Source organism: Pinus tabuliformis, chromosome J, assembly GCF_031772625.1.
Source record: "Pinus tabuliformis cultivar Carrire ecotype Pingquan chromosome J, CPIR1, whole genome shotgun sequence".
Taxonomy (NCBI): domain Eukaryota; kingdom Viridiplantae; phylum Streptophyta; class Pinopsida; order Pinales; family Pinaceae; genus Pinus; species Pinus tabuliformis.
This window is the reverse complement of record NC_142295.1, coordinates 579894150-580038328: the sequence shown is the minus strand read 5'-3', so window position 1 is coordinate 580038328 and position 144179 is coordinate 579894150. Positions and strand designations below refer to the sequence as shown.

At 39.1% G+C, this 144179-nt stretch overlaps 1 protein-coding gene across 1 annotated transcript; it reads right to left on the bottom strand.

Moving 5' to 3' along the window:
* Positions 1-34494: 34494 nt before the first annotated feature.
* Positions 34495-103314, bottom strand: LOC149228309 (uncharacterized). Its single transcript, XM_089378149.1, has 9 exons — positions 102932-103314; positions 102609-102832; positions 102389-102503; positions 78098-78187; positions 77675-77860; positions 60137-60256; positions 35316-35426; positions 35004-35085; positions 34495-34899 (listed from the first exon to the last, which is right to left on the bottom strand). The coding sequence occupies exons 1-9, from the start codon at positions 103067-103069 to the stop codon at positions 34841-34843; spliced, it is 1125 nt and encodes a 374-aa protein (XP_089234275.1). The 5' UTR covers positions 103070-103314; the 3' UTR covers positions 34495-34840.
* Between the last annotated feature and the right edge of the window lie 40865 nt (positions 103315-144179).

Here is a 144179-nt window from a genome sequence, read left to right as displayed (position 1 = left end):
TTTTAACAGAAGGTCTCCAAGCCATCCGAAGAACAAGCATTGTCTAAATACATGGAAAGGGTTCTCAAGGCTCAAAATATTCTCAAGGAGTCCATCAAATATTCACTCATTTTCTATGTAGCCAAGCTAGAGACATCTAAAGAAATATATGATAAGCTGCGAAAACTTTTCTCTAGAAGTATGATAGAAAAGATCATATCACTTAGATCTGGTCTTCATAAATTGAAAGTATCAAAGGATGAAGGGATATCGCCATTGTTATAGAAATTTTTGGGCACTGCAACCCAAATCATACATGTCCATAAACCAAGGGCTCCTAAGTCCCTAAAAGTGTTGCTTCACGCCCTAAAGGAACAAGGTCAGTTGATTACATCATCTCCCAGAAGTTCTCCACAGAAAACTGCTCAGAACTGGTCAAAGCTGGACCATACAGACTACCCAGTGCAGAAGGTGCGATGCATCTCACCTGCTCAGTGAAAAGGGTGCGATGCATATTGGAAAGCCCTTCTGTAGGGTGCGATGGGCGAAAGTAGACAAATGGCAGAGATAGTTTGCAAGGTGGATCGTCACGAAATCTTCCAGAAACTTCTCCTGTGACACTTGCCTCTCTGAATTCGCCCAGGGATGAGTAAGAGATCATCAATCTCCAAGTGGAATCAAGAACTATCAGAGAGAGGACACTAATCAAAATCCCAGAAGCTGACTCACCCTCCTACAATCATCTATATATGGATCCCTCATCCCAGAGATCTAGAGGCTGGAATTTTGTATCTTGTAAGGAAGTGTTGTTGGTTTCTTGGTGGAATATCATAGTGTTGGGTGATCTAAGCTTTTCATGAGGTGAAGAAGAGATTTCATGCTGGGAAGATGACGCTGGGTCAGAATGGTTGGTTGTAATCCTCTTTGCTATTCTTGATATTAATAAATCTATTCAAGTTTTACTCCACATTCTTATATGTTTGACAATATATGCATTTGTGTGGTCAATATATATCTGGTCCTATATTGTTTATGATTGTAGATCTCTTTTCTTCGATAGTATTATGCTTCTTTGATTCCACAGGTGCTCTTTGAAGCTGGGTAGACGAAGGCAAAGTGGAGAGGATCTGTCAGAAGGGAGAGGAACAAAGCAAGGAACTAAGCACAAGACTGAGGTTGGTTCCTTTGTTCTCCTCTTATCTACTTCTCATAAAGGAAAGAGAAAGTAGTTTTAGTTTGTTTGTTTCTAAGATAGCTACCAGCCTTAGTGGGACTAGCAGCTCCGCGTGGACACTAGATTTCCCGATAACAAAATGGCGACTCCATTGGGGAGTGAATAGATTGTTTGCTTGTCTATATTTGTTTGTTTTATAAACTTACAGACGGAGCCTGAAGTTAAGCCAGCTAGCCTTCGAACTGAATTTGCTATGCAAGTGCAAAGTAGATTAATGTTGCTTCAATCTATCTCCAGGTTTTGTTTATAAACTGAACAATCGATTTGCAAACCTTCTAATTTCCCTAGTGGTGGCTCTAGTAACCTCATTAGATCAACCCCTGTGATTTATATTTACTGAACATCACTTGCTCAGCCTAAATCCCTGAACTGAGCTGCAAACTGTGACCAAGAGCCAAGTAAAGTCTCGTCCTGGTACCATCGCACCCTCTCTTCAAGGAAGTCTATATGCATCGCACCTCCCATGTGCAGTAGGTGGGATGCATACTGGATTCCCTGTGTTACAGGTGCGATGATCAGAAAAGGCTAATTTTGCCTCCAGGTTTTGGTTTTTCTTCACTCTTTTCAGCTCTATTCAGGAGTTTTTCTATCTATGATCAGTATACCACTGTGGAAACCCCCTCCCTTTCCATCATTCCGCCTCCATTGTGCAAAGAACTGTGAATGTTTTTATGTATTGTGCGCCATTTTCAGTTCTCTTTTACAAAGTAGTAGCGTAATCGAACTGTCGTTTCTTGATTTGGAAGTGTTGCAAGTGTCGTTTTCAGTCAAAGAAAATAATTCTATTGTTCTTGGTGGTCGATTATATAGTTACTCTTGTATTTGATTTGAATTAGTATTTTTTCAAGTGTCGAAAGCAGTTTTCAATTCAAAATCACAAAGTGTCATTTTTGAAGAGAAATTTGTTAGTACTGTCGCTTTGAAAAGATAATTCAGATTTGTACTTAGCATTCTTCTTGTCATTCACACATTAAGAAAGCTAAAAACAAATACATGCATGTGAATTTGCATTTAGACTGCTTGTTGGTTTGATTTAAGACAGTGCATCTAGTGTGTTCTCTCTGCTCTATGTTGAAAGAATATCGTCTCTCTTTCTTTAGTAGCTAGGATTTTCATTGCAAAAAGAAGATTAAACGATTGTTTATCATCTTAGATTGCATTTTAGGAACTGTATATCTACATCACGCGGTGAACCTGAAAGGCAAATTTCTTAAGAAATATCAACTGTAAAATAAATTCAATGAACCTAAAAACGCTTTGGAACCTAACGCACAACATCTAGAAGTCTAGGCTAGAGACGTATTCCAGCGTCGTAAAGCCTGGTAACTGTCGCTTTCACTGTTGGTTGGGTGATTCCTCCTCTTTGAGACGACAAGTGCCATTACGGACTTGTGCTCCCACGTACCATCGAGAATATATTGGGAGACCACAATAAGCTATATCCTTTATCCATAGGAAGCCGTGTCTGCCTCCCTATCGATCACAATGCACTGAACACAGCATTCGGGAAGATTGACTGCCATACCGTAAAAAGTATTCTACAGTTTTGTGATTGGTTTGGTAATCCCTCTGTCTAGATTTCCAGAGTAGTCTCTTTCGTTCCTTTTCAGACTCCTTAAAGGAAAAGGTCCATCTGAGCACTTGTCACTTTAGGCTCATTAAAAATCGAAGGCGACTAGAGTCATCTTTTGTTTTTTTCTCGACTCTTAAAAATTGAAAAAACAAGTTGTGTCAAAGCGTCTAAAATTTATTTTAATCGGAATAATATCACCATTCCCGCGTTGGTCTTAGGTTGAGAAAAATGGAGTCCACCAACCAAGGATTTCCTTTGGAGGAAGTCCTAGTCCTTTCTACTCTTGGGGGGATGTTGGTGCACCTCATATGGCCACATTATCACTTCCAGGATTGAGGATTGGCTTGCCAATATGGCTCTTCTCGACCTTCGTCATTCAGAACACCGTGATTCCTGAACAATCGAGTCAGCAACTGGATGATACTAAAGTTACCCCCTAACCTTCTACTTCGTCCGATTCTCCCTCTCCTCCTTCCTCTTCACTTGATAAAGCTCGTAAAGCCAAAAATCAAGTAACTAAGAAGGAGAAGAAGGGGAAGGAGAAGAAAGAGAAGAAGAAGAAGGAGCCAAAGGCAAAAAGGGGTAATCGGGCATTGTCTAGTGAAAATCCACACACTGCACCATCCAAGCCTAAATCTCCATGTGTCATTTGCAAATGAGACCACTATCATTGAGATTGTCCTTGCATCCCTCGGATCTTAAGGGACTGCTCTCCTCGTTTGCACAATCCGGTGTCATCAACCTTTGAAGATCATGCTGAAAGTACACCATCAACTAGTGAAAGCGAAGCATTTGGGCAGAAAAGGAAATGTAAATTTCCTTGTAAACTATGTGAAGGCGATCACGTTGTCCACCGTTGTCCCTTCCTAGACGAAGCTAAAATATTATTGGATAACCGTCCTGCTTCACCGCTATGGCTTCCTCCTGGATACAAGAAACTCTTGCCGAGTCCATCACTAGTTGAAAATCCGACTGACACGTCATTGTGGTCGGTCGAAGCATCTATCATTGAAGATAAACCCGCTGAGTCCATACCAGACGAAAGTCAAAAGGTTGAGGCAGAAGTCGACCCGGTCTTGTCTTCGGAAGGTCCATCTTCAGATGATACAATCACCGAAGAGAATGAGAACGACACCGTTCAAATTCTTTTCGTAAACACAGACTCCGATGAACATGGGGGCAATCTACCCATTCCTTTACCGCAGGAAGGAAGTTCGTTAGAGTCATATTCGGTCCCACCTCCAAGCAACCTAGTCGTTTCCTTCGATTGGAATCTACTAGGCAGACCCGTTTACCGGCTAATGTACCATTCTGAATCATTGTACAAGCTTACAAAATGATCATGGTCGGTACCATCATAGATGAACGGGCTTCTGTGAGTATCCTTTCCTCAACTGCTTGGGAAGCGCTTGGTTCGCCATCGCTTCTACCTGAAATGAGAAATCTGACAGGCTTCAACAAAGGAACCAGTCGACCATTAGGGATCCTTCCCAATGTGCCCATAACATTGAGAAGGAAAACCGTTTATATGAACATAATGGTAGTCCAAGGACCTATAGATTATAATCTCCTCCTTGGGCGCGACTATATTTATAGCATGGGAGCCATTGTCTCCTCACTCTTTAGAGTAATGTGTTTTCCGCATGAAGGTCGAGTGGTCCAGCTCGTAGACCAGCTTTCATTCCCCGGTTCACACATAGCTAATAGTCAAATTCCATCCCTAAATGGTCTTTTCACGCAAGGAATGTCTCATCAATCTCCAGTCTTTCCACCTGAAGAGCGCGAGTGATTCGGGGGGACATGACTGAAACCCAAGGGGCATGCACCCTGGTCTGTTTCAGCAGGAAAACCTTGGGCATAGGGTAGGTTTCCGCGGAGGATATATGACTAGTCTGACACACCCGTCCGTTTAGGAAAATGGGATTAGACTGGAAAAATATTCCTTCATCAAATTTATGTGAGTGGAGGTGACCGCGCCACTCACCTTTGTTTATTTCGGTAGACATCGCCAAGGAAGTGTTTTGTCTGCAACGCGGATGGAACAATCTTATGGTAACCTGGAAACTCTACTTCACTATGCCTGGGGGCATGCAAACCTTTTTGCCTGAAAGTAAAGAGTGACCATTTATTTTCTTAGTTTGTAGTTTCTCAACCCTTTAAACTCGTAGGATTGTTCGTTCCTAGCTTGTATAATGAAAGGATTCGGAGCAAAGTTTCGAATGGTGCAAGCTCCCTAAAAATTGAACCTATCGATGAGACACCCTTATTATACGACTGGCACGAGTATTTTTTATGCAAATTTCAAGCTCGTTAAAAATTAAACCTTAGCAATGAGCAAATGTTTCCCCCAGAGTTTAATCTCATTAAAAAATGAACCAATCCCCGGTAAATAACCATTGTGAATGCATTATCATCAGCTTTTGAGCCCTGGTCGTGTTCTTACCATCACCTCCACTCTATTTTAGCTGATCATTCACCTCCATTTGATTTTTTACCCCTTTTGAGGAACAGCTGCGAAGAGTGATCCTGTTAGCCATCCTTGTGACACTGCCGTGATTGGAAAATTCCAAACCTTACCTGGAATCAGCTGCTACCTGAAATTATCACTTGTTCCTCAAAAAACGAGTCTCCTTTAAGCTCTTTTCACCTGACTCATAAAATATGAAAATATTTCCGAGCAATTGGCCTCTCCAGCTCGTTAAAGCTACCGGAAGTGCTATCCCTCCTCTAGATTTTAATCTTTTTGGACCTGAGGGATTATTACACAAAAAGATCGAGCGCTTGTTTTGTTCAGCTCGTTAAAATTACCGAAAATTCATCCCTTTCGTATTATTTTATACTTTTTCGGACTTAAGGGATTATATGACGAAAAAGTATTATTGGAGTCTCCTTTACATCCCTTTCAGACTCTCTAAAATTGAAAAGGACCGAGTTATCTTTGTCGTTAAACTCGTTAAAACCGAATAGTGACAAACTTGTCCATATAGACAAGAACGAGTTTCATTGTCGCTAGGCTCGTTAAAACATAGCGATGGGTTTGCCCGAAGGGAAAATTATAGAACAAGCATATGTTATCCTCCTCAAGCTTGACAAAAATAAAGAGGTATTGGTCAGCAATGAATGGGGAAAAATTGGGAAGAAAACTTGAAGAAACTTTATTGGTAGCAAGTCGCTCTTGAACATGACACTTTCACTCCACGTCCGAGTCGGGTTGGGTTATTCCATTCACCGGTCATATCACCATTGGTCCATCGCACCATCCATATTTGGGGTTAACGCTACCAATCCATGTCAGTGTCGCCGATATGTTCAAGAGAAGTCGCTCAGAGAATTCACCCATGTCTCATCCGCTGCAATACATTCACGCTCCATTCTTTCATGACCGCCACCCTGAACCCTGTATCATCAGATCGTTTTCACCTCCAAAAATCATTTACTCCATTCCATGTCGTAGATGTGGGATTCATTAAGGCCTTCCTACGACGGGTCGCTTCTTGTTGACATCAGCTCATTATCCAAGAAGTCGACTTAGGGACAACCATTTCAATACTTTGAAGCTTGCATGCCTCAATGGAAAGTTTCTCACTTCCGGTGACAGGTTTACATCAATGGCCTTCGACCGAAAGATTTTTCGTGGTGTTCGACGCCAAGCCCCTTTTCACACCACACAAATTGTACTGTAGTAGCTTGAGGGTCATCATCATTATCGGGGATTCCTCTAGTGCCTGTTAACAGCTTACATCATTGGCTGGTAATCAGACGATGTCTTTCTATGTTCGACTCCAGAACATCTTTCACATCGATCGAATTGTACTCCGAGTGAAGATTGGACGAGTTTGAAGACCCCACATCTAGTTTCATCCATCCAGGCTGCGATATATTCAGGAAAATAAAGACATCAAATGTACATTGTTGTTGCACAGATGATCATCTGGATCAAAGGATGATGACTCTATCAGAATCATCAGTCTACCACACTGACAGTTGTCTGTCTAATGTGAAAATGAATTTATAAAGCTGAGCATGGGAATGCCCGTCTCAGCTAGATCATGAAAAATATTATGAAGATAATGTATTGTATTGTATCTTATTACAGGTTGCCTTCCAACTCAAAAAAACTTCGGATCCTCATGATAAAGCATTTCACCAGACATCAAAAGATTAACGACCTCATGCTTTAGGGGGAAACTGTTATAGACATTTTTGGGCACTGCAACCCCAATCATACATGTCCATAAAACAAGGGCTCCTAAGTCCCTAAAAGTTTTTCTTCACGCCCTAAAGGAACAAGGTCAGCTGATTACATCATCTCCCAGAAGTTCTCCACAGAAAACTGCTCATAACTGGTCAAAGCTGGACCATACACACTGCCCAGTGCAGAAGGTGCGATGCATCTCACCTGCTCAGTGAAAAGGGTGTGATGCATACTAGAAAGCCCTTCTGTAGGGTGCGATGGGCGAAAGTAGAGAAATGGCAGAGACAGTTTGCAAGGTGGATCATCACGGAATCGTCTAGAAACTTCTCCTGTGACACTTGCCTCTCTGAATTCGCCCAGGGATGAGTAAGAGATCATCAATCTGCAAGTGGAATCAAGAACTATCAGAGAGAGGACACTAATCAAAATCCCAGAAGCTGACTCACCCCCCTGCAATCATCTATATATGGATCCCTCATCCCAGAGATCCAGAGGCTAGAATTTTGTATCTTGTAAGGAAGTGTTGTTGGTTTCTTGGTGGAATATCATAGTGTTGGGTGATCTAAGCTTTTCATGAGGTGAAGAAGGGCTTTCATGCTAGGAGGATGACACTGGGTCAGAACGATTGGTTGTAATCCTCTTTGCTATTCTTGATATTAATAAAGCTATTCAAGTTTTCCTCCACATTCTTGTATGTTTGACGATATATGCATTTGTGTGGTCAATATATATCTGGTCCTATATTGTTTATGATTGTAGATCTCTGTTCTTTGATAGTATTATGCTGCTTTGATTCCACAGGTGCTCTTTGAAGCTGGGTAGACGAAGGCAAAGTGGCAAGGATCTATCAGAAGGGAGAGGAACCAAGCAAGGAACTAAGCGCAAGACTGAGGTTGGTATCCTTTGTTCCCCTCTTATCTACTTCTCATAAAGGAAAGCAAAAGTAGTTTTAGATTGTTTGTTTCTAAGATAGCTACCAGTCTTAGTGGGACTAGCAGCTCCGAGTGGACACTAGATTTCCCGATAACAGTCATGTCTCTTTAAAGCATCCCAAATAAAAGGTTAATTGAAGGATCTAGGAGAGATGGTATCTGATAAAGAAATAATCTTCGTTATTCTAAATTCATTAACTAATGAACAAGGTAACCTCATTGCTACTAGGGAAGAGGAATCTATCATCTTCATCATATTAGGGTCTCTCTGCAAAGCAGAGGAAGACATGATGAATAATTAAAGCGACAAAAGATCAGATAGAAGGGAACAAATAGTGACAAGACGAAAGGGAACATTTGGAAATTTTAGTAATCCAAAGAAGAAAACGAAGAACATGGCTAAAGAAAGATGTTATGGTTGTCATAATTTTGTGCACTACAAAGAAGATTGTCCTAATCGCAATAGGGACAGGAAAGAAGACGATTCTACTAAGGAGGTAAAAGAACTTGAGACTAAGAAGTGTAAGAAGGAAGAAGCAAAAAGATGACTAAGATGATCTTCATCATTAGAAGGTTCCTTTCACTTGTAAGTTATAGATAGGAAGCAATGTAAATGAGATAGGATGCATCATATTAGAGATTTGCATCCTGATAGAAGCATTAGAAGTGAGAGATCGTGACATAGGAAGAAGAAAGTATGTCGGGTATAGATCCTACTGATTACAAAGAATAGGAAGATCTTAGGAAACCTCATTAATATGCATAGAAGCAAATATCATCATTGACTGGGATAATCATAGAAGAAAACATCTGTCAGGTGAGGATGTGAAACATCCTTGAGTTTCTCTAATAGAATTCTCATCAAAGGATTCACTGATGTAGAAAGGAAGCAAAGGTTTTCTTCAGGAATTCCAACTCATGGGATTCAAGGGATGATGGTATAATGACATAACAAGAAAGTAGGATAAATTCATTTCGAATGATGATGCTACATGAAGTTTGGATGACCGAAAGAAAGATGATGAATGTATGCTTGCATATATTATTATGAAATTCATGTCATATGGTTGCAGATAATATGGATAACTATTTCCATCTTGGGAAATATGATCAAGAAAAGAGAGGATCTCCTCCTCCGAAAGATTGCAGCAAAAGAACAAGTCACACTAGATGAAATCAACATAATATATATTCTTATATCAATCATGAGGAAGCTGACTATAATCAAGGAACTATGATTGGAAGCTTCTAGGAATAAAATGTGTGACAAAAGAAAGGAAGAGATTGGAATAATATTCAATGAAGGAAGAAGGCTTTCAACATCCAAAGTCCAAGAAGATTTGACTAGAAGATCTCCCGGAAAGATGTGAAGACTCTGATGGAAGTTGGAAAAAGATAGAAACCCTTGAAAATGGATATATGTGGGAGATGTGTCAATCTGCATGCAGGATGTTGATACCTATAGGAAGATGTCATGGTAAAATATCATCAAAAAGGTAATTTTGAGTTGAAGTGTTCATTAATTATTTTTGAAGTAACATATGGTTGGGCTTATGTAGGACTATTGAAGGGAATATCTATAAATGACTTCCAAGAAGATCATACAGAAGGATGTAATTTCCTTCCGAAATATGGCATGAAAGCGGAATGACATGAAGCAAATCTAGATGGAAAATCTGATGGATCACTTTCTGATGAGTTGAGGACATGACTAACTCATGGATAAAAAGAGATGGGTGATATGTGCCCTATATAGAAGTTCCCAAAGATGAAGACTCATTAACAAAGAATAAATTCATGACATCGAAGGAAGGAGATCTTTGAGAAACTGGTTGTTGTTGGAAATACTAAGGGGGGGGTAAATTAGTATTCCTTAGAAATTAGCACTTTCAAATCTTTTCAAAGTATTATTTAATCTTCAATTATTATTAATGTTTATGAAATAATAATAGTAAATAAAAGAACACAGTAGGCACAATAATTTTAGGTGGAAATCCCCCTCTGGGTCAAAAACCGTCGAATGCTTTTCTAATAAATTCTTTAATCTTCAACCCCAACTAAAATGAAAGTAACAACTTCCTAGAATTATAGAAAAGAATTATTCTCCAGCTCCCACTCGAAGGACGCTCCAACGCCCTAGTTTCTTCTGTAATCAATTGAATGGATGCCCCAACACCCTAGCGAGCCACAACTCCCCCTAGCACCACCCTACCACCATGAAGTGCTCACAAGCCCCAACCTATAGGTGACTTCATACACCTACCTAGCACCTCCCAACCACCCTATAATGACTGAAATAAGACAAGGTTATGGATTCCCAAACCAGGGACAACAATCCACGATACAATAAGATGTACAATGATTTTCGTGTACTTGACCAAATACCCAATCACTCTATGACTTGCAACCTAACCATGACATCATCCCAATAGTGACTCTTATACCTCCCAAAACTGCCTCTTTGACTCTAGGCAAAATGACTCTTTCACAAATGACTCTTTTACAATCTTTACAACGATGACTCTTTTACAATTTTACAATGATGACTCTTTTACAAATGACTCTTTTACAACTTTACAATGATGACTCTTGGCCTTGAAACTTCTTTGCAATATATGGATGGTTGTCATGTCTTCAAAGGATACCCCGCTACAATGCTTCCTTTGATTTGATACTTCTACTTTTGAATTCTTGCTTGAAGTTGTACTTGAATCTTCTTCTACCTTCATGCAAAATTTGCCCGGCGAAACCAATCCCAAAACAAAACAAAATACCCTTCAACTTAGCTTTGCCTACAAAACACATGTAAGTGCATAATAATGAATAAATACAAATTAAAATTATAATGCATACCTAAAGTGTGCTTGTCACTTTTGTTGTTGACTTGTTACAGCAGTAGACAAAGACTCCCACTCTTGATATAGGCCTAGACTCTATGCAAGACTGTTGGAAATACTGAGAGGGGGGTAAATCAATATTTCTTTTCAATTTTTACTTTTACCAGTTAGATCATTTATATTTAGAACACAAAAAGAACAATAACAATAAATTCTTTTATTAATTTCTTTTTCACAATAAATCAAGTACAATATATATAGGGCTCCAACCTGTTGCCAAGCCCCAACTTGGACTTTTGTGAGGCTCCGAACTCTAGGGCACCAACCCTATCTTTTTAAGGCACCGACCTTGTGTTTAGAGGCTCCAACCCCTAGGGCACCAACCCTTCTCGGGTATAGGCTTCGACCTAGATTCTGAAGGACACCAATCATCTAGGACTCCAACCCTATCCTCCAAGGCACCATCCTTGTCTTTTCGAGGCTCCAAACCACTGCAATACTTCGTCAAGATATGTTTGGTAGTAATTCACAACTCCCAATGTCTTCTTCAATGAGCCTTATCTATCTTCGTCTTCATTGTAGTCTCCACATTATGTCATCAATGACAACCTTGATCTCTGCACATGAAGGTGTCTCCGATGTCCTTCATGGTACCCAATCAAATTCTCCAAGTCACCTCATGATGGCATCACAATCTCCAATGATCTCCACAAATATTCAATATGTCTTCAAGGTACTCCAAGATGTTTTGCAAGATTCTTCACTATGTTGTACTAGGTCTGCTCTAAGAATTCTTCAAGGGGTCTTCATCAAAATTCTTCGCTGTTCACTTTCTCAATAGTGGTTCTACAAGACTTCAAATATGCTCTCCCACAAGACTGCTTCAACAATATTCAAATATTCAAATAGCTTCAAAAAGTTTTTTTCTTAAGTGTCCAATATTCTTCAACCTATAATTCCTCACCACTAACTGTATATGCATTGATGCCACCACAGTTTCTTTAACAGTAAAGCTCTAAAACTTCAAAGTGTTGGACTATCTGTAGCCATTCTTTTACTGAAAGTTTGAGAGTATTAATGTTGCAATCACAACCTAGCTCACCACTTAACCCAATATTATGATAGTCCTTTATACCTAATCCATAGCACAAAATTTGAGCACTCCATAAGCCGAAATTTATCTGAGGGACATTACTGCTCCACAGTCCCTAGATTGTTGCACTAATTTGAGCTTACAGCAGATCCAAAGCACAAGTTTGATGATGAGCTAAAACGGTCCGAAATATTGCACCTATTCTGAGTTATAGTAGATCTGAAGCACAGGTCTGAGGATGAGCTAAAGATTGTGATGTAATAAGAAGTCTAAGCCACAACAAAACAAATCTGATCTTCAGGTGATAAACAAATCATTGTTCTATTTTGCGCCTATCCGAGCTGAAGAAACACTGTCCTATTGCACCGAGCTCAAGGATCATAGTCTGACCTAGCAAGAATTCACCATTGTCTGCATTAGAAAGTCACTATTGTTCTTGCATCTGAGCTTCAATATATTACTCCACAGGTAGCTAACAAAAGAGGACCCAAACTGAAATATTCCTTGTCCTCCACAACCTCCTTGTTGTCCTATAATTTTATCTCTGAAATGACCACCAAATTCTGTGTTTTTCACCAAAATTTTATGGTTAAAATCAGGTGTAAAATCCTTATATATAGTGTTTTTCGCACAGAAAAACGAAAAGACATGTCCCTATTTGGAGACTAAATTGTGTTGGCTGCTTAGGTTAGCTCCATGTCCAAATTTAATAAATTAACTTCAAAAATTCATAGCTTTCAAACCGCTTGGAGTTTCAGGTTGTGTAATAGCTCATTGGAAAGGCAAAATTATGCTCTAGGAATCACGTTGAGAGGCTGCCTCTAAGGTAGTGAAAATTGATTTTCTTTGTGGCTGTCCTTAAATTTCTGTGCATAGAATATTTGGAATAGTTTTAGGACAGTGTGGCTTCTCCATTGTTTTGCACCAATAATATTATCATGATAGTATCCAACATCATGATGAAGGTATAGCATCATGTATTCAATGATAGTGCAGTAATACGTCATAGTGAAGCCTTCATTAATTTGTCAAACACACCAAAGTAATCTTCCAATTATGTCAAATTGTGGTCATTCTTTAAAGAGTATGACATCATCGAGTGTATGACTCCATACGTAATCAAGGGTTAAGATCTAGATCATCAAGGCATATGCAACATTATAGTTAGTTCAAGGGCTCCTTAGGACTTCTTCATTAATGTTTTGACATATTTGTGGCTTGACATCTTCATTGATGGTATCCTTGTCAAACAAGAGTCCTAACATCATCATCTAGGACCCGGCATCTCAAGAATATTGACATCTCTATCAATGCCATATTGACATCAATGACAACCTTGATTAACAAAGACTATATCCAAAACTGACCTAAAGATATATACAATAAAAACTGATGACAGACCCTAGACTTGTGATGGACCAAGTTCTAAGTACAACAACAGAGACCATTCTATCAACTATGACAAGACAAGTAACATGAACTTACAGCATCATATAGATTTGGCAGACTTAGTGGAGCATCAAGAATATGTAGCATCAAATGTGTAGTATCAAGAATAGGACATCCAAAAAACTAACTGTGACCTATGTAACCGGATTCGTTGGAAACCCCTGTCGAATCCGAATCCTATGAATCAGATATGATTCGACAGGAATTTGAATCCCAGAAAAGGATTCGACGTGTCCGTACAGGATTCGTACGAATCCCATACGAATCCCTTATGGGCACAATGAATCCCGATTCTAAGATTCGAATCCCAAGAAAATGACTTAGGATGCAATGCTTAATTTTCCAAAAAAATCACTCAGAAATGCAGAGTTTTATTATTCTTTCAGTTTAAAGTTTATCTGTTAATTATGGAGGAGAATCTCTTGAATATGGAGGTCAAAGATGCTGTTGATTTCAAACATTACCTGAAGATTTGTGTTGGAGGTAACATCAGTCTTGCACACTGCAGAGGAAGTGCCAAAGGGATGCATATGTAAAAGAAGACCGGTGGTTTAAAATACCTTTGACAAAGTTTTCTTCATATAAATACTCTAGTATTGACATATCCCTCTTTTGGATGATGGTGAAACACAGAGGTGGAGGGAATTGCACCTTCAAAATTTTGAGATGGTTACATTGCATTAAAATAAATTATGAATCATGATTTATGTGACCACTGACATGTATTTGAATATATAAATTATGAATTATGAATCATGATTTATGTGACCACTGACATGTATTTGAATTTTGTATGTACTATGCATGTTATAGCCTATAAATGAAGATCTATGTTTGAAATCAATGAATTTATATCATTAATTAGAATTTGTGTAAGAAATATCTAATTTTTAATATATATATATATATATAACGAATCCTACGTGTCCTATTCCGGGGGGTCAACGTGTCTAAATCCGACACTCGAATCCCCGAATCCAGAATCCCCGTGTCAGGTGACTTAGACTGTGACATATAGAGATATAACCAAGACCTTGTATATAATTACATTGTCCTGCAAAAACATATGTCAGAGATGATACTCATATTTCAAATGTAAACACTAATCATACATACCTTTCTGTAGGAGACTTACCCTTGATTGTTGATGTGTGGTCCTTACTACAGTGATCCTTGAATGCATGCTTTTTCTTGCCTTCTAGGAGCTCGATATTGAATCTATTGTACCTATGTAATATCGGATCTTTGAAGTCCGAAATTTTCTCTTGTGGTAGCCCTCTGAATCCTATTTCCAACCTCATAGGTCTGATCAAGATTGGATTCTTCAAGAAAGAGTTATGCCCATTCTCCCACGATGGCCTGATTATAGGCTGGCTCAGTAGAGTGAACTTGTACAAAGTTCCACATGTCACTGTTGCAACCTTCGTCCCTAAAACGCTACTCAACAAACTACATTCCGTTCTATTTCTATGACTACTTACGAAATTTGAATCCAATGCTCATAGAGAAAGTTATGACGATTTTCCCACCATCACATGTTTGACATGGAATTCGAGAGCTTGCAAAAACCCTAACTTCCTTAGATCATATCTCCAAAAATATAGAGAACCAAGATCCGAAATTTGATGACGAGGTTCATCAAGATTTCGACTAAAATGGGTTTTAATTTCAGCTTCTGAAGTTTCACAAAAAAAACAAATTATAGCAAAAATTCCACAGTGACCTATTTGAAGCCACAAAATTCCAACTAGAGGAGGATATGAGGGTCAATATTTATATGAATGTCTTGAGTTGAGAGGGTCCTCAACAAGTGAATGTTGGAGGGATTTTAGGAGATTTTTTTTTTATTAATTATTGACTATTCAAAGACCACAACCAATTATGAGTTCCATGCCACAACCCCATAGGGTTTTAGCCCACTTATTGGGGTTACTAACTTCAAACATGAATATCTCTCAAACCGTGAATAATTACTTGTCGTGCCATATATCAACGGAAACATCTTGACAAGTAGAATACATATAGAAGATCCTTGACTCAGGATAGAGTAATTTTTCAAGTCAAAATTCCCATGCAAGATCTGGGTAGCCCCTGGTACTGCTTGGGTTGACATCAATGACCACTAATCAACAATCTCCCCCTTTGGCATTGATGGCAACACAAGTACTCCCCCTGCGATCATGACACCTCTTCCTACTGACTTCTCTCCCCCTTTTTCATCAATGGAAAAGGGTAACTCCCCCTGATAAACAGCCATCCTGCGGACCTATACACACCTCCTCTCCCCCATTCTACTCAAGTAGATAAGAGAAAGAGTCTAATGAAAACTTGAGAGAATCCCAAGCTTTTATTGAAGATACACAAATGCTTCACGAGGTAATGGTTTGGTAAAGATGTCAGCAATTTGTTCCTTTGTGTCAACATATTCAAGCTTGATATTCTTTTCGTTGACCTGCTCTGTAACGAAATGATATTTAATCGGAATGTGCTTCATTTTGGAATTCATTGCAAGATTCTTGGAGATACTTATGGCGTTGGTGTTAATGCAAAAGATGAGAATGGGCTCATCAAACTTGAATTTAAGATCTTGCAAAGTTTGCTTCATCCAGAGAAATTGAGAACAACAAGTTGTTGTTGTGACATATTCTCATTTTGTTGTGGATAACGAGATTGAAGACTGCTTTTTACTTAACCATGAAACAAGACAACCACCTAGATAGAATGCTGCTACATTGGTACTCTTATGATCATCAACACTTCCTTCCCAATCTACATCTGTATAAGCTTGGACAACCAGATCATTTCCTTTGGGATACCATAGACCATATTCCGTTGTGCACTTAAGATACCGAAGAATTCTTTTGACGACAATAATATGAGATTCTTTTGATGTTGCTTGGAATCTTGCTACTTGTCCAACTACCTGCATCACATCAGGCCAGGAGGTTGTCACATATAGGAGACTACCAATCATGGATCTATACAACCTTTGGTCCACATCCTTTGACGAATCTTCTAAGCTTAACTTGCAACCTGTTATCATGGGGGTAAGGACTAGCTTGCAATCTTCCATCTAGAATTTTTTGAGCATTTCCTTGATGTACTTGGTTTGACATATGAATATTCCTTTATCATGTTGAGAAATCTGAAGCCCCAAAAAGTATGTCAGCTCACCAAGCATAGACATTTCAAACTCACTTTGCATTTTTGTGGCAAAGTCTTTACTTAATATGTCATCATTGCTTCCAAAGATTATATCATCCACATATACCTCGATAATCATTAGGTTATCTTGATCCACTTTCACATAGAGATTGTTGTTATCGCTTCCTTTCTTGAATGCTTGTTGATGTAGATACCTATCAAGACAAGCATACCAAGCCCTAGGAGCTTGCTTGAGACCATATAGTTCCTTCTTTAATCTGCAAACATAGTTTTCTTTATCAGTGAGCAGAAAACCTTCGGGTTGTTCAATGTAAACTTCTTCTTCCAATTCACCATTTAGAAAGGTTGACTTAACATCCATTTGGTAGACCTTGATTTTTCTCGAGCATGCATAAGCGAGAAACATCTTGATAGCTTCCATTCTAGCAACGAGAGAAAATGTTTCTTCAAAATCGATTCCTTCAACTTGTGCATATCCTTTGTAGACTAATCTTGCTTTGTTCCTGGTAACCTATCCGTCCTCATTCAATTTGTTTCTGAAGACCCATTTAGTTCCAATAACATTTTTATCCTTTGGTCATGGAACTAATTCCCAAGTGTCGTTCTTCTCAATTTGATCCAGTTCTTCATTCATAACTGCTACCCAGTGTTCATTTTGACTAGCTTCCTCAAAATTGTTAGGCTCAAAAGTCGCTAAAAGAGAAAGATGGGCTTGTTGTGATGAACAAAGTTGTTGACTTCTTCTGGTTCTAATTCCTTCATTTATGTTGTCGATGATTTGATTTGATGGATGATTCTTTTGACACCATTCTTTTAAAACTTTTGGAGAAGTTTCTTGTACATCATGCTGATCATTTCTTATTTCTTCTTGGTTGATTGGTGTTTCCTTATTTGATTGATCTTGTTCTAGAGCTTCTTCTTCATCCTTCACGGATTCTACCTCAATCCCCTCATATTTTCTTGAAGAGACGATCTCATTGTTATCCTTTAGAACACAGTCTTCATCAAAAGTAACATTTATACTTTCAACTATTTGTTTTTGCCTCAAATTGTAGCATCTATAAGCCTTTATTTTGTGTGAATAACCAACAAAAATACCTTTGTCAACATGGGAATCAGACTTGCCCAATTTTGGTCTTCTCTTTTGATGTAGCATTTACTTCCAAATATTTTGAAGTATTTGATGTTAGCCGGTTTTCCTTTTCATAGTTCGTACGGAGTCATGTTACAATTGTTCTTGAGAAAGCCTCTATTTATAATGAATACAACAGTATCAATTGCTTGAACCCATAATTTATCGTCTAAGTTTGAGTCTTTTAACATGGTTCTAGCCATTTCTTGTACGGTTATGTTTTTTCTTTTAGCTACTCCATTTTGTTGTGGTGTTCTGGCTGTTGAGAATTGCCTTTTTATTCCATGTTTGTCACAGTATTGCTGAAATTCTTTGGACGTGAATTCTCTGCCATTATCTGATCTTAGACATTTGATCTTCAAATCAATTTCATTTTCGACCAATTCCTTGTATATTTTGAAACATTTGAATGCCTCAGACTTTTTCTTCAGGAAACTGACGGTTGTCATTCTGGTGTAATCATCTATCATTAACATAAAGTATAATTCACCATCTAAACCTTTTGTTCTCATAGGACCACATAGATTAGTATGTATTAATTCCAATGGACATGACGCAAAATGTTCCTTTGTCTTGAACTCGACTTTTGTCTGTTTTCCGTGCCAACAAGATTCACATATCGTATTGGTAGTTTTTTAGATTTTCGGCATTTCTCTAACTGCTTGCTTTTTGTTGATATTGACCAAATTGTCGAAATTTATATGTCCCATTTGTTTGTGCCATAACCAACTCTCATATTCTTTTTCCAAGAAACACCCTTTAGGTGTCTCATCCAAAATATATATGTCATTTGGAGCTCTACTTGTTGTAGCCACAATTTTACCAAACTTTCCTTTCCTGATTTCACATTTCTTCGAGTTGAATAACATTGTCTGTCCTTGATCGCACATTTGTCCAAAACTGAGCAGATTTTGGTTCATATTTTCAACCAAAAACACATCCTTTTCTAATGCATCCTTACTTCCAAGAGTGACCGTACCTGCTCCTATGACGTTTGAAGACCCATCATTTCCAAAAGACATTGTTCCATCCTTCTTTTCTTTCAAGGATATGAACTTATTTCTATCTCCAGTCATATGCATTAAGAAACCATTGTCAACATACCATATGTTTTTGTTTCTTTGAGCCTTGAGAGCGAGAGCAAACCTTTCAGTCTTCCTTTTCCATAATTCTTCATTCTGATTTTGCGATAATTCCTTTGAAGAAATTCCAAGTCTGCAATCTTTGGCCAAGTGTCCAAAATTGTTACATTTGTAACATTTGAAATCATCTCTCAAATGATCAAATCTGTTAATATTCTGTTGAGTTCAAGAATATCCATTTCGGAGAGATCTCCTGGAATTATATTCATTCCAAACATACATGTGAAATTTTGCAACTCTATGTCCAAACCTTCCACATGAATAACAATGACCATAAAAGATAGGTTGATACTTGGGAGGAAATCTTCTTCGAGGAATTGTCTTCTAAGGTTCTTCCTACGAGTCTTGATCTCTTGATCTAGCTGGGAGATCTACCTGCTTGGTAGATTTTTCATATCCATCTTCTTTAGTTTTCATAGAAGGACTTGACTCCTTTTCGAATTTTTCTTTGTAAACAAGACCAGTCTTGTCGCTACATAATCACTATTTGCTGATGAATTTGTCCAAAGTCTTTGAGCTGTTAGCGTAGTTTTGAAGAGTTTTTCCATTTTTTACTTCCTTTCGTAAAGAAATGATTTCATCTTCCAATGCTTCTCTTTCCTTACTGCTTTCCTTTAATTCTTTCTGAGCGATTCTTCAATTCGTTTGTATTCTTCAACCTTGATTTTAAGATTTAGGACCTATTCCCTTTCAACCTTTAATTCCTATTCAAGAGTGTTGACATGCTTCTTCTCGACCTTGAGCTCTTTGATAACCCTGATCACTTCATTTTGAAATTCAACCTCAGTCATTTCTCCTTCTTCGACAGTTGCCTCTTTCTTATTGCTTCGCCATAAACAATACTCTTCTGTTGAATTCTTCTTCATTATCACTCTCTTCTTTGGATGAGGATCTATCTTCTTTGGAGAAGAAACTTTTCTTAAACCATTTCTTCTTTCCTTGCTTGTTGAACTTCCTAGGAATTTTATTTCCTTTCGTAACAACCTGATTTTTGTCAGGACATTTGGTTGCAAAATGCCCAACCTCACCACAATTAAAACATATTAATGGAAGTTTACCTTTGAATTTTCCCATACCTATTCTCATTTTCTGCGTGAAGTAGGTAAACTCTTTATCTGAGAATTCTTCTTCATCTTCTTCCTTTTCCTCATCCTTACAATTGAAATTTTTTTCTTTCGGTGTCTTCTTGTCCTTACTATTCTTATTGCATGTGGCAAATGTTGTTTCTAAGTGAAATGTATCATCCTCTTCTTCAATCCTCATTTCATATGCTGAAAGAATTCCATACAATTCATCTATGTTGAGACTGGTCAGATTCGATCTATCTTCCAAGACATATACCTTAGGGTTAAATCTTGTAGGCAAGGTTCTAAGGGTCTTTCGGACAACAATTTTCGTTTCAACATGTTCTCCCAAACCTTCCAATTTATTTTTTGTTTCATCAATACGTTGAAAGTATGCAGCGATATCTTCATCTTCCCCCATTTTGAGTTGCTCAAATTTTGCCTTGAAAAATTGAAGCTTTGTTTCTTTCACCTTTGAGTCACCCGCATATATATTTTCAAGCTTGCCCCATACCTCTTTAGCAGTTTTGCAACTCAATACCACTGATAATAAGAACTTTATCATTTGTATCATATACCATATTTTTCTTACCTTGTTCATCCTAGGTCGATGTGAAGCCTTTGTCAATGATTTCCCATACTTTGTATCCTTGCGCCAGCAAATGAACCTGCATTCTTCCACTCCAAAGTGCATATTTATTTCCATTGAACAAAGGAACTATATTCTTAGTATTTTCCATGGTCTCCTTCCAGTTTTTAGACTGCTATTGAAGGAACCAAGCTCTGATACCAGTTGTTGGAATCACAGTTACTATTACACCAAAACCCACAAGTGTTAGTAAACGGGTGCATCGCCAGAGTTAACGGATCCATGAGAGGCATTTAAGCACATGTCACGAAACACATGGGGAGCGCTAGTTTATCCAATGTCCAACAATCTCCCCCCTAGCACGAGCCGAGTTTGATTCGAACTCGAGACCTTTAGCTCTGATACCAATTGTTGGAAATACTAAGAGGGGTGGTGAATCAGTATTCCTTAGCAATTAGCACTTGTAAATCTTTTCAGAGCATTAGTTAATCTTCAATTATTATTAGTGTTTATGCAGTAATAACAGTAAATAAAAGAACACAATAGGCACAAGAATTTTAGGTGGAAAACCCTCTCCAGGTCAAAACCCACCAAATTCTTTTCTAATAAATTTTTTGATCTTCAACCCCAACTAAAATGAAAACAACAAATTCCTAAAATTCTAGAAAAGTATTCTTCTCCAGCTCCCACTAGAAGGACGCCCCAACGCCCTAGTTTATTCAGTAATCAACTGAATGGATGCCCCAACACCCTATCGAGACACAACTCGCCCTAGCACCACCCTACCACCTTGAAGTGTTCACAGGTCCCAACCTGTAGGCGGCTTCATACACCTACCTAGCACCTCCCTACCACCCTATAATGACTAAAATACGACAAAACTGTGGATTCCCAAACCAGGGACAACAATCCACAATATAATAAGATTACAATGATTTTCGTGTACTTGACCAAATACCCAATCACTCTATGACATGCAACCAACCATGACATCATCCCAACAGTGACTCCTATACCTCCTAACATTGCCTCTTCGACTCTAGGTAGAATGACTCTTTCTCAGATGACTCTTTTACAATATTTACAATGATGACTCTTTTACAAATGATTCTTTTACAATGATGACTCTTTTACAAATGACTCTTTTACAACTTTACAATGATGACTCTTGGCCTTGACACTTCTTCACAATATATCGATCGTTTTCATGTCTCCAAAGGATGTCCAGTTGCAATGCTTCCTTTGATTTGATACTTCTGCCCTTGAATTCTTACTTGAAGTTGTACTTGAATCTTCTTCTACTTGCATGCAAAATTTTCCCGGCGAAACCAATCCCAAAACAAAACAAAATACCCTTCAACTTAGCTCTGCCTACAAAACACATGTAAGTGCATAATAATGAATAAATACAAATTAAAATTACAATGCGTACCTGAAGTTTGCTTGTCACTTTTGTTGTTGACTTGTTGCAGCGGTAGACAAAGACTCCCACTCTTGATATAAGCCTGGACTCTATGCAAGACTATATCCAAAACTGGCCTAAAGATATACACAATAAAAACTGATGACAGACCCTAGACTTGTGATGGACCAAGTTCTAAGTACAACAATAGAGACCATTCTATCAACTATGACAAGACAAGTAACATGAACGTACAACATCATATATATTTAGCATACTTGGTGTAGCATCAAGAATATGTAGCATCAAATGTGTAGTATCAAGAATAGGACATCCAAAAAACTAATTGTGACATATAGAGACATAGAGATATAACCGAGACCCTGTATATACTTACGTTGTCTTGGAAAAACATATATCAGAGATGATACTCATATTTCAAATGTAAACATTAATCATACATACCTTGTTGTAGGAGACTTACCCTTGATTGTTGATGTGTGGTCCTTATTGTAGTGATCCTTGAATGCATGTTTTTTCTTGCCTTCTAGGAGCTCGATATTGAATCTATTGTATCTATGTAATTTCAGATCTCCAGAGTCTGAAATTTTGTCCTGTGGTAGCCCGCTGAGTCTTATTTCCAACCCCACAGGTCTGATCAAGATTGGATTCTTCAAGAAAGAGTTATGCCCATTCTCCCACAATGACTTGATTATAGATTGTTTCAGTAGAACAAACTTGTACAAAGTGCCACGTGAAGTGCCACATGTCACTGTTGCGACCTTCAACCTTGAAAACGCTACTCTACAAACTAAATTCTATCCTCTTTCTATGACTATTTACGAAATTTGAATCCAATGCTCATAGAGAAAGTTATGATGATTTTCCCAACATCACCTGTTTGACAAGGAATTCGGGAGCCTGCAAAAACCCTAACTTCCTCAAAGCATATCTCCAAAAATATAGAGAACCCAGATCTGAAATTTAGTGACGAGGTTCATCGAGATTTCGGCTCAAATGGGTTTTAATGTCAGCTTCTGAAGCTTCACATAAAAAAAATTATAGCGAAAATTACACGACGACCTGTATGAAGCCACAAAATCCCTACTAGAGGAGGATATGAGGGTCAATATTTATATGAATGTCTTGAGTTGAGAGGGTCCTCAACAATTGAACGTTGGAGGGATTTTAGGAGAAATGCTTTTATTATTTATTGACTATTCAATGACCACAATCAATTAGAGTTCCATGCCACAACCCCATAGGGTTTTAGCCCACTAACTGGGGTTACTATCTTCAAACACGAATATCTCTCAAACCATGAAGAATTACTTGGCATGCCATATATCAATGGAAACATATCGACGAGTAGAATCCATTTAGAAGATCCTTGACTCAAAATAGAGTAAGTTTTCAAGTCAAAATGCCCATGCAAGATCGGGGTAGCCCCTGGAGCTACTTGGGTTGACATCAATGATAACCACTGATCAACAGTTGTTTCAAGATCTCCACATGAGGAGTTGTGGTAGGTCCCTAGCTGAGAGGGAGACTGAAAAGAAGTTTCTTACTTGGAAGAAACTTGGAAATTCCTAAGCAGGGAGGTTAGGTACATTCCTTTGTGATAAGGAATGAGTACATTCCTTTATTGGAATATGTCCTCCTGGTTTGAAAAGGATAGATAGACATGTTGTTCTAATCTTCACCTGGGAAGACATATTTGAGGATTGTGTAATTATTTGGCATCCGATAATATTTGGGAATGAGATAGGGCATCCCAGGGAAGAGCAGTTGTGGAGAACCGATATTCTTTGAGGACTGGGGAATCCAAGATAAGAATAGTTCTCATGGAGCATATCTTGAGTGAACTTGGGTGGGATATGTTCCTAGAGAGACAATGATGAGTGTGTCTATAAATCATTGGTCTCACCAGCATTGAGCTCAATATCTTGTGGAGAGATGGAGCTGTTAGTCAAGGCCTTGCTATATAACAATGTTGGTTGATATGATTGCTATACAAATGAGTTACAAATATGAATTCTTCTTATGAGAGATTCTTTAGATTGAGAAAGTCCAAGATACCATTATGAATACCTCCCTAGTTAAGAGGGAGTGTTGAAAAGTGTAACTCAGTTTGGTCTTCATAATGACATGTAATTATGATTTTATGTAATAAGATGTAAATAATAAAAATGAAATTATTATATTGACTTGCTTCATGGATTTCATGAGCAAGGGATTTTGTTTTTGAGTCAAGACTCCCATTGAGAGTCTTTAGGATTTATTTGTCATCTAGTCATAAAATGTAAGAGTCATTGTCATGTAAATGAAGTCATGTTACACTTTGTAAAAGGTCAATATTGTCTATGTAAAGTATCCTCCAAGAACTTGTCACATAACCTCTTCAAGTCGGCCTACAAACGATGAAGAAGCTGCTAGATAAAATCAGCCTAACTCTAGTTGTCAAGTCGGCCTAAAGGTCAAGTGAAGAAGTGTATAAATAGCCCAACTCAGCCTCATTTGGTAAAAAAATACAATTCGGACAAGAAGTTCGATCTGAATTCGGTCTAGAAAGAAGTACGAAGAGAGGGTGAAAAGAAGTGTGAAGTAGGAGCAACAAAGAGAAGTGTGAAGTTTCTTCTGGGTATCTATCTTTTGGGTAGTGCGAAGATTCTTCTAGGTAGTTCTAAGTTGGTACAGAGAAAATTCTTTTGGGCAATGCAAATTTGGTGCAACAAAGATTCTTCTGGGCAGTGCGAAGTTAGGGCAACAAAGTTTCTTCTGGGGTAACAAGAGGAGGATTCTACTGGGAAGGTCGAAGTAAAAGACCTAGAGACCAAGTTTCTCTAGAAGAAGTCGAGAAGGAGAGAAGTTTAGGAACAAGGAAGGAAAGAAGCAAAGCATCAAGGTTTGTGACAAGATTCTTGGGAGGATACTAGAGTCAAGGGTCTGTGTTATGGTCTTGGTACTTATAAATTGAAGATTTGAAAGAAGAATTTTATCTGAAGAGGTGAGAGGTTTTGGCCCTGGCTGAAGAAGCCTACCTTCTGTGTCACTTGTCTTTATTTATTTTGGTAATTGTCTTGATGAAGAGAACACACTAATAAGCTAACAAAGAAAAGTTCATAAGCTAAGAAGTAAAAGCATATCACAAGCAATTATCAAGCAGAGAAATTGTTAACTTTGAATGCCTTAGATTTCTCAACATGAACTTCTTCAATATTCTTCCTCTTTTGAGGTCTACCTCCTTTAGCTTTTAAATTAAAGAAGAAATGATAAGGATATAAATTTATAATTCTTCCCACAAAAGAAACTTGAGTATATTTTACAATAGCAGAAAGACAAGGTTTGGTAGAATAAACTAAATCAACTACATATTCAATCTCAAAATTGGAATGGCAATCCACATTTAAACTTCTAGATAACTAGTAAATAAAAACGCAATCCAACTATTAGACTTTTCGATCCTTTTCAGGATATTTTCCGATCAATTTTTCCCAAAATCTCATGGGATTTGTTGGAATTGCAAATGTGAGCTATAAATCTACACTGTTTGAGTTCCCTATAGGTTTTTTCAAGGCACTGAATCCATTTATGCATTCAAAAACATATTTAAACTATGAAAAATCACAATCTCATGGAAAATTGTATCATTAAATTCCAATAATAATAAAAAAGCCAAAACAACTAATAATTAGATTGCGTTGTAAATAAAGCCAACGAGTGAGAGGGTTGAACCCGCTTATAAGTAAGATATCCTAGGTAAGATGAGGCCATCTACATTTATCGAATGCAACTCTACACAAAGCACACTTAATAGAGTGAACCTATTAAGTTATCATATCATATTCATACTAAGCATGATGCCATATCAATAGCTTACTACATAGGATATCGTCTCACATAGAAGCGATGCCACAAGACAGGTAAGAGGAAGAGTGATGTTGCACTTACAACTGGAGCGAGATATAGAGTAACAATGCCATACTTATAACTGTATTGTTATGCCAATTATTGAATTGTGATACCAATGAAGCCATATGCGATTGAACTGTGATGCTAATGAAAACATATATGTGCCTAAATTGAACTATGATGTCAATATATATAACTGATGCAATATATATAATATCTATGCCATACATGATGGCATACATACCATTGTGATGTCATAAATTCAACTGTAGTGCCATTCATGCCAATGTGATGCCATGAATTGTTATCCCAATGAAGAAGCCATATACATATGTAGAGAATATCGATGCCACATTTATATATGAGAATCAAGCTTCTCAAGGTGGAGGGAAACTCAAAGAAGTGGAACCCAATCCTTAACCACACCTTCCACAATGCTCTCGGCAACCTCATTTTTTATATATCATTTTTGGGATTCAACTGCGTTAAGTAAGTCATTCACGTATGACCATTTCCATGAGAGGTAGTCGTAAGTGACTAATTTCTCATGATTTGAATAGTTCACTTAGCACTCATTGCATTGGGTGATGCTCACAGGGGTGAAGAAGTGGGATTGAAACTGGTGAAATAAATCACATAGCATCAATCATCACTTCCGGGGCTTGTACCCGGTAACCAGGACTTCCCGGGAGGTCACCCATCCCAGATCTCCTCTGGCTCAAGCGCGCTTAACTGTGGAGTTTTCCCCACAATCAAGCCCACTTAGCTTGCTACCCCATTTGCAAAACCTTAGCAAGTATTGTGCCTCATGAACCATTCAAGTAGAGATCCCTTCACTCTTTTTGAATTTAAGTATAGGGGGTTTACGCAGTGCATTATATTAGATATCATTTTTGGGATTCAACTGCGTTAAGTAAGTCATTCACGTATGACCATTTCCATGAGAGGTAGTCGTAAGTGACTAATTTCTCATGATTTGAATAGTTCACTTAGCACTCATTGCATCGGGTGATGCTCACAGGGGTGAAGAAGTGGGATTGAAACTGGTGAAATAAATCACATAGCATCAATCATCACTTCCGGGGCTTGCACCCGGTAACCAGGACTTCCCGGGAGGTCACCCATCCCAGATCTCCTCTGGCTCAAGCGTGCTTAACTGTGGAGTTTTCCCCACAATCAAGCCCACTTAGCTTGCTACCCCATTTGCAAAACCTTAGCAAGTATTGTGCCTCATGAACCATTCAAGTAGAGATCCCTTCACTCTTTTTGAATTTAAGTATAGGGGGTTTACGCAGTGCATTATATTATATATCATTTTTGGGATTCAACTGCGTTAAGTAAGTCATTCACGTATGACCATTTCCATGAGAGGTAGTCGTAAGTGACTAATTTCTCATGATTTGAATAGTTCACTTAGCACTCATTGCATCGGGTGATGCTCACAGGGGTGAAGAAGTGGGATTGAAACTGGTGAAATAAATCACATAGCATCAATCATCACTTCCGGGGCTTGCACCCGGTAACCAGGACTTCCCGGGAGGTCACCCATCCCAGATCTCCTCTGGCTCAAGCGCGCTTAACTGTGGAGTTTTCCCCACAATCAAGCCCACTTAGCTTGCTACCCCATTTGCAAAACCTTAGCAAGTATTGTGCCTCATGAACCATTCAAGTAGAGATCCCTTCACTCTTTTTGAATTTAAGTATAGGGGGTTTACGCAGTGCATTATATTAGATATCATTTTTGGGATTCAACTGCGTTAAGTAAGTCATTCACGTATGACCATTTCCATGAGAGGTAGTCGTAAGTGACTAATTTCTCATGATTTGAATAGTTCACTTAGCACTCATTGCATCGGGTGATGCTCACAGGGGTGAAGAAGTGGGATTGAAACTGGTGAAATAAATCACATAGTATTTAGGTCATTGGTTAAAACAAGGTTGTACATTAGGTCATTGGTTAAAACAAGAGTAGGAAGCCAACAGGATTGTGGCCAAATGTTTTCTTTGGAGTGGCATTCCTTCAACCATTGCCAAGAATGTATTAACCTCTAGGAGCGTTCTTAGATGCATAATTGTATCAATCATAAAGGAATCATTACATAATAGATGAAAAACATAGCATATATATAACCTCTGTCCTTGACCAACAACTCAAGGATGATCACTATGACAAGGATGTGACAAGGCCATTCTATCGCTTAGGGAATACATTGCTTCTAGAATAATTGTTATTCTAGGAAAATTACCTATATAGAATAATTTTATTATTCTAGGAAAAATAGTATCTAAATGAACTTTAAGATTCTTAGGCTAATGAAATGCAGTCTACCATTGAATGTTTGAAGTCATTGATATTGTTGGCCCAAAGCACAAGGGCCCTTCATTTAGTTTAAAGGGCCTCTCCTTCAAGTGGGAGATCGATTGTACACACAATTGGATGAGCTTAAGGAATCATGAGAGATAATCAATGCACTCTGATGTTGAACCACTGGATAGATGGGTTAGGCATGACCATTCTTAATTTCTTGGTAAATTGTTCCAAGGGGACAACGTTTATCAAATCTAGCAATGCATCTACATACATTGAAAATACATTATTATTATGTGGGTTGTGGGATGGATTCATCCAAGAGATAGGTATGCAATGTGTTTTCCAAGTCATTATGAATAATGTCGCTATGTGGCTGCATGCAAGTTGTTTATAAAGAGGTATCAAACCTTGTATTGGACTCCTTGTGCCACCCATTTCATTGATTTGATGTTAGAAGACATGGGAAAATACTTTTGAATCAAAGATATCATTTTTTGTGGGTTAAATGTGTCACCAAATATGTGTTTGTGTGTGCCACTAGACTCATTTCTCTTCAACGTATTTTCAATTCTATGTTGGAGGTGTACAGAATGTACCTTTTAGATGAGTGAAATGCTTGTGTATACAACACTATATCAAATAGAGAAACCATAGCTCGACCTATGTTACAGAAAGAGAGTTTCTAGATGGGAGTGCAAGGGGTGTCTGCCATTAGTAAACCATCAGTAAAGGTTCATTGGTTAGTTGATGGTGACAAGCCCAAAATAGGCCACTTGCATGAAGCCATCAATAAAGCCAAGGAAACTATTCATAGGTACTAAGGAACAAGGGGGAGGAAGGATTTTTCAAATGAACCAAAATATGGGAGTCAATTGTTGAGCAATGGAACCACACGCTCCATTGTCCCATTCATGCAACAAGGCAATGTCTCAACCTCATGTTCTCTTATTTCTATAGTTTTAGCATTGATGTTATGGATGGACTCCTCCAATGTGTTCAAATGTAAGATACCTAGAATATAATAAAATTAGGATTATAATATAGTGATTATTATATAAGTAATAATCATATAATAATAGTCACAAATCCATATTATATCTTTAAAGTTAATAATAATAAGTTATGTCTTTTGCCAAAGACATGACATATCACCCACCACGTGCATTTATACACTTTATTGTACTCAATGAACCATGACTTGGATATGTGTGTGCGCACACGAATTACTTTTGTATTCATGATGTTCTCGCGAAGTGATCTAGAAGTACAATTTCATCAAAATATGGTGTTGACCTATGTTGCGGGGGATCCCCCCCCCCCCCCCCGAACCCGCTCCCAAATCGCGCTCCGTGCGGGAGCGCGCTCCCAAAATCGCTCCCGATCGCGCTCCGGGCGGGAGCGGCCCGGGAGCGCGCTCCCTCAAAAAAATTTGCGCTCCCTGGTCTGTTCTGAATCAACTTAGCGAGCGATCACTCTGGCGCTCCCGGAGCAATTTTTAACGCCCGGGAGCGATCGGGGAGCGATCGCTCCCCAATCGCTCCTGGGCATTAAAAATCGCTCCGGGAGCGATTCGCGCGGGGCCAGGAGCGGGTCGGCGGAAAAAAAAATTCCGCGGACCCAAAAAAAATTAAATTTAAAAAAAAAAAAAAAAAAAAAAAAAAAAAAAATTGGTTTTAAAAGGCCAATGGGCCAAAAAAATATTCATTGTTACTTCATTGAGCTTGAGTTTGGAGTTGGAGCAAGAGCAAAGGAGCGAGGAGCAAGTGCCAAGGAGCGAGGAGCAAGCCTGCAGAGGTAAGTAACTTAGTAATTTAGTTAGTTTAGCTGGTTAGGTAGTAATTTAGTTAATTTAATTTAGCTTATTGAGTTTAAAAATCATGTATTTAAATTAAATTAATTAATCCCAATAAATTAAATTAATTTGCAGATTCAAGAATCAAAACCCTACAAACATCAAACACCATGGACCTGGCTATATTTCTTGGCATTTTCCTCTTCCTCGTCCCTTTTATGGTTATTATGGTGCTGGAGAGTAGGAAACAGAGGGGCCAGCCTCAAACTGAAGAGGGGGATGAAGAAGCCGGAGAAAGTCAAATGGGTGAAAACCCCGATGAGGAGGAGCTGGAGGAGGGTGAACATGACCCTCAAAAAACTAAACAAGACCAAACTCCATTGTGGAAATATGTTAACAGGGCTGAAACAGGGAGAGGGGGTGGAACCACTAAATTTCATTGCCCCCATTGCAACATTGATTACCTAGGTTCATACACCCGTGCTAGAAGACACCTCTGCGGGAAAAGGCCATGGGATGGAGAGAAACAAATAGGAATCAAAACTTGTACAGTGGTGTCAGCAGCGGAGAGAGAAGGGAAGAGGAGGAAGCCCAATGCAAAACAAAAAAATCGAGGGGTTTCTTTGAACCAAGCTCACAATCACAAAGAAGTCCTTCAGCATCCTCCCAAGGCAGTGGATATGGACATGGAGGCACAGGGTCATCATCTTTAAGGCATAGAACCATATCAAATTTCCTTGATGAGGGGTGTAGGAATGATGTGGATTCAAAAGTTTACGGGTTTCTCTATGCATGTGGGATACCATTCAATGTTCTTCGCTCACCTTATTGGCACGAAATGGTTTCTGCCATAAATGATGCCCCTTAAGGATACAAGAGCCCTGGGTATGACAAGGCAAGAACTGTTGGCCTTGATCATGAAAAAGCAAAAATATCACATTCTTTGAATAAAATGACAAGTTCTTGGACTGACCATGGGGTGTCCATTGTATCTGATGGATGGACAAATGTAAAAGGCAAGCCATTGATAAGTGTTCTTGCTTTGTCTGTTAGTGGTCCCATCTTTCTAGCTGCACATGATTACTCAGACAAGTTCAAGACCGCCATCAACATTGCAGAAGCATTACTTGAAACAATTGAGCGTATTGGCCCATACAATGTCATCCAAGTCATCACTGATAATGCTCCTAATTGTAAGGCAGCGGGAGCAATTATTGAGGATAAATACCTCAACATATTTTGGTCTGGATGTTTGGTTCACACATTGAACCTTCTGTTGCATGATATTGTCAAAAACAAAATGAACAATACCAATGGATTGGTAATTTGTACAAGAAAGGCAAACAAATGATAAAATTTATTACAAATCATAGCAATACCCATGGCCTTTTCCGCAGTCACTCGAGATTGGAGTTGCTGAAGATTGCGAAGACTAGATTTGGTAGCTATTACCTCACCTTCAGGCGCCTTTTGAAGGTAAGAGAGGCATTAGCTAGCATGGTATCAAGTCCACATTGGCAGGTGTTAAAAGGAAAGGGCTACAAATGTAGCTGACATGGCAGGTTTTGAAATGGTGGAGGAGGCCGCTCTTGATGGGCAGTTTTGGAAAAGTGTGAGGCAGGTATTGGATTTCACCAAGCCAATTTATCACATGATTCGGTTTGCAGATACAGACAAACCAGTGATTGGCGAGGTGTATGAGCAAATGGATACCATGTTGGGGGAAATAAAAGACATTTGTTCATAATAGAGATCCCAACTTGTACAAACTGATTCATGATTGTGTGTGTGAACGGTGGAATAGGCTTAACCTTCCACTACATTGCTTGGCGTATATCCTTACGCCAAAATACTACTCTACATCTTGGTTGGGCCAACCTGCAGCAGGGGGTGGGGTTAGGACCAAACCCCATTTAGATCCAGAGGTAACTAAAGGATATTTGGAAGCATTAGAAAAGTTGGTACCTGACAGGGAGGAATGTGCAGCTGTGCGCCTTGAAATAGGCAGATACTTCAGTGGCACTGATTTGTATGGTAACTTCCATGCAATGGACGACAAAGATAAATTTGAATCTCTCACATGGTGGGAAACATATGGCGGCCACGGACTTTTGCCAAAATTGGCAAAAAAGGTTCTTTCACAGGTTGTAAATTCTTCTTCTGCAGAGAGGTGTTGGAGCACCTATAGCTATATACATAATGTGAAAAGAAACAGACTCAATGAAAACTGAGCAGAAAGCTTGGTTTATGTGCACTACAACTTGAGGTTGTTGAGTCATTACTGTGATCGGGCTAATGAGGATCCCACATATAAAATTTGGGACAATCACCCAGAGGATGACAATTTGGAGGATGGCATTGTACATATTGAAGAACTAGAAGAGGAACTGGTAAGGGATGAAAATGAAGCAGCAGCCATGCCACCTCCACCTCCACCTCCACCATCCAGTAGCAGTGCTCGAGGTCCGAGTCTTGTTCCTTTGCTGTCGCCACCTCCATCTACACCCTCGCGTGGAGGTTCTAGTTCTGGTCGTCGGTCTGTGCGGGAGACTCCTAGAAGACCACCACGACCTGCTTATACTCCTGGAGACTCTCGTGGCAAGGGCCACATGTAAATTTACAGTTTACTTGTCTTTTTTAGTTTCTATTAGACTTTAGTTTTCATAACTGTTGAGTTTTGAGTCCTTGACTCTTGACTCTTGACTCTTTCATATCATAATGATATTTTTTGTAAACATTATATCACTGTGACAATGAAAATTTGAAGTTTGAAGTTGGGCCTTGGCAATTATAACTCATTGGTAATGATTGTGAATTATGAATATGATGCTTTGTGAAAGAGTCAAAGACTAAAGTTGTTTCATTTCATCTCATTATTCATGTTTCATTTTATAAATTTTTAACATTTCATATCATGTTAACAGTTAGAAGTTAGGGCTTAGAAATATCTTCGATATTGCTTCTTGTAATGGTTAAACTTAGCTTACAAGTACAACTTTGGTGATCAATGATGATAAATGTTATTGAATTTTCAATTCTGAAAGCTTGAAGTTGAAACTTTAAGATTGAATTTGATGAATCATGATTTATAAGACTCAATATGTTGCAGTTGTAATATGTATTTTACTAACTTGTGGACATGGTTGATGACGATTATAATTTCTAGATGATTGATGTGATATGGTTCAATGATCAATCTATGTTTTTTTATGTTTTTTATGTCTAATTCATCATTCTACATGTTTTTGTTGACATATATGTATCAAAAATTAAAAAATATAAAAAATATATATATTTTAAAAAAATCGCTCCCAGATTCGCTCCCAAACCGGGAGCTTCTGAAAATGGTCGCTCCTGCTCCCGTGCTCCCCGCTCCCGCTCCCAAGTAACATTGGTGTTGACTCTCAATGCTTGTAAATGTCCAAATAAATGGTGATATATAGGTTGGTCATTGAGACATTTGGTTATGACATCATTGTCCATGAAAAGACCATTATGGTGCTAAATACGCTTCAAATTCAATTTATTTCAAACTTTCAAATTCCAATGTCTTTCCTTTCTATCTATTTGTTATTCGATGGAAATATAGTTCCTTTAATTTATACATTGTAGATATTTGGTGGACAGCCTATGTAAAAGAGTCCTAGATTTATATAAACTTGCATTGTTTGGTGGACAGCTTATGTAAAAGAGTCCTAGATTTATATAAACTTGCATTCAAATACATAGTGAAACTTGCAACTCTTCAAGGTGCAATCACAACGAGAATGTCTTTAAAAAATTACTCCAACAAGCACAAGAAGTTAGAAATGTTCAAACTAAATTTTCATTTATTATAATTCATTAATTTTAATTTATGATCTTCACCCTCTAATTATAATATGATCCTCATACATAGTAGATACCAGCTGTCTTATTATGTGGTCTATGTCTACAACAATCTCAAGTTGTGGGTGCGACAGAGCCCCTCACATGAAAGCCATTTACGGGATGTGATCGACACCATGACTCTATGGAGGGTGCAGGCCAAGAACCCCATGATGGAGTAGGATGTCAGTGTACTGAAGGAGAAAGAGAATGAAGATGCATCACTCATAGTGCAAGCACATTTTCAGTAGCAGATTGACAGTGTGCCACAGCAACTACATCTGCATAGATGGGCAGCGGAAGAAGACATCTCACTTTTGCTTCCATCTCAGCCCCAACATGAGCACCCAGTAATTCCAAAGAGAGGTGACCTTTGCTTATTAAAGGGGTACAAGAATCAATGATTTCCTAGTGTATTTATCGTAGTAGTATCTATGACTCATACTGAGGAATCATGAGATACATTTATTATCTTTTTGATGTGATTTCGTATCAGTGTCTCGGGACATCAAACTAAGGATAGATATCAGAATTCAGTACCGTGTATCATTTTGACATCTTATACATTTTATATATTAATGTTATTTTCATATTTATGTGGCAATGTGTTTGTTTTATATTGTTGTTGCTTTAAAAAAATAGTATTTTTGTATTTTTTAAGTTTCCCAATATTGTCGGATATTTTTCCTGATATTGCCAATAAGTGGCATTACATACCTCGACCATATATTCACCAACACATTGTTTGCAAAATTGTTTAGAGTCTCATAGCTATAGAAAATATAAAATCCTTCATTTTCAGCAGCCAAAACATAGAATTCTTAGAAACTATTGAAGGATTGATTATTCCCAATCCACCCCTTAATTTTTGTTAACTTAATCTGATATTACATAGCAATTATCATGCAATAAAAACCCAAGAGTGAACTAAACATTCCATGTTCCTCTTCTTTTATGTTCCATGCACTAAACATTACATGTCGCTGTTCTTAAGTTTCACAATGTAATAGCTAAAAAAATAGTGCCTATTTGCTGACATTTTCAACAAGCCACCATTACATTTCAGGAGTTTCAAAATGGAGCCTTCATTACATGTAAGTCATCTGTTTCATAGTTATCTGTTGCATATAAGCTTCAACAGTTTCAAAAGGGTGCAATCTTTGATAAAACTTTCACCTTGCAAGGCAAGAGTTTAACGATGTAGAAATGATGTTTACATCCAATTTTCTACCTGCACATTGCAATAGCTGAAATTCAGAGTCCAGAACCTCAATAACCAAGAAATAAAACATGACAAGCAAATAACAGAAAATAGTTGCCTATGACAAATCTTGCCTATAAATACAATCTTATTGATCCGATCCTCCCCTGCTTTCCACTTTCGACCTGGAATGATCTCATATAACTCTCTAACTGCCTGCCAGAATTTTGTTAACGCAAATCAGCTTCAATAGTTTTCTTAAGACAGTTGACATGTACAATTTTCTGTCATGGGAAGAGAACTTGTGTTTTACTAATTTATAACCAAGTTTAAAATTGTAGTCATGGTCTTCACACAACCTGAGAATCAAATTCCTGTGAAAACTAAAGGAAGAATCCATCCCCTACTCGTAAGAATGTAGATGCAATAAGCCAACCATCAACAACCTGTATGATGTGAACTTCATCGGAGCCGAGGATGTTTAGAACACCTTTGCAGCGGTACACCTCCATGTTGCCCTTTCTTTCCCAAAGAAGCTCTTCAAGCCATGCGTTCACCTGAAAGAGAACAGCCTCTTACAATAACATTTGTGCACTACGAGATGCTTAACAAGAACAATAGTATGTTCAATCCACATCCCTTTTCACTGTATCATATACACAAACTCAAGCAAGAGCTTTGTTTTTAGTATTGGTCTCGAAACTAAAGAATGCACAACACATACAAGTAATGTCAAACAATTTTGCATCTTTACAGAACAGATAGGGTTCACCTAAAGGAGTAAAGAGTACATTCATAATGATGAGAGCTTAATATTTTAAATTTTAAGAGAGACAGAATCCAGATTGAGAATCATTGACTGAAGAGATCCACAGTTGAAGATAACTAATACATATGCTGGGTAGATTGTCTGTCATGGACCACGTTAGCTTCACTCAAGGGTGTAGAATATGTTGAACAAATGATAGATGATGGAGAACTTATGTATTAGTGGTCCTAAGGTGTCTGCCAAATTCACTACTAGTGGATATAAGAATCACCATTAAAAATGGGAAATGCATACCAAACTCAGGTTTCCATTTTTAGGACAATAGTACGTGGATATAAAGTTGGGATTATACAATTTCTATATCCACAGGCGTCTCCTATCATTACACTCTTTTGTAATCATTTCTTTTGTCATTTCCTTAAGTGCAAGTAAAATATTGTCTACTTCAATGTATAATTAAGCTGTATACCAGATTCTTCTAGGTCCCTTATGGATTTTGCTTCGCTCATTCATAGAGTTTTCCTATGGTTATGTCTTCTCCCATCAAGTAACTGTTCCTCCCACTTTTCAAACTTCCTTTCAGTTGTCTTTTCCTTTATCATTTTAACCACCTTTTCTTCACCCTGCAGTACCTGTTTTGCATGGTTATCTTCATTGGTTTTACTGATGAATTCTAAATTCAATTGACTTTCTTCAAAAGCCAAATATGATTTAAAACGTTTATTGCTCCTTGACCATAGAAAAACATGCATTTAATGACACTAAGGAACTTCAAATTCAAATCTTAATTATTCCTTAGGCGATAACTAAAGAAGTAAAACAAATCAACGAGTTAAAAATCGAAATTTTTTATGGGCCATAGGCCGCATTAAAAATTTTAATGTTTGAGCGAAAACCCCTTAATTTATTTCATTTTAAATCCTTAGTCGCAAATTTAAAATTTTTAGAATTTTTTAATGTTTAGGATTTTTAGGTTTTTCAAAAATGTTATGAATTTTTAATTAATTTTTTATGATTTTAATGAATTTTTTAAATTAGAAAAAAAAAATGTCAAAAGGCTAGATTTTTAAAAGTTTTTTAATTTTTTTAATTTTTAGATCTTTAAATATATTAAATTTTTTTATTTTTTTTATTTTTTATAAGAAATCAAATTCAAAATGAAACAATGTAAAATAAAATCAAAAATGAAATTTTAATGAAGTAAACTTTAAATGAAATCGAAAATCAAAAAAGAAGAAAATAATTAAAAAAAATGTACAAACCCAATGGTAAAAGTAAAGAAATATAGACAAATGAAACAAATAGAAAAATCGAAATGTGTTACAATTAACCCTAACTCAAATCATAAACCTATACATTATGCAAATAAAAAAAAAATCGAAATGTTGTTTTGTTGAATGCAGGTCCGGATGGTGGAAGGAGAGCTCGAAGGGAAAGCGAGAGACTGCGATGGGAGGATGGACTGGAGATGAGCTCGACGGGTTTTTTGCAGGTCGACGGATGGAGGAGGGTTCGAGCTGCGGTGATGGCTGCGTGAGGAGCAAATAAAGGGTTAAGATACAGCATGAAAGGCTGGACAGCAATGGTGAGAAGGGCAGGTTAGGAAGAGCAGACAACATATGGAGCAGCGTGAGAGATTTAACTGCAGTTTGAGGAGGAAAGGCTGCGTGAGGGTATGAAGAAAAAACAGTGGAACGAGGGATGGCGTAGGCTTGAGGAAATGCGTGAAAGGGTTGGAGGATAGCTAGACAGAGGGAGAGTTAGCAGCGAGGGTAGAGGAGGTGAAGGGGCAGAGATCTAGCAACAAGAAAGGTTGCGGATAGGAGCAGAAACGAGGGTTTGAAGGCCAAGGGAGAAACACGAATCTGCAGGGTTTGATGGCAGCGAATGGAGGAGCCGCGGATCTAGACAGAAAACGCATGAATAAACCCAAGTTTTTCCAAATTTAATAATAAAAAATTAAAAAATTAAAACCCAAACTCAGAAAATAATTTTGAAATTTTCCAGAAAACAACAGTGAAGGCGAATTCAAGATTTTCTGCTTAGGGAACCCCAGGCAATAGAGAAATTGCAGCCTAAGAACCGAAGAGAAATTTCCAGATTAAGATCTTATACCTCTGCTTAATATTTACCAGTGAAACCCCAGTGAAATTATCCAGATCAAAACAAAATTATGGAATCCACTTGCTTCAGATTTGTTAATGAAACCCTCACGAAATTTCCAGATCTGAAAATAAATAAATTTAAACCCTTGGATTGCAAAATCTAGATATGATCCCTGCAAAAACTAATGTTGATGAACCCCGGAGATCCAGATCTTAACCTTTAGGGCCTAGATCTGGACTCTACACAATTTTCTCCTTCAGATCTATTGCTGCAAGACAACAAGAAACACCCAAACGATATATACAATGACCTAAAAAACTAAAACCCAGAAAACCCAAGTCAGAAAACTAAAAATAATTTTACAAATCTATGTACATAGATGACAAATCTATCAGATCAAGGGAGTGTGAGTCCAACTCCGCTCCAAGATCTGATGATCTAAAGCTCTCAACAGCCAGATCTACCGATTTAGCACAAAAACAAAGAAACAAAAAAATTTGAATTTTAAAGGAGGTATTGAACTCAAAACCCTACATGCATCACCCATAAAAAATATCTTATGATAAGCCCGAGATCAAATCAAGCTAGGCTCTTCAAAAAACACGGATCGGGAGTTGATTGGTTCCATCGAAAACTTCCCCAAACGTTTGATGATCTAATAATCAAGGATTTCCTGCAAAACTCAATTTAACCATCAACATAGAGTGAGAAAACGATAATAAAATTCAAATAAATAGAGATACCTGTTATTATATTCAAAACTTAAATTATCTTTCAAACCCCAATGACTGAGCAAGATACCTGTGATCAAATCGCTCTTCAGAAAGCTATCATCAATGGCTAAAAAGAAATCTATGCATGAAAATTACACATCTTACAGTGTTTCCAGGAGGAGTAACACCAACAGAAATTTAACCCCAAAGTCTTTCTTTATTGCTCATAAAAAAAATTACAAGAGAGCTTTTCGCTTAGTACACGATCCAAAGATCAGAGCTTTTGACTGACAAATGACCTCCTATTTAAATATAAATCCTCCAATGGCTAGTTCGAGTAATCCTCGTCAAAGAAATCTCGACCATTGTTGAGGATCAAAATTTCTTTCAATCTCATCCATCGAAATTTTAAATTATTAAGGAAACTTGAATTTTTTAATTTAATATATTTTAATTAATTCAAAAATTAAATTTTTGAATTAATTTCCTCAAAATTTTGAGTTTGACTTAACCCCAAGGACCAAAGGCTTAAAATTTAACAAAATAATCAATTTACCTTAGTCCTTGGACCTCTTAAAATTTAATTTTTAAGGACCAACGAATTTTGCCTTCGGAGAATTTAAATTTACCTAGGACCTAGAATTAATTAAATTTTTAGCTTAGGATTTTAATTAATTTTGGCCAGAAAATTTAATTAATTAACCTATGAAGGGATAAATTATTTTTCTAACCCTCAAGACACTTTACATCATGATTTTTACATTTTTTATATCTCAAGGGGGAAAACCCATTTGCAAAAGACCCTCACAGACTACCCAGTTCTGCGACATAAATATAATCTAGCAGATCAAGCAATTTGTAATAAAATAACCTAACCAAATAGTTAGGATTATTCCCAAATCACTTTTACATAGACTCGATCTAAAACACTAGGACTCCCCTAAGATCCCAGTGACAAAATCCATTCCGGCTTTGGGGTAAGGCTGAAAGAAAACTCTGTCGACCATCCGAGAATAGATCAGTGAGACAAAAAACCTCCCGGAATGTAGATCGTCACCAGAAAAATAGGTTTACCTAGGTAATTACATACACAACACGGATCTACTGAGATTATTTACATTATACACATGCAGAATGGGTTTACATTATAACATGATCCTCATGATGATGATGATAGTTGGATGGCAGGAACACATCGATCAAGCACTAACCCTTTTGTGAAAAAATGGGGTGTAATGCTATGGGTCGTTGACACGTAGTGGTCAACAAACCCAATAGCTCAATCACGTTAACTTTAAAATTTGCGAACCCAATATCACAAGTCTCAACAACGATGGCAACGTAGATTGAAATCCATAGAGAATATCAATGAATGGAAACGAAGATGGAGAACCACTACATCAAAGAAGTATATGTGGTGCATAGAAGAATGGCAAACTGGCAACTTGACAATGGCATAGATAAATTCTCTCCTTCTGATATTGTATTTCTTCATGGTTATTGGATCAGGAATTCACTATAAACACAAGGCCTACCTGCATTTCAATTTAATTCTGGTTATGCCTAAAGAGAGTTAATGTTGAAATGGCTGCAACTTGGTTCTAATGCTAGCAGAGTTTTCTTGAGGCCAACATAAAGGAGAGCCAAAAAGAAAAAGGATTATGAAACAGCTTCATAATAACGATTAATGGAATAAATGAAAACTAAATACTACAGAAATAATTTTATAGAAATTAGATCAATTATCATAGTAACCAACATTGTTTCCACAGCAAGGCCTTGACTGACAGCTCTCTCTCTTATTAGACCAAAGCACAATGTTGGCGAGACCAATGACTATAGACACCTTCATCAATGTCTCTCAAGGTACATACAGTTGATTTTTGGGTAGCATCGAATGTGCTCTAGCTCTGAAACTTTATGGAGGGGCTAGAACACATGAGATCTCCAAGACCCAGAAATCGTTAGGAGAAATTCCACCCGAAGTGCATGTTATTCAAATAATTAATTATTTTTAAATTTTAATGGTGCCTAAGTTAAAACTTAGGAAATTAAAATAATTAAAGTGAATTAATGTAAATATGGGTGAGAAGCGTCTAAGTGATGAGGATCAAGTCTAATTTAATCTTAGCCATTGATTAGAGATTAGATCACGGCTGTTGATTTCTCAACAAGAAAAGTATAAAGGAAGGCTTGGGGTCAATTGGAGAACACACACAGAGAGAGCAACACTTGAGCTAGATCAAAATTTTGGGGTGTGGTTTGCTGAGAATTTCGGAGTAAGCTTCTAGTGCAGAAAGGGGCAGTTCGGCAGCGGACTTTTTTCCAAGGCCGAGAATCATAACAGAGAGGCAGTGCAGCAACAAAGAGAGACAACACAGCTCCAGGAGGGCTGATGCGGTCACTTAGAGGCAGCGTTGGGGTTTCTGTGAGGCAGATCGGGCATCAGTTCAGCAGATCGATTTCTGAGTTGGGAAGGCTCACTGGGAGGGTGACGCAGCTCCTAGAGGAGGTGATGCAGTTCCAGCGCAGAGCTGGGAGCAGCCATCGCTGCACAACACTAGGGACAGCGCAGTCACCTGTGGGGTTTGTTCATCCAGTTGTTGGATCCACCAAAATATCTGTCTCCGGATAGAGGTACTTTTGTCGAGTTTATTCTCTGTTGGGTGAGCCGGATTTGGCACCCTAGACGTATTTAGAAATCTGCTTAATAATAAAACCCTCATATCTGCTACACCAGTTTTCCCACACTAGGTTTTTCCAGGGACGTTTAGTCCAAAATTAAGCGTGTCCCTTGTGTGGTTGTCTCATTTATTTTTTCAGCACTTGATCTGCATATTGGTGTAGGCTACAATTTATTTGCATTAATATTTTCTGAATATTTCAGAAAATAACTTGTTAAAATGAAGAACACAAGTAGGTATTGCAAATCGGTTTAATACAGTAGGATTTCTGATTTGTTAGATTCAGAAATTTTCACACATACCCACTCGGGTGTTCACTGAGTATGACCTTCTAGGACTATTCTTATCTTGGGTTCCCAACCCTTAAAGAATATTGGTCCTCTTGCCTACTCTTCTCTTGAATGCCCTACACATCCTCAAAGAGCATCAGATGCCAGATGATTACCGAATCCTCCATTCTTTCTTCCCAAATGAAGACAAGAATGTTGTGTCTATCTCTCCCTCTCAGCTAGGGAAGATATGCCCATTCCTGTAAAGGAATGTACCCAAGTTCCTTCTGACCAGGAACTTGCCCAAGCTCCCTCTTAGTTAGGGACTTGTCAGAGCTCCCTCTTCAACTAGGGACTCTCCTTATCCATCATCAACTTCTTGTTGTGGGTCCTTCAACTGCTTGATCAATTTGTTTCCTTGATGTCATGAAATTCAATTGAGCTTCTTCCTTGTAGGGCATCAGCGATCGATCACTTTCCTTCTTAGTTCATCATGTCATTCCTTTCTTCATGGAAAGTAGCCTTCTTAATACATATCTGGAACCTTCGTCATATGGCTACTTCTTTCTCATCATGCTTCTTTCAGGAATTTCCATCCACCACATGAATGCTAGTTGTACTTGCACTTACAACTCTTGTTCTAGTAGCCCCGCATGGTCCCATCCAAATATTACTCGAGAAAAATCACAATATAGCATTAAATCAAATAGTACCTTACGATAAGACTTTCCATCATGACATCTTGTTGGCTTGAATCATTAGCATCCTGCATGTTCATATCTCCAAGGCCTCTCTAGGTGTCAAGGGTCCTTTGATCTTCTTCTTCCTTTGTCAGAATTCTCGTGCCTTCTTCCAGGAGATGTCTCAACATGTCTATTGGATGTTGATTCCTAGTGTCCACGTTGTCCTTTTATTCCTAATCTCTTCATCTCAAACGCTTCTTTATAGATTTTCTTAGTCAACCACCTCATACTCCATATGAGGACATTTCTCATGTTGACCTTTATCAGTGAGTGAACCATGCCTTCGTGCATTTTCTTCAATGAAAGAGATCTACCCTATTCTTGACCATGCTACCAAAGCAATTCCCCATGCTCATTGATACAAATGATGACATGACTTTAACTGAAAACATAGATGCATACATACCTCATCTTAGTTCTTTCCTTGATCATCTCAGCTTCCTTTGACAACTTCCTAGATTGAGATTACCTCAATCTCCTTTGCTTTGCTACATCTTTCCTTGCCTACATATCATCCTTTCTTGAATCCCCATAAGTGGAATTCCTATCAAGACATCTGCTTTTCCTGAAAGTCATGAACCCTCTATTGAAGATTCCACCGGAGGATCCTTGTAGTCCTCATCCTGCAAATGCTCCTTTCTGCTGATGATAGTGGCCTTCTAAGATGATTCTTCTTGATCATGATCATTCCTTTATGCATTGATGAGGTTATCCAATGGTTACATCCTTCCTACATGAATATCTTTATCTGAGCTATCTCTACATAATGCTCCTATATTCCTGAAGATGCCATTCTCATAAACCATGCATTCTATCCTACTGCTACATGTTCCTATGATACCCAAAACTTTAAAGAAGACTTATGTGAAGAAGTTGATCTCAGTCATAGTAGAGATCTGGAGTCCTCCTCCTTCTGCTTCTTCTCTTCTTCTTTCACTTCTTGGGTAATGTGGGCTTCTTCTCGTTTCCTCTTATTGTTGTCCTTCTTGAACTTAGGACAATCCCTCTTATAGTGTCCATACTCTTGACAGCCAAAGCATTGGACTTTGGACATATCTCTTTTACCCTTTCTCTGTGGACCAAACTTGCCAAATTTCCCTTTTCTCTTGGCCATAGCAACAAATGCTTGCTCCTTTGATCCCACATCATCTTTGGCTTTGAGTCTAGTCTCCTCAATTTTGCATAGAGACCAAAGTTCATTCAATGGGGTAGCTTCTTTCTTGACATATATACTTGATGTGAAGTTGCCCCATTCCTCAGTTAATGCATTAAGCACTACAGTTGTCATTTCTCTGTCTAACGTAACTTCTCCCAGTTCTTCCAGTTGGTCTCTCATCTCATAGACCTTCATGAAGTAGGGAGCTATTCCTTCTTCCTTGGATATATTCATTTTATACAATTCATTACGCAACAATATCACTTCTCCAGTTGTACTAACTGAGAATAACTCCTTCAGTGTATCATAGATTTCTTTAGATGTTTCAAGTTTGGAAACATAAGGAATGAGATAGTCCTTGATGGAGCCCTTGTTTCATCCTTATTATACTTTGCTAGGGCTTGAGTTTGTTCCTTAGTAGGAACAGTGACACTCCCTTTGATATAGTCCATAAGTTCATTTTATTTGAGAAGTAGATCAAGCCTCTTTTTCCATGCAAGGAAATTAGCAGTCCCAACCAATTTGTTGCTTTCCTTGAAAAAAGACATTTTAATATGTTCAGAAGAGGACATAAAAGAACTTACTTGAGAGAGTTGTTGTGAAGAGATCATGTTGCTTCCTTGAAGATTTGATGATTTGACTTCTTAGATCTTGGAGTTCTTTCAGATGCTTCCTTCAAGGTGCCTTATGAGAGATTTGCTTGTTGATGAAAACTTTTCATAGTGTAGATCTGGAAATCTTTAATGATGGGCCTGGACTTGAGTACCTTCCTTTGAAAATGATGAGTCTTTGATGTAAACTCTTCTTGGATGAACCTTCTTGTAGATGCCTTTATATGGAGGGCTTTCTTTTTTCTTTGTTCCCAATATGGTAATCCTTCTTGATGGATCTAGGAGAGGTGATAGTAATCGTCCTTGTCTTTGATGGATCTGATGTTTCAACCTTTGTGTGCCCTTGCTTCTTGATCTTGATGCTTTGATCTTCTATGTGTTCTTGAGATGCCCTTCCTTGATGTGTCACCTTAGCTCTGATACCATGTTGAAGAATCTAGGGCATCTAGGTTAGGATGAGATTCTTCTGACGATGATAACTATTTGTGAAGTACTTTTACTTTTCTTATTAGCACAATCTTCTCTTATTATTATTAGTGTGTGTTCTCTTACTTCATCAAACAGTTACCAAAACAAAAGGAGACAAGAACACAAGATGTTGGTTCTCAGCCAAGGCAAAACCTCTCTCTCCTAGAGAGGAAAACCCTTCTGCAAATTTCTCTTATTGAAGCTTCAATTGACAAATGCCAAACCCTAGACCCTTGACTAGTAGATCCTCCAAGCACAAGACACAATCTCTCTTTTTTAACTTCATTTTTGTCCTTCAATCAATGCCTCCTTCTATATTGCACCTTGATCTCTTTCTTCGCACTTCTTCCGGCAACTAATGGCACTTTCCTTCGCTCCTTTTCCAGCAACTGTAGAAACCCTAGGTCTCCTTAGAGACCTCTTCTTTGATGCCTTCCTTTCCTTCGCTTGGAAATCTTCCTTTTCCTTGACACTTGGACTAGATAATGAGCCTCTTCTTCTAGTATATCTCTGAGTTAGAGGCTGATCCTCTTAACCCTACTGCAGATCTGATTTCTTCGCACGTGTGGCTGATCTAGGGCTTGAAATAGACCTTTTTACTTGCCTCTTTACTTCGCTTTAGGTGTCCCCTTCTTCGCTTGATGAGGAGACTTGGATTGTTGATCTCTTCTAGCCCAACCGAGCTACTTCTTATGACTGCAATTGCAGATCTGATATGGCAGCAGAATGAGCCCTTTCTCCTTCGCACATGTGACAGAAAAGAGCCCTAAAACAGTCCCAAAAATTTGGATTTCTTTCTTCTCTTCTTCGTTGGCCTAGAAGCAACCTTTTGCTCTTCTTTGCACCTCCTTCTTGACCCTCTTCTTCGCTGACTTCAAAGATAGCTTGATGGTCTATTGGTGAGGTCGAACTGCCCTATATATAGGAGTTTGTCCCTCCTATTTGGGCCAACTTGAGCTAGTGAGGCTGACATGTCCTTAAGTGCACCAAAAATTTCATTTCTTTGAGCCGACTTGAAGAGGAGACTTGTCTTTGCTTTGGAGGATCTCTTTTGACATATTTCTTTGACTCTAATACATAGATTTACATAGTGTAACATGCCCACATGGGTCTTCAACAATTACATTGACTCTTTGACTTTCCTAGAAGCACTTAAACATGTGCTTGACCTATCAAATGGGCAAGAAACCCATTCTTGATAATGACAAAAAATAATAATTCTTTTATTTTACAAGTACAAAGATCAAAATTACATTTATGAAGACCGAACCTAGTTACAATTTCTTCAACACCTTCACTATTTGAACTAATAATGTTGTCCTAAAGCTACTTGACTTCTTTAGATTTATCTTCTCAAGATAACACCTTGAATATTATTTGTTGTGTTCAATGGGTTAACACAATTTGTACCATTTAACACCATTTGTATATCCAATAAATATGCATTTAATAGTCCTATTATCTAGCTTTTACAACTCCTTATTGAGCACATGCAGATATGCCTAGCAACCAAACACATGAATATGTGCCACTAATGATTTATTCCATTCCATAGCTCCTTTGACATCATATCATTGGGCACTGAAATTGGAGATCTATTTGCCAGATAATGAGGAAACATCATGTGAATTGCCCAAGATCAAATCCCAACCAATGTAGATCCCTTGTTTGTGTGACAAAGAGGTGTTCAACCTCTTCTAATTGGTTTCTCTCCATCATCAAAGGGGCTTCGCACATGTCTGACAGCCCAAACCTATCTAAGTGAATGTTAATTTTTATCTTTTTTACATGTGGTTGTCACTGCCTCTACCCAAAAACACCTATATAAGCCACCATCTATTTGCATACTTCTAGCTTTATCTAGGAGCATCCTATTCATTCTCTCAACAACTCCAATTTGTTGCATAATGTACTGCTTGGTTTTGTACCAAGCTATCTTACTATCTTGATAGAATCCCTCAAATTCTTTGGATCAATAGTCATTTTGGTTATCGCTTGTAATGCTTCCATGTACTTCCCAGTCTATCTCTTCTTCATGACATATGTCATATACCCACATTTTCCTTGAGAAATATCAATAGCAGTGACAAAGTTATAGATCCTCCAACAAAGGAAACCCGAAATGATCTACTGCTATGACTATGAATCGATTTGAAAACTTCTTTTGTCTCATATTTGCTTGAAGCAAATTTTACATCATGTTGTTTTCATAAATGCAACTCCCATAGAACTTAAGAACACACGAACTTCCTATTTCTTCTAGCCCCTACACCATTTGTATTAAACTCAAATCACACAAAGCTTGGTTGCCAATTTGCCCATTCATTAATGCCAAAGTGTCAAATTATTAATTGGATGTTGAGTTAGTGCACTTACTCTAGTACCAGTGATGCCTTGACATGTCAATGAACATTAGATTGTTGTTATCGATACTCAAACGTAATTGCATCCAATTTGTGTAGAGTTCCCATGTGCTCTCCTCTAGCTAAGACTAAATCACTTCTTATTAAATTGCAATGGTCGTTTGTGAAGATCACCCTTACCCCTATGTCAACCATATTGCTAACAAAAAGGAGACTTTAAGCCAATCCTAGAATATGCAATGTTACCCACCACCTATGGGTGATCCCTATAGGAGAAATTTTCTCCTAGATTTGTCTTCAACAGGCAGCCAGCAGCCCGTTGCGGCAATCAGATAGCTCGATGTGCCAGTAGTCTTCGCCACCTGAGCCAGCCATTGTGTGCTCTCGCCCATTTGTTATGATCGTATGTTTGAAGGTGGGCCTTCCAACCCTGAAGGTATGAATTTTCATTATGTAATTGGGTGTTTATGCTTTCTTTTCATAGGCACATTTGGACATGGATTAGTGGGGGGATTCGACGGAAAGAATGTTCTTGGATTGTACTCTTATTCCTTTGTCCCAACTTGGTGGTTAATCTTGTATCCTAGTCCCGTGGGATGCCCTCTATTGGCTACTAGCTTTAGGAGTGGCACTGCATGGGGAAAATCGTCATAACTATTAGTGTAATTGCACAATTATGTTCGCTAGATGTTTCCACATTGGAATCATCTATTTCTCCAGATCTCCAAAAAGTCTTGGACAATCATTCCAAGGTATTTGAGACTCCCAAAGGTCTCCCACCTATTCGTGATCATGATCATGCTATTCATCTGATTCCAGGAAGTGTTCCTCCAAACATCAGGCCGTACAGATATCCATATGCCCAAAAGAGTGAAATTGAACGTATGGTTGCAGAAATGCTAGAGGCGGGTATAATTCAACCTACTCAAAGTTCTTTCTCTGCTCCAGTAGTATTGGTGCACAAGAAGGATGGATCATGGCGCATGTGTCCGGATTATAGGGAGCTCAACAAGCTCACTATTAAAGATAAGTTTCCCATTCCTATCATTGATGAATTACTGGATGAATTGCATGGATCAATTTACTTCACCAAGTTGGATCTTCGTTCAGGATATCAGCAAATCAGAATGAAGACTGAAGACATTCCGAAAACAGCATTTAGAACTCATGAGGGTCATTATGAATTTTTGGTCATGCCTTTTGGCCTTACCAATGCACCTTCTACATTTCAAGGTTTAATGAATTCCATTTTTAAACCCTTCCTTAGAAAATTTGTGTTAGTATTTTTTGATGATATACTAATCTACAGCAAGTCTTGGAAGGATCATGTTGAACATGTTGACAGGGTGCTACAACTATTGGAGGAGAAACAATTATATGCAAAAAGATCCAAATGCTTCTTTGGAGTACAAGAGGTGGAATATCTGGGTCATATTGTATCTCATGAAGGAGTTAAGGTAGACCGTAGCAAAATTAAAGCCATTAAGGAATGGAAAATCCCCACATCCATAAAGCATCTGCGAGGATTTCTCAGGTTGACAGGGTATTATCGGAAGTTTGTTAAGAATTATGGGAGAATAGCAGCACCTCTAACAACATTATTGAAGAAAGATGCATTTTCATGGACTCCAAAAGCAACAAAGGCCTTCGAACATCTTAAAGAGCCAATGTGCCAAGCACCAATCTTAGCTACGCCGGACTTCACAAAAACCTTTATTGTGGAATGTGATGCTTCAGGAAATGGAATTGGTGTTGTTTTAATGCAAGATGAAAGACCCATTGCTTTTGAAAGTCGTCCAATCAAGGGAAAGTTTTTACACAAAGCTATTTATGAGAAAGAAATGTTGGCAATACTCCATGCACTTAAGAAATGGTGACCCTACCTAATGGGAAGACACTTCAAGGTAAAAACGGATCATGATAGCCTTAAACACTTTTTAGAACAAAGATTATCCTCTGAAGAGCAACAAAAGTGGGTCACAAAGATGTTGGGTTATGACTTTGAAATCATCTACAAAAAAGGGAAGCAAAATGTGGTGGCAGATGCACTCTCAAGAAAGGATGAGGATGTGGAAGCATTGTTGTGCTATTTCTATTATCCAACCAGATTGGATAAACGAAGCAAGGGAGGAATGGAAAAATGATGAAGAAGTGTGGGCACTTATTCGAAAGTTACAACAAGATTCCAGTACATCTGATACATTTAGCTGGCAAAATGATTCGTTATGGTACAAAGATCACTTATACCTCTGTAAGAATTCCCAACTAAAACAAAAGATTCTTATGGAATTGCACACTTCTCCCTTAGGAGGGCACTCAGGATTTTTAAAAACTTACCACAGGGTTAAGAAGGAATTTTTTTGGGATTGCCTTAAATCGGATATTCAAAAGTTTGTGGCGAAATGTTTGGTTTGCCAACAAAATAAAGTTGAAACAATTGAGACACCGAGTCTATTACAACCTTTATCCATTCCAAGCCAACGTTGGGAGGAGGTTTCAATGGATTTAATCACAGGTTTACCCAAGTCTGAGGGAAAGAGTGTCATCATGGTGGTAGTTGACAGACTTACCAAGTATGCACACTTTTGTGCATTATCACATCCATTTAAATCCAGTACAGTTTCTACTACATTTATGGAAACAATTCAAAAGCTACATGGAAAACCAAAGATTATTGTAAGTGACAGAGATCCCATTTTAACTGGAAATTTTTGGACAGAATTATTTTCTTGCCTTGGTACTCAGTTAGCTCATAGCTCATCTTATCATCCTCAATCTGATGGGCAAACTGAGATAGTAAACAAATGTTTGGAAGGATATCTTCGTTGCTTTGTATCTGATAAACAGACACAATGGGTCAAATGGTTGCCTCTGGCTGAATGGTGGTATAACACTTCCTTCCATACAACAACAAAAATGACCCCATTTATGGCACTTTAAGGATATCAGCCACCATCCATCACATCATATTTAAGAGAAAATTTTAAGGTTCAAGTAGTGCAACATCACATCGAACATCAACAACAAGTCCTCCAACTCTTAAAGGATAACCTCGTGTTGGCACAGAATAGAATGAAACAACAGGCAGATCAACATCGCAGCGAAAGAAGTTTTGATGAGGTGATTGGGTATTCCTACGACTACAACCATATAAGCAAATGTCCCTCAAGCAAGCTAAGAAGGATAATAAATTATCACCAAAGTATTATGGTCCATACAAGGTGTTGCAAAAGATTGGTACTATGGCTTACAAATTGGAGCTTCCTACAACTTCTCGATTGCACCCAGTTTTCCATGTTTCATGTTTAAGAAGGTTATAGGTGACAAGCTCCCAGTTCAAACAATATTGCCAGAACTTGACGAGGAAGGAAAAATTATATTGGACTAGAAGCAGTCAGAGAAACAAGAACTCAACAGCGACGAAATCAATCAATTTCGGAGTATCTTATCAAGTGGAAGAACTTATCCGCTGAAGATTCCACATGGGAGGATGAAAATTTTATACAAAAGCATCCAGAACTACTCAAGCGTTGAGGACAACACTTTTTTGAAGGAAAGGGGCATGTTAGGTCCCTATAATACTAGTGATTACCCCATTACTATTGTAGTTGTATCCCTTATTAATATTGTTGTGCCCCTATTGTCCCCATATTGTTATTACTGTGCCCCATAGAATCTCTCTATTGTTATTTTTGTGGCTTTATATTATTATTGTTAGGTCGGTTGGGTTATATTTTGACTCCTTAGACTCCTATATATAGAAAGGAGGTTTTGTCATTTGAATCATCCAAGAATTGTTCATTTATGTAATGTAAATGAGGTTGCCCCCTCGAAGAGGCTGAATTCTAAGGCGTTGATCTATCCATTCTATCTTTTTTTGAGCTGGTTTCATAACAGAAACCCTAATTTTGGTTGCATGGTCTCGTTTCCCAACACCATATCTTTCACTCCCCTCCACTCATTATAACACTTTTTCACATTTTTCCCATCTGGATCCACATTTTCCCATTGGGTCCACAAGGTGTTAGCCTACCCCTCCCCTTCTCCACACTTTGGGTCGGACCTGGAACGATGCCTCGAAGGTTGATGCAGCTAAAAAGAAAGATAAAAGCATAATTTGGACACTTACAACAAGAAATGTACCTCAAAATGAAAAAGATGGTCGGGACATTAAAAAATTAGCGCATGGGAAAAAATTGAACATGAGCTCTACCCACTGTCACTATGGCCACCCCCTAGTTCCTAGGGCCCCTATGAATGCCCCTTGCATCATTAAGGAACCCATGATTGTCCCAACCCCTGGTGGGCGATGAACTACCCATCCTTAATGTAGAAAATCCTTGAAACCTTGCAACTGCTAATGAGAGCAAACTGATCACAAAAGACACAAGATTTCTCTACCAAAAATTTGCGAAAAGAAAACAATGAATAGAAACACAATCACACATAGAACACAAAATTTATCTGGGGAACCCAACTGGGAAAAACCTATGCTTGCTTGTATTGAATCAACTGAGCAATTTGATCTATTACATAGAAATTGCTTCAAGCTTGAAGCTCTGTTGCAATACTGATAAACTCTCTACAAGACTTGCCCAACACTTAGGCAAATAAGGCCTTCTAGGAGCCTCCTATTTCCTAGTGCAAATTCTCCCTAAAAAATAGGAGAATTCCCTATTTCCTTGTGCAATTCCCAAGAGAATTACTCTGCTTGCTTCTCAAGATCTGCTCACAAAAACATGTGTACCATAATAAATACAATTTGTGCCTTCATTCAATCTCAATAGGCAATTCGAATTGCATGACCTACTAGGGCTAAATTTAGCAGCTGCTACAATTAACTAAGAGTAAGTTGAGTTAACACAAAGTCAACTACTCAACTAAACTCATGTCTATCTCTATTCTAGAACTAGAGATCAGTTAACTGATAGACACTAGAGTTAACTCCACTAGATAGCTAATTTTAGCCATCAACTAGTCCACAACTCACTGCATGCCATCTAACTCGAATTAACTAACAATAACTCAGTGATAGGCCACATCACACGTGTTAACTGAAAGCTAACTCAAGCAACTGTGAGACTGAATATCAGTCTTGATGTATTCCAAAACCCCATTATCATCTAACACGGCCTCCATTTTGTCCTTTCATGCACAAATGTTTGAGGTCTCTTCTAGGGCATGCATCCTCAAACCATAGGATGGCATGATTCCTGCACTTGTAGAATTCCTGCACCAACTAATCTTCTCTCCAACGCACTTTGAATCTTATCAAGGAACTCGGTCTTTATCTTGTTTTCAGCTCTAATACCATGTAGAAAATCCTTGAAACCTTACAACTGTAGATGAGAGCAAACTGATCACAAAACACACAAGATTTCTCTACCAAAAATTTGCAGAAAGAAAAAAATGAATAGAAACACAATCACACATAGAACACAAAATTTATCTGGGGAACCCAACTGGGAAAAACCCTTGCTTGCTTGTATTGAATCAACTAAGCAATCTCATCTATTACATAGAAATTGCTTCAAGCCTGAAGCTCTGCTGCAATACTGATCAACTCTCTACAACACTTACCCAACACTTAGGCAAATAAGGCCTTCTAGGAGGCTTCTATTTCCTAGTGCAAATCCTCCATAAAATATAGGAGAATTCCCTATTTCCTTGTGCAATTCCCAAGAGAATTGCTCTACTTGCTTCTCAAGCTTTGCTCACAAAAACCTGTGTACCATAATAAATACGATTTGTGCCTTCATTCAATCTCAATGGGCAATTCGAATTCCATGACCTACTAGGACTAAATTTAGCAGCTACTACAGTTAACTAAGAGTAAGTTGAGTTAACACAAAGTCAATTACTCAACTAAACTCATGTCTATCTCTATTCTAGGACGAGAGATCAGTTAACTGACAGACACTAGAGTTAACTCCACTAGATAGCTAATTTTAGCCATCAACTAGTCCAGCACTTAAGGGGGTAATCACTGCTACATCATATGCATCATGCTCTCATCCCCTAGAGCCCCGAGTAGTGAAAGGAAGAAAAATCAATGAAAGGCAAAGGATATATGAAGAAGGGTGGAAAAACAAAGGTCAGGATAACTCATGTACCATGATTGCTCCCTCCCACATTCATACACCCAAGGTGTGGCCTTCTCTCATTATAGCTACCCTTGTATCGTGGCATGTGACTTGGAGCCCTCCCTTTTGCCCCCACTCTGTCCCATCATTATTTCACATGACACCTTCCATTTGATGGATGTATCATCGACTTGTCTCTCCCTTAGAGGTTGAAACTACCTAATAGGGTCCTTTATTAACCTCTCTTGTCGAGAAAGGAAACACGTGTACATCCTAAAGTCCATTTGGAAGGGCATGCAACTATGAAGTATCCACTTTTACCCATGATTAGCAAACTTATTTACTCAATTGCACTAATGATTAGTTGTACTGGAAGGTGAGTAAACACATTGGATCTTCTACAGTATTGTAGGTGGGTCTTCATCTTGGACTTGGCCTCCCTATACAGGATCCAAGCCCTCCATAGGGTCATAATGGCACTTGTAGGGTGAGCGTTGAGAGCCATGGGCCTCCACCACAGCAGAGCATTGATTGCCACGTCATGGGCTTCTTCAACACCACACATTGCTTGCTCGTGCCCCAGCCATACAGAGATGATGATGCACTTGGACCACACTGCCAAACTGGCCACACACATGCACCCAGCACTTGGCAGTTGATTTAGGTCCCAAATCATCTCATGGCCCTCACTGATGGAGCATCAACTTGTTATTGAGCCATTGGAGACCCATGAGTCTATCGATTGTGCCCCACAGCCACTTGGGAGCACCACAGGATGTTTTGCTTGGGAATCAAGGGGTCACCCCATTGATCATCATTTTGGAGCCCTCCTCTTCATCATGGCACATTGAGGACTCATCTTGGCCTTCTAATGACCCTTTGCACCACTATTTTATCATTTCAGCTTCATTAGGAAAGCTTATTTTACACATTTGATCTATTTGGTGGGCTTGCCACCAAAGTTATTGCTATTTTCACATTAAAATAATTATTAGGGGCTTAATTAGGCTAATTAGACCATTCAAACTTGTGAGAGGCTCATATAAATTAAAGAGAGCCTCATTTTGTAACTCATCATCACTTGGATTTGGGATATCTCTCTCTAAAGAATTTGGACCTGCAATTGTGGAATGATTTGGATGAATAAATGCATTTTGATGTGTGGAAAATTTTCGCTCTCTTGGAGCTTCTTGTTGGCAAGATTTTGGATGGATATACTCTTCTTTGTCTTGTAAGTGCAATATAATGCTATATTTTTGTTTTAATGGATGTCTAATGCATGGAATTATTTTCTTATGGTGAAATAATGTGCCCTAATTAATGTGAATTAGTGGAATCATTGAAACTATTGGAGATTTTTGCATGTGTTACTCATTGGACAAAGAATGAATGAATGTTCCTAGAGGATTATTTGCATATGCATCCTCGAAACTCCATAACAATTGCCATCGAAGTATAAAAGTCTAAAGTTGTCGTGTAGTTACATCCATAGGGTTAGTGAAGTTGCTTCTTTAGGCCTCCTTGAAGAGTGAAGTTCCCGAATCTTGATCATTTTGACTCCAATCTTCCCAATAGCTAGGCATTGGTCCTAGATCCTTGGTGATCAACCCTAAACCATTTTTCCTTCCTCCTTTAATTTCCAGACTCTCACTTGTACGGCCTTGCTAGGGCATCATGCAAAATCTCTTAGAAGGGTGATCTTTCAATTCCGCTTGGACCAATCTCTGCATTGGTGTTCCTTCTAGAGATCCCCAAGGTTACACTACATTTAAACGGTTCATTTATGATAAAAGTCAAACCCTAGCTCGGACTTTGAAGACCTATCTTTGATGTCATAGTGAGAGGCTTTCTTGAGGGTTGTCTTTTATTAAAGCTTGATCATTTCCAACCCTTTCTTAGTCCTACCTTGACCTAGTGTCCTCCTAGGAGGTCTCCCTTTCATGATCAATCCTAAAAACCTAGGTCTCGTGTGGACCCATCCAAGGTCTCTCAAGTTAAGCAACACTTATCATAGAAGCAATTGTCTACTTCAAAGAGCTTGTTGAGAGGTCTTATTTTATTTTGGAGATATTGACTCTAGATGCATCTAAATTCTCATATCATTGCAAATCACTAGGTCTTGATTTTCTCTCTTTAGGTCTTTCTTGGAGAGCCATTAAGCTTCCTTTTGAAGCATTAAACCATTATTTGAGTCTCTCCTTTGAATGGGCCTTGGAAATCACATCACACCTTGCCATTGATAATATCATTCAAGTGATTTCCCCTATACCAGACTCCTCCCATCAGTGAAAGTTCGTACAGAGCAAGGGACACTGACTGAGGTGACAATGGGTCTTTGTCCCATTGTTGTCATTTGGTCTAGTAGTTGTCCCTTAGGTACCCCTCCTAGGACCCCTACTAGATTGAGTGGTAACATGCACCACACAAAGTATTCTCTTGTTTATTCCATCAGAGAGTTGAACCATCACACCTCCACAAACAACAATCAAATAACTAAAGTTTGTCACCCAAGAATACCTCTATGCCATTATATTCCTTGTAATTAAATAACCATTGCCTATAGCAATATCACAGAAAATGAGACTCTAAATTCTAATAACCAAGACTTTTAGTGTACCTATGTCCCTACAAGTACATGTCACCTTCCTCTTGACCTTTTCAGAGCTCTAAAACATTGTTGTGGGTTTCTCATCTTCTTTAGTTGAATTTTATTTACACTAGCTCCAAAATGTTCCTTTCCCAAATTTCCAATAGACCACCCTGTATGACTTCTTTTTTGTTGATTTTCTACACAGTAACTTGATCAAACCTCATTCAAAAAGACAATATAGTCACCAGTTGAGATCTTCTAAACCTCAGCAACAGACCCTTCCTTCCAAACAACCACATAGTATTCACTCAAGCTCCCTCACCCCACTATTCTTTTGAATAGACATCTATGTTGAGTTTTCTTTGTTCGGCCTAAGATGTTAGGAGAGAGAGTTCTAGTGTTCAAAGATCACCTCCTACGACTGGTACCGTAGGCTAATGAGCCACTCATCTTGTACATCCTGCTCTTGGACTGCCTCTTTAGCCTTTGGAGTTGGCCTTCTAGGGTTTTAAATTAGAATGCCCTTTCACTTCCTGATTTTTTCTTACATAGTAGCCACTTTAGTGCTCCCACTTTGCACGAACATCTTTGTAGCTAATGCAATCCCATTGACCTACTTCTATGGTCACCCGTTGGACATTGATATATTTATCTTATATTATCTTATTTCTCTAGGCTTAGGTTGAGATTGACATCTCAAACAACCTCTTGTGAGAAGAGTTTCATTTTCATCGCACCCTTCTATGGACCTTGTTTCATTATACAACTTCCCAATGAACTCATCCAACTTCATCTAAACATTTGCTTTACTAAAATTTGCACTTACCATATTATCCCATCATTCCCATGCATCTAGCAAGCTACATTATAGAGTCTAGTAAGCTATACTATAAACTCAATCTAATGAAGGCGCATGCTTTGTAATCTAGCTTTAGCCAATCGCCATCAGTGAGTCCTTGAGGTTACATCCTATCAAATGCAACCCTCTATCCTTTTTCAACTAGAACATTAGCCAAACTGAATTTTTGACCCGTCAAATTTTTCAATCTTTGTTCTTCTAGATTATGCGAAAGCAATTCCTACTAGAAACACAATGCTTGAAATTGTTGGCTCGAATACCAAATGTAAGAAAAATAAATGAGATACAAATAAAAAGAGAGATTTCAAGCACACGAGAAGAAGTACAACATAACACAAGAATTACAAGGCACCAAATCCAAGCTCTGCACATTGCTAAGCAACTACACATATTTATAGTATTTTACACTTACACATCATATAGTGAATGTTTTGCATGTAAAACAAACTAAAGAGAGAATAAACATGATGTTCAGTCAATGAGATGCATGCATCTAACTAGAGAATCCCATGCATGCATCTAACTAGCGCTGAAGTTTTCTCCACACCCAATAAGAAATTTCAACACATGATAAGACAACACCATCAAATCAGAAAAGAGGGGAATTGCTCAACCATTTCTCCTATAGAGCCAAAAGACATTATTCCTTCTCAGTGTGACGTCACTAAGGAATCTAACATCGCTCATTTGCTCAAGTTCACACAACATTCAATATCATCATCAATGACTAGTCAATCACACACCGAGAAGTTAGAATGTAGAATTATAAAACGCAATTTTAAGGCAACAACCATCATAATACTTCTCATGTATTGGCAACTATATTTTCAACACCAACATTTTACCCTACAGCATAGAATAGCGTCCCAAATATGAAATTGACTCCTTTCAACTAATATTCTAAAGAAGGAAGGACATATGATAGTATTTCACTAATGGAATGACTAATTCAAAGTGGGCGACATCCTCTTCTTGGCAACAAAACCATCTAGCCTGTTCTTTACCTACAATATCATGATTTTCAATGTAACATTTTAAAATATCACTAGTTATAGAAGCTTCACTAAATACCTATTTTATACTTTCAACTATCATAATTCCTCTTTTCAAGAAGAAAATGGAGTTTTAAAACTATGCAACATCTCCATCGTTATGCAACCTAGCCCTTCCAAAAGACGAAATATATTTGAGTTGCAAGGCATGTATGCTTATCACGGCCTATAGAAATGGCATATACATCTCCAACAACACTACACAATTCCATTGACAATATATCATAATTCTCCTTCAAGCACTACTCAAGACATCATGGTGGAAGATATCCATCATAAAATCAAGAAAACTTCTCTTAAGTAGGAAGGAAACAATAAGCACTAAGTAGAAAATAATTATATTTGCTTATCATACAATCTAAATGTTAATTATTAGTTGCACATGATCCTGCAGCACAACAAGAAACCAAGAGGTTTTTTCTCCTGCTCATCCAGCCCATCCGAGAACACATGCAAGGTGCACATAAAGGGTATACCCCCACGAATTATATTTGTAGGACCCAAGCTTGACTTTTAACATCTCCCAATACAGTTGACCAAACATGACCTTATTTCAAGCATTTCAAGCTGAAGGCGTTCACTCAACCACTAGCATCGACGTTGTTGGACACTCTGCTAGTTCTGTGCCAATGAATGCCTAGTTTGAATCCCCTCAAGTGAGGAACACTAGTATACACTGATGGCTTTACTCCACGAAAGTAGTGAAGCATGACTTCGGTTTCACTGTGAGGTTTTCCTTGGAAAAAAATTTTATTAAATCAGCATTATAATTTCTTCTTGTAGCCATAGGTTTGTTTGTCTTTGATTGTATTTTATATCTATGCATTGATTTTTCTAAGTTAATGAAATTATGTCATGTCCCTTCTCAAACACATTAGTAACAGGGTGTTGCTACACAATTTTGCACATTTTGACTAAGGAAGAGGGCCCCACACTTTTGACTTAGAGACTTGGGGGCCAAATCGACTTTATTTAGCTGCTAGTGGAATGTGGGGGCCACCCACATAGGAGTTCGAATTAGCCATTCGATATGCTTGGAGGGAAAATCGAATGGGTGGATGGAGGGGCCCACATGAGGCTAAGGGGGCCCAAGGAGTTATAAAGAGAGATCAGCTCTCATTTTGTTTTCATCTTGAACATTTGCAAACAAACACTCTTTTGTACGCTCTGCTGCTTAGCGAGTCTACCGACTGTTTAGCCACGAATCTCTCACGCGGGAGATTCAACCTCTTCTTCGGGGGACCATCCGTGCCCACCCTAGGGAGGCCATTCCATAGGAGTTTCAGGGAGTTCAGCACAGTCACACATACAGCCAACAACGCAGAGAGGGAACTGTGTATTTCCTGGGCAGCTAGAAACAAGCAGGAGGAGCTGGAAGCCAGCTAGGAAGTTCATTTCTCGTTGGGAGTTTCGGGACCTGAGGACGCTGCTTTTTTTAGGAAATTTTCACTGGATTTCGCAGCCAGCTAGACTAGTGCATCAACTATTTGAATTTCTAGGCAGAGGGATTGCGCAGAAGCCTGTAGCAGCAATTCGTGGGGACTTGGGAGAGCAGTTAATCTTGGCCAAGATCCATCCGGGGAGTAAGGAGTTGGATAGCATAGGTAAAACCAACACTTCAGAGGTGTTTGCAGAGGGATTTGCAGGTTGTTTCCTACAGGTCGAAATTGGCAGTCGAAATTGGGGAGAGGCTCCAAGAAGGCCAAAAATCCAAAGTCAAAACCAGCAAAATTCCCTTCCGGGTTTTGTCCAAGGAATCTGGAGCTGAAAGGACAATTTTCTGGGCAGTTTTTGGGCACCTTCCAGCAGTTCGAAGTTCAACAGGGCAATAGTTTACTGGGGTAGTGCAGTGCAGAGTGGTGCAGCAGTTGGGCAGCCTTCAGCTCAGCTATTTTCCCACCTAGGATTGATCTTGCTTGTTCATTGGGACAAGCCCAGGTGCACCATTCCATTTCATATTGTATCTAGCCCTCTGATTTTTAATAATATGGCTCAGCAGTTCCTGATTGGCAGCGTTTCCATGGATGTCTAATGTGTGTTTTTATTTTTATATGCTGCTGCACTATTTATTTGCTTAATATCACTCACATTCCTACTTAGGAATATTACAAATTACCTATTTCTAAGCAGGTCTTAATTCTTCTCATTAGTGCTATGACTTCTCATCTTTCTCTACCTTAAAGCATATCAGATTAAGTCCAACATTTCCACAACTAAATTGGATCCACTTCCTATCATTTCCTCACCCAGACTTACATCACAATTGCCCACCCCTTCAGTATCCAGGTATCCACTTGATTTTAAGTCACTAATTGCAAGCCAGTTTTCTAAATCTTGTACGTCACTTGATATTTATCCCAAAAAAAGTATCACACCTATTTGATAAGCTCGTCAAGCCATAGAACTTGGGGTAAAAGTAAAAAATTCATAATTTTATATTTTTTCTATTGCAATAACCAAAACAATTTACAACAAAATACCTAATATTTTAATTAATATTGATAAAATTATATTAACGCAATTACATTCATGAGCTCATACAAATATGAATGCGTGTATGTATACACATATAGGCATGATGCACAATTACATTGAAGAAGACCTTACCCATTCCAAATCATTTCCTAGGTTCTAGATGTAATAGACCACCATAAAGCAATCAATAATTATCACAAAGAAAAAGGAAGAAAATGATTTGTTTTAGCAAGGAGATGGAAACAATAGCATAACAAATATACTAAGACCAAGCACAATTTTAATAAAAATTAAAAATATATATCAGATCGATTCTATATATATACCTGATCGATAACCATTGATCCTTGCTCTGCCACACACATTGTTTTAACGTCACTATTATGGTTGTGGCTATTTGATTGTAAATTGCTCCCAGCCAATAATGATTCTAGACGTGCAACATGCTGGTCAAACAAAGAATATTTCCTTATCAAATATTGAAATATTAATAATATTTAGAATAGATATTCAATCTATAGTTAGCAAAAAGAGAGGCATTAATTAATTTTTCAACAACTTCAAATTTTTCACAATAAGAGTAGTTGATTCCAACCAAAAATACAAGATGTAGCGACAGATTAGAAAACTTCAAAATAACTATATTCATGATGCATAGTAGCATACCAATTCATTACTCGTGTATGCACAAAACTAAGGATATATTTGAATGCCCAACATTTTGATTCCAAAACCCAAGACCAACAAATCAAAGTTTTCATTTGGAGTAAGACTGGCAGTTTATAGATGTTAAGCACAACAAGCACCTTATATCGCTGGCCGTAGGAGGATGACCACAGTCTCTGACACAATGTTAAACCTAAAGCTCATTTCAATCTAGAGAAAGTGGCAAAGCTTAAACACAACAAAACTAGCCTCTCTATGGGCAAAAACTTGGGACAAAAGAAAAGAAATGTCTAATAAGCCACCTACTCCTTTCAACAAGTTCAACGAATTGAATAACAAACCTTGTTGTTGAAAGTTAGAACACTACACTAAGCAAGCTATTTGAAACAACAACAAAAATCACCATGAAAGATCACAAGAATCATTCAATTCTACTATAAAATAAGCAAAGCCACAAAATAAAGAGCTGTATAGCTATAAATGTCACAATCTTGAGCCCTTAATATGTTATGATAGCCAACAAGCAGTAGTAGTTAAGAGTGTCACTTTGACCCTACCAAGAGCCAAAATTGCTTAGGACAAGATAAGTGCAAACACCAATATGTTCGATAATTCTACAATATCAAAACTGATGTCATGGAAAAATAAACCAAACAACTTCATGTAGTAGTAGAACTAGGAAACAAATGCAGCTTCAACCATGTATTAGGGTCAATACTTCTCCATAAGCCTTGATTAATGATATAGGAGGGCCAAGAGAAGATCAATTTGCAAACCCAAAAAACAATAGTATAGCCTTTAAAGTGTGAAACACACATACCAAGGAGGTTTATTGTGATGTGAAAATGCATCCATGAAATTGAGGAAACCCCTCATTTTTTAACGTTGGCAATCAAGAGCACCTCATCCCACAAAGTCCATGCAAACCTACATAAAATTGTAGCATGCAACAATGAAGGAAAGTTGTGCTCCCTCAAAAAAGCACAACATAATGAGGAAACAAGTATCATAAAGTTAAATTGACTAGGACCACACAAGTGGAACTGAAAGTGGACAAAATAAATTCAACAAAGGCCTAATTGGGGATGTGAGTGGGTTGTGCCTTATGAATTATCTATATAATAAATTGTCGGGCCAAGGAATGACTCCCAAATCTTTCTTTGCATTAATATAAACAGGATTATATAACATGAGGAGGTGTGACCTTTGGTATTCATATTCCAAGGCCGCTTCCTATTCTGACTCTTCATTTTCCTATATTTACATATTTACAATTTTTTCACCCAATCCTTGAGGAATAGGTATCTATCATCTCCCCTCCCTAATCTGTGTTGAAATTTAGATGAATTTTTTATCATTGATAATTACTTGTGACTGTTATATGAGTTTTTCCTTTAGTATTTACTTCATTTAGTTATGTCATCAAGCAATTATACATTAACAATTTAGCCATTCAAATAGAGATCACAGTGCACAAGAGACAAGAGACACCAGAAATTAGGCCAGAGGCCAAGGCAAAACCCATGAGGGGAAAACCCAACAATCTTTTCCTTATAGATTATTTGTCGACAAGAGAAAAATCCAAGTCATAGCCAATCTGATCAGTAGTCGTATTACCTCAAAAATTGCCCAAAAAACTTTAGGCTATTTAAAAAGAAAAAGAAAAATTACAAATGCTAGGTTAGGCAAAATAATTCAAAAATGGGCAAACCAAAACCAAATTTAATGAACCAATAGTCAATCCTAGCCGATTTCATTATTTTGGAGCCAATGATAAAGTTAGAATTTTATATATATATATATATATATATATATATATATAATGAAAATGGCCAGATCTAAAGAGAAACCTTAATGGCTACTAGATTAACAACAAAACTACAAGATAATGTGCTCAAAATAATTGAAGAAATGGTGTTACGCAAAAATTACTAAAGAAGATAGAAAATATTAACCATATCTTATACCATGTTAGAATATTAAGAATATGAAAATACAACAATATAAAACAAACACAGAACCTTACTAATCTAATCTCCTAAGCATATAATAACACTTAATCAATAGAAGAAAAGAGATGAGATAAAAGAAAGACCACACCAGATATAGATGGTTAAACCCCAAATGGAGAAACATCCACGCGAAGGTAATAGAATCTTTATTATATTTAGAAATCTCCAATCTTACATAGAGAGCAGCTCCACAAATCCTTCACCCTTTACAAAGGTAAGACTTTATCACTACACATTGTGTTGTATATCTCATGGGTCTCCCTCACCTCTATTATATAACAAGAGATATGGAGGAATCCCATCCCAATAATACATGTGGGATAATGTAATTTCACCTCTTCATATAATAAATTATTACAATGGATTTTTCCTCCATGATGAATGTGGGATATACCTCTCTTACATAAGATTACAAGTTCTTCTGACATAACCTAGATATTATTACCTTCCAACGGGACACATTCCAACACCCCCTCTTATTGATGACTAGGAAGAAGGAACACTTATGGAGGAAGATGGCATTACATCAGCATCTTGGAAACCCAAAAAGCGCAGGCGAGTTTGAGCATACAGAACCATTCACAATCCCTCTTCAAGCCATATTAAGGTAAGATCGATGCTTTGAAATTAAATAACTAGTTACAGCAGTTAGAAGTTTACTTCAATGTTCATCACATAGATGACGAATAAAAAAATTCATTTGCTCGTTGAAATTAGAAGGCCATGCCCTAAACTAGTGGGAAAGCCACACAAGCATCCTGAAGCTGGAGAGGAATCCTCTGATAACTAAGTGGAAGGATTTTAAAACTCTCATAAAGTCTCAATTCTATTATATCAGTACTGTAGAGAGGACTAGTGAATCGAATGGCATTACTTCAAGCAAAGACAAGGGAAAAGTGTACAAGAGTATACCATAGAATTTACGAAGAATGAAATAATGCTAGGTATCTCTCCCAAGGACCCAGATGTACTCCTCAAATATTTGGGGGATCTACACAACCATCAGTGAAAACAGGTGATGCTATTAAAACCCAGAACGGTGTACAAGGCTTGTGTACAAGCACTATACCTAGAAAACATAGGCCAAAAGAAAGGGCAATTGAGTGGTTCAAATCAAAAGGAACACCAAGATGCCTATAAAGAAGGGAAGAAGTGGAGAGAGGGGAAGGACAAGAAAGCAGCAGCAATATCACACCAATGCAAAGATCCTAACAACCACCATAACATCGATGGTCACACAAAGGAAAAGTGTTCAAAATTACATCCAAAACTCAACCCGAAGAACCAGGAGAAGGTCAAGAAGAAGAAAAAATTTATAGCCACATATTCAAGCAATTAGAGGGAAAGTAGCTCGAACGTGGACGAGACAATTTTCTACACATTAGTAAAGAAAGGGGTGAATCTAAGTAGCCTTCGCAACAAAAAGAGGAGACGACCAAACTCTTCCATATAAAGATACAAGTCAAGAAGAAAAAAATTGATGCTTTATTCAACTTAGGATCACAAGAAAATCTCATTGCAGCAGAGCTAGTCAACAAACTAGGAATGGAGGTTTGAGGTCAGCCTAGCCTATATCCACTAAGATGAGTAAATAAGGATACAAAAATCCAAGGTAATAAAACAGTGTAAAATAAAATTTGTTCTCAATGTTAATTTATTGAAGTAAAATTGGATGTAGTTGCACTTGATGTATGTGGAGTTGTGCTTGGAAGTCCCTAAATGTAGATGCAAGATACAATCTTCATGAGGAGAGCCAACTAGCACCACCTCATCAAGGACGAAAATCCTTCATCATCAATGCACACAAGGGCAAGTCTAAAATTTCGCTAGTAAGTGCCAACCAAGCCAAGAAATTGATATGTTCTAGCAAAAAGTATGTTTTACTGTCTTTAAGAGAAAAACAGTATGTAAAAGAGCCAATGAGACCAAAGGAATCCCTGGAGGGTTGCACTAAGGAACAAAGACAGCAACAAGAAGAGTAGCTACAAGCATACAGTGAAGTGTTCCAGGAGCCTAAAGGGCTATCACCCAAGAGAAAAGTGGAGCATGAGATCCAACTATTGCTAGACTCTCCATTACCAAACATTGACTTGTACAGGCAATCCATTTTGGAATCAAATGAGGTCAAGAAGCAGTTGTAGCAACCATTAACGCAAAGTGTTACTCGACCACATACCTGGTCACCCATCATAAATGTGCCAAAGAAGGATGGGACTTGGCGAATGTACATTATTTACAGGTCACTAAACAAAATTATGTTGAAGAACAAGTACCCTCTACCCAGGATGGATGACCTAGTGGACCAGTTGCAGCAACCATAATACTTCACCAAGTTAGATTTAAAATCAAGTTATCACCAAGTTCAAGTCAAAAAAAAGATTCCTGAAAGACCACCTTCAAAACCAGACAAGCTTTGTATGAGTGGTTAGTCATGCCATTTGGTCTATGCAATGCACCAACTACATTTATGAGATTAATGAATGACATATTGTGCACATATCTAGATTCATTTGTTATTGTTTATTTAGATGATTACTTGGTATACAATGTTATCTGGGAGGAACAAATATCACATTTGATGTACACGCTAGAAACATTGAAGAAGCACTGGTTGTTCGCAAATCTCAAGAAGTGTGATTTTGCACAGCAGTCATTGGTGTATTTAGGCTATGCAATTGGTTGAGGGGAGCTTAAAATAGATCATGCAAAGATGGATGCATCATGAAGTGGTTGGTGCCTACGAATGTTTCAGAGGTTAAGAGTTTTGTTGCAGTAACACAATACCTAAGAAAATCCATAGCTTCATTTTCTGCAGTAGTTGCACCAATCCATACCATAACAGCAAGTGACAAGCAATGTTATCAGAACTGGACCGAAACCGGTGGAACTGGCTGGTCCGGTTGTTGTTGGCCCAAAACTAGTCTGAACCGGGCCTCCAAACCGGCCAGTTTAAGACCAATTTTATGCAGTTTGTACCTTCCCAAGTCAGTGTAAAAAGTTTGTCTTTTCTTTATTTTTTCATTTTTTCATTTGGTTGCCCACTTCTAATTCTCCCCTAAGCCAACCTAATATTCAAGCCTTTTACTTAAAATTTTAACATTGCCATGAAATGACTCAGGATGTTTGAGAGTGGTTCCAACCTCATTGGATTTCATAGGGAGAAAGTAGAAGTTTAAATTTTACTCAAAATCCAACAAACTTAACAATTTTTCAGGATATGAAGATTGTGGGGATAGCAACGTTTCCATTGGATTTTGTCATGTACGATGGTAAGGAACTACTATTTAATAAAGAGCACCAATCCCTCTATGCACTTTGATGTTAGTGGCAATGGTTGTCGAACCCCTCTATCATGACACTACCAAAAATGTACCCATCAATCAAACAAAATCTTGACTTGACATGCTACGCTTTTTATATCTTATTTTAATGCGTAGAGGGTTATATTGATGATGAAGATCCCAATATAGGCAATGACTGCAAACTTGGATGCTACTCATTCTTCAAATGAGAATGAGGATGATGATCAAGAGGATGATTTTGATGATGACATTGACAATTAGCACTTGTAGGTTGTAGTTGTAGAATTGTCAGTTGTAGTATCATGCTATCATGTTATTTTGGACTATAAAGGCCTTTTAGAGCCTGCTTCTTGATGTTTTTTGGTTCAGCGATATTTTTCACTAAGTGCTATTTTGGTTAATGCATTATTACTTGCTATATAAATGAGATTTTTTGTATATTTGTGTATAAATTGTTTGGATTCATATGGATGCATATGAATATATATGTTTTTCTTTAAAATATCAAAATTTTATGTGTTTTTGGTAATTCGGTTTTTTTACCGATTCTGGTCAGGTTCCAAATGGTTCTTGGCCCCCAAGGCTTTTCGGTTCAATCACCAGTTCGATCTAATAACATTGGTGACAAGAGTTTCCAGTGGGGGAAGGGTCAGTAGAAGGCCTTTGAAGAATTGAAGAAGAAAAACAGTCAAGCATCAATTCTTGCATTACCAAACTTGCACTAGCCCTTAGAAGTGAAGATAGATGCGAGTGGGTATGTTATGGGAGTGATCTCGATATAGGAAAGCCTATATGCTACCATTATAAAATGTTTCATAGGGTGGTTCTCAACTACCCTACCTACAAAAAGGAGCTCTACGTCCTAGTACACGTTGTCAAAAAGTGGAAACACTATCTAATAGAAAAGAAGACAATCGTCCACACAAATCACCAGCCACTATAGTATCTCCAGGCCCAAAATAAGTTACAACAGACAAAGCATTACAAGTGGATGGGATTTTTACAGTACTTTCATTGAGTGATCAAGTACAAGAAGGGCAGCACAAAAAAGTTGCCCGACATGCTTTCAAGCAATGTCACATGGTTCGGGATCGAGTTCGGGTTCGACAATGATTAGGTTCGTTTGAGTTCAAACTTTTTGATGAGGTTCGCCTTTAGGTTCATATATATATATATATATATAGGATAAAATTGTAAGAAATCAACATCAGTAAGCATCAAAAATGTTATCACGGACATGGAAACTGCAAGGATATATTACAAGCTTGAGTTGTGACCTGAAGTTATGAGTTTTGATCTGTGGACTTGGTCAATGGCTATGAAGGTCGAAGAGGTTCGCCGAACCTCAAAAAAAATTTAAGGTTCGCCAAAATTCGAAACTCAAGGTTAAAGTTCGACGAACCTTGTGACATAGCTTTCAAGGCCACCCATATCAAAAATTACAACCTTGGAACTTTGATGCACATGGTTCCTTTCAACCATGATGTAAACTGAGAGGCATATACAGAGGATGAGGACTTCAAGTGTGAAAATTTCAAACACGAAATTCTACTACAATAACTGATTTATTTCTCCTACTTATTTTCCACAATAAGTTATTTACAAAACCCTTCAATAAACATCAAAGTAAATTCTACTGCAGTTGTCACATAATAGCATAGAGAAAAGAACAGTGAAATACAAGCACAAGAATCAATCACATCAACATAGTTATTTTTGGACAATAGTCCCTGGAAAAACCCAATGCGGGAAAACCAGTGCAGTAGATGAGGGTTTATTTATTATTCTTCAGCAACAATCTCTTTACAAGGAATGATTTTGCAGAACATAGAGAAACCTCTAAGAAAACACCTGAGATAATTTTCCTCCTCCCTTTGGAGAAATTCTGACACCCCAGAGACCCTCCAGCCTTCACTGCGTCACCTCTACGTCATCTGCGTGAGGACTGCGTGAGAACTGTGTCCCTAGCTGCGCTGTCTCTCAGAGCTCTCCCTTTGCGTTGTCTCTCTGATGCACTGCGTCACCTCCTCCTCAGTCTCTGACTGATGTTGATACCCTCCTCTTCCTTCACCCTGCAACTCTCCCTCTGAAATCGAACTCTTACTCCTTGAGAATTGATTTCCCTCGAGTTGAGTATTTGCCCAATGTGTCTCCAAATGACTCCCAAGTCTTCCTTTATACTTTTCTTGTTGAGATATCAATGGTCGTGATCTAATCTCTAATCAATGGCTAAGATTAAATTAGACTTGATCCTCGTCTCTTAGAAGCTTCTCGCCCATATTTTCCTTAATACCCATTAATATTTTAATTTTCCTAAGTTTAGACTTAGGAACTTCACTAAAAATATTAATTATTTTAATAAAATACAACCTAGGTGGAATTTCAGCAAACGATTTCTGGGTCTTGGAGATCTCATGTGTTCTAACCCCTCCACAAAATTTCGGAGCTAGAGCACATCCGATGCTACCCAAAATCAACATCAAAGAGTTGTTTCCACAGTTGCAGAGCCAGAGTCATGCAGACAATGGAAATAGGATAGTTGACTTAGGACTATCATCTCTACAACAAGTTACTATATAGGAAGGACAAGCTATATTCACCTCAAGGTGAGCAACTACAGCTAATTAGAGACGCTCACACATCCAAGGTTGCAGGGCATTTTGGTGTTGGGAAGACAGTTGTCAATTTGTAGAGGTATGTGAATTGGCCTAGGATGCAAGAAGATGTGGTTAGGTCATTAAAAGATGTATACTTTGGTGCACCAACAAGCCCAGTAACAAAATCAAGCTCTCTACCATCCCTTACATATACCCACTCGTCCTTGGAAAAGCATTTCCATGGACTTTGTGGGAGGTTTACCAACAACCAAAAGGAGACATGACAACCTATTTGTGGTAGTTGACAGGTACAGCAAGATGTGAATTCTCGTGCATTGTAAAAATACCATCAACAGACAAGAAGCAACAAACTTGTTCTTTGGACAGGTTTAGGTGAACTTTGGGCTACCAAGGAGCATCATTTCAAACAGGGACACTAGATTTCTCGGTGCATTTTGGACTACATTGTGGGAGAAGATGGACACAAATTTGAAGAGGTCTACAACATTTTATCCATAGACAAATGGGCAAAAAGAAGTAGACAAAAGGACTTTTGTGCGGTAATTTGAGGGGTTGAATCAGAAGTATCCAAAAACTTGGGATGAAAATCCGGTATATGCACAACACTCTTATAACAGAGCAGTCCACACTTCTATTGGTAAGTCTCCATTTGAAATTTGTCTTGGATATTTGCCACCTTCACCTTTGGTTGTTGCATACGGACAACGAGGAATGAGGAAGGATCTCACAAGGGATGCTTTAAGAGCAAAGAAATTTGTTGAGAAAATCAGGCAGATCCATGTACAAGTACAGGAGACAAATCAGGGAAATCCATCTACAAGTATAGGATATGCTGAAGTAGTCATAGGAAAAGTACAAGGCCATACATGATCAACATAGAATAGAGAAGTTATTCAGAGTGAGAGACAAAGTATGGCTACAATTGAACAAGCAGAGGCTATAAGGTCGTAATAAAAAAATCAAGGTTTTGCAGTACGGTCCTTTCGAGATACAGCAAAAGATGGGAGATAATGCCTACAAACTCAATCTACCCACATACATGTTCATTTACTCGATGGTGAATGTGGAAAATCTAAAACTCTATTAGCCATCAATGCTGGATCAGGAAGAGGTGCAAATCCTACCTTCCATAGAGGACTTAGCTCCAAATGCTCAGGCAAAGTTGATGGAGGATATAGTTTTGCAGAAGAGGTCCAAAACTACAAGATAGGGGCAACAAGACCTTTGGAAAATTGGGTTGAAAGGACAGTTTCCAGGCAAGGCTAAATGGTACTCCAAGGGCTTGATCAGATTTTCTAAGTAATTTCATCCTGAATATGAACAACAATAAATGGTTCAAAATGTTGACAGGAAAAATATCTATGTGACGGATCTGGAAAACGAATATCAAATCAAATTCTAATTACAGAAGCCTTGGTTCAGAAATTTCCTCACCTCATTTAGTAAAATCTTGTGAGGACCAAAAGCCTGCCAAAATGGGCAGGTATGATCCAAATTGGATCACTATATAATTTTCCATCCATCTCGATACGCTTTTAGAGAGGAAAATTAGAAAGAATCAGCTTACAAGAGCAATTTTAGCGACAAGACCCATTTAGGAGAACTGGAGTCTCAAACCATCCAAGGCAATTTGAGGCCTTAAATGACAATAATGGGGGGTAAAACTTTGTCATTGAAGCATAGCACCCTGTCACGCTATTCTACACACAAACACCTTTCCAATGGTCCAAGAAAGACGTTAATCAAAGTTTGAATGTAAAAGTTATGCCTCCCAAAAGTTGACCTATCACGATTGACCACCATAATTCGAGAGGATGCCACGTCAACCCCTATTACTCATGGAAAAGGGGCTAGCCACGTGAGGACTATGAAGAAGACTCTAGAAGGGTGGAATTGTAACTCATGTTGAGGGTTGAATGGGTTAGAGCTAACCTCTAATTGGCTATCGAGCTATGTTATAACCATGTCGTTAGGAGGAAAAGAGGTTACATTCTATTCGAGTGCATTTTGTTCAATAGTAGAGCAGAGTAGTTGAGAGTGGATAGAGAGAGAACAATATAGAGAGGGTTTGTGTTCTATAGCAGCCCACAGGCCACAAGTTTCAAGTAACTCCATAAAGAGTGCCTTCTCCTTTGCATTTGCATCATTTCCATTCAGACAAAAGAATGCATAGCAACCTCACCTTCCTGCTAGGTTTTCGCTCGAAAGGATTTCTTGGATCATATCTTGGTGTTCATTGTGATTGATGTGTGTTTGTATTTCATCGCTCTCCATTTTTTCACATTTAATTTACCGCATAAATAAGCAAGAAAAATAGTAATTAATAAATCTAGAAATCTAAGGAAAATTAACCCTCATAGTATACATTTCAAATTTCAGTGTAATTTTATCAAATTTGCTGCCAGGAACTATCCAGTGGAATATCCATGGCAATTTACAGATCAACAAGAGATCGAGTCGAAGGAGCACCATTTTTAGTTGCTCCTTTTATTATGAGACAAGAGGGAGGTTGCACTACCTTTATCGGGACACGAAAGGTTCCCTCACTACTTTGCTTCTCTTTCCAAACTACAAATACCTCTCCCTTTTGACAGGGGATGCATTAGGAAATATATCTCAATGCTTATTAGACCACCTCCAATAGACTCCACGTGTATTACTTTTTCCCTTTTGTCTCTTATACTAATGGAACAAGTGAGATGCTAAGATCCAAGATAATTTCAATGTTATATCTATCTATGACACCATGGACCTCCTCTCACTCTTCATCTAGTAGAAATGCCTACAGAGGTTCTTGAGGAGTTCTAGTTCTCAATCTCAACATAGCTCTAGTCTGAAAACATTCTTAAACATGATGGTCTTACCTCTCCTTTTGATTTGCACATTTCCACAACATTCAAAAAACTCTCTCCCACAAATGGAAACCATCATTTAAGACTTGGTTTTGTCTTCCAAAAATTCAACAAACCAATGACTCTAGAGTCTAATTAGTTGTATGCTTAGATGCTCTAGAATCGAAAAGATGATTCTTTGACTTACCTCACATCGAATAGACCACAAAAGCATAAATTTCCTCCTCTTCATGCTCTGTAACATCAACTTGCTTCTTTCCTAATTGACCATAGTTGTATTGCTTATCACACAACCTTTTAATAGTCCTCCTGTTGAGAAATCTAGAGGCAACTCAATTAGGTGATTTCTCTTACTTTGATAATTTCTTGTGATGTTCTTTTATTTCACTTGATGTACTTGATATTAGCTTCTTCTTTCACTTGATTATTATGTGTTCGTATCATCAAACAACTACCAAACTATGAAGATCAATAAGACAAGAGGACACAAAATGTAGGTTGCAAGCCAGGGCCAAAACCTCTCCTTTTGAGAGGAAAACCCACACGAATTCTTCACTTCTTATGGAATGTTGAGATGACGAATTCCAAGACCTGTGACCTTTGACAAGGACCACTCCAAGACCAAGCCAACTTTCCTTCTTGATGAACTTTTCTTTCCTGCAACTTCGACCTAGCAACTTCCAACAACTTCAACCTAGCAACTCCCAGCAACTTCAACCCGACAACTTCGACTTCCCCAACAACTTCTTCTGCAACTTCGAATTTCCCAACAACTTCTACAATTTTGGTCTTGTGGCTACTTTAGAAACCCTAACATGAGAGAGAGAGAGAGGTCCAAAACCTCAATGTTACTTCTCTTCTTCTTTTCCTTGATTGTCGTCCTTTTTCATTTTTGTCTTGCAGCTTCTTTCTTGAGGAGATCGAACTTGCTTGCATTCTTTTTAAATGAGGTCGAGTTCCTTCTTATATATAGGCTTCGAACAAGGTCAAATTTCTATCCATGAGGCCGACTTGTCACTGCTTGTAGGCCAACTTGTTCTTTGCATGATGACATGGCCTTGGAGGGTCTATATGACACTTTTGACTTTACATAAATGATATAACATGCCCAAAGGGGTCTTACATGTATGACAATGACTCTTTGACTTCTTGACTCAAATGACAACCTAGAAGCACACAATGGGTGCTTGACCTACTACATAAAATAACCTTGAGCACGAAACCCGTGCTACAAAATAAAAATAATAAAATTTATTTTTCTCTTTACATCAAATACATAAAATCATTATTACATTATGAAGACCGAACCCAGTTACACATTTCAAGACCTCCTCCATGTGACCTAATTGCCACAATAAGAACACTTTAATCTTAGCAGATTTACCTCAATTTATTGTGCTTTCATCATTGCTTTTGTCTCCCTCTTTCTTTTTCCATCCATTTACTTTAATCTATGTTCCAAAGGTGCTCTCATGTTCCACTACTACTTCCAAGCTTCTTTTTTCCATCTGTCCTATACAACTTGACTACACCACTTCTAAAATGTGATGTTGGTAGTTGCTAAAGAAACATTCAAAGTTTCACAAGTTTTTCAGGAGGAGGTAGGTACTAGGCTCTGCAAAGTAATAACTATCAAATCTTCCTCGTCTGCTTCTCTGTTAATTGTTAAGGATCGATCACAAATGTCACTCAATTTTAGCAAATGGCATGTCAAGGACAAAAATTAGCACGTGGGCAAAAGCCTAGCATGAGCTCTACCCCCCTCATTAGCCATCACATGTTTCCTAGAGCACTTGTTGCTCCATTCATTAAAAGGAACCCATGTATTGTCCCAACCCTGATGATCAATAAAACACCTCATATAAAGGGGTAATAAATGTTAAATCTCTCAAATGCAAGCTTGGGCTTCTAAGCTATGCACCCATATCAAAGCATTATCATAAAAAAGTACAAGGCACACCAGAGAGGTGGAAAAAGTAGGTTGAGGAAAGGAGTAACTCATGTCTCCACGATTACTCCCTCCTTACACTTATACACCCTAGATGTTGGACCACCATTAGTTGGTAACTCGGCTACGGCACCTGGTCCTAAATTCTTGCCCACTCCATTACCACCATCTACACATACATTTATGGACTAATCAGTTGACCTGGGACTTGTCACTTCCCCTTGGGAGTTGGAAACACCTAATAGGGTTATCCATCTAGCCACACCAAACATATGAGAGGGAACACCTATACGAGACTTGGTCTAGTTAGATATTTGATGGTGATCTTTGTGTGAAGTATTGAACGCATCCATAACTTTAAGTGTGGTCCACTATGATACATCCATGGTTTTATTTAACTAATGATTAATTGAGTTACACTTGATCTTGAGGGGGTTTTGTCAGATGGTCCATATCATAGTAGCAGAGGCTTCTAGAGGTGATTGCCCCACCTCCTCAGCAAAGTAGTAGAAGTTGTACTATCCAGTGCAGAGAAGAGATTGACTTTGATGATGCAGTGTTGCCTACCTAGAGCAGAGCGTTGGGCTATTTGAGGACTTCACTTGATGCTTAACACCTAGAGGGACCCCCAGATGTTGAAAAGTTGAGCCCATGACGCTCAGTGTTAGAGATATTGATGATATTACAAATGGGCGTAGGATGTCCCTAGGCTAGCCTTGACATTGTTTGATGGGCATTACTTGGTCCAAAGCCCAAACGATGATGGTCATCCTTGAGATGACAAGAAAGGGCATGTACACCACCTTGGAACATTTAAGATATTTGGTGCCACATCACTACCTTTCTTCTTATGAGGGTGACATAGGGCACTTTTGGGGCATGACATATTGGCATGGAGACTTTTGATGGCTTGCACATGATTTTTGAAGCACTTCTTGGGATATGGAGCACTCTTTAGCCCTTACCTCACATTTTGAGGACTTATTGAGCTCATTTGGAGGGTGATATCACACTATTGGAGCATTTATTCCCACACGTGTGGGCTTTTATGGCATATTTGTCTTGTTTTTTAGCTATGAGGTTGCCTTGTAACCTCTTTCTTGTAGAACAGTCAAAAGTGAACTTGTCTTTAGGGCTTTTAGTCATTTTATTTGTGAGTGAGAGAAGGCTCATATAAATAGAACCCCCTCATATCTATTTTCATCATCACACATGAATTCGACCTCTCTAAAAAGAGTGTGACTTGCTTCCTTATTCGATACATGGGCATAATTGGATCTTTTTTCGATGTGATTTGTCTTGGATGCAATTTTTGGCTTGGAGACACTACTATGGGATTGAAAGAAGAGCTATTATGGAAAATATGTAAGTTTATTTCTGATTATTGATATTTTGCATACTTTAAATGTTTTAAGTAGGGTTTCTATTGCTTGATGTCTAAATGCTTATCATTGGAGAAACTTTGGAATTGTCTTCTTCATAGCCTATAAGTAAACTCCTAGTGTGCAGACCTTATAATTAATTTCTCCCCTCACAAAAATAGTAGCTAAGGTTTTACAAGTGGATGCCCTAGTGCATCCCCCCTTACTCCATCAAGATCCTTCCTTGGCATTTAACTCCATTAAGACTCCATTTTCCCTTGTAGGTTAAGGCACTAGTCTATAAGTGTATTGATCAATCTTAAAATTAAATTAAATTTCCTTAAATCCTCTCTCTCTTAGATGGCTAGGGAAGCCACTAGGGTTTTAGGAGTAGAGTTATGTGTGAAGTGTTGGTTTATTGCATGAGAGTGGCTCTAAATTGTAGGATAATCATCTAAAAGCAAAATGTAGCATGATAAGTTATCTTGCATGCCCTAGAAAGGCTGATGCCATCTCTATTTGTTGCTGTTTAAACTTTACACAAATCTAAAAGCCCTAAAACCGTTTTGATTGCATTAGCCATGGTCTTTATTGGAAATCCTTGGTTCCATTCTTGTTGAACATCAATTTAAGGGTTTTTATAAGGTTTTTATATGCCATTACATGCCCTAATATTGAACATCATTCACACGCTAACTTATAGCAGCCTTGGAGATGATCTAACCTTTGAGAGCTTGAACCCTAGCTTTGAATATGTTGGTCATCTATGGCCTCGCCAAGCCATCCACCTATCCTTAGACCTCCATAAGAATTCACCTTGAGCCATAGTATTAGATTACAATGTAAGTGGCATAGGGAACCCTCCCTTGTGATTGAAATCCCACTAAACAGCAGGAGGAAGGTTGCTGAGGTGACAGTGGCAACCCTTCCTCATTGTTGCCACAGGGTCTGGCCTTTGCCCGTGAGTCCTTTCACTGGACTTGCTAGATTTTGTGGCAACACTCACCATTTTCTCTGCACAAATAAATGTCAAGCACCAAATGACACAATTCAAATAACCTGAGAAAAATCGAGTTTACCACCAAACTCAGTTGTCCGCACACATAGTTGTACCACCCAGCACCAGCACCAACCCAGTACCACTTAACATCTTATTGTTTCTGTGTCAGAAATTTTGTCTGCCCGACAATCTCCAGAAAACAGATTTTTTTTGCATAAATTTTTTATCAAAAATTCTATATATATAGTAGCAACACTCTGAGGTGTACAATTGTGGTTACAAAAATTCGGGACAGGTAATATATATATATATGAAACTTACAACCTGTCTCGAATTTTTGTACCCACAATTATATATATGAAACTTACAACCTGTCTCGAACTTTTGTACCCACAAATGTACAACTCAGAGTGTTGCAACTATTCAGCCCAAATTTGTGCAATTTCCGCTCATATAGGCATCAAAAATTGTGCCCTATCTATGTGATGTCTATCTTGAGATTTTTGCCTTCCCATGTCAGCTTGAGTCTTTAAATTTTGTGCATTACCTCTTCTAATTGTGTGCACCGTCCTCGTCTATTGTATCTTCAAATTCTGCGTTGTCCTCAAATTATGTGTTATCTCTTTGAATTTTGTGCATTGTCCTCAAAATAAATGTGCTGCACCTCAAAATCACTCCTGTAATATAATAAATGACACAAGTGCAAACTTCCCTGTGCATGCAAACTATGTGTCTCCACCATGCAATTTCTTCATTGTCAGAAATCTGCTCCAACATGTGCTGATATTCCTAGCCTCATTCTGTGTTATGCACTTCCAGGATCCTTCAGCTAATAAATGTCCTTCACCATGTCTCTAGAATTGCCTTCTCCTTGGCTCCATCATGGCTTTGATACCATATCAGAATTTGTATACAAAATTGCAGATTCACCTAACAACAAACTGGAAAAGAGAGCAATTCGAACAGATTGATTCAAATTTCCAAGTTAGATAGCATCAACAAGAGTGGTTGTTCATTTCACATTCCCAACATCTGATTATTGATTACACTTAATTAATATTTTGTGGTGATAGCTTAATAATAGTACTTTATTATATCATGAATTTACTAAAATATAAAGTACACCCAAAGTAAAGCTTCCTAATTACATAATATGACCATTAGAATATATACACTAAACATATAAAGTCCTAACCTCAAATGAAGCTAGCTAGTCCAATCTTCGAGAAGAAATCACCCAATTCCTTCCAGCAAAAAGTGTTCAATCCCCCAACAGTCAATGAAACAAACATTCTACTTAGAGTAAGTTCTGGGATCTTACACTCAAAATGATTTTCTTCTCTACGATGAGTCATAATGAAGGTATCAGTCCCAAATAAAGCAACTTCCGATCTTACTAGGCTGTTATAGGCAGTATATTGTCTACTAAAACTAATGCTGGTAAAAAATAATAGAATATCATTACTTCGAAAAATCATATTTGCAAGTATCTATAATGAAAAACAGATGATTCAGAAAGAATAAGACAAATCAGATAATACCCATAAGACAAATCAGTTAAGGCATGTACGTATATGTTTCAACCTTCAAGATGAGCATTCATCAAGGATAGGGTACCTCGCAGCTCAAAAGTTAAATAAAAACCCCCCAATGCGCTTAACCAAAACTATTCTCCTAAATTAATTTTCCGATCCTTTCCCGTATAAAGAGCACAATGTGGATTGAACCTAGCAAATTTCATAATATGTAAAAAAAAATCATGATTCAAGATGGCCTTCTTAAGAAGATGAATAAATGGATATGATACTGCTCATTTAGTTAGGGAACTGACTATTGGGAGTTTTTTTTATCTTCATTATCAAACAAAATCAAAAAGAAAGGCCCCAGGCTCCTATTAATTGTCATCATGTTTTCTTGACATCTTAGAGTACTCATTTTAACAATTAAAGTTTGTTGAATTTAAATCTTTCGGATAAAAAAGAAATTCACAAACACAAAACTCTTACTTAAGATGTCCAGTTTTTATCAGATAATAATGCTACAAAAGACAGTCATAGACTCAATATGTCAAAGCAATAGTAAACACACACACACTTTGAGTTCACCTTCGCATCATAGGCCTTACAGTCAAGGATATCATGTAAGTCTACTTGGCACCGGACTGTACATATAATGCGTGCTAATGAATTGATATTCTGAATCTCCCCTTTTAAATCCTCTAGGACCACTGACTGCGCAATGCCTTCATGTTCCTCAACAATCAAATCAACCTTATTGAGGAGAACAACATCCTATTAAGAATCAACCGTCCAATGTTAGAACCTGCAATAGCTGATAACATAAAAGAAGGAAATCCAAGGAAGCTTATCATCAGGGTGCATATGGAACTTAAACTATGCATAACCAAAAATGCTCTTGTTCTTTACTCTTATAAAAGGTTAAAGTCGTTAAAATAGGAGCAACTTTAGCATTATAAGGAGAATTCTAGCTTCTAGCAGCATGAGATGTGAAATTCCAGCCCTATCTACCGCAAATGCAATCTGCAAATATGCTTCAGGAAGTTCACTGCCCTCCCGCTGTTCACTGAGCTGCAGGCGGAGATTTTTGGCATCTACTACCTACAAAAAGAATGCAAAGATACAACTCATTATGGAAATAGATGGCCTTAAATCGCCTTTCAAAATAAAATAAAAGAAATGCAAACACAATCACTTAACAATGAAAAAGATTTATTCTAATTTTTACTGAACACAACTGATACACAAAACAGGTCCACAGCTACTTTATTTGCACTTTGTTACCCCTCATGCCAGCAGGGGCACACATTAATTTTTACAACACATTACACAAAATTGTAAGCCCAAAGGCCCTGTATTAGGTGTTCTGGGCCTTGTGTTTGGTTAGACCACGGCTGGTCCCTTGGGATTCATCTCTGGTTCTTTTTGTCCCGAATAGGACTGAGGCGTTTGGATGGGATTACTTGAAAACTCATGGTTTTTAGACGACCCTGATTATGTAGGGGTTATCACCAATGTTTGGGCCAATTTAGCCCTTGTTGAGGTGCACCTATGTCTCACCACATGGTTGTGTGTCTATTGAGTTTGTATGTGGTGTTGGCCTTGGTGCATGTTGACCCTGCCGCCTACACCTACCTACAGTTAGTGAAAAAAGTCTTTAACCCCACAAGGTGTGGTTGGTGGCAAGGAACTAAGAGAAGGGGCTGTCACCTATTCCCAACTCTCTCTGTTTAAGCTATCTCCTAGGCTAGCTATGGGGGGTGGTCCCTAAAGGAAAACTAAGTTAAATATGTGAGGTTTCTAGGAGAATGTTAAAGTGAAGTGGATTACTTTCTTAAGATTACAAGAAAATATGATGTGAGCAATATGAAATGAAATAACCATTAACAACCATCAACACATGAGATAAGCATAAGCATATGAAAGACCAGTGTCTTTTAAAGTATTGCTCAAAAAATGAAAGATATTTGCTTAATATAAATGAAATGCTTTCAAATAAAAGCACAAGTAATCCTGAAAGTGAAACAAGAAAATGTTAGCACAATAAAATAATCAATACAAGATATAAGGATGCTTTCAAATATATATGATCAATTGCTAAATCAAAGCATACAAGGATATCTTGCAAAAGGAAAACAATTAGTATTCTACTTGCAAAATATAGATGAAATAATGCTTGCCAAAACAAAGTATTCAATTCAACAATGACAAGTAAAATGACCAATTGCAAGTAAAACCATGAGATGTGTTAATATGAAATGCACCTACACTAGATTTGGATGCAATTATCTTGGTTACTTTTAATCTAAAATGCCTAATCTAGGTGAGAAGTCCTCTTCTTGAGCTCTTACCAAGGGGTAAAAATTGGGGTGACTGTAAGAAAAAGGGGGCGAAGACACGGCAGTGTCATTAACGATACCCGTCCCCTGAGTCTTACGAGCCAATGTGTGCATTTGTTCCTACAAGGGGACAAGCCACCTTCATAACTGCAAGGTCACAACGCTTTTACCTTACTTCGTACCAAATGGAAGAACTTTCCAAGAAAGTCTTTTTTCCATATGATTTTTATCAACCAAGCTTATGCTTGGAGGTTGATTTTAAATGTGCAACTAAGTTAAGATGCCTACTATGATATGCAAGTAAATTTGCAAGTGTTATGTAAAAGATAGAGATGCTTTAAACACAAGATTGCATAACTTTAAAACATGTAACATTGTGAAGTGAAAGTATTAGCTTTGACTTATGATAAATTTGTGATATACCCAAAGCAAAATGAGAAATTGACTTGCATGTAAAGTAAATGGCAATGCTTGTGAAAAGTAAACTCAAGATTGTACTCAATTAGCTTTACAAAAGAAAGAAAGAAACTTCGACTTGAGAGATTTGTTTGACATAAAGTAAATGTTTGCTTTGTAAAGTTTGCCCAATTACAAGATGCATCAAAGCTTAAGATGTGAATTTGTTGCAAAGTAATGAAGCATAAGTGGACTTTAGACAATGTTCAAGCTAAATACATCAAGTTAAAGAGATTGCTTGCATGAAAATATATTACTATGAAACAAAAATTGTAGCTTGTAGCAATTGAGGCAAATAGTGCAAGCAAAAATAGTAGTGATTTTAGTAAAGTAAATGAGATTGTATGGTTGTGTTAACTAGCAAATTAGAGCATGCATGTAACAGAAATTAAATACAAGAATCAACAAGTCAACTTCCAGTCCTCTCCCAAAGTGGAGAGATGGGGATGCCATGTTGGAAAATCAGAAAGGCAGTAAAGATTTTCTTGATCTTGATAATTACTTGTGATGTTACTTATTATTACGATTCTTTATATCTTCTTTCTTTAGTTCATCAAGCAATTACACAAAGCAACAGCACATAAAACAGTGAACACAAGATGTAGGCACATGCCAGGGCAAAACCCCCCTCGAGGGGAAAACCCAGTCAAAGTAATTCTTCCTTTCAATAGTATTCTTTGAGACTCTTCACCCTAGACCTTGACCAGACCTTCCCTCCACACCAAGTCAGCCTCTAGAAGATTGATCTCTTTCCAGCAACTTCGACTATGCAGCAACTTGCGACAACTCACGGCTTTTGGCAGTAGTCCAACTTGAGAGACTTCGTTCTCCCAATCCAGAGCACGAAATAGAGAGAGACCACCACCAAAATTTCGATTTTCCTTGACTCCTTAGACTCCCCCAAACTCGCATTCACTTCGGCTTCCTGGCAGCAAACTTTCCCAACCTCCTACTTCGCACTTTTGCCCGACAAACAAATTTTCGCACTTCTGCCCAGAAGAGAGAGAATGAGAAGTGATGCTCCAAATGAATTCGAATTCCTTCCTTTTATAGGCTTCTTGTGGGGTCGAATGGGTCCTTAGGCCGACATGGTGTGGAGGTTCCATAATTCATATTTGACTCAATACTAAACCGATTTACATGATTCAAAAGCCCAAGAAGGGTCTCTTTAAATGTACAATAATTCTATAGACTCAGAATAAATCCTAGAAGTCCTCAATGGGGACTTTGACCTAAAACATGGTGACCCAAGCATGAAACCCATGCTTTAATAAGTCACAATAATAATAATAATAATTCTTTTCTTTATTCTTTTGACAAGTACATTACATAATGACTCAAGTACATTATTGAAGACCGAACATAGTTACATTTTCCAACATTCCCTCTTAACTAAGAAGGTATTCATAATGTACATATACAATGGAAGATCTCAAACTATATGAACCATGAAGAACTTTAGGCACTGCAATGCCATGGACTAGATTCCTGACCAGGGCAATCTATCCAACCAGTCACTCAACAATTTAGGCACCGCAATGCCATGGACTAGATTCCTGACCAGGGCAATCTATCCAACCAGTCACTCAACAATTTAGGCACCGCAATGCCATGGACTAGATTCCTGACCAAGGCAATCTATCCAACCAGTCACTCAACAATTTGGGCATCGCAATGCCATGGACTAGATTCCTAACCAGGGAAATCTATCCAGGTGGGACTAAGGTGGACTCAAGCTTTTAGCCCCTCTAGGTACCATCAGGCTTACTTGCTAACCACCAACCCAAAAATCTAGGTGTGTAACCAAAACAGAGCTCAATAATCAACACCACCTTTCCAACTTCGGGGACTCAGACATCAACACAAAGTGTCAGCCAGATGTCTCCCCAAGCAATACTTCTCTCGCAAAGCCTCTGTTAATTTTAGGCAACAATGGTATGTTCTATGCTTTAGAGCAATTTTACTTCAATTTCTTTATGAGCCCAATATCAATTTCAGTTTAGAAATCACATAAACATGTAAGTAAAATGTTGATAGGACATAAACATAAACAGTAGAAGACAAGCCAAGACAAGAAGACACAAGATGTGGCACCAGCCAGGGACAAACCCCAATGTGTGTTGATTTGGGGTAGCATTGGATATGCTCTAGCCACGAAACTTGGTGGAGAGGTTAGGGCACATGAGATCTCCAATACTCAGAAAGGGTTTGGGCAGATTCTAAACAGTTTAGGAGATATTAAAATAATTAATATTTTTAACGGAGTCCCTAAGTTTAAACTTAGGGAAATTAAAATATTAATGTGAATTAATATAAAACTGCGTTAGAATGGTTCAAAAGACATGGACTAATCCAGATCTAATCTTAGCCGTCGATTAGGGACTTAATCTCGACCGTTGATTTGGCAACAAGAAAAGTATAAGAGGAGGCTTGAAGGTCACTTGGAGAATACACTAGAGTGATCAGTCATTCTATTCTCTAGAGCGGGGTTTGCTAAGAGAGATAGAATCAGTGATCAATTGCAACGAGGGGTAGTGAGTACGAGGCAGAGAGGCAGGGACAGTGCCGAGAGACCAGCGCAGAAGCAAAGAGAGGCAAACGCAGAGCCAGAGGAAGCCACGCAGAGGCAGCAAAGACTGCACAGAGCCAAAAGGGGCCTGTGTCATCCACACAGAGGCTGCAGGAGTGACGCAGAGAGCCAGAGAGGCTGCGCAGAGCCTCAGTAGGCTGACGCGGAGGGTTTTAGGCTGACACAGAGGCTAGCAAGGCTGAAACTGAGCTTCAGATTGTGATGGAGAGGGATTTCGTGGAGCAAGCTTTTCGAATACCTGTTTCCGAAGAGAGGTATTGCTGCCACAATTTTTATCTTTGTCGAGTTAGCCAGTTTGGCACCCAGTGTACTCAAAAAAGCGCGGCTAAATAATAAAACCCTCAGATAGCTGCACCGATTTTCCCACATTGGGTTTTTCCGGGGACATTAGGCCAAAAATAACGGTGTCATTTGTGTGCTTGTTTCTGTTTCCTTCAGTTGATGATCTATAATATGTTGAGCATGCACTTGTATTTATTTTCAGTATTTACATGCTAAATAACTTGTTAATTAACAGAACAAGTAGGTAGGAATAAATCAGTAAAGTGCATGGAGGGTTTCTAACTATTAGGCTTAGAAACTTCAACATTATGGGGAAACCCTTGTTCAAATCTTCTTTTAGTCTTCAATAATTCAGCAGAGAGAGATAGTACAATTTACAAATTCTGATAATTTATAACACTAGCAAAAGAGCCCTAACCAGAAAAGTCAACGTTGGTCAACAGGGCATATTTGACCCTCAAAGATTTGGTCAACTTTAGTCAACTTTGGCCTCCAAACAGCAAGATGAAACAACCCTCAAAACAGTCGAATTCTTTGGTCAACATTGGTCAAAACTCCTCGATTTTCATGCCCAGAATTGCGGCCTGCTTAGACAGAGATTCCTCACCCAAACCAAAGTCAAAACAGGTCAACGCATCAAGTCAACACAGTCAAACAGCCTCCCAGCAGCTCGGTCAACGTTGGTCAACGCAGCAAACAAAAACCCTAGTTCACACGTGTGGAGAGAGAGAAGACTGCCTCGGATAGTGTGCCCAATCACAAGAGGAGAGAGAGATATGTGTGATGAGATGATGGTGAAAATGACTTGAGGTCTCCTTTTTATATGCAATGTTGAGGATGAATTGGGGGCTTGTGTCCCTGTTTTGCTTGCTGGCCGACCTTGACAATTTGTCCATAATATAAATAAATTCATATCTTCATTTGTACATGTCAGAATCGGATGATCTTTAAATCAATCCTATACCTCTCCAAGAGAGGAATCTAATAAAAATATCAGTTGTCATAAATCAGATGACCCATGTGGAGTTTGGCCTTAGTTGCCAATTTTAACACTCCCTCTCAACCATAGTTTTCAAAACCGTTTTAAAAAACCGGTTACCGGTCTAACCGGCCGGTTAGCAAGGCCGCCGGTCTAGACCGGCCAAAAAACCCGGTTGGAAGGCCCCCTTCGCCCAGTTTTTGCCCTAACCGGTGAAAAACCGGCCGGTTTAGGACGGAACCGGCCGGTTTTTATCAAACCGGCCGGTTCCGTCCTAAACCGGCCGGTTTTAGGCATGCTCCATGACAAAGTCCAAGAACTTGAAAGACAGATGATCAACAGTCAAACCTCCTGTTCTGATAGTACCATTTCAGTGGCTATGCGAGTAGGTTATCCCATTTACATCCAATCTACATCTCCAGGGTATTTAATTTGGATTATCCTCCTGAAATCACCAGCATTCCAATAGATTTTATAGTTCTCATTTTACTACAACAGAGATTCACCAATTCTCTCGTTTAACAAAATAGCACACCATAAAATAAGACAGGGAAGCAGATCTTTAAGAGAGGGTTGGTTGTGCCCTTTACCTTCTATAATTCATGAATTGGTTTACTTTGCCCCTATATTTAGGTATCAGTAAGGCTTAAATTTCCCATCTATTTAGTTATTAGTAATAATTCCTGATCATCTAATTTCCAAAGGTTTCTGATCAGTAAAGTTTGACCTATGAAGTGAAATTTTAGGAGGGGATCGGTTGCTTCCTTTATCTTCTATAGTTCATGAAACGGCTTACTTTGCCCATGTATACAATTATCAGTAATAATCCCACTCCTCTGATTTTCCAAAGGCTTCTGATCAGTAAATTTTCGCCTATTATTCAAGTACAAGAAAATGGACCACTTTCACTAGCATGCCTTTGGAGAAAGCACATTGTGGTAAAGGGAGTTCTATCACAGTGGAAATGAGACCAAGTACTTCTTCAGTTGAAACTTGAGAAATCAAAGGTCCTCCCTTGAAAAGGTCAAATCTTTTGCAGCAGGCCAAAGACATAAAGGACATGTTGGATTGAAGATTGATGCCATATGCATTTACTACTATGAACACTTAGGTTCTGAAATCTAATGCTAAGGCCTGAATAATGAAGATCATTATTTGCACAAAATGTTGCTACAGTGATTTGGAAGCAGTGATGGACTTCATCACATGAGCAAAGGCTCTAGGGTTTTGACATTTGGGTGTGAAAAAGGAACTTGTGAAATTGGAAGGACTGTAGGCCAATGGCCTCATAGCTTGCACCATTGTTTTTGGACTTTATAGGCCATTTAGAGCCTCATTTCTTATGTATTTTGCTATTTTGTCGATGATATGTATTGCACTCGGTGCCATTTTGATATATTCACCTTTACATGGTATATAAATGAGCAAACTTTGCATATTTTGTCTCTATTGGCTTGGAATCATGGTTTTACATCTTAAAAATAGTTTTGTTTCATTAAAAATTAATTATTTAATGCTTTTTTTAAAACCGGTTCGTTTAGACCAAACCAGTCCCGCTTAGACCGGTTCCGGTCGGTAAACCGGTTCATTAGGTGGACCGGTCCGGTCACCGGTTCCGGTTTTAAAAACTATGCTCTCAACTAAGGAGAACTCCACCAGCTATTCCATCTGCCATCCATGCACTGCTCTGCTCTGCTCAACTATGAAGAAGAAAAAGTGATCGAGAATGTATCATACCATTCTCTACTAACCCAAAGTCAGTCCCAATCAAAAGAGAGTGACTCATACCACTCTTATTGACCCGAAGTCAGTTCCCATTGATCCCAGATCAATATCAAACATCCTAGCATAGGGAGTACAGTAGTACACGATGTGTCCATCGGTAGTACTATGGTCCCTATCCTCATTTCCCTACTCATTGGCCAGATGAGAGGTACTTCCCATGAGTCCCAGACTGCATGGGTAGGATGTCTCGGCAGGAGAAGGATGAACCACTCGTCCTGCTCACATGTCGCCAAGGGGTATCACAGGGGAAGGATGAACCACTCACCCTGTACACAACAAACCACTAGGGGAAGGCTGAACTGTTGAAATGTTGAAATTTCTAAATCTAACACATTAGAAATCCCTACCGCATTATCTAGTTTATTATCTCCTACTTGTTCTTTCCATAAACAATTTATTTATAAATATAAATACCAAAATAAACACAAATGCAGCCTCAACACATATACAGATCAGCCACTGAAATAACTGAGACAATCACACAAGGGACACCATTATTTTTGGACAATCATCCCCGGAAAAACCCAATGCGGGAAAACCAGTGCAGCAAAGATGAGGATTTTATTATTATGCAGTTTCTGAATACAACTAGGGTGCCAGAAATGGCTCACCCAACAGAGAACTTGGCAGTAATACCTCTCCTCGGAGACAGATATTTTAGCTGATCAATCACCAGATGAACGATCCCACAACAACTACGACAACTCCTTAGCTGGACAGCGAAAGCTGCTCCAAGCTTCTCCACTGCTCTGCGTCACTCTGATAGGGACTGCGTCACCCTCTTAGCTCACCAGCACTCAGTCTACCCCACGAAAAATCACCCAGCGCTGCCTCTTGGCCCTGCATCAGCTTTGCTAGCCTCTACGCAGCTACTGATGCCTCTACGTCAACCTCTTGGCTCTCTACGTCAGCCCTCTGACCCTCTGCGTCACCCACGCTGGCCTCCTCAGCCTCTGCGTAAGTCCCAGTTGCCTCTGCGTCAGCCTTCCCAGGCTCTGCGCTATCTCTCTGGCACTATCTCTGCCTCTCTGCTATGTATTCTCGGCCTCATGCCGAACTGCCCCTTGCTGCAACAAATAAGTGATTCGATTCTCTCAACAAACCTCGTTCCAGAAAATTGAATTGACTGATCAATTTGGTGTGTCTTCAACTGACCCTCAAGCCTCCTCTTATACTTTTCCTGTTGAGTCTTCAATGGCTAAGATTAAGTCCCTAACCAACGGCTAAGATTAGATTTGGCTTGATCCTTGTCTCTTGGAACCTTCTAACCCAAAATTATATTAATACACATTAATATTTTAATTTTTCTAAGTTTATACTTAGGACCCCATTAAAAATATTAATTATTTTAATATCTCCTCATCCGGGTAGAATTTCTCCAAAGGATTTCTAGGTTTTGGAGATCTCATGCTCTTTAGCCTCTACACCAATTTTCATGGCTAGAGCACATCCGATGCTACCACAAATCAACATGAACCACTCACCCTATAGTTGCTCACTGCTCCAAGTACCCCAAGCCCCTCGGAGCTCCCAAAGCTCAATGTCCATCTCATACAGGACCCTCATAAGAGGGTCTCTACACGACTCCAAGTCGTTCTCGGAAGGCCAAGAATTTGACCTTCGCCACGGGCTTTGTCAAAATATCGGCAACCTACTCATCAGTCCCAATGTGATGGAGCCTTATTGCTCCTCGTTGTACCATATCCCAGATAAAGTGGTACCTAATATCTATATGCTTGGAGCGATCATGAAACACGGAATTCTCTGATAATTGGATCCCACTCTGGTTGTCACAGAAAATCACAGTGGTATCCAGCACATGTCCAAACAGCTCACTGAAGAACTTCCTCTCAACCAGAGAACTTCACAGCAGGCAATACTAGCAGCTATGTATTCGGCCTCGGTGGTGCTCAAGGCAACCGATTTCTGCTTCCTGCTCATCCAGGATATCGAAACAAAACCCAAAGAAAAGCAGCATCCAGAAGTGCTCTTGCAATCCACGACAAAGCCAACCCAATCAGCATTAGAATAACCATGCAGCCTCACATTTCCAACAGTGTATCTCAGTCCATGAGTGATCGTGCCCCGAAGATATCTCAAAAGATTCTTGGCGGCAATCCAATGTATATGATGAGGCTCAACCATGTATTGGCTCAATGTGTTAACTGCAAAACATATGTCCGGACGGGAGTTCACCAAGAACATTAGTGCTCCTATGAGTTGACGATACTCAGAAGCATTTCCCAATTCAGGTCCAGCAGCACTACCACATAACTTCTTAAAGTTAAGTTCCATCAGAGTAGTCACAGGCTTGCAGTCCACCATCCCAAATCTTTCCAATATCTTCACAACATATTTTCCTTGAGAGAGGAAAATTTTACCTGGCTTTTGCTAGACCTTCAACCATAGGAAATAGTGCATTAGTCCTAGGTCCTCCATCTCAAATTCATAAGCCAACTCCCTCTTACATTTGTGAATGAGAGGGTTTGCACCTGTTAGAAAGAGATCGTCCACATAAAGTACCAGAATGAGAGGTTTATCATTTTCAACCTTAAAGTAAAGGTTCGGATAAGCTTCACTTCTAGTGAATCCCAGCTTCATCAAATAGCTATCGATCCTCTCATACCAAGCCTGGGGTGCTTGCTTCAATCCATAGAGAGCTTTCTTCAACTTGCATACATGAGATTCCCGATCATGAACTTCAAACCCCTCGGGTTGTTCCACATAGACTTCCTCTTTGATTGAACCATGCAAGAAGGCGGTCTTGACATCCATCTGATGTAGGTTCCATCCTTGCGAGGAAGCAAGGGCTATGATCGAGCGGATGGTGGTGTATCGGGCAATAGGTGCAAATATATCATTGTAATCTACACCTTCCTTTTGAGAGAAGCCTCGAGCAACAAAGCGAGCCTTGAACTTTTCTGCACTTCCATCAACTCCATGCTTGATTTTGTAGAGCCACTTACAAGTGACAATCGATTTGTCCTAGGGTCTAGGGACCACATCCCAAACATCATTCTTCATAATTGACTCGTATTCTTCATTCATAGCATCCTTCCATACTTGTTGCTTCACGACTTCTTTGAATGATGAAGGCTCATTTTGAATGATAGTGCTCATGGCGATCAAATATCCTTGGTACCTGTTCGGCTTCTTGCTTTCACAGAAAGTCCCCCTTGGTGCAATGTGCCTCTCAGCATCTTTGAGAGTCTCCCTAAGCCATGAGGGTCTCCTCTTGGAGGAGGAAGGCTCATGAGGGAGTGGATCAATAGGATCCATAGGTTCATCAACATCAGGCATCGTTTCGTCCTCTTTTTCACCCTGATTTCCTGTGTCAGCTTCTTTGTCCTTCCTTAGAATAGGAAGGTTGTTGATCTTCCTAAGGGCCATATCTTCGTCGAAGGTGACATCATGACTTATCTCAACTTCCTTTTGACCAACCACATAAATTCTATATCCCTTAGAATTTGCACTATAGCCCACAAAGATTCCTTTTTTCCCAGAAGCACCCAATTTGTTTCTTTTCTCTTTTGGCACATGAAAATATATGGGGCTTCCAAAAATTCTAAAATGAGAGAGATCGGGTTTCTTACTAGTGAACATTTCTTCGGGAGTCTTGGATGGGCATCGGTTTTGAACATAAACAGGGATATTTGGATCTTCACCCCATAGAAACTTCGGAAGGCCTTGATCATGAAGCATGGCATGGACAGCTTCTACAATAGAGCGATTCTTCCTTTCAGCCACACCATTATGCTCGAGATTGTATGGCGTTGTAGTCTCCCTCTTAATGCCAGCTTCTCTACAATAATCTGGAACATATTGGATTCATACTTGGTCCCATTATGAATCCTTAATATCTTGATTTTCTTCCCGGATTGGTTTTCGATCAAGGCTTTGAAATGTCGGAACCAGGTGGACACTTCATCCTTCTTCTTCAAGAAGTAGATCAAGGTCTTGCGAGAATAATCATCCACAAAGGTGAGATAATATAAGTATCCTCCCAAGGAGTTTACGAGCATCATACTAGATATGTCAGAGTGGATCAATAGCAATATGTCTGTGGTCTTGCTATTACTTGAGGGGAATGGTCCCCTTGTAAGTTTTCCTTCGGCACATCCCGGACATACACCTTCATGATCTACTTTGAACTCAGGCATACATCTCACTATTTGTCTCACATCGAGTAGTGCCTTATAATGAAGATGGGCGAACCTCCGATGCCATAGTTCAGATTGTAGAGATGTGTCGCAAGACATGGCTCCCAATGGACTTCCTCCAACTTGATATAAATTGTCAACCCTGAACCCAGGATTAAAAGCATCCTTGAAATTACTTTTCCAAACACGCACCTTCCCATCCATAAAAGCCACCTTGAATCCTTTATCTTCCATTGCTGAAATGGACACCAGGTTCTTCTTGAGATTGGGTACATATAGTACTTATTGCAAATGAATAGTGTTACCTTGACTCAATTGAAGGGTAACATTCCCTACTCCCTTCATGGGATAGGTGGCATCGTCTCCAAGGATGATCTCCAAGTTTATCTCCTTTTCTATCTGTGAGAATTTCTGAATCTACGCATTAGAAATCCTACTGCAATCACTGGTTTATCATCTCCTACTTGTTCTTTATATTCAACAAGTTATTTAATTATTTAAACAGCGATGAAAACACTGTTGCAGACTACACATACATACAGATCATGAACTGAAATAAAATGAGACAATCACACAAGGGACACCGTTATTTTTGGACAATCGTCCCCGGAAAAACCCAATTCGAGAAAACCAGTGCAGCATATAGAGGGTTTGTATTATTAAGTAGATTTATGAATACAACTAGGGTGCCAAGTTTGACTCACCAAACAAAGAATAAACCTGGCAGAAGTACCTCTATCCGGAGACAAATTATTTGGCAAATCCAGCAACTGGATGATCAAACCCCACAGATGAAAATGTTGTTCCCAGTGCTGGGCAGCGATGGCTGCTCCAAGCTCTGCGTTAGAACTGCGTCACCTCCTCTAGGAGTTGTGTCACCCTCCCAGTGAGCCTTCCTTGCTCAGAAATTGATATGTTGAATTGTTGCTCCCTCTACTCACAGAAACCCCAACGCCGCCTCTAAATGACTGCGCCAGCCCCTCTGGCTTCTGCATCACCCTCTCTGGAGCTGCGTTGTCTCTCCTGGTGCTGCTCTACCTCTCTGTTATGTATTCTCGGCCTTGGACTGAAGTCCCTCTATCGAACTACCCCTCTCACTACAACTCAGATCACTAGCTCTATTTTCTCAGCAAACCTCCTCCCAGAAAAATTGAACTCTTTGATCTCACCGGTGTATCTCCAACTGACCCTCAAGCCTCCTCTTATACTTTTCTTCTTGATGAATCAGCGGCCGAGATTAAGTCCCTAATCAACGGCTAAGATTAAAACTGACTTGATCCTCGTCAATTAGAAGTTTCTCACTCATATTCTTATTAATACCCATTAATATTTTTATTATCCTAAGTTTAGACTTAGGAACCCATTAAAAATATTAATTATTTTAATAACTCCTCATCCCGGTGGAATTTCTCCAAACGATTTATGGGTTTTGGAGATCTCATGTATTTCAGCCCCTCCACAAAATTTCGGAGCTAGAGCACATCCGATGCTACCCAAAATCAACACTATCAGATTAGAGAGGGCTTCCTTGTATTCGGTGAAGTGCCTTGAGGCACCACTATCAATCAGCCAATTTCCCAAAGTGTCCGAAGGAGAGGCAGTGGAGAGGGTCGATATATGATAGTACTATTTTTGCTTATTGTTATCAACATTGGATTCATCATACCTGGAGTTCCTTGATTTCTTGGAGGGTCGACCATTTCCTTGATGTCTCGCATTCCTTTTTCCTTTTCCATTAGACCTGCCATTCCTTTGATCGTTGTTGTTGTTGTTGTTGTTGTTGAAGTTGCCCCTAGAGTTGCTATGATAGTCAGCATCTCGAGGTGTATCCCTTTTATTAGGACACTCCCTTGCATAGTGGCCAAATTTATTGCAAACAAAGCACCTGCCCTTCCTTCCTCCCTTAGATCCAGGGTTTCCATGGAATGACTTTTAGACCCTACATTATTCCTCCTTTTGGCATTAGCGGAGAATGCAATGGGGTTGCTTCTATTAGAAGACATTTCTTGCTCCACCATTCTTGTTTCTTCTTGAATGCATCTCGACATCAATTCTTCAAACCCTAGAATTCGATCATTGTTGAGTATAGTGGTTCTAAATACATACCACTCAGGTGGGAGTCCTCCAAGGGTGGTGAGAGTAAGTTCCCTGTCAGGAATGACTTCTCCAATCGAGAGTAGATCATTCTTGATCTCAGTAATCCTCAAGAAATAGGATTGAATGTCCTCGTCCTTGCCCTTCTTAATATCCTTCAACTTATTCTTGAGAAAGAGAATTTGATTAGCATTACTAACCTTGAACATGTCGACCAACCTGTCGTATATCTCCTTGGAGGTCTTCAATTCAGAGATATAGGCCACCAGATGCTTGTCAATGGAATCCCTGATAATCTTCTTCACTTTGACTTCAGCCTTATTGTACTTGGTCTTCGCAACAGCCGGTGCATTTGAAGGAGGCTCAGGGATTTTACCCTGCACATAATCCATCACTTCCTTCTCTTCCAAGGTCAAATCAAGAGACATCTTCCATCCATGATAGTCAGATTTATCATGGAGCTTGTCTTCAGTCAGGAAGTAGGATGAGGAACCCATTGAGTCTTTTGTCCTTGTCCAACTATCTTTGGTGATTGCTCTTTCACTCTTGTTTGGGCTTTGACTTCACCTCAACTCTGATACCATGATAAAATAATGTGCAAATAAAACCCCTATTGGTGACACACCCACCAAACTAGCTCATAAGTGTAAAAATAAGCCTCGCAAAGGGGCCAAATAATAACATGTGCATGTCGTAGGGCCCTCTAAAGGCCCAATAATATCCTGAAGTGCCATATTGAGGAAAAAATTCCTCGAAATATGATGGGCAAGGGGGTGGCCCCTTGTTCTCCAAGTAGTAGACTTGTGGTGCTCCCATTAGGTATGAGGGCACATAGATGACCCCATGGGTCTCCATATGAATCGAAGATCCTTTGCAAGGGTCCAAGTGGTGGAATGAATGCTACCATGACATCGTACAAGTCTTGGGACACCTGTCAAGAGTGTGGGGCTCTTGTGGGGGCCTGTTGGGCATAATGTACCAAGCATATCATCATCATCCCAAAAGTGGATCGCTAGTAATCTTTGAGCATCCATGAAGATTCGTGGAGTGTTGTCTGCTGCTGTGGAGGCCAATGGCTCTCTATGCACACCCTACATGTGCCAATGTAGACCTCTGGAGGTTAGGATCACATATAGGGAAATCGAACCCAATTGGAAACCACCTGTAATCCTACATAAGATCCGATGCGTCCCCTAGGCTTCCAGTACAACCAGTCATTAAAATAATTGGGTGAAATGCTTACAACTCATGGATAACAACGTGGGTACTTCATAATGGCATGCCCTTTCGTAGTGGGCTTTGGCATGTGTTAATGTGTCCAAGCTCCAAAGGGAATTAGCCAAGTACCTTATTAGGTGTTTTCAACCCTTAAAGGGGATAGTATGTCCAAGGTACATCCCTCTAATGCGGGTGGCAAGTGACAAATAAGTGGAATGGGATAGGGAATGAGAGGGGCAATCTTGGGTCACATAGTGGGGCATAGGGGTAGCTAGATAAGGGGAAGCCCACACCTAGGTATGTTATGTATAGGAGGGAGCAATCGTGGTACATGAGGTGCCCCGACCTTGATTTTTCCACCCTTCTTCATATACCTTTCGCCTTTTATGAATTTTCTTTAATTAACTGCTCGGGGCTCAAAGGACCAGAGCATGATGTGCAAAATATAGCAATGATTACCCCCTTTTAGGTAGTGCAGTTTATTGCCCTCCAGGGGTTGGAACAATCACAGGTTCCTGAATGATAGAGGAGGTTCATCTAGGGCTTATGGAACCAAGGTGATGGGAAATGATTGGGTTAGAGCTCATGTAATGGCTTTTGCCCACGTGCTAATTATTTTTGCCTCGACCATCTTTTGCATTTTGTGGTACAATTTCCTATTAAATGTGGCCATTTATGCTTTTCACTTTTTCTTTTAATTGCTTCAACCTTCGGGGCATCATTCTAGGCTTGACCCAAGGTGGGGACTAGGGGTTAGGGAGGCTAGCCCTATGTGGACCCAAAATGGTGGTATAGTGAGTGGAAAGGGAGTAATATGTGCGGGTAAAGGAGCGGGACCACGCACCCAAAGTCAAGGTTTCTCAAGTAGTACCACCCTAGAATCGAATGGTCAATAAAGGAGATCCCACGGGACTAAGATCCAAGGGTAACAACCAAAATAGATCAAGGGGACGGGAGCACAAACTTAGCCCTTTCTTTCCGCGAAATCCCCCCATCAATCCATACCTGGAAGTATCCATGATAAGTAAACCCAATACTCAATTACCAAATTACAAGACATACCTTTAGATTTGGGAGGCACTCCTTCAAACATACGATCAATACAAATGGGTGAGGGACCACATGGTTGGCTCAGGTGGCAGAGAAATGGCACAACGAGCTAGTAGGAGGCATCAACGGGTTGTTGGCTGCTAGTTGAGGCTCATCATGGAGAAAAATTTCTCCTAGGGATATCACCCACAAAGTTGTGGGTAACAGTGCCCGCTCTGGGTCGATGTCACTAAAATTATCCACCTATGCAATTGGGGTTGTGTTGTTTGTTTTAATGGTAAAATTGGGTCGCAGACGATGTCTACCCAGTTTAGCTCTCTGAACTGGGTGAATTCTTACCTGTTTTGTCTCACTGCTTGTTGTGTCGGTCTTCAGGTGTATACTCTTTTGGGGCAGCGATTTCGTGGTATTAGGTATTGCATTTTCTCTTGCAGATTCTGTGAAGACCGCTCCTTGGCCTCTACTCTTAGCCAGCCGTCAACCTCTATCAATTTCGATATGGCCTGCCAACAGGGCCGACCTCACCGAGGGAGGGGCCAGCATGCCCAGGTAGGGCGTCCGAGCCAGGTCACAGTTCATCCTCCGCCAACTCAGTCAGCCGGGAAACAGAAGATGTCAAAGCTATTTTTCCAGCTCGCTCTCCAGGAAATATTGTGGCCCCTGTTTCCATGGAGTCCATTGTAGAGCAACTGCGGCATATTCAAATCGATATGGACATCTTCAGGGACCACAGGTATGAAGACCGTAATGAAATAGTGACCTATCTTACTGATATCCAATACAATCAAAATGAAATTCTGGAACAATTGGACAGCCTCCGGCGCAGTCATCGTCGCACAAATGATCACCTTCGCAGCTTGGAAGCGCGGGTGGAACACATTGATTTCCATATTCATGATCATGTTGGTTACTTTGCAACTCCCCCTGTACTTCCCCCCATCCCCCTCCTTGATATGTTGTTGTCAGTTCTGGTCTCCTTTTTTGTTACTCCTAGTATGCTAAGGCTTCAATGCCTTCCGGAAATAATGTATGTCAAGTGTCTTTTTTGGTATTCTCCAGAGAGAGTGGGGACTGTTGAAACTGATTTTATATGTTATGCCATTCTGAAAATCTAATGAAAGTTTTTTGAACGACAAAAAAAAATAGGAAGTGTTTGAGAGATACCATGCAACTCGATATAAAAGTTAATGTCATTGTTTCCAATCTATTTATCCTTCAAGATTTTAATGCCCTCTAGTGTTAATGATTAGAAATTACTAATTAGGATTGTAGCTAATCCATCCAAATCCAAAACTTGACTTTTAGTTCTATAATGGGACTTGACAATCGAGTATACAAAGTAATGGACATAAATAATGAAGTGCACATGCACCAATGGTAATAGCTTCACCATCATGTTGAAGAAGGGAGTGATCTTAGAGTTAAAGGTGGCATGGGGAGTGATCTTAGAGGGGAAGAAAACATAGGGAGTGACCTTACCAAACCAATCTCCATGATTAGGTAGAAAGGGAATCATCCCCTCAGAGAAGTTATGGCTCCAATGACTCACTGTAATTGTAGAAGGATGAAAGAGTAAAGCCTTTTTCTTAATGAGTCTATGTACCATAACATAAGGTCTTCTAATGTCATCCTTACCCACTTGAGCAAAGGGAATGACCATATTTCGTACTCTTAAAGTTTGTAGTGTCCTAGGGTAATTTTTTCTTCTTAGGGCTTCTTATTCTAGCTAGGTTACCCAAAAAAAAAGCAACAGAAGTTCATGCTTTCATACAATGGCATACATTTCTTCATATAATACACAAATTATTCAATAGCAATAGTAGACAGATAGGAACTATCTAATCAATAGTAATGTGATATTACTCAATTCCACAATAAACAGGACTAGTTGTCCAATAAACCAGTAATGTACTCAGCCAATACCTCACCAATTCAATATTGTCTGCAAAATGAATCAGATTCTCTTTTAATTGAATTATACTAACAACCTACAAAACCTGGACTATCTTACTTAATCTCGTCTGAGGGAGTATCCACAGTAGGCTCGGTTGTCTATAGCTTAGAATATGTAGCTTTTGTGGAAAGTCCGCAAATGGTTCTTGCTTCGGGGGTGCCACAAAACACCTCAGAAAAGGACCCACCAAGCTCTATTTCAGAGGTATCCAAACTGCCTTGTAAATGTGAAATTTTATCTATTGCAGCTATTGAAAATTATTCTTCTAAATCAAAATTTAATTATGCAGTTTATTTGCTACGGCAAATAACGAATAAAATCACAACTGCAATTTTCACCATAAAAATTACTGCGGAAAATAAAATACTGGAAACTGAGAAATTCTAGCACACACATAATAATTTTGACACAGTTATTTTTGGACAATTGTCCCCGGAAAAACCCAACTTGGGAAAACCAATGCAGCAGATGAGGGTTTTATTATTAATCTTCAACAACAATTTTGAGTACAATAATTTAGATGCCTAGTTGGAAATCTAATCTGAGGAAAATACTAGCAAAAATATCGTGAGAATTTTCTCTCACCCCACAGCTATTTTCTGCCTCTGAAATCACTTCCCCAACCTCTGCGTTGAGCTCCCTGCATCACCCTCTGCACAGAGCTTATGCTGGCCCTCTAGAGATTTTGGCCTTCCTTCCTTTGCCTCTTCCGGGAACTGGAAATCTTCCTCCCGGAATGCTACTGCTCTCCTCTTCCACCTGCTACTCACTCTCTGGCTCTATCTTCTTTGCTGAGCTGTTGCTACTGAGAAAATCAAACTACTTGGGCAACTGAGTATCTACACTGGATGATTTCTCCATCACCACATCGACTTCCTCTTATAATCCACTATTGGAGCACCAACAACCAAGATTAAAACTTAATCAATGGTTAGGATCATCTCTGGATCAATCCGTGTGAGTTTCTAGATGATTCTCACCTTATCTCAATTAATATTGATTAATTAACCATATTCCCTAAGTTTAGACTTAGGAAATATTTAAAAATCGGTTAATAATCTAATTGAGACACTTCTAGGTGGAATTTCCAGAAACGATTTCTGGGTTTTGGAGATCTCATGTATTCTAGCCTCTCCACAAAATTTCAAGGCTAGAACACATCCGATGCTACAAAAACTAATAGTTAAGAGGCCAAGCTGCCTTAGACTTACCTCAAAAAATGACCAAGCAGCCTAGGGAAAGATCACCAGAAAGTGGTCAAGTTGCCTCAAAAAGTGGGCAAGCTGCCTCAAAAAGTGGTCGAGCTGCCTTAGACTTGCCTCAGGGAATGACCGAGCAACCTCAGGAAAATGTCCATCGGTTCTTGCCTCAGAGCATACCAGCACAACCTCGGGAATTATTTCGGTCTTGCCTCAAACAACCACCAAACTTCACAATCTTCCAAATAGATAAATCTCGCACTTTCCATAACAAAACAAAAGATAAAGAGAGATTTACTAATTAGGGTGGAATATTTCACCACCAAAATTAGTAGAGGAAAAGGGATCTTAAAACCCTCAGAGCCACAGCTCAAGAAAACATATGTATTTGATCCAATTCGATGATCATTTTTTGATTCCAACTCTCCTATATTTATAGATTTATTCATGGGTTTCCAAATGTGAGGGGTTGTGAATGCAACCCCCAATTTTGGGTTTTTTCCACCCAACCTACCCAACATTGGAAAAATTGGGTTTTACGGTTACCCCTTTATCAAGACTACAGCCTACAGGTTTGGATAGGCTATTTCGTCCTTCCTTGGCCAATCAATTGGGAGAGGACATTACAAAGTTATATCCATCCAAATCCAAAACTTGATTACCAGTTCTAGAATGGGGCATGACAATTCCATATACAAAGTAACCAACCTATATAACCAAGTACACATGCACCCAAGGATAATAGCTTGACCATCATGCTAAAGAAGGGACTGATCTTGGAGTGAAAGCTCACATAGGGAGTGACCTTACCAAACCAATCTCCGCGATTAAGTGGAAGGGAAACCTAGTCTAGCAGTTATGACCGCAAGGACTCATTGTAATTATAGAAGGATGAAAAAGTAACACCTTTTGCTTAAAGAGGCTATGTACTGTAGCATAAGCTCTTCTAGTCTCATCCTTACCCACTTGAGTAAAGGGAATGGCCATCTTGTGTACTATTGAAGCTTTGTGGCATCTTTCCAACAGGAAAAAGCAAAGGACCCGCAACAAGATAACCCTATCTTACCCTCATAGCATCCATGGGCCACCATGACTAACCAAACTAGGTCAAACTCAAGTCAGAGTGACACTCTTTCAGGAGCCTTATGCATACCAATTGCATCACTTCCATGTGGTCAAACTCAAGTCAGAGTGACACTCTTTCAGGAGCCTTATGCATACCAATGGCATCACTTCCATGTGGTCAAACTCAAGTCAGAGTGACACTCTTTCAGGAGCCTTATGCATACCAATGGCATCACTTCCATGTGGTACCTATGTTGCAAGATTAAAGGAACCTGTACACTTGCTCATGCAAATGTCAAATTGACTAGTTGGACCTTTCAGAAGAAATATGGAACCAATTAACAATAAGATGGACCCGGGGGGAGGGGGGTAGGTTTAGGGTTTAGCTTTCATGGGAGGCAAACCAATGAAGGTGACCACATTTATTGTATTTCCTTTCTGTTTTGTATTCTATAAAAGAGACAAAGGGTACACCATTGAGGTGGCTAGACAGTTAGAATTTAGAGCTTATTGCATTGTAGTTCTTTCTTTTAGAGTGATAGAGTGTGATGTGATTGAGTGCTGCAGATTTGAGTATTTTCTGTCTTTATTTTCAGACTTATGTGTTTGTAGATCTAGTATTCATGTATCCGTTCTTTTGATAGATCTATCAGTTTTAAGATTCCCAGAATATGGTTCCATTTTTGAGAGTGTTGATCTGCTTACCATGTGCTGAAAGTTGACAAAAGCACACTAACAGAACATGCTCTAATCAAAGTTATTACAAACTATGACTTATCTGCATAAGCATGGCTTTGTTCATTGTGACATGAACACAGAACAATTCTACTAGTTACAAACAATGGAAGGAAGTAATCCAGCTTACCCTGGATGCACATCCTACCATCAGCACACACTCAAACGAGGTGGACACTCTACCTGCCAGTGGATGCATATCCAACACATGCTAGGTAATCCGCTCTGCTAGACACGCAAACATATTCTACTACAAAGGCTGATGATTCAGCACATTCTTATGTTATAACACATTCCTGATTGTGAATAAGAATATATGAAGCATAGTTTAGAGCTATTTCTTATCTATCTCGCATACATGATACAATTAGAGAGCAAACTAATCCAAAAAAGTTGGAAATGGGATGGATCATGATACTATGTTCAATTATTTTACTCCACATTTCTATAATTGCAAACCTTACTGCTACAAGTGCATATCCCATGATTAGGATTTCGTTCCACATCAATAGTCTCCTTGGAATTAAAAAAAGATGAATAGCAAGCCTATGAATGCTGAAATTCCAGATTGAGAAAAGGGATGTATTTTGCAAGGATAAGAAATATTGAAGCTTTTGGGGTGGCAAGTGCAGGGGGTTAGATGGGTAGTTTTCTATCCTGAAGGAAATCAACAAGAAAGTTTTGAATGGGACCTTGGTAGAGCTACCAACAATTAGGACAAGATGCTAACACTTTATCAAGGGTTAAAACTTCTTTACCCAAGGTGAATAAGAGAACTAAATGTCATTAGGGATTCAATAACAATTATCAGACTCATGCATTGCTCCTCTTTGGCTGATGGCAATTTAGCAAGGTTGATTCCGCAAATTCTAAAAGAGGTCAGTCATTTTGAATCAATAGAGTTTTCTCACATCCTAAGAGAAAGGAATCAGCGGGATGATCGCTAATGTGCAACCTTGTGGGTAAAAGAGGGGGATTACATCTCCCCGGTTCCTTGATTAATCTTTTTATGATATATCCAAAATTTTGCATCCTCCTTTCCAAGCAAGTGGCATATCAAATTTAACAGAGGAGGACAGAACCCAAGGTTCACCATAATCTTTGCACAACCACACAGTTCAATTGTAATGAGGGATCAACTCTAACAACTCGGATTTTATTCAAACCCAGGCAAAGTGGGATAATGGAGCATGTTCTGGATCCAGGTGGATGGCTTGTCGACATTCCTCTGTTCGCATTTGGAGAATCCTTGGAGGAGTATAATCTGGAAGCATTTCCCCCCTAACCTGAGAATAGTGATTTGTTGGAGGAATATCCCAATCCGGCCAGCAGTTGAGTTGAGGTGAGTAGTTTTCTATATCTCCTCAGGTACCTGAGCCTGTGTTTGGCGAATTCTTGGAGGCAAATTTCAGCCTGTTGGCAGATAAAGTGAATTATTGTGTAAATCCCTCAACCATAGTTCGTTCCTCCATGATCTCTGGTTTTAAATTGGTGGTGAAAGGGCAGTTCTCAGTGCCAGCAGAGGAATTTAGTATATGGGTTTGAAATTCGCAGATTATCGGGAGTTTCCATTGGACATTGGTCTTTATTGTGAGCCATAACCACCCAGGGCAATGCCCCCTCTATGAAATTGTTGACATAAGTCATGCCAGTCCACATCAAGAGGACTCTACTGCCAATAATAGGACATACTTACTTACTGCTATAGGGAAAATTCATATCCACTGGGGGCGGGGTAGTTTTTTATCCTAAAAGAAATCAACAAACAAGTTTTGAATGGGACTTTGATAGAGCTATCGACAATTAGGACAAGGTGCTAGCATTTTATCAAGGATTAAAACTTCTTTACCCAAGGCGAATAAGAGAACTAATTGTCATTGGCAATTAATAACAATTATCAGATTCATGTGTTGCTCCTCTTTGGCTGATGGCAATTTAGCAAGGTTCGTTCCAAAAATACAAAAAGAGGTCAGTCATTTTGAATCAATAAGTTTTTTTTCACATCCTAAGAGAAAGGAATCAGCTGGCTGCTCGCTTGGCCAACGAAGTCTCTTCACTGGAATGTGGAACCTTGTAGGTAAAAGGGGGGTTTCCATCTCCCCAGTTCATATCGAAAATTTTGCATGCCACCTTTCCAAGCCAAGTGGCATATCAAATTTAACAAAGTAGGACGGAAGCCAGGATTCACCATAATCTTTGTACCACTGCACAGTTCAATTGTAATGAGAGATCAACTCTATCAACTCAGATTTAATTCGACCCCAGGCAAAGGTGGGATAATGGAGCAGGTTCTGGATCCAGGCAGCTGGCTTGTCGACATTTCTCTGTTCGCATTTGGAGAATCTTTGGAGTACAATCTGGAAGCCTGAGACTAGTGACTTCTTGGAGGAATATCCCATTCCGGCCAGCAGTTGAGGTGGGTAATTTTCTCTATCCCCTTGCGTACCTGAGCCTGTGTTTGGTGAATTCTTGGAGGCAACTTTCAGCCCTGTTGGCAGATAAAGCGAATTATTGTATAAATTATTCAACCATAGTTCATTCCTCCACGATCTCTGGTTTTAAATAGGTGATTAAAGTGTAGTTCTCCGTGCCGGTAGAGGAATTTAGTATATGGATTTGGAATTGGTGGATTATGGGGAGTTTCCACAGGACATTGGACTTTATAATGAAACACAACCACCAGGAGCAATGCCCCTCTGAAATTGTTGGCATTCGTCACGCCAGTCCACGTCAAGAGGACTTTATGCGGATAAGACGATATCTTTATTTACTACTATAGGGAAAGTTCATAACCAGGAGGAAAATCATAGTAAGGTGATGGCAGTAATAATGGAAACCTATTACAGCAAAATAAACAATTGCAAATTTAGAGGATGTGTAGTGTATTGCACCAACTGGTATCAAATTTCGCGAGGGACCCAGGCAGCTACCTCCTACTACAAAATGTCCGTTGGCTCAGATATTGAGGAAAACATCGAGAAGGAGGAGAAAGCTTATCAGATGCCGAAAGAGGTGGACATGGATGCATAGACGAGGCTCAAGGACCCCAACCTCTTCTATTGGAACAAGAGGAAGTTTACAACAAGCATGTCTTTAAATAGTTTTAAGTTTTCTCATGTTTTTCAAAGTCGGTCTTCCCTGAGGTGTCTTTCTTAGAACAATTTTGTGTACATCTCTGCTAAGTCCTTTGTATCGTCCTCTCTTTATTTGCAAGTTTTTGGACTTACTCTGAGCTACAGACTGTGGGACAGTTCTCTTTTTAATATTATTATGCTGTTCAATGAGGCTGCAGAAACTTTCTAATACAAAATTTAACCATTCTTATTTAAAAAATAATAATAAAATTGAAGCTTTGAGATTTTTTTTCTAGTTAACAGGAAGAGAGAGAGAACTAACAGTGATGATGGAATCCAGACGAACAGAAGATTCGAGCTCGTCGTCCAGCCAAAGCAGAGATGCCACAGGACCGGGATTTGCAAGCCCTGTTGTCTCCAGTAGGATATGATCAAATCTGTCCACAACACCGAAAACAGACTATAAATTCAACAACTCTCTAATTCCCTCCCCTTGATGCCATGAACTAATTAATACATGGTGCTAAGGAAATAAGAAGAACCGCTGTCGTTTGGCCATGAGCTCTTCCAGCGCTTGAACAAAGCTATGTTTGACAGTGCAGCACACACAGCCATTGGGAAGCTCCACCCATTCTTCCACCACCGGATTCGAACCCTCTTCTCCCTCGCTTATCAACGCTCTCTCCACTCCGACTTCTTCCCCGAATTCGTTCAATATCACCGCTATCCTCTTCCCATGATTTGCCTTCAGTACGTAATTCACCAGCTGCACCCAGACCCATTCATTCATTCCATCTTCCTTTTCTTCTTCATTCAGGCAAACTTAATAGACAAAAATATTAATAAATGTCTTGGATTGACTTACAGTAGATTTGCCAGCACCCAAATAGCCCGTGATAATTGTGACCCCTGCTGCTGCTGGTGGAGAATAAACAAGTGAGGAGCTTTCTGCTTGGGCAATGGGCACTGCCAAAGGAGCCCCCTCCTCCTCTTCACTTCCCATTTCAAAATCGGTGAATAGATTATCAATGCTATTGCATGCTCGTTCCGTGAACAGCCTTCCTATGTTTTGTATGAATCTACTATCTTCACTTTGTTGCAGACGGCCAAGATTTGCGATCGCTATTATGTAATATTTATTGAATTGCAGACACGGACATTTGCCTCCATACACAGCTTTGATTGCACCACATCGTTTCTCGATTTCGAGATTGCCCGAATTATTTGTTTTTCATTTCGATGTGTTAACTCTCACATGTTAGATTCTAAGGTTTGTTTAACGTTTGTTTACAAGTAAAAATTGAAAATAGTCACATGGTTTTGTTAAAAAATAACAAATTTTAGATTTTTAGGTTGGTTATTATTAAAAGAAAGATTATTAATAAATGCAATTTTGAATTAATAAAACTAATGGGTTTTAATGTATTTTAATGTAGTAATAATAATAAATTAATTTTAAGGTTATCATTAAGTTAGATATTAAATTGGTGTGTGAGAATTTCTTATTTATGATATAAGAGATTTTTTTTGGCACAGTGATTTGATTGTTAAAGTTTATAGAGGTGTGCATACTCTAACCCCCTCTCAATTTGAACTTGTGACCTCTTAGCAAGAAACATATGTTCTTAACTATTATGCTCATTCAATTTGTACAAATGGATTCAATGTGAGTGCAATCAGTGGAGTACTTTGAGGATATGCTCTCGAGGGATATGATTTCATCACCACATATGTCAAGGTTAAGCTTGATTGCTCACCATCTGTAAAGGAGGTGGGAAGGGCTAGTCAACTTTGTCAACTAGACCCGATAGTCTACTAGAATTAAATATTAATCATTTGTAAATGGCAATTATGTGCATCCTTGACCTAGAGTAAGTCAAGATCGGTGATAGGGTTTGATGATTCATGAGATGCCTCAGTGGAAGTAAGATTTAATCGACCCCACCGAAGAGTGTAATGCTAGAGACAAGGAGGAAGTCAATCAACAAAGCATACATATTGGAAGAAGAATCAAGGAGAAAGACTACATGTCAGATGCAAGAATATAAACCTTTGGTTGGCATTTAGAGACTAAAATAGGACAAAAGACAAAGGAGATGAGAAGAGAAGCATAATGCAAAGATCCTCAAAGACATAAAATAACCATAGAAGCGACTAATCATTGGTGCACTAAACTCATTTGAGATTGGCTATGACTAACGAGATTTAAGAGAAGCAACCCCAACAGCTCTTCTGAGGAGTGCAAGTCTATAGTTGGTTGAGGCAACAAGTGGTGCCCTTCAACTGGTAGACACAATGGAAAGTACGGATGTTGATGACTCAAGACCCATGTTATGTCGATCTTCCATTAGAGATGCTAGTCCCTATATTAGAGATCTTCTCGAGTGAAGGTTTCATATGGACCTTGAACCCTGCATTGTGTGTATAAAAAGAATGAACAAGACAACCTATACGAAAAACTTTTGATCAAAATTCCACTAATTGAACAGGAAGTTAATGAGACAATAATATACTCCTTCACGTCAAGGATCTCAAGAACAGACACCCCCCCCCCTTCTCCATTGAATTTGCTTATTGAAGAAGGCAATTCAAAATTAGTCGACAATCAAAATGAACCAACATGCCTTCCAAAAAACAATGTTGGTAGAATATACATATAAGGTTTGTCAAACTAATAAAATAATCCTGTAAACAAAGACGTAGAAGAACTAACTAAACACACATCGACAGAAAGGACAAATGGATTGCAGTAGTCGGGTTGACCACCCTATGATCGATTATCATAGTTGAAGTACAATCAAATTCAAAGTTGATTCTCCCAATTAGCCAACAAATGCAAGCTCCTCTTAATAATCTAAATTTTGAGCCTCTAACAGAGATAAAATGGGCCTTAACCATATCTCATGACAAGGGTGATGAGGACCCCAATAGGCATTGGTTCATGTGTAAGAAATTTTTCGGATATGGCAGATATTAACCAACAAAGACAAGCAAATGGCTAAGTTCATCAGCACCTTGAGGAAGACAGCATTAACCTGGTTCCACAAAACTAAACAAAGACTATAGCATAAATTAAAGATTTTTTTTTCTTTCTTTAAAGTACAAGATGTTAAACATCTTGTTGCTTAACAGCTTAAAGAAATTAAGCAAAATCTAGGAGAAATAGTGCATGAGTATGAGAAAAGCTTTAAGAATTTTCTTATAAAAATCCCATACAACATAGATGAACAACTCTTGGTGCAATTGTATGTGTTTGGATTGCTCCAAAGACTTAGAGGACCGTTGGGAATGCACGAAATCCAGTCATGCGAAGAAGCATTAAATAAGCCAAACATATAGAATGACAACAACTAGTCGTTGATCTTGTTGTCAATGGATAAAATAATGGAGGAAAAGCTCAAACTGTTGTGATCATCATTGAGAAGTTTGGCTATTAGAAGGAACCACATCTAGTGCACCATATGAATGAGTGAATATCACACTAAATATCATTTCAAATATGGTGACCCATTCGAAAGAGACAAAGACATCTGAAGAGTTCAAGCAAAGATATAATGTGAAATTTGTCAACCTTTGACAAGTCATAGTACTAGAGGTTTCCATCATAATCTAAAATATGCAACACCTAAATGGTATGAAATATTTGAAGAACCAAACCACTCAACACATGAGTGTAGGTTAAATGGTTAGAACACGGTTAGAATAAGCCTAATTACCATGTAATTTATCACACATTGGTGATTGACCAAAATGTTAACCAATTAGAAAACAAATATGGTTATCAAGGTTGCAGAAATGGGTTCCAAAGAATAGGTGGATACCAAGGAAGACAAGGAAATAAAGATGTTTTCAATAGAATATATGGAAGAGGAATCCATGGAGGCCGCAATCAGGGCCAAACATACATTTTTACATGCTAGAAAGACGGCCATATCAACCCTGACTGACTAGTAAAAGAAAGGATTGATATCATTTTTTGTAACATACATGGAAATGGGGATCACTCCTTAAAAGACTATCCAATCATGCTTTAAAATATCATGAATAAATTAACTATTAATTTGCTCCATAAGATACCAAATCACAAAGTCATAAACTCCAAAAACCTCTATGTTATCACTAGATCAGGAGAAAGTTAGGAGAATTACATGTCTAACCACTTAAAAATATAAATGCTTATCCCAACCTAGATAAGGAGGGATGAGTAATACATGAAATGTTGGAATTCTTTAAAAACAATGAATATGACAGATCTTTAGGTCGAGGGGGTTGATTAGAAAATACAACAACAATCAAGGATGTTGTATTGGAAAAGCTCCTTTAGTTGTCGAAGGAAAAGCAATTAGTTGGTTGTATATTGAAAATCTTAAGTATTTTGAAAGAATATAAAGAAGACCAAAAGTCTCATAAGATCCTATGGAATTTATCTCAAAATAAATGTAACAACCCTCCTAAAAAAAAAAAAATCCATGTAATAACGTTAATAATAATAACTAAGGTCATGGGATACGTATTCCAAACTGAGTGTTGGGAAAAACATCCTAGTGTGGGTGTTCATTTGGTTTATTATGGCTAAGGAAATTGGCAAAGGCAAAGGCTTTGGGAAGGCATGAGGCATTAATTAGCATTTTATTTATGAAAATAATGGAAATTGGGTTAAAGGGAAGGTGAAATGTCACAAGTTGCATTTGAGGAGGAAAACGAAGGAAAATAATGGAAAATTGAAGAAAATAGAGGCCTCATTAATAAAAAGGCTTATGAGGATCAGTTGGTACCTTTTGTCAGTTCAGTTTTGGAGCTCTCTCTATTCTCTCTCTCTCTCACTCTTAGACACTTAGATCATTCTTGGAGCACTCTAGCATTGGATCAAGGAAAGCAAAGGAAGGACCAAGAAGGCAAAGGAAAGCAAAGAAGAGCATCATCCAGCAGCTACAACGGGATTACTTGCAGGTATCGGTTTTCACGTGTGATTTCCTTGCTAGTTTTGGCATGCATGTGTGTAATTGGCTCTCTTGATGTCATTGGGATGGGTTTTGCGAGGTGTGACAATGTTCTTCATCCTTTCCTTTCCATTTCCGGATAGCCATGGTGTGATGGGTTCTCTTGTATTTGGTTGAGTTGGATTGTCGGATGGTTTCAAAATTGAGTGAGGTGGTCTCTAAAAGAAAGAACACAAGGCCTAGGAATCCTTAGACCGGAGAAGGTGGGATTACGGTAAAGCCAAATTTTGTGTGCCTTAGTGGACCTAGGAATCCTCGACCGGTGAATGGAGGGATATACGGTAAATCCTAGAGGTGTGTGCCCTTGATCAGGCCTAGGAATCCTCGACCGATGAATGACAGGATATACGGTAAAGCGTGGAGGATGAAGTCTTCATTATGCTTAGGAATCCTCGACCGTTGTATGGCAGGATATAGTAATGCCTAGAGACTAGGAGACAGGAAAATTCCTCACGGTGTAGGTGGAGAAATCCGGTGGCATCCATTCTTGTTTAGGGCCTAGTGATCTGGTGGGGATTGCAGTAAAGCCTGAGGAAACTTGGATTGGTTTTGTTGTGAGTCCCACATTCATGCTTGGAATATGGCACAAGGGTGATTGGCTGAAAGAAAGATTTGGTTAATCCAATCTATGGTCGGGTGGTTTGTGGAAGTCCCAGACCTAGTTAGCTTATGCATTCATTAATAAGAACTCTTTCTCCTTGGTATTTCATGTGTAAATATATTGGTTTATATGTGATTATTGTGGTTGTTATATCCTTATTATTTCTTTTGGTTATATGTTGGTTATGAGTATGTTTTATGATAGACTTGATGTATGGCCCTCATCATGTTTTGATTTGCAAATGAATGTACAATGAATATATGACCTAATAGATGATAATGCAACTATTGTGATAAAGCAACAATTATTCTTTATGAATCTCAGATAAGTATGAGACCCCTATGCTTTGATCTGTTGTTATGATCTGTAGACTACATGTTGCTGACATGTTTGACGAAAATGCATGCCATGGCTGGTAGGGGTCAGATCAAATACTTGTACCAATGATTGCATTAGTAGCCTTATTTCATTGTTATTTATCATTTCTGAAGGTTTTACGAAGTTCTGGGCAGTGGCCTGAGTCCTGGCCCTGAAAAAAGTGGCACAAAATCCTGGGTCACAGGCTCAAAAATAGATGAAACAGTCCACAATCGTTGGCATGCCTTGTCGTGGGAGTGACTCAAAGGCCTCAGTCGCATGCATGGCTTGTCATGGGAGTGGTTGAGGGTCCATATCAATGAAATGTCAAGTTGTCTTAGGGGTTGGTCACCTAGAAAGGTTGGTTGGATCCTGAAGGTTTTGTAGCATGTGTGGAAGGTCATAATGGTTTTGTTTTGTCAGTTCCACTTCCTTAACTATACATGGGGAGTTGAATCACATCATAGTAGCCTCTCGTCACATGTTTACCCCAACAGACCAGTTAACTTGGGTAAATGTGGGAGGAGGGTGTTACAGAGTGGTATCAGAGCATGGTTCACCCCTTGGACTGGATGGGCGGTGTGTTGGTCATACATTCATGTCGGTTACATAATGTGTTCTCTATGCTTGTGGTCTGTGTACTTGTTATGTATGCATGATGGCCATGGTTGCAGTGATTTTGCCATGTGAAAGTGGTTGTTGTGTTGTTGGATATTGGTCGTCATGAGTGTATGTCAGTTATGCATTAGTTATGCATGTCCGTGCTTATATATTGTTATGCATACATTGATAAGGTTGTAGTTGTCATGCATGAGGTCGTGGTATGTGGTTGGTATGATCAGGCATTGATAATTGGATAGTGGTTAAACTAATGTTACATGTTGATGTGATTATGATTATACATGTATCGTGCTAATTTGGTTGATCTGCAGATGAGATATCCTCCCCTGAACTATATTACGGTATGTTTATTATGTTATGTTTTGGTTTTAGCTGACATGGTGTACTTGCAAGAAAGAGAACAAAGATGACTTGCAAGATGGTGTACTATAGTTCATGAGATTCTCCCTATGGGTCAAATGAGTAGCATGGTGGTGGGCATTCTTCTGACTTAACATACACATTGAGAAGCTTGAAGGTAGAAATAAGGAGTTGTAAGGCAGATATTGACAGGATCATTCAAGCACAAGAGAAACAAGCAGAAGCCAATGCAATAATCCTTCGAAGTTTGTCAAAATTGTAGAGACAAGGACCACTTTGGATTAGCCATGGGTAGGGGGACAGGCCAAATGGGGCATATGGTAGTAGATCTCATGGTGGGCATAGGTCAGATAGAGATGAAAATATCTGAGATGGCAAGCTCTTGGATACTCTGGATACGAGAGGTGATTGACATAAGTTCTATTCTATTTATGGTTCTGATAGACACTATGATCGTCATCGTTATCATCCTTACAGGAGGAGTGACAAGGGATATTTGCTAGATGAGTTCAAGAAAGCGAAGCCACCTACCTTTAATGGAGATTTGAAGAAGCCAGAGGATGCAGAAGCATGGCTACTTTGGATGAACAAATTCTTTGAGTTGTGTGATTACACAGAGAATATGAAGGCCATAATAATTATCTTCAACCTCAAAGGGAAAGCAGACATCTGGTGGGAAGATGTGAAGGGAGTTAGAGACATCAGGACAGAGGAGTTGAGTTGGCATGAATTCAAGGGACTTTTCAGGAAGAAGTATTTGTTAGAATGGTACTACGACATCAAAGCCAAGGAATTATATCAGCTAAAGCTAGGGTCAATGACAGATGAGGAGTATACGACCATGTTCATGGAGTTATTGAGGTATGTACCATATCTTAAGGATGAGAAGGCCAAAGTTCAAAGATTTGTCAGTCAATTGTCATTATCATTTAGAGATCGGATTAAATATGATGAGCCTTGGTCGCTTAGGGAAGTTATTGGGAAATTGAAGCATTGTTATGAGAAGTCAAAGCGCAAGACAAAATCTCAGCAAGGTTGGAAAGGGAAAGACAAAGCTAAAGGTAAATGGCATCCGAAAAGAACAAGGCCTCAGGATGCAAGTGAGAAAGAAAATGTTGCACCTTAAGAAGTTTAATGGGTCAGAACATGGAGGGCAGCAGAATAAAAATTATGGTACAAGATGGTTGCATTGTTGGACATGTGGTAAGGAGAATCTTAAGAGGGATTTTCCGCAGAATCAGTGTGGTAGGCCTCAGATTTACAGTGCATAGGAAGCACAAACAATTGGGGATTTTGGGCAAAGCATTCCATAGATTTATGCATCACTAGATAATAAGAAGGCATATCACCAGGCAACTGTTATCGAGATGGACGGTAAGCTTTGTTATTAAGTTGTTTCCATTTTGATTGACATTGGATATAATTATAGTTATGTTAGTCCTGACTTGGTGGATAAGTGTGGTTTGAATAAATAAGTGCATGCAAAATCCTGGTTAGTGTAGTTGGCTACAGGTACAAATAAGAGAATATATCACTAGGTAAGAGCTTGTGCATTCGAGTTGAATGGTATGCCTACCTCAGCACATTTGAATGTATTGTCATTGGGATCATATAGTATGCTTTTGGGTATGGACTGGTTATATCTTCATAGGACCAAAGTGGATTGTTATGACAAGGCCATTGAGTGTTTGGATGACAATGGAGAACAAAGAATCTTGCAGGGTAAGAAGAAGGCAACATCAGTTAGAATGGTGACAACTATGCAGGCAAAGCACAGTCGCAGAAAAGGGTGTGTGTTATTTGTAGTGCATATTTCTAGTGATAAAGGTAAGGATGTTGAGGATGCAGAGGTATTGAGTAGGTACCCGATCTTGTAATAGTTTCAGGATGTGTTTCCAGTAGAGATTTTAGAGTTGTCGCCTCACAGAGAAGTGGACTTTTCCATTGAGTTGGTACCAGGGGAAGCACCAACATCAAAGGCACCATATAGGATGAGCACACCAGAGTTAGTAGAGTTGAAGTTATAGTTGAAGGAAATGCTTGACAAGGGATACATTAGGCCAAGTGTATCACCTTGGGGTGCACCGATGTTGTTTGTAAAGAAGAAGGATGGTACTCTTAGGCTATGCATTGATTACATGCAATTGAACAAGGTGACAATTAAGAACATGTATCTGTTGTCGAGGATTGATAACTTGTTTGATCAATTGAAGGGAGAAGCAATGTTCTCAAAAATTGATATGAGATCAGGATATCATCAGGTATGCATCAAGGAAGAGGACATATACAAGACTGCTTTCAGAACCAGGTATGGACATTATGAGTTTGTTGTAGTTCCATTTGGTTTGACTAATGCTCTAGCTACTTTCATGTGCTTGATGAATAGTGTATTGCATCCTTATCTGGACAAGTTTGTTATTGTATTCATTGATGACATCTTGATATATTATAAAAATGAGGAAGAGCATGTCGAGCACTTAGCAGCAATGTTGAGATTACTGAGAGAGTATTATTTGTATGCTAAGCTCAATAAATGTAGTTTCTTTCAAACAAAGGTACATTACTTGGGACATGTTGTTTCCAAGGAAGGTATAACAGTGGATCTAGAGAAGATAAGAGCTATCATGGAATGGGCAGCTCCTAGAAATGTGGATGAGGTAAGATAATTTATGGGGTTAGTAGGTTATTATAGGAGGTTCATTAGGAACTTCTCTCACATTGCATATCCTATTACATCACTGCATATGCAAGGTAAGAAATTTGAATGGACAGAGGAGGCACTATCTTCTTGGCAGGAGGTTTGTATTGATAAGCGATCATAGTGGATTGAGGTATCTATTTGAACAACCAAATCTGAATGTCATACAAGCTAGATGGTTGGCCACGATTAGTGAGTTTGACTTTGAGATCAGGTACATCAAGGGTAAGGAGAACAGGGTTGCATATGCTCTTAGTAGGAGAGTACAGGTGAATCACATAGAAGCTATGAGTTCTTATGGGATAGACTTACAGGATCGGATCTTACAAGAAGGACAACAGGATGGTAGGTACATGGAGCTTATGCACAGGTTACAGCAGGGTACAGGTGGTCAGGATGTGGACTATCATCTTACAGTAGATGGTTTGGTCAGATTTAGGGACAGGATATATGTGTCAAATGACAATGAGCTCAAGAAGACTATCTTGTGAGAGTTTCATGCAAAACCGTATTTAGGTCACCCAAGATACTAGAAGACATTGACAACAATGAATATTTTTTATCATTGGCCAAATCTAAAGAAGGAAGTGGTAGAGTTTGTGGATAGATGTTTGTAATGTTAGCAGGTGAAAGTCGAATGTAAGCATCTAGGTGGACTACTATAGCTGATTATGATTCCAGAGTGGAAGTGGGAGGTCATTTCCATGGATTTCATCACAGATGTGCTGAGGACATCTAGGCAACATGATTCCATCATGGTTGTGGTGGACAAGTTGACTAAGGTAGCGCACTTCATTCTAGTGAAGTTTACTTATTCAGCTAGTGATATGGCACATGTATTCATCATAGATGTAGTGAGGCTACATGGTGTTCCAAGAAATATTATGTCAGCCAAGGATGCTAAGTTCACTTCTAAGTTTTTTAAGGAGTTATTTGCAGGTTTAGAGACAAAGTTTGCCTTCAACACAACTTCTCATCCACAGACAGATGGACAGACAGAGAGGGTCAACAAGATATTGGAGGACATGTTGAAGGTGTATTTGATGCATCAACAAAGGAGATGGGATGAGTACCTTCTGTTGGTTGAGTTTTCTTATAACAATGGGTATAAGGAGTAACTAAGGACGAGTCTTTTTGAGGCACTATATGTTGTGTGTGGAGCATGATTGTCAGATGTCTTTGTTTCAGCCGGATGTATACCCCAGGAAGTTTGTACACCCCTCCACGCAGGGGGGTGCGGGGGGGACTTGTCCCCCTCGCGGGGGTCCGGGGGCCAGCGGTCCCCCGGCGGGGGCTCGGGGGCAGCGCCCCCGAAGCTAAAAATAAATGTAAAATTGCCTTGTAAAATTATAGTAATTTCTAGTCAATCTGGGCCGTTCATTAGGCAGATGATCTGACGGTAGAACTTATGTTTAGTTTAGGGTTTTTTGCCCTAGAAGGCAACCCCCTCTCTTTGTATGAGGGCATTGTATTGGAGGCTGAGATATAGATGTGTATTCTGTGAGCGAGAAACAGAGAGGTGAGACTGTGAGAGAAACAGAGGATATTACAGCGGATTTGTTGTAGGTTGTGTCTCTTCATTTTGCTGGATAATAGAAAGGAAGGACTGGCTGTTCGGGGTGGACGTAGCCCAAACTGGGTGAACCACGTATATCTGTGTCTCTCTTGTTTTGTGCGTTCTCTGTGTTTATATTTCTGCAATATTTTATGTGTTCCATTGCTCCGTAATATATAATTTTCTAACACTATATGGGCAAAGTTGTAATACTCCCATCAGTTGGAGTGATCCAGTGAAAAGGGCATTGATAGGATGAGACATGTTCGTAGAGATGGAATAAGAAATGTAGGTTATCAAGAATAATTTAAATGTAGCACAGGATAAACAAAAAACTTATGCATATTGGAATAAGTTATTTAAGGAGTTTCAAGTTGGGGAACAAGTGTACTTGCGCATCAAGCCCAAGAGGAACTCCTTGAGGATTGGATCATGTGTCGAGTTGGCACCTTGGTTTTGTGGACCAGTAGTCTACCGACTTTCACTTCCTCCGATAGTGAAATTCCATGATGTTTTCTATGTGTCATTTCTTAAGAAGTATGTTAAAGATGTTGACATGTGATTGATCGGTCTATATTGCAGGTGGGTCCAGATGGAGAATTCCAACTGGAACCTCAGTGTATATTGTAGAAAAAATGCTCATGCTTTGAAACCGAGCAATCGAGCACGTTAAAGTGCACTGGAAGAACTTTAGGCCTGATGAAGCTACATGGGAGATGACAGATCAAATGCAGGTTATGTATCCTTCTCTATTCGTTGGTTGAGCAAATGTTTTTAGTATATGTTTTGGTGTGATGTTTTTGGTATATGTACATATGTATATGGATGTAAATATCGCCATGAGTTGTGTTATAAATCTCCAATAAGCGGTATGGGTTTCATGTTGTTTTGTTTTTCATGTTGGCTTTCTTCTCAACAGGTTGATCACTGTAAATATTACATCGAGCTAAGTTATAAAGCGCCATGGGAAATATGTTTTGCTTTCAATAATCTTTATGGTTGCAAGTGTCATTGAACATCGAGGATGGTGTTTCCTCAAGGGGGAGGGTTTCGTAACAACCCTGGTAAAAAAATAAATTCCATGTAATAAAGTTAATAAATGCAAAATAAAAAACAAGGTCAGGGGACACGTATTCCAAGCTGATTGTTGGGAAAAACATCCTAGTGTGGGTGTTCATTTGGTTTATTATGGCTAAGGAAATTGGAAAAGGCAAAGGCTTTGGGAAGGCATGAGACATTAATTGGCATTTTATTTAAGAAAATAATGGAAATTAGGAGAAAAGGAAGATGAAAGGTCAGAGGTTGCAAGTGAGGAGGAAAATGAAGGAAAATAGAGGCCTCGTTAATAAAAAGGCTTATGAGGATCAGTTGGTACCTTTTTGTCAGTTCAGTTTTGGAGCTCTCTTTATTCTCTCTCTCTCACTCTTGGACACTTTAAGCATTCTTGGAGCACTCTAGCATTAGATCAAGGAAAGCAAAGGATGGACCAAGAAGCAAAACGAAAGAAAAGACCAAGCAAGGAAGAGAAGCATCTAATAACTACAATGTGATTACTTGCAAGTATCGATTTACATGTGCGATTTCCTTGCTAGTTTTGGCATGGGTGGTACTTGCATGTGTGTCTTTAGTTCTCTTGTTTTCATTGGCATGAGGTTTTCCAGGTGTGACAGTGTTCTTCATCCCTGCATTACCATTTCAAATAGCCATGGTGTGATGGATTCTCTTTTATTTGGTTGAGTTGGATTGTCGGATGGGTTTGAAACTGAGTGAGGTGGTCTCTGAAAGAAAGAACGGAAGGCTTAGGACTCCCTAGATTGGAGAAGGTGGGATTGCGTTAAAGACGGATTTTGTGTGCCTCAGTGGGCCTATGAATCCTTGACCCATGAATGGTGGGATATACAGTAAATCCTAGAGGTGTGTGCCCTCGATCAGGCTTAGGAATCCTCGACCGGTGAATGGTGGGATATACGGTAAAGCCTGGAGGGTGGAGTCTTGATTAGGCCTAGGAATACTTGACCGTTGTATGGCGGGATATACAGTAAAGCCTAGAGACTAAGAGACATGCAAATTCCTCATGGTGTAGGTGGAGAAATCTGGTGGCATCCATGCTTGTTTAGGGCCTAGTGATCCGGTGGGGATTGCGGTAAAGCCTAAGGAAACTTGGATTGGTTTTGTTGTGAGTCCCACATTCATGCTTGGAATATGACACGGGGGTGATTGGCTGAAAGAAAGATTTGGTTAATCCAATATATGGTCGGGTGGTTCGTGGAAGTCCTAAACCTGGTTGGTTTATCCATTCATTAATAAGAGCTCTTTCTCCTTGGTATTTCATGTGTAAATATACTGGTGTATATGTGATTATTATGGTTGTTATATCCTTGTTATTTTTGTTGGTTATATGTTTGTTATGAGTATGTTTTATGATAGACTTGATGTATGGATCTCATCATGTTTTATTTGCAAATGAATGTAAAATGAATATATGACCTAATAGATGATAATGCAACTATTGTGATAGAGTAATAGTTCTTCTTTATGAATCTCAGATAATATGAGACCCCTATTCTCCAATATGTTGTTATGACCTGTAGATTTCATATTGGTGACATGTTTGACAAAATGCATGTCATGGCTACTAGGGGTCATATCAAGTACTTGTACTAATTATTGCATTAATAGTCTTATTCCATTTTTATTTATCATTTCTGAAAGTTTCATGAAGTTCTGGGTAGTGGTCTGAGTCTTGGTCCTAAAAAAGTTGCACAAAATCTAGGGTCATTGGCTCAGAACTAGTTGAAAAGGTCCACAGTCGCTAGAATGCCTTGATGTGGGAGTGATTGGAAGGCATCAATCACATGCATGGCTTGTCATGGGAGCAACTGAGGATCCAGATGAGGGTGTTACAATAAACTACAAGATGAATATGATTTGTAGGTTGATCTGGAAATCGATGGATATATGGTAAATCAATTCATATTTAATTTTGGATCCCAAGTCAATATTCTCCCTAATGATTGGGATAAACTCAACTTCATAAAACAATGAATTACTTTAAAATTGGCAGACAAGAAATCTGTCTAGACCATTAACACTCTAAGAAACATTGAAACTTTCATAATAAAGATTCTAACTTTAGTCAATTTTGAAGTTATCGACTTAGTTGAAGGAATCCCCACCTATCCAATATTGGTCGGATGGCCTCAAGATTGCAAAATTAAAGTTATTGTCTCTCCCAAAAGAGATATAATTAAGCTTAAAGGTAACAACAGAAAAATTGCAATTCCTCTTGATTGAACAAAAAAAGAAAAACCCTAAGACGACGCATGGGATGAAGACATAGAAGCCATAAAAGTATAACAAATTATGCATAAAGATAAAGGCAATGTTGAACTAAACATGTCTGGACAAATAATAAGAGGTTCATCATTGTTTAGATATTGAATTTTATGAATGACAATTAGAAAACTATGAGTCGACAACAAAATAATATCGGCCAGTTGAGGCCATACATGTTCAAAAATTATGCTCATGTTTTTTAATAAAAGTGTTAATGATTTTCTACCAAAAGAAAGTTAAACCAATGATGACTCTCCTACGTATAGATTTAAACTTGGGTCTAGTGACTCCATTAAGGTTCAAAGAACGAAGCTCTCATTGGCCTATGTCGAGGAGGTACCAAAATTAGCTACAAAAAATGGGAGAATGTTGAATTTGGTACACTCATTTACTAGGTAGGTAGCACAACAGTGGGAAACACATGCTCCATGACTACACATAGGAAAATAACCACCACATACTTTTTGGAGCGGTTTGGTGGTAAAAAAAAAATTCTACACAAGCCAACATCCCAAAATTCAAGTTGAGTTATGATCCCTGTCGACCACATGCATCACTTTGAAAATGAATAGAAAAGAATTAGCTATAGGGATGAACATGTATGGCCCCATATGTTTCCAAGCACTCTTAATGACAAACCTTTCAAGTGTTAGAAAATCGAGGAAGCAAGTGAAGATAACTTTTCTTGGAATGAAATCAAGGTGTCAACTTAGTTGAACCAATTCAAGAATTTAAAGACTTTATTGAAAAACCAAATCCCATAGAAATAATAAAAAGAGGCAAAGGTAAATTTGACATGGGGTCGACTTTGACTTGCAATTTTGTGCCATGTCATAATAAAGAGAAATCGATTGCTTGTCATTCATACATGGAAACATAAGTTTTTGAGGAACAAGTTTTAGATGAAAAAGGGCTCACCTAAAGTGAGAAAAGAAGTAAAAATATTCCTAAGAATATTCAATGAAGAAAATAAATAAAACTCTAAGAAGCCTAATTTCTCACTGACAATCAAATCATAGAAGGGAAAGCCACACTCGACGAATCTAAATCACCAAAACGGTTGAATGCTAAATTAAAAACAAGGGAATTTGACATTTTGACATATGGTTGGCCAAAAATGGCTCGTATAAGCAATTGTTGGTTGAAAAAGCAAATAAAAGAAATAGTTGACTTACTATAAGAGTATCAAGACATATTTGCTCGGTACTACAAATATTTGAAAGAACTTGTAAAAGAGATGGGGGAGATGAAGATCGATCTTGTCCATGGCATTAAGCTTATTGAAAAAACGTCCTTACAAACTAGCTTATAAGTATAAACCCATCGTATAAAAGCAAATACAAAGAATGTTAGTTGCAGGAATCATAGACCCTATTGATAAAGTTGAATGGGGAAGACTTGTGGTTTTCTAGCCAAAGGGGCATGACCCAAAAAGCTAAGAATTTGCGTAACCTTCCAAGGAAATAGATGAAGTGGCAGGACATGGCTATTACTTTTTTACTAATGGTTTCTATAGATATAATCAAGTTCCTATCATTGAGAAGGATCAAGAGAAGACAACAGTTGTGCCTAAATTTGGCTCCTTTGCATACAGAGTGATGCCATTTAGTTTTAAGATGCTTTAACAATATGTACAATTATTGTGGTGAAAGCAATCCAAGAATATATCTAGAAAACAATGGTGGTATAGTTTGATGATTGGACTATTTGCAATCTTCTCAAATAACATATACAATGTCAACAAATCCACTTTTCCTTCAATATAAAATAGTTGTAGTGCTTATTGGAATATCGTCAGGGCACGTCGTATGCAAAGATGGAATTAAGGTAGATGTCGCCAAAATTAAAGTCATCCTTTATTTTAAACCCCAACAAGCCCAAAGACAAATATTTTTTTTTAGGCACACTCGATATTGCAAGAAATTCATCTAATATTATTCAAATATTATTTTTCCAATTGAAAAGCTCCTTTGAAAGGATACTAAATTTGGATGGAGCAAAGAATGCAATGCATCTTTTGAACTATTAGAAGAAAATTAGTCAAGGCACCTATATCAAGATTTCCCTATTGGATAATAAAATTTCATGTCCATGTCAAGGGGTCAAACATCACAGTAATGACAATGTTGGCTCAACCAAGTAATGGCACCATTTACCATCCAAACATGTACACCATTAGAAATTAAGTAAGGCTAAAAGAAATTATTTGACAACTCAAAAGAAAAGGCTTAGCAATGATGCTTTCTTTACAAAAGATTCACAGGGGGAGGGGTCTATAAAAGTCGTGGTAAAAAATCCATGTAATAAAATTTAGTAAAGGAAAAATGATAACCATGGTCATGGAACACGTATTCCAAGTTGAATGTTGGGCAAAACATAATAGTGTGGGCGTTCATTTGGTTTACTATGGCTATGGAAATTAGCAAAGGAAATGGTTAAGGTTTTGGAAAGGCAAAGTGGCATTTATTTATGAAAATAATGGAAATTAGGAGAAAAGGAAGGTGAAGGGTCACAGGTTGCATTTGAGGAGGAAAATGAAGGAAAATAATGGAAAATGAAGAAAATAGAGGCCTCATTAATAAAAAGGCTTCTAAGGATCAATTCATAGCTTTTGTCATATCAGTTTTGGAGCTCTCGTTCTATTCTCTCTCTCTCTCTCATACTCTTGGATACTTAGAGTTTTCTTGGAGAACTCTTGGAGGAGTGTGGCATACTTGGATTTTTGGAGCAAGAAGGAAAAGGAAGAGCAAGGAAGCGCAAGAGGACATTTGGATCAACAACTACAACAGGTTTTTCTTGTAGGTATCGAGTTGCATGTATGATTTTCTTACTAGTTTTTGCATGCATAGCATATGCATGTGGTTTATTGATCATGATCTATCATTGGCATGGAGGGTTGCCTAGATTGATAGTGGTTTTGCCTAGCCTTGCCATTTCCTGAATAGCCATGGTGTTGTGGGAGTCTTTCCCTTCTTATTTTTCTGGTTGGTTCTCATGTTCCTTTGGTTGTGGGTTGAGTTATTAGTTCCTAGATCCTTGGTTGGACAAATGCTCTTGAGCCCTGTAATAGCTTGGGTTGAGTTATTAGTCCTAAAGCCTTGGTTGGACAAATGCTCTAGAGCTCTTGGTGAGTTGAGTTACTAGTCCTAGTGCCTTGCTGGGAAAAATGCTCTAGAGCCCGACACTAGTTGTGGGTTGAGTTACTAGTCTTAGAGCCTTGATTGGAACAAACAATATAGAGCCCTTAATAGAGCCTTGATTGGAACAAATGCTCTAGAGCCCTTGACAACTTGGGTAGAGACCAATCTAGTGATGGATAGTGATGCTCGATCGTGAGGTGGAATCATTGGTTGAGGGTTGAGGTGGTTTGGCCTATGAAAGCCTTGGTTTGATTTTGATAGATTTGTTCTATGAGATACCACATTCATGCTTGGAATATGGCACGAGGGTGATTGGCTGAAGAGAGATGTGGTTCAACCAATCTATGGTCAGGTGGAACGTGGAAGTCCTGAACAGAGTTGGCTTTTGCATTCATCAATAACAACTCTCTTTCTCCTTCGTATTTTATGAGTAAATATACTTGTTTATATGTGGCTTATATGGTTGTTATATCCTTGATATTTATATTGGTTATATGGTGGTTATGAATGAGCTTTATGACAGTAATAATGCATAGATCTCACCATGTTTTGGTTAATCATTGAATGTCCAATGAATATATGGCTTAATAAATGGTAATGCAGTTATTGTGATGAGGCATCAATGCTTCTTAGTGATTCTTAGATAAGTATGAGACCCCTATGCTCAAATATGTTGTTTAAACCTGTAGAATGCATATTTGTGACATGTTTGATTGAAAACCTTGTCATGGCTAATGGGGGTCTAATCAATTCCTTGTTTATTTTTTTTACATTTGTATCATTGTTTTGATGTTGCTTTTCATTTCTTGAAGTTCCATGGAGTTCTGGGCAGTGGCATGAGTCTTATCTCTGAAAAAGTGGCACAGAATCTAGAGTTACTGACACAAAACCATCTGGAAAAGTCCCCAGTCGCACACATTCCTTGTTGTGGGAGCGACTGGAGTGTCCCAGTCACATGCATTCCCATGTCAAGGGAGAGGCTAAGGCTTTAATGCAGCAAAAAGCCAGTTTCTCTCAAGGGTTAGTCACCTGGATGGGTTGGATGGTTTATGGGGCTTCTATTGCATGTGTAGAAAGTCAAGTTGTTTATGTTTTTTCGGTTCCACTTCCTTAACTGCTACATAGAGAGTTGAATCATATCATAGTAACTCTTCGTCACATGTTTACCTCGATTGGCCGGTTACTTGGGTAGATGTGGGAGGAGGGTGTTACACCTCCAACAATCTTCTCTTTTTAGCCTCCAATTGGGTAATGTGTAATTTGGATTCTAGATTGATGTATCCACTATTGTTGGGATCTTCTAATCGAGCCAGTTCTGCCTCAATTGTCCAGAGGGCTTCATCCTCCTTTCTTCATTTATTTTTAACCCACTCAATAGTCTTTTGTTTCAACCTTGATAAATTGATGGCCAAATTTTTTGTTGCTAATCGATCCTCATTGAGTGAGCATGGTTGCCAATCTTCCTTTACAATCCCCTGAAACTCCATATCTTTCATCCATGTAGCATTAAATTTAAAGGGTGCTCGAGGTTTCAAAGAGATACCAACTACTTCTAAGAATATAGGTGAATGATACGATATACCTCACGATCCAACCCATTATCTGATTGATGCAACTTTATCCATCATTGCTTCTCTAATTAAATGTCAAGTCTCATGGCTAACATAGCATCGCCAGTCCTTTGATTCCTCTAGGTGGGCTTGAGGCGTGCCACTTCAATATCAATAAATCCGTTGGCTTCCAATAAATGCTTGAAAAAACTAGTGAGCGAGTCCACTTGGGCATGACTCCCCCAAGATTCTACACTACCCAAAGAAAAATTTAAATCTCCACCCAATATTATGTTATTGGGTTGCATGAGCGACAACCTCATGATTTCTTCCCAGAAAGTCATTCGATTCTGACATGGTCCATAAACATTTACCAACCTAACTTCCATACCTAATTCTTCAAAGATCACATCAGCCGCAATTAATCCTTCTCTTCCCCACACATTCAAGAGCTTAATTGTTCTATAGTTGATGCCTGTGACGATACCCCCAAATCTTCCTTTAGCATCAAGCACATAAAAGGACCATCCCTTCACTACAGACTCCAAAAAAGAAACTACATCCAAACTATTCCCCAACATTTCCTATAAGAGTTTGACGTCCAACCTTTCATAATCAATAAGATGCTTAAGAGCTAGTTTTTTGGCAGGCCTAGCGACTCCCCTACAATTAAAATATAACCACTTCATTGAGATACGACGCTAGGGGCACATTTTTCTCTAAGAACCCCATCTATAGATAATTGTCTTCCCTCTGTGATATCCATACTCGCTTTATGAATATCTTTCAAGATATAGGATTATTGACCTCTAGGAAATTTAGTACATTTAGGAGGTGATGAAGGACCTATTCCCCCCCCCCACAACAAGATTTTTTCCTAACGATCTCATATTATATCTGTGACCCGAATGAGATTCCAATGAATGTTTCGACAACGGAGCACCCACATTAGGGGCCACAAAGGGTATGACAGGGAAAGGTGTCAGGAAACATACATGGACAGATGCAATAGGGCAAGTGATAGTATTCAAATTGCACAATGATAGAACCACCCCATGACTAATAGCAAGACCAAATATTACAGAGAAAATAGAAGGATTCACTAAATTTATTAGATTAGTAGATGGGAGAGAGATAGAGTGGTACTAGAGAGGGGCACAGATGGAGACACCCTTGCACGAGTGACCATTGGAGCGGAAATATGATGATCAGGTGCACGTCGTCGTCCAACCCTGTCAAGCACCTTAGTCCTCCAAACTGATCTTTGCTGAGGAGTAGGTGTCGATGCACCATTATATGCTTTGACCCCCTGTACATCATCATCTTCCATGGGCTCTGCTCTGCCAGGTTTTTCTTTGGCAACCATGGGACACTCCTTATAAATGTGTCCCACTTCATGACACCACCTACACCTAAACGACACTCCCTCATAATCCAATTTCTGCAATCTGGTATGACCCCGACACTGAAGCATCAGGATTTCCACTAAACCCTCCTTCGTGTCAAGATGAACCAGAATTCGGGTGAAAGCAATTTTGCGAGTCTCCTGAAAAGTCTTATCATAATCCAGAAAAACCCCCAAATCATCCCCAATTCTTTTGAAGGCATCTTCCGTCAAAAAATGAAGAGGTAAACCAGGCAGCCTAACCCATATTGGACCTGCCCCTAATTTCTCCCGCCCAGGATTGAAGAGAGGATACCATCTTTTCAACATGATGGGTGCAATTCAATGTGCCAATATTTGGACCGGAACAAAGATGCATGTTCGATCATGTTGAAACAAAGGGCAAACCAACCCTTGGTGATCGTAACCACCAATGAAAGTGCATCTAAACCCTAGCCCCAAACTTCCATAACCCACTTTTTCAATCGAGTCGATGTATAATTCTTCTCCTGGACTCTGCCCACCAGTACTCAATCCGTCGTATCTATTACTTCATCCATCTTAATACCTTCTCCAAGAACCAACAAGCACCCTCGCTCTTTTAACTTAGTTCTCTTTGATTTTTTTTTCTTTTTTCTTATGAATACCCTCTTCCATGAAATCTAGAGAAGGGTTAAGGTTTGATTCAACTACACTAACCCTAATCTCCTTCCAGCAGGTCGAAGAAACACCCGTAGAGATTAAAGCAAAAAATCCAAAGGCGGGGATGAAGCTATACCCCCATGGGTTTTCTCAGACCCCTCTAAATTTTTGCCATGTTGTTCTAAACTACCCCTCGAAGTCTGACCCCTATCTTGCAATATTTGATCTATAGATAAGTCAAGTCCTCAAATATACTCAATTACCTCCATTGCTTCAATCCACTTAGGGTCCTTTGCTACCAATCCAGACGATAAATTAGGGTTTAAATATTGTTCAAGGAAGCATTGTGTCGTCGGGGAGGGTATCGTGTTCTCATCCGGGAGCGGTTGCACATAATCCCAAATTTGTTGCTCCAAACCCCCATACTGATGAAAACCTAGAGAGCTTTGTCCTTCAGACAACAATTTTTTTCTATAAAATCTTAAGATGAGGAATCACCGAAAAATTCCATGGTAGATGACATTGGGGAGCAAACCTTTACCTTTGGTGACCCATCTGTCACCGAAAGCTTCATTCCTGATTGCTTAGGTGGAGATTATGTCCAGATTGACACTGATTCTAACGAGTCTGAAGAATAATCCACCAGTTCCTCATCCATCTCAACAAATAAAATTACCCACCAGCCACAACAATAAACTGTCGGGTTGACAACAAAAAACCATTAGATTGTTGCAGTTAAACCTAAAGCGCCTCAACTGAATCCAACAGACAATGTGTTCGACAAACTCCCGCCCTCCCAAATACCCCCGTCACTCACTTTATCGAAAAATTCTAAAGTTATGACTCAACTTCGATGGTCCGAAAAGTCGATGCCTCCAAACTATAGAGCCATTCTCCATTCCCTGTGTTAGCGCTTGAAATTTCACCTCAGGCTGAGAAAGGCAAACCTCAAGGCTACATCAAACCATTCAGCCTCGTAGCTAGCCCTACGGGGCAGGAGAAGGCTCTCTCCGGTCAATCTCGGTAGATTTTCAATAGGATGAGATGACCAAACAAGGTAACACTGATATTAGGCTAGTAAACTGATTTGAAGGTTGATTTGGGGGTTTTTGGGTTTTTTGGTGGCAAATTGAGGAGCTGCAATTTAGGGTGCGGGGATTTGACACAGTTTCTGCAGGGGGGTCTTTGGGGCGAGGTAGGAGCCTGTATTGATGTCTTTAGCTGAAGTGGATGATTAGGAAGAAAGATAAGAAGGCTAAAGAGAGAAAACAATGAATTTGAATTCTCTTTAGATAGTAGAAAACATAGAAATTAAACAAATTTAAAAGTAGAGCATGGCAAGCATGAATTCTAACTTTATCACTTCATTTGTTTAATATGCAGCAGTATAGAAAGGAAATGAATCACATGACAAAGCTTACAATAACATGAAGAAACACACCATCAACACATGAGTCCACAAGAATCCCAAAGATGACTGCAAAACCCTGGTCTTCCTTAGCCAAAAATTGCAGAGATACAAGTGAAATAATACAATGAAAGCTTATCCCTCAAGAGTCCAACCATGAAAATGAGCAAGAAAGTACATAATATAGATGATCTAACCTCTTTCCCTGCCTCCATGGGTCGAGCTCACTATCCTAGGAGCTGTTTGAACCACTTCTAAACTAAGCACTACAAAATAGGCAGTCAAAACAACTTGCCTCTATAAACTTGGAAACCAGTTCATACATTCAATTTTTACCCTTTACCTGCAAGAATCTTCTAGAAGAGTTAAACAAGAGTAAAAATATCCAAAAAGTATCATAATTACATCCAAGAGGACCCCCATCCACCTCAAAAAGTCAAACTGGAGCCAAACTGCGTTTTCTGGGCTGAACTGGTCAAATCTGGCACAATTTCCTCAACGGGTCGCGCACATTTCCTCAACGGGTCGCGCACTTTGGAGCTCTGTTTGGAGGCCTTCCCGGTGTCAGAATGAGGTGCAGGATAGCTCGTTGGAAAGGTCTCTGAGTCTACTTTCCAACCCAACTGGAATTTTTGGATTTGGAGGTCATTTGCCCAGTCAAAAGTCAATTCTCCCAAGACTGCTTCTGCAACTCAAAAAAGGGGCAGAAAGTCAAATTTTGCCTGTATTTTGACCTTTTGGAGGCCCAAAACTCCATAAAAACTCAAGTCCATCCATAGGCATGTGTAACTTTGCATGAAAAATCTAGCAATGTTGAGTTTTTGCAAAACGGAGCTACGATGACAAAGGGTCTCACCGGGGGTGAGACCCGTTGAGAAGCCAAAACCTGTAAATTTCCCAAAAATACCAAAATTACCCAAAATTCTCAAAAAAATTTGGGATTTGTGCTGTAGATGATGCTAGTGAGTGCCATGATCCTTGAGGGATGCCTCAGCCAAGATACGGAGTGGGTTGGTCTTTTTCTTCCGCCTAAGAGCCTCGGATAACCTCCTTTGGAACATTTTCATTTTTGCCTTGCAAACATGCATCCTTGCCCAATAGTGATTCTTCATGTTTCTCAACAACTTTTTCTCTTGATTGGCCTTAGCCAACAGCCTCTCCAAGTGGGCATTCTCCTGAATGAGCAATGACTCCCGGTCAGCAGGCAATGGATCACCGGGCCTCCTACGGTTCAAGACTCGGTCGCTACGAATCCTCCATAGCTCATCAAGTGCCTTCTCCTCCTCTAGCTGTGTGTTCCGCTGCTCCAGGTAGGTGATGGTCCATTGGGCACCCTCAAGTCTCCTCTGTAAAACATCATTTTCAGCCCTGAGATGCTGAATGATCTCCTTCGCCTCTTGGCTAGGAGAACTGGCCTCGAGATCAATCACCGGATCCTCATGAATCATGGGCTCTTTGCCCCTCTGCAATACCTGTGCTGATGAAGAAAGCGAGGCCCCTTCCACCTGATGTGGAGATAACACTCGCTGAGCTGAAGATGAAGGCGAGACCCCTTCCACCTGCTGTGGAGATAGTACTCGCCTAGCTGCTGCAAATAAGGCCCTTGGGCCTTTCTGATAAGTGACCAAAGGAGTGGAGCTGACATGTCGGGTGACGGGAGCATCAAGCTGCTGAGATGGTCCTCCCTCCTCATGAATGACCTCCTGATGTGGCTGAGGTGGCACTGTGAAAAACTCACGGGAGATGAACTCCTCCCATGAGATGCCCTGCTGTGTCAACTGATGCAATACTACTAGCTGAATCAAACCATAATGGCAAAGGCTCCTGTACTGCTGGGCCGGGGTCTTCCTCTGCAACATGGGCACCATCCTCTGAATGTTATGAAACAAGAAGACCGGGATGTTCATCATCCTCACTCGGGTGAAATGCATCAAAAGGCGGATGTGATATGAATACACCTGTGAAAATCTGCCCTCACAGGTAAAATAATGCATAATAAGCCTCATGAGGGGAGCATACTCGCTCCGAAGAAATCTGAATGGGAAAACACCCGTCAAAAGTCTCACAAATGATGGCCGGACATAGGGCTCAAAGTGAACAAAATCAAGTAATCTGCGCTTAGGCCACACCTCACCCACATTTGGTATCCCTGTAGCCTGTGAGATCACCTCAGGTGTCAATGTGAAGTTCACCCCTGCCAGAGTGACATGTCCATCATGGAGGTGTAAGACAAACAAGCGAGCCAACTCTCTATGATGCTGAATCTGAGAGATCCTCTCACAAAACTGATAGCAAGACATGTACTGGAAGCAATTCACTGCCAAAGGACAGGCCTGTAATTCTGCCAAAGAAGTAGGCTCCTCCCGCCTATGATGTCCTCCCCTACCCCCTCTACGAGGCCTCCTCTATTCCTCAACCTCTGTAGATGATGAATGGTCATCACTTTGCTCATAAGTTTCGGTTTCTGACATGGTTTTGGAGCAAAGTGTACAAACTAAACTGCTGTCTCTGCCTGCAAAAAGTGCTGAAATCTATGCTGTTTCAAGGGGGACCAAACATGAGGGAAATGTTAGGGGAGGGAACTTTTAAACCAGGAATAGGAATATATAAAAATAACAGGGAGTTTTTAAGGGAAATTTTGCAAACCATATTCATATATGAACACATATTTGAATTTAGGAAATCATTTGCAAAGATGTTTTGTATATGGGAAAAACATACATGGAAGTGAACATGGAGGATATGTACACATGTTTAACAGGAGAAAAAGGGAAATGATGCACAAAACTTGTTGACATGTTTACCAACAGTTTTTTTTTTGTTATTTTTGCACATGCATATGATAGGGGAAATTAGGGTTTTGAAACTTATTTTTTTTTATATACCTTGGGAGGGGTAGGGTTTTCATTTTAGTGATTTAGGGATGTAAAGGGATTTTCATTTCATTGATAAAATGACATGGGGAAAAATGATGTACATATGAGTGTGAGCAAGAGGGAAGGAAGGGAAAGGAATCAAAGGAAAAACAACTTGAAACACCATAAACCCTAACACAGTTTGCATACAAATATTGCAGCCATATAAGTCTTTTCATTCACATGATGTGAGGTTAAAATCATAGCATACAACCTTATTTTCATCATCAACCTCCAAAACAATGAGTAAAGACCCTACCTCGAGCGATTGAGATGAGTTGAAGGGAGATTGAGGAATTCGTTTGAAGTTTGGAAGCAAACAGCTCAACGGGTCGCGCAGGCCTCCCAACGGGTCGCGCCCGTAGTATTTTTGCACTGCGGAGGGGTCCTGGACGGGTCGCGCACCGCCCAACAGGTCGCGCACCTCCTTCAACGGGTCGCGCACCTCTCTGCTACCCAAACTCACTGCGATTTTGCTCCTTTCGCCAATCACTCTCTCAAACCACTCTTTCAATCGTTGAGATGCATAATAAGAGTAAAATGGTGGGAAGTTGAACCTTTATAAACTTCATTTGAAAAAATTTCATCCATAAACCCACTTTATAAAGTTTATTTTTGACACTTTTTAAAACACTGACTTTTTGGTTTCCTTTATTCTGAATTTGACTTTTTGAGTGCTTTGCCTTGATTTCTTTGTGCAGGTAGATCATCTGAGGGACTGTAGCAAGGGGACCAGGGTTATTGCTGCCTTTTTGAAGACTTTTTGGAAATTTATTCTTTTTACAAAAATTTAACATGACCTTGGCTTTAAAAACAGAGTTTTTAAATCCAAGGTTAGAAATGAACTGTACATGATGAAAATATCAAAGGAACATGCTTACAATCCTCCCTCTGGCTTGCTGGGCACTCAAGGACTCTCAAAGACATGACCTTGCTGAGACAAATGACCAAAACCCTAGACCTATAACCTTTGACCTTAAGACAAAACAAGACAAGCTTGAAAAACTCAATGACTGATATGACCTGATCCAGCAAAGCCAAGAGGGGTAAAAATAAACCAGCTCCTCCATCAGGGTTATGGCATGCCTAACGGAATGCAAACTTTGACACTGATGAGACACCTACTAATGCAAATGCAAAGAGCTTTGATCACTGATGGAGGGCTTTCAAGACCGACACTAACACCCTGCATCATGTTACTGGTCTTGTTACTGTTGATCTCCAATATCATGTGCTATGCTAACATATCTTTCAAAAAAAAAATCAAATGTATTAGTTGATAGCGATATCCAAGGTGATATTGAGAGGAACCAAACTCTCAAAATATTAACATTCATAAACATTTCAATTATCATTCAAAATACCATGGAGAAACTCATAGACATTTCATTAACATGTTTTTTTCTCTTTTAATAGAACGGATAGGAGATTTATATTAACAAAGTAGGATTAAGGACCAAAACCCTTACATAGAAATTCCATTACATTTTTTTTTAGTTCAAAGAGTATTCAAGAAATCTACAAATTCTGGCATCAAAGTTCCAGATTATCCTAATTACGTTATCATTGTAAACCTTACAAAAAATTCCCAAAATGTAGCAAAATTTACATAGTAACATGGAAAAATATGATCATAATTTGATGCAACAAAGTAGAGCATCAGAACCAAGTCAATTGGGTGCCTTGGAGCCATCGTCCCTAAGCCAACAAGATTTCTTTCCTCTAACAGTTGCATTGGTTCCATCAATACCCACTGCCCTTGACGTAATGCCATTCCTAGTAACCTCCAGAGTCGTTATACACTCACCGACAACATAAATTTTCTCCCAAAGGTCGTCCATTGTTTGTACCATGTCTGCTTGCTGATGGAGCAATTTGGCCTCAGGAAACAATTGGAATGGCATATGTCTATGCTCCACCATGTCTTCCAGTTTTGCTATGGAAACGAGAAGTGCATGCAAAGCATCCAACAACTTATCTAAAACTAGGCATGCCTCAATATTTTTAGTGGGGTTCAAGAGGATTGGCTGTAGCAAAAACAAGACTCACACCTAATTGCACTGACTAACACAGATGAGAGACACTATGGCTAAACCAATAACAAATTGAGACTCATTTTCATTGCGGGGAGGCTGGGTAGTCGATATATAGAAGAGGTCTCTACTAACATGTGAGCCAAGCAACCACCAAAAATCAAACTCCAAAATCCAAAGATTAGTCAGACAAAGGGATGACAAAGCATCGACCGACATCCATAAATTCTTATTCCCATCCAAGGCATTCCTCATCTCAGTTCGAGGAGGGCCATAACACCTTCCAGTGAGGTGTAAATGGATAAGACACCATTGTCTCAGAAAGAACAAAGAGCCCAAACACTTGCGATTCCAATTAACGAGACATGACAAGAAGTAAATAAGCCTGAGATTTGAGAATTGTCGTAAATCATAGTTGAAGTTTTCAATCACATTGCGAAGGGAGGAACTAATAAATGTCCACGTACCTATCCTTGGAATGAGAGTGGAATTCGTCATGCAACTGAGCCTTTGGTGAGAGATTATCCAAATATCAAACTTATGCCTTTTGGGAGCAACTAAGCCCCAACCCTAATTAATATAATTTGAAAATTTCATAATTAAGGAATAGGGAAGCAGCGTACAATATTTTCCATTTCAAGTTTCCCTTGTCCCAGACTAGAGCCTTTTCTTGCGAGCTCATTTGCTCCTGCATTCAATTTCCCGAGGATACGATAAAATTCAATCTTTTCAAATTGCGAGACAAAATTGATTGTTCTTTGTACCATGGGGAGAGATGAGGAACTTACTAAACCTCTGGCCTTATTCATTTGGTGAATGACAATCAGAGAATCTCCATATACCGAAAGATTATGAATTTTATTTTCTATAGCCACCTCCAATCCTTTCCATAGTGCAAGGAACTCTACTATATTGTTGGTTGCTACTCCTAACACCCATGCAAGTTTGGACACTACTTTTTCGTTGGGGCTTATAAGAACCCCTCCCGCTCCTGCCTCCCCCATTTCATAAACATGTTAATCAACATAGAATCACACTCATTAAAATTTAAAGTAATAAGTAAAGCGGTCAAAGAATATGGAAGTTAATTTTTGGGTCCTCCACCATTTCTGGAATATGTCATCTGGTTCTCTTTTTTTTCCAATCTGATTTAGCTTTCAGGGGAGGAAAAAGATACTTTCGGGGGTGTGGTTCTAGGGCCAGCCATCTCTTTTCTTCCAGCGTGAGCAGAGGATCATCTTTGTGGTATTGATGTTGGGCCGTTTCCAAGAGGAGAAACTTTGCTTTTACTGCAACTTGAAGCGGGGAATGTTGTATGTCTTTGAATATCTGTTGGTTACGTGCCAGCAAACGTATTTTGGTATCGCTATCCATACCTTGCACGAAAAGGACTTAGGAGGGATAAGATGAGGGTAGCGGGCATTCCATGTGGCTATGAAGTCCAAGACCGAAATTTGTGATGGAATAGAGATCTGAAAATCTTGCAAGATGAGTCCCCACACCTCCTTGGCGAAGAGGCATTCCAGAAACAGGTGCTGGGCAGTTTCAAGGTTTCTTTTGCATAGATCACATCTGTGTGGCCCTTCGATCTTCCTCTTTACAAGATTATCTCCTGTTAACCATTTGTTATGCACTAAAGTCCAGAAGAAAAAATTTATTTTTGGAAGTGCCAGCGGCTCCCAAACCTGCTTCCAAAAAGTGGGCGGATGATTACTGTTCTTCGAACCTTGAAGTGCTCTATAGCCTTCAGCTGAAGTGTAGTTACCTGTCCGCCCCCATCCCCAACTGTCTCTCGTGGTTCTGTTGATCGGCGTGGCCTCTTCGAGGAGCTCCTCCAGATAGTTTTGTTGGCCAGATAAATGCGCAGGGGCTCCGTGGAAGTTCCAGCCTGCCCATTCATCGTGTCTGTCCCAGTTTGACAAGTCATAAACGCTGTTTATGTCTGCTCTTTCTAACCATTCCCTAAGCTCTGCGATTTCCTCATTCTCAACTAATGGTTCACACCCCATTATGCGATCTTTCCACAGGTGAGTGTGCTTGCCATTTCCAGGGATTTTGTAGAAATGTTGCTTGAAAAAATTGCTGCTTTTGCAACAGAGTCTCCAGACCTGTGTACATGGAATTGTGTTGTCTAATTGCATTGTCCTGAGAGCGGCATTATCTGTGTATTTTGACCGCAGAGTGATGCTGACGGGTGAGAAGGGTCATGGACCATTTTCCACAGAAGCTTGCCTCCCAACGCTGTGTTGATGAGGGAAGGGTCGCGAATTTGCAGTCCGCCCTCAGTTATCGGTCTCTTGACCAGATCCCAGTTTACAAGATGAATTTTTTTTTTCGTTTCCTTTCCCTCCTTGCCATAAGAAGTCCCTTAGGAGTGAAGAGGTTTGTTCCATTACATGTTTAGGAGCCAAGAGGAAAGCTGCTTGATAAATAGGAAGAGATGACAGCTAGGATTTGATAAGAATGGTTTTTCCACCTTTTGTTAACCAGTGACCTCCCAAAGCTTTGATTTTAGATTTGATTTCACTGATGATGTCAGTCCAGAGTGACCTCTTGTTCGTCCCTGAGATTATTGGAAGTCCAAGATACTTGAACCTGTCCCATTGGGCATGCCCTTTGAATCCTAAGATCTTCGCGATGTTATTGATCTCTTGCTGATCTGTATTCCAGCTGAAGATTTCACTTTTGTTCTCATTGACTAGAGCACCAGATACCCTGCAATAACTTCTCAGGACATTGTCAAAGGCTTTCGCTATTATGGAGGAAGCTCCTCCCAGGAATAGGGAGTCATCCGCAAAGAGAGCATGATTCAGGGGGGCTGATCCATGGGAAGGTTTGAGGCCGGGAAGGGAGCCAACATTTTTTTTCAGATGATAGTTTTCTGCTAAGGGAGTCCGCCATGAGGATGTACAGAAAGGGAGAGAGGGGGCATCCCTGCCGGATGCCTCTCCGAGCTTGGAAAAAATTGGTTGGCCGACCTTTGATAAGAAGAGCGATCCACGGTGAATCAATACATGCTTTTATGAGTTGAATAAATTGCTGAGAGAAGCCAAAAGACTGCAGCACTTTGCAAAGGAACAAACGATTAACTGTATCAAATGTGTTTGCCATATCAAGTTTGATCAACATACCTTTCTCCCCACACTGTTTGCTTGTATGGATGGTCTCTTGTACCTGTATGACATTGTCCAAAATGTTTCTGCCTTCCACAAATCCTCCTTGAGAGCTGGAGATCAATCTTTTGAGCAGTGGCTTGATTCGATTGGCTAAGATCTTGGCTATAATTTTATAAGAAGCGTTGCAAATCGAAATAGGCCTAAATCTTGCAAAAGATTATGGGTTGGTTTCTTTGGGGATTAGGGCTAAGTATGTGGAGTTAGTTCCTCCTCCTATCTTAGCTTTTTTCATGAAGCCTGTTATCATTTTAAGGAGATCCATTTTTATAACTTCCCAGCAAGCTTTATAAAAATGGATTGTGAATCCATCTGGCCCAGGGGCCTTGTCAGCTTCCATGGACCAGATTACATTGATGACCTCCTCCTCTGAAACGGGTCTACAGAGAGCTATGTTATCTTCAGCATTGACAAGGAGAGGGATTTTGGTGAGGAAGTCGGCAGTTTCCTCATCGCTACCTTGGGTTCCATCATTGAATAAGTTCCGGAAATGATTTTCAGCAGCATCTTTGACCTGATTGAATCCTTTGCAAACTTGGCCCTCCGTAGTTTTGATTTCAGCTATATAATTTTGGGACAGCCTGGCTCTGTATTGTCGATGGAAGAAGGAGGTATTCCGGTCCCCAGCCTGTAACCAAAGACTTCTGGATTTTAGCCTCCAATGTTCTTCTTCAGCTCGAAAGGATTGGTATGTGGATTGTTGTGCTTTAAATTCCTTGTCCAGTAGTTCTGTTGTGATGACAATATTTTCCATATTTATCTGCAGAGAGTGCAGTGTCTGGACTGCCTCTTTTCTTTGATTGGTTGGAGTGGGAACCGACTTTTTGATCCACTCCTTCAGTGCTAGTTTTGTGGTCTTCAACTTTTGTTCCCATATATAGCTGGTGGATCCTGTAAAGGGTTTAGCCCAGGAAGCTTTCACAGTTTCCATGAATCCCTCTTTTTCGAACCAAAGCAGGCTGAAACGGAAGGGGATGGGCCCTAGGTCTTCTTCATCTTCCAGCAGGAGCTGAATTGGCTTATGGTCTGAGGTTAATTTAGGCAGAATTTTTGTAATGATGATTTTTTTGTTCATCATGAGGGTGCTTTGGACTAGGAATCTGTCCAGGCAGGCAGCAATATGATCCGACCCTGCTCGATTATTTGACCAAGTGTACCTCCCGCGGATTGGGTTGAAGTCAAGAATGTCCCAATTCTGGAAGAGCTCCTCCACAAATGCCAACATGGGATCTCTGTTACCTGAACCGCCCCTTTTCTCTTTTGGATTCAACACTATGTTAAGGTCTCCTGCTAAGATAATATTACTTGGGGAATGTTGCTCTAGGAAAATTGAAAGAGAGTTCCAGCAATCTCTTTTCTCAGAATAGTTAACAGGAACATACATATTGAAAAGTGAGATGTTCAACTTACTAGCTTTGTGCTTGAGGTCTGTATAGATCCAGTGCTGGGTTTCTTTGGAGTCTTGAAGCTGGAAAGTGTTATCTGACCAAAGAGTAGCCAGGTCTCCAGAGGTACCCCTGGCACTGATTGCCTTGCCTGTATTTTTATTCCACTTTGCCTTACTGATGTATAGAAGGGCTTGCCCTTCAATCTTGGTCTCTTGGAGCATGAGGATTTCTGAGGGTTCTGTTTTGAGAAGATCCTTTACTGCTTCTAGTTTAGAGGGGTTCCCCAATCCTCTACAGTTCCAAGAGACAAACTTCATTATTTACTGAGAGGGGGATTGGGACCTCCCTTGGAAGGCCTTGGTCTGGTATTTCGTCCGATGGACATTTCTATTGTGGCTTGAATTCCTTGAGTTTTGAATCTCTCTGCCTCTTCTTCTCTTATTTCTTTTCGGGATTTCCTTCCAACTTTTTTAAAGGGGCGCTCATAGGTTTCATCCTCCGATGAACCTGAGCTTTCTATGGCTTTTTTCTTTGCAACTTCTGCATATGAAGGGTTGGATGGGCTGCCTTGGGTAACTTCAACCTGAATTGCTTTTTCTCCATCATTGCTTGGAGGGGTGCTTTCTTCCTGCGCTCGATTTTCCTGCTCTGGGGCTACAGGGTCAATCTGAGTGCTTGTTGTCCCTTTTGTTTTTGCTTCACCTTCCTGAGTGGGCTTAGAGCTGCTTGGGATTCCTGTTGTGTTTCCTTTGCCAGAGCCTTTTTTTGGAAGAGTTGTTTTCTGAACTAGGGTCCATTGATCCCCATTTTGTTTGTCTGGTTGCTCTTCTGCCCTTTTCTTGCAGTGCTTGGCGAAATGTCCATGCCCATGACAATGTCTACATTTGAAGGGTAACTGTTCGTAGTCCAGCTCCTGGATATGCGTCCATCCGGTGACAGTGAGCTTGATTGCTTCCGGTAACCCCTCCTGTAGATCAACTTCAACACATATGCGAGCACAGGAGTACTGATCTTTTCTTGCAGCTTTGTCTATATATTTACCTAGCGCATTTCCGATATTCTCTAGGGATTTTTGGTTCCAGCAGTGGAGCGGCAGGTGGGGAAGTCTCACCTAGACCGGAACAGCTGATGGGATGTCTTGGGAGGGGTCGAAATCTGGGGACCATTTGTTCAAATACAATCCCTGTGGTCCCATAAAATATGGACCATTTCTGAAAATTAAGCTTCTGCCTTTTAGGCTTTCAAAAACAAAGACAAAGAATCCTTTACCTACAAAGTAGCTTTTGACTCCTTCTTTGATTAGGGGGTTCCAGTTTCTTTGGGTCCAATCTTCTACTGATTTGGGGGAGGGCCAAAAGCCCGTGAACTGCCCAATGAGGCCTCTCTCTGCTAGGTTTAGAGCTGCCTTGCACGTCTCTTCTTCAGGAAGGGCCACTGAGGGGATTTTTTCCATTTTCTTGATGAACTTCTGTTGAGTCGCCGATGGCGCTCTTTTCGGGGCTGCTTCGACCATTGCTTTAAAGGCTATCACTTCTGGAGGCGGGTTGGAGAGGCCCCCTGAAGGATCCATGGTGAGAGCGCCTCAAAGCTATGCGCAGGGGCGCAACAGCAGCGAGGGCGCGCGGAGGAACACCTAGCAGCCAAGAGATGGAGAATACACGACCCTTCTGCGCAACCAAAGGGCTGGGACGACCTGCAGCTTCAGTGAAGGCGAGCCAGAGATGGCTAGGGCTCTCGCAGCGCAGCTCGAGTTTTTTCTTTAGGAATTTTTTTAGTTGTAACTTAAGTTATAGAATTTTGATCTTTCTTCATTCCTTCATGAATTTTTTTCCTAGTTTCTAATTTTTAGATGGATAGTTTGAAAGGATATTTTTAATTGTAACGTTGTATAATCTGCATTGTTTTCTGTATTTGGGCAGCGACTAAGGCGTAGAGGTTAATGCTTAAGCCAACTTCCAGTAAGTATTATTGTCATTATTTCCAAAATAGACGGCATAAAGCACTCCAACAGGGCTCTGGGGGATGGAGGACGATGCTTATTTGGCCGACGAGAATTTCTCGATCATGACTTATTGTATAAGATTATAAGAGTTCAACAACCATTCCTTGTATACAAATGGGCAGGAGAGAATTTTGAGTGTTACCTGGCACTACTTCTCTACTCACATTTATGTTTAGGAATATTCTGCACATAGAAATGCTCTTCAAAACCCTAACGCTCTTTCTTCAGTGTCAATCTTTCCTGCATTGCATTTATTTACCTATCATAGTTTTGGTGCTTACTTGAATAGTCTCTTGGTGGCCATTTCTTTGTCAGTGTGTTAGGCCTTATCTTGAAAACCTCCAAAACGCCTCTTTGTTGTTCTCTGAGAAAATATTTTCTGTGGTGAACATATGACTATTCAGAATGTTGTTCTATGAGCAAATATTTTCTGTTGTGAACATATGACTATTCAGAATGTTGTTCTCTTAGCAATTATTTTATGTGATGAGCTCTATTCACTGTGTTCTCGTTTCCTTATTTTTTTGGGTGAAATAAATTTTTTCTAGCCTTATAAAAGTGCAACACTTCCATTTTGTTGCCACTTAGCTATTTTTGATATCTTGGTCTCTGACATCTGTTACCTAACTCCTGCTTAGGCTGACACATAACCAATGTGTTGTAAAATAAGTATAATAGAAGAGAGATGCAACCACTCTACTGGAAATGCCATGGGAGGAGGATGCTGTGAGTATTCCGCTCCAACGCTCCATTCAATGAACTCAATTTCTGACAACAGGAAATCTCTTGCAGTTATGGTTCGACCTTTGTTACCAATTTCTAGAGAGATTGCTCATGAGTAGAGTTGTTCAATGAGCGTATGAACTAGCCGAGCAAGTGCTAATCACCAATTTGAATGTGTTTTAAACACTATGAATGATGCTGCGGTGAACGCCTGTCCATTCCATGGGTGTGTTGGTGTGAAAAACAAAAATTAAAAAATTAACTATGGCTTCTATGGTTTGGTTGTATGGTTCTGCTTTCTAATGTGCATTGAATACCATTAGTATGGTGTGTAGAAGTTTTTGGCATATAGTGCTTATGGTATGTATCATGTTTTCGTTGAGCTCCATTTCTTTTGAAGGTTAAATGGTATATTATGGTGAGGTATTAGAGAAATGGCTTAATTTATGGACGTCAAAATCATTCTCACTAACAAAGTACACACTCCTTCCACTCATCCTGTAATATGGCATCACCTAGGATGACTTTGAGCTTGTCTGCGAATGGTATGTGCATACATTGTTGTCATATCTGTAGCATGGAAGTCATATTCATATAACTTGGTTCAAAACTCTTGTAAAGTTGAATGCTTTGAATTGGTGCACTGGGTCATTCCATTATTAAGAGCCGCTCGTTGTTGCATGCTTTTATAATAAAGTTATTATTGTATATATAACAAGTCGTTGGTTCGTTATTTACTTCCTCTACTGACCAGACGTGTAATGAGCGGAATTGGTCGTTGCTAGTAGTGAATGTTTTGAGAGGAAATGGATGCATTGGTAGGGGTCGTGGGGAAGAACGAACGTTCTTGTAGATCTATGCATCTTCTGGAATCTTGATAGTTTACATATTTTTTTTTATTGGCAACAGATTCTCTGACAGCTTTGTTGCAAAACGTGGTTTAGTGTTACAGTTAAGGGTAGAGGCTCTATTTTTTAATCAAGTCTTTGTTTCCATATAAATTTAGATAATGAGAATACATGAGCACTTGAAGTTATGTCCACTTAATGGAAGGATTCTCCTATCCATCAGCTATGTTTGTTTCTTATAAAGAAAAACTCTCCTTGAATTGGTAGTTATAGTCGTCAATGACTTGATTTTGAATGATTTATTAGTGAAAGAATGTGAGTGCTGAAAACTTTCAACTCATAGTCGAGTTTGAGTTGAAGGTGTACATTTATTTCACCTCCCTATTGTATAATCCAATTGTAGTGACATGATATTGTGAGTGGGTGTTGCTTCTTCCTCATTGATCTGTAGGTGTCATCAATTTTTTAAAGTGTTAGTTTGACATGGGAGAAAATGAATCAAATTGGTGAAGTATTAGAGTTCTTGAAAACTTTGATACAATCTACTACTGATGATGCAATCCAAATCAACAAAGACTCTCTCTCATAAATTCAAACTTGTCTACAAAATGCACAAGATAAAACAGATTTTTTGGGGCTTCAATCTCAGCTTCAGCAAGAAGAATTACAATAGTGGATTCATCATTCTAAACCTGTTTAGAACATTGAGACAGACTCCCATAAGCAGCAAGTCAATAATGTTGTCGGTGATTCAGACCTAGTGCCCAATGAAGCAACAAAGTTACGTGCAAAACCAGAAATTCAACATACACTTCCTAAGCCCATCATCAGACCTTGGGAAGAGATTGTCCATAACAAGCACATAATTGGTCTTGGATATGACAAGGATGTGTCCTTTCATATTACAGGTTACTCAAAGCCCATCCAGTTTCAGAGTGTTAGATTTCTTTATGACAATTCATCTTCAATTGTTCTAGATCCTGCTCCTCTTCCATAACAACCACAATGGATTGTTAAATGCCAACATTATGATTGAGTTGGCCATATGAAAGATCATTGTTTTGATCTTCATCCATGTGAGCACTTTCATAACACTGCTCATTCTTTAAACAAATGCTTCAAAAACAAGCCTCATGTAAGAACACAAATTTATCTTAGATGGATCATTTCTTGGCAATGGGCTTCAACAACCAAGAAGATATTTAAGTCATATGTCAGAACTTGTTCTAGAGTTTTGAAGAGTCTTGTAGTTGAGTTTTCTCCATAATCTCACCTTGTATCTGACAGGGGGGAAGTGATGGTCATCTACAAGCTTCAAAGCCACATCAAGCGAGCCTGAGCCACAACCTAAACCCGCTGCCTAATTCAGAGTTGTAGCCAAATACACAGAAGTTCAAGTGAGCCTGAGCCACAACCTGTCATACTAGATTCATAGTTGTAGCCAGAGATAGAGATGCCCCTGAGCATACCTTTGGTTGGTGGTTAGCCTTAAACCATATATGTGGGGTTGAAACCTCCCTTTTTAGGTTGAGCTTCTCCCTCTTCAAAGAATTGGGGACACTTCATCTAGCAGAAGACTTCGACTTATTGCTAGTTTTGGGAGAGTTCTAGGAATTGCATTAAGCATTCAAGAGTTGGTGGTCATCCTTGAACCACCGTAGGTTGTAGAACTCCCTTTTCGAGGTTGAAGGTCTCCCTCTCTAAAGCATTATGGATAATTCCTCTTTCAAAAGCTTTGAACTTCTTGCTAGATTTGTAAGAGTTTCGGGAACTGCACTAAGCGTTCTAGTGTTGGTGGTCATCCTTAAACCACCACCTTTTTCCAACATTTCATAGAGCACATTCAACCTAGTGTTGCCATGCATTTTTTCACATTTTTGTATTACAACTCTCTTCTTGGACTCACACATACCTTCGGATTAAGGGGGGGAATGTTGGACACCTAAACTGCTAAGGGTTATGGTGAGAAAGTTGAACATTCAAAGGGAGACCAAGAGACCTTAGAAGAGGAATCCAAGAGTCACTCCAATGTATTATAAATGTATATCACGTGAATAATATATGCATCTAATGCCTATTCTTCATATCTTTTGTCTTCACTATGGTTGTGTTTAACAAACCAAGATAAAACCAACCAGGGGTTCCAAAGGCCAAACCACCTCAACCCTCAATCACAGTGATTTCACCTAACTAGTCTAGAATTCACTAACATCAAAATATGCTTGGATGCCTCCGACTTCCTTCACCAGCTCCAAAGGACTTTTCCTGTCTCCATCCACTCGTCAAGAGTTCCAAGAGAAAGCCTATCTCCATCCTTGAACCTTGGGAATTTTTCACGAGACCACCTCAACTAGGATCCAAGTTTATGAAAAATCTCAAGCTTAAACCAAATGAGGAACCCACAACATCATGGCTATCAGAGAAATGACAAGGCAAGGCTGAAACCACTGTCAATCTAGGCAAATCCCATGCCAATGACAACAAAATAACCAAAGAACCACATTCAAGTACCATGCATCCAAATCTCAACAAGGGAACCACACATGCAACTTGTTATCTGCAATGTCCACATGTTGTAGCTGCTTATCCAACCCTCTTTTCTGCTGCTCACAAATTCTTTCGCTTGCTTGCTTTCTTTCTCCAAATCAAAGTGAATGTTAGGATACTCCACAATGCTAAGTGTGCAAGAGAGTATGATTGTGTAAGAGTATGGAATAAGAGAGCCAAAAACTAGATTGACCAAAGCTAGAACTAACAAAAGACGTGAACTATTTCAATTATGCCTTTTTATCATTGATGTCTAGTATCTTCCTTTGTTTTTTCTTTTTTCTTTAATTTTCCTTCATTTTCTCTCTAATTTCCCTTGCATGCATATTTGTGTCTCTTCATCTTCATTTTCTCCTATTTTTCTTTATTTCTTTAATTAAATTCCATTTATTGCCTATGTTCCTTTGCCAATTCCTTTTCCAATTTCCATAACCATTAATAAACCACAAGTGATGCCCACTATAATGTTTACCCATCATCAAACTTGGAATACATGTGCCATGACCTTAGTCTTATTTATTTACGTGGAAAATCAACCAGGGTTTGTTACAAACTCCCCCCCTTGGGGGAACACTATCCTCAGTGTTCTATGACACTTATGACTGATGAAAAATATGACCTATGGAGCTTTATAACACAATTCATTGCGGTATTTATAATATACCAAACTATTGAAAACATGACCACCACATTGCTTATTGGAGCTTTATAACACAACTCGATGCAATATATATATATATATATATATATAACCAAAACACATATACCAAACACATCTACTCAACCAACAAATAAGGAAGGATACAAAACCTGCATTTGATCAACCATTTGCCATGTAGCTTCATCGGGCCCAAAATGCTTCCACTGCACTTTAAATTGCTCTATTGCTCGGTTCCAGACCATGAGCTATTTCTTTCGCAATATGTATTATAGCTCTAGAAATAATTCTCCCTCTAGTTCCACCAGCAATACAAACCAATCGATCACATGATCAACGTCCTGGACATATCTACTAAGAAATGAAACATGGAAAACATCATGGAATTTCACTACTTGCGATAGTGCAAGTTTGTAGGCCACTGGTATAATCTTCTCAAGGATATCAAAAGGCCAACAATACCAAGGTGCCTACTTGGCATGTGACCCAATCCTCACGGAGCTCCTCTTGGGCTTGATATGCAAGTACACATGCTTCCCAACCTGAAACTCCTTGAATGCTCTATGCTGATTTGCATAACTCCTTTTCCTATCTTGTGCTACCTTCAAGTTCCTTTTAATAACCTGCATCTCCCGCTCCATCTCAACCAACATATCTGGTCCAATCAACACCTTGTTCACTAGATCACTCCAATTGATGGGAGTATTACAACTCTTCACGTAGAGAGCCTCAAATGGAATCATCTTCAAGGATTCATGATACCCATTATTATAAGAGAACTCCACGAGTGGAAGATACTCCTCCCACTTCCTCTGCTGATGCATAACATACATCCTCAACAAATACTCAGTGTTACACTAAAATTTGTCACCATGACTATTTGCAGTTAGTATGGCTCCATCAACTGTCATACTATCCTCCTTGGAAAGCCTCATACCTCTGCTCTTCATGTCAAACTCCAAGAAAGAGAGAAAGTCTTTAAAAATCTATATATCTCTGGGTGCGCAGTTTCTCTTAGCCTTACCTGCGTGTACGCACCTCAAGTTCACAATACCTGCGTACTTGTACGCTCTGTCTGTAAAGGGCTGGGTGCGTACTCCTGTAAAGGTCAAAAGGCGCAAGTTTCACTCCAAAAAAGTTACTTGTGGTCATTTCTAGAGCATTCTAGAAGCTTGTTTGATGTGTATTGAGCGCCTCCAGATGGTTCATGTATCCCTATGAAAGAGGAACTTATCCCATCAAGAGGGGAGCTATCCCATCCAAAGAGGGGCTTATCCCATTGATGGTGGACCTGATTAACTTCCTCTAGAGCACTATAAATACAGGCATTGGGCCAGAAGGAGGGGAGGTTGAAAGCTGAACATTCCTAAGGGTAGATGCTGCTGGAATTAGGACTCCCTTATAGAGCTTGAGAGGAGAGATTCCCATCCTTTCCTAGCCTTATTTGGAAGTGGGTGAGCTGATCAAAGTAAAGGAAAACTCTTGCTCGACCCTAGGAGGGACCTGCACAACACCAAGGCTCAGGTTGTAATGGTTTTTTTTGTTTCTACTTAATGCAAATAAACTCATTTTTCTCAACAGATTGTTATTCATGATTTGTTTCATATACTCCTTGGTCTGTATGATGAATATGTGTTATTTTATAAGTTTATCAGGTGCTATTTAATCTTTTGGCTTGTTAGTGAATGCAGGTTTCGAAGAGAAGGAGGAGCTCATCCAGATCGGCGAGGCTGGACTACTACAAAGCGTTGGACTAAAGGTATGTTATGAACATCTAATTACTTGTATTCTAAATGCATATTTAGAGAAAGGTAGTGTTTATTTGTCTTGTTTGTCACTAGAAAGCCTTAGCTTCTAGGGAGGTCGGTTTTGTCCGCAAAATTGACTCTTTCCGCATGACAAAATGGCGACCATACTGGGGACCATAAGTGAGCCTCTCACTGTTTTCTCATCTTCCTTTGATTTAGATCCGGTAATTGACATGGAAAACTCTATGGGATTACTTGAACACGATGTTCTTATCCCTTTTGAGTCCCTTGACATGTGTTCCTTCCAGAGAAGTATTCTTCCTTCTGATGAAGACCTCTTGGAAGCCATGATCAAGGTGTGTCCATTGACATGTCTTTCTTCCAGTTGGAAGCCATGATCAGTTTTGCGAGGATAGATTGTTCCTGTCTCAACCTCGTTAAAAAATGAAACAGGGTGCTTCGAGCAAAGTTCTTTGTCTTGTGTCAAGCTCGTTTAAAAATGAAACAAGGGTGTGAGGAAAGTTCCTTTTACTGTGTCAACCTCGTTAAAAAATGAATCAGTGTGTGTGAGGATAGTTCTTTTCTTGTGTCAACCTCCTTAAAAAATGAAACAACTCCCTTTTCAAGTTAAATATTGAAAGTAAACCTTCATTCCATCCATCTGGTTGAATGCAATGAAGCCTGGGGGGCATGTACCTCGCTTTGCATCATTATACTGGGGGCATGCGAACTTTTTGAGCATAGTTCCTTGTCTTGTGTCAAGCTCGTTAAAAAATGAAACAAGGGTAGGTTAAGTAGGTAGATTGTAGGGAGTAGTTATGAGCATAGTTCCTTATCTTGTGTCAAGCTCGTTTAAAAAATGAAACAAGGGTTTTGAGGATAGTTCTTTTCCTGTGTCAACCTCACTAAAAAATGAAACAACTCCCTTTTCAAGTTAAATATTGAAAGTAAACCTTCATTTCATCCACCTGGTTGAATGAAATGAAGCTTGGGGGGCATGTACCTCGATTTGCGTCGTTATGCTGGGGGCATGCGAACTTATAACAAGCATAGTTTTTCGTTTCAAGCTTGCGTAAACATGAAACTGAATCCGAGCATAGTTCTTTTCCTGTGTCAAGCTCGTTAAAAAATGAAACAAATCCTCCTCTACTTGAGTCGAGAGTTTGACTAGATCTCTTAAATGTTAAGTTGTATATTTAGGTTAGTTATTTCAGTTTTTTGCATAATTTTCTTACAGTTTTAGGTCGAGTCTTTCAAATGACCTCGTACATGAACCTTCATTCCATCCAGCTTGTACTTAGTTGAATGAAATGAAGCTGGGGGGGCATGCGCTCTAGCAGTTATGCTTAGGGGGCATCAAGCACAGTTTTCTCTCTGTTTCAAGCTTGTGTAAAAATGAAACTACTTTGAAGCATAGTTTTTCTCT

Bases quoted from the DNA above. Each gene is read 5' to 3' on its own strand.
- LOC149228309 (XM_089378149.1), bottom strand. From the start codon at position 103,069: ATGGGAAGTGAAGAGGAGGAGGGGGCTCCTTTGGCAGTGCCCATTGCC. The intron at 77,861-78,097 runs GTAGATAGGGCT...GATTCTTAATAG, and splicing joins ATTTGCAGATTGCATTTGCG to GATGTTGTTCTCCTCAATAA. The intron at 35,086-35,315 runs GTTGTTGATGGT...AAATTCTGGCAG, and splicing joins ATGAAGTTCACATCATACAG to GCAGTTAGAGAGTTATATGA.